Source organism: Saccostrea echinata, unplaced genomic scaffold (assembly GCF_033153115.1).
Source record: "Saccostrea echinata isolate AGI-Se365-2 ecotype Australia unplaced genomic scaffold, CSIRO_AGI_Sech_v1 ptg000016l, whole genome shotgun sequence".
Taxonomy (NCBI): Eukaryota; Metazoa; Mollusca; class Bivalvia; order Ostreida; family Ostreidae; genus Saccostrea; species Saccostrea echinata.
The window spans coordinates 20,531,175-20,675,353 of NW_026889765.1; the positions used below are offsets into that span (position 1 = coordinate 20,531,175).

General features: G+C 32.6%; 1 protein-coding gene across 1 annotated transcript; it reads right to left on the minus strand.

Moving 5' to 3' along the window:
* Positions 1–5,343: 5,343 nt before the first annotated feature.
* On the minus strand, positions 5,344–106,852 carry LOC133188212 (mucin-2-like). The gene is made up of 4 exons (XM_061323590.1): positions 106,813–106,852; positions 14,403–14,567; positions 10,429–10,526; positions 5,344–8,346 (listed from the first exon to the last, which is right to left on the minus strand). Exons 1-4 carry the CDS (start codon positions 106,850–106,852, stop codon positions 5,572–5,574), a joined length of 3,078 nt encoding a protein of 1,025 aa, XP_061179574.1. The 3' UTR covers positions 5,344–5,571.
* Positions 106,853–144,179: the final 37,327 nt, after the last annotated feature.

The following is a 144,179-nucleotide window of genomic DNA, read 5'->3' on the forward strand; positions in this document are numbered from 1 at the left end:
CAGGATACTTTACAAAACACCCCATAAAAACTTTCTGGAAAGTTTAAAGGTCATTGTCTCATTTACCCAGAAGATATAATCTTTATCGGCAAGAACAAGAAATTCAGAAGTGCCTAAAATTTCTTTACTGATGATCGGAGAAACAAGTTACAGTACCGACCGGACACAACCTAACACCAGAGCGAACCCAAAGCGCACCCCGGGTTCGCTTCCTGGGTTCGCTCGGGGTCCGCTGCGGGTTCGCTTTCAGAAATTTTGGGACCGCTCTGGGTTCGCTTCGGGTTCGCTCTGCGTTCGCTCGGGGTCAGTTCTGGGTCCGCTAGAGCGAACCCGGCGTTCGCTTTCTGGGTTCGCTTTACGCACTCATGCGTGAAGCGGACCCCGCTTTAATCTTGCCGCCAGTAAGCCCCGCCCATTGTATATTCCAGATACAGTAGTGAAATCGATCATTGTTGTTTTTGCATGTACATGTTTACAGTGAATATGGAGAACGTTGATAAATTTTCGAGAATTCCACCGTACATCCGACGTAGAATTATCACTTTGAGCGAGAGTGGATTAAACAATTCAAAAATCAGGGACTCAATCATTAGAGAGGACAATGTTTGTGTTTCACGACCCGGTATTTCATTATTTTTGAAGAGATATAGAACAACTGGTGCAATTGACGATCAAAATAGACGTAATGGTGAAGATCCAAGGAAAAAACTTACACAGGAACATTTACAATTCATAGACAATACCATGTCGGATGACCGTGAAAGATCTGCCTCAGAAGTGTCCCGTGTAGTTCGGCAAAGATTTGGAATTACAGTAAGTGACAGTACAATTAAAAGAGCGAGACAAAAAATGGGATGGAAAAGACGTGCCGTGAAATATTGCCAGCAAGTTAGAGTCGCCAACAAACCAAAAAGATTGGACTTTGCTTTACGGTGCGTGACAAGTAATGAACAATTTCAAGACGTCGTGTTTACCGATGAAACAACAGTTAAAATTCAGAATTCTACAAACTATTCCTTTTGGAAAGACGGGGAAGAGATAACCCAACGCCCAAAGCCAAAACATCCATATCAGGTCTGTTTTTCATATCATATTTATTTATTTTGTAAAAAAACAGAGACGTAATTATTAAAATGTATATGTATGTCACACGTAAATAACAAGTTTTGAATATCTATCTTTTTTAATCCACACCGTAAATGATAGAATCGCACATAAGTAAAACAAAATACAGACATACATAGACAATCCATGTACACTATAAATACCATTTTTAATCTTTATTTATTTCCTTTTTGGTAATTTTTGATATAAAAAACATAATACATCGTCTGAACACACGAGTTTTTCTCCCCGACTCCGCTACACTGGCAACATTCAATGAATGAACGGAGAGCCGAAAAACCCGTGGGTTCCGACGAGGAAAAAAAAATAATACATGTAAATTACTGCAATCGACCGAAGCAAAAATAAATAAATAAAACAATAAATGTAGTCACTTTATTTTTACAAAGACAAAATGAAAACCTTGCTTACTCTAATCTACCCCCCCCCCCCGGGTGTGTTAAATTAAAAATAAATGTATTCACATTATTTTTACAAAGAAACAATGAACACTTTGTTTATTCTTGATTTTTGCTAAAATTCTAAACCTCTCCCCACCCCCATGTGTTAGATGAATCAAAAGTTTATAAATTGCATGGGGGTCAAAAAGTTCGTACAAGTATGATCAGAATGAACAATTCAGAGAGTTCCGAATGTCAAGATTGATTCAGCCATTTCAGGGGCCTACCTAAAAACTCCTATTTGTGGTTTTATCAGTTTATTATTTAAGTGGAAGGTACATATACTGCACAAACTAAAAAAAGGTAATTTTTTAGTAAACGTGGTTAATTTTTATTCAACTTTTTCGTACATGTATGTAATGTTAAATGTATTCCCCAAAATCGTACCGGAGCGAATCTACTTTCGTTTTGCTGTAGGCAAGCATCTAAAAAAAATTACTCAAATGCAGTATTGTCATGATTCTTTGAGTTTAGTTCCGGGACCTAGATTAAATTGTACTAGCACTTCTGCATTCTCTGTTGAGAAGTTGATGGCTCGTTTAATACTCCCGCTTGGGGGGGGGGGGGGTATTAAAACCAGCCATCAACTTCTCAATAGAGATCGAATAACCCTGCTGGTGTGTAAAAGAATGAGTGCTGTATACAAATTTCCACCCTTTTACATGTAAAAACATCTTAAAACAACCTGTAGCCTAAAAAATAATAAGTAAACATGTATTATTAAAAATTTTGTTTCTTAGTACATGTTCTAAAAATGTTTTAATAATCATTTTTTTTCCAAATATTGCAGGTGCATGTATGGGCTGGTATTTCCAGGCGGGGGCCAACAGGAATCCATATATTTACTGGGATCATGGACAGCATCTACTACCAACAGATCCTGGAAACAACTTTACTCCCATTCCTGCAGCAACATTACCCGGATGGACACAGACTTATGCAGGACAACGATCCCAAACACGTCAGTCGATCAACCAAACAGTGGATGGAAGACCACAATATCAACCACTGGGTAACACCACCAGAGTCTCCGGATATGAATCCGATTGAGAACATATGGGCAGCTCTGAAGTACCACATCAGACGTAGAGTGAAACCACGAAACCAAGATGAACTCATCAATGGAATTGTGGATTTCTGGAATGGGCTAACTGTGGAACAGTGCAATAAATACATAGACCACTTGTACAAAGTTGTTCCAAAAGTTATTGAAAAGGATGGCAATGCTTCTGGATTTTAAGAAACTGTGACTGTGTTTTTGCTGATGACCAGGGATTGATTTAACTGTGTTGTTACGACAGAAGAACAATGCATTTCATCAAATTGAATAATCGTGAGAATTGTGATTGAGACCTTCCTTTAGTGTCTAAATATGGTGGACATTATTGTTTGAATTCTGTTATTTTTTACAATCACTTTCTTCTTTCACAAATACTTGATAGTTGAATTTGAAACTTCATGCAATTTATTATTAATTGTTACTATTATTGCCTATAGACATTGCAAAAATTTATACATGTATATACATGTAACTGTATAATATACTCACTGTTTTTATGTGTTGAGAGACAGTTCATTACACGAGCATGATGAGGGTGTGCATATAACTTAGTAAAAGGGAGGTATAGATGTTCTTTATTTAGTACATACTTAACCTGTTTTCATAACTTGTAATAATTTTTATAGCAAGTAACAAATCATACCCTTTTTCTTTTACACTCTATTTATTCATCAATATGATAAATCTTTAGATTCATTGTACTAAAATTCAAAAATAATTAATGAAATTTGTGAAATATTTTCCTTTAAAAACAGAACACTTCAAGTATCTTTCTTTTTCTTGGAATATACTCTCAATTTCCTGTCATCAAGATTATGTGATCATGTAACCATGAAAATCAATTTTATATATATACCAAAAATGATATTCAAAAAATCTTGAAGGAAATTTTTTTGCTGTTTGACATGTATTACATTTGAAGGTATGGTTTAAGCAGAGAATGAAAAAGTAAGGATTGCTTGAAAAGAAAAGTTTGCATGAAATTTTATACATGTGTTATAGCAAAATAATATTATTGATACCTTGCAATGTATTCCATTAAATTCAAGAACACATTTTTCTTGTTTGATTATCTCATTTCCCTAAGGTGTGAGTATGAATAGATGGTATTCACATTTACAAAAATTTTATCCCTTTGCATTATCATTCTTGGGTCAACTGACAAAGGTATATTACATCACCAACCCTATAAGGCAATATAAGATGAATATTTCCTTTGATCTATATTATGCTTTATGTTTATGAATATCTAAAATTTGTACAGGTACATGTGAATTAAAGAATATAGTGAAAAAAAAATGGTTGTTGTGTCAACAAAGGGAAATAATTCTTATAAATGTGGAAGTCATCTATTTGCATCAGAACATATTGATTTACGAAGGTTGAGGGATTCTGAACCTTGTACGGTTTCTTTGAATGCACTATGCCTGTATGATTAAGGCCATTATTTAAAAAAAATTATTTGTTTGATGTACTCTGTTCCACATTTTTCAAGATATGTAGGTTTTATAAGAAATTGGCTAAGACTTTTATAGTTGTTATAAAAAGCACAAATCAAGAAATTTTCATTTTGTACACCTGACAGCTAAACAGGTTTAATATTTTTTTTTTCAGATAAATCTTTTAATGGAAAAAGAATCTTTGTAAAATTATAGACCTTAACTTTAAAAATAGTATAAATAATCTTTCTTAACTGAAAAAAAAGAATTTAAAGTACCATTTTGAAGGATAAAAATGATTGAGTAACAGTATTTTGAGAAGTTGGTCAGAGTACATTAAACAAATCATTTTTTTTGGCCTTATTCAAATATAACTGGACAAAATTAACACAATTAAACTAATGATTTTCAGTAATTTATTCAATGCTAGAATAACACAACAAGATTATTGAAAATAACACTGTGCTAAGGAAGTACAGAAGTGTCTGGTACCACATTCTCCCTTTGCTATTTTCATTAGTCTTAAAAATAGAGGCCCAGTATGATTGCTCTCATATTTTGTCAATATAAAAAAATAAAAATAAAATCAGACTGGTTGTTAATAATAGCTTGCATGTTTGTCACCTTATGACTTTTTGGGGTTAATTGATTAGGAGAACATGGTACTTGAACAATTAAAAATTAAAATACAATATGACAAACAATGATGGCTTCCATGATTTCATCACTGAATAATAGCAACAATAATGGTTAATACCAATTCATAAACTCTGAATAAAAACATTTTATTAAAAGTGAATAACAAGTCAGATAAATTATGATTTATGGCTCAATTCAATGTAGAAAACACTACTATCTACAAAAATCAGAAAAATTCATTGATAAAATTTCACATTATACATGTAACTGCTATTCAGTACAGGAAGGTGTCAGAGTTATTAAAAAATTCAGACATGTTTTTAAACAAGTCACTTGTCATAATATCAATTAGGTACTATGAGGGGCAATAAAGATCAAAGATTCAATGTCTGACAAAAAACTAACATAATTCTTATTAAGAACCCCTTCCTTCATGAATACTGATTATCAAGTACATGTGTACTAATATTCAATACACTATAATTGACAGTTCTTTAAGCTGATGAAAAAACATTTCAGATATCAATACTTAAATTCTCATAATATATAATTTTGGTTTTTATTGATATCAAACAACAACTTCTAGAGCTTTTTATCAACCTACCAAAAAGTATTTGAACAATTTTTTTCTTTGGTAGACATTAATTTTTTTTATCTCGCTTCATGATTATGCTGATAACATTCTATGATAAAGAGAAATTATATTTCTATCTTCTGTCATTTTCTAATGAAAACTTGGTACATTTCTTATCTATTATTACTCAAGAGCAGTGTATACAGTGTTTAGAAAAATCCAATTGTTAATGTCTCAGATTTTCAAGTAAGATTTGGTGCCAAATCAAAATGGTCAGATAGGTTTCCCAAATGTTCATGAAAGAATTGGTGTCAAATCGAAATGGTCAGCTAGGTATTTATTGAATTTCCATATGACCTTGTTGAGTGTCCGCTCAATCACCCTGGTGGCTTTCTCCTCCTCTGCAGGTGTACAGGGAAAACATCTGAAACAGATTTCCTTGATATCCTTAACTTTGACAGGATTCACTTTTGCTTTTTCCACATTGCCTCCACAGAACACTCGGCCATTTACATTCTTCTTGTAGACATCCTCCACTGTACACATGGCACGAAAAAGTGATGTTGCGAATTTCTGTCGGTGTTCCTGTTTTTGGCCCCTTATGTCCTCCACCAACTCCAAAAACACAGGATTGTTCTTCTCATACTCTGGCAATATGTGGCCTTGATCCTGTACATGTTTTGCTCCACATGAAATCACAGACTTGATAGTCATTTTCCAAAAATCTGGTTTTGAGATAATAATTTTTGAACCATCAAGTGAGGTACTGGCATGCTCCTGCTGGCTGTCATCAACATCCAAAGACCTGTCATTGATGGTATTCTCAGGCTGTTTGTCTGCTTCATCCACTTCATCCACCGGGCCATCAACATCACGACTCATCCTTTCCACAATTTCATCTCCACGCACCTCTAAAAAATCCAAGGTGTCGACAGTTTCTGGTTGATGTTGGACTTCTGGTTGACTTTCGGTAGTTGAGTTGTCGCTTGGTACTAGACCAGACAAAGTTTGACACGAACTGGCAGCAAGGAAATCGACACTTCTAAAGATGGATTTCGCTACATGAATTGTTGCCTCTGATATGGATTTCTGATTTGGATCTGATGAAGTGGCAAGAGTTTCTATACTTGTGAAAATAGACGTGGGCAATGCCTGTGTTGCTGCTTGTTCCGATGATTGTGGTGACTTAGCGATTAATGTGTCCATATTAGTAAAGATGGAACTTGGCACTGCCTTTGCTGCTGTCTCTGGTTTCTTTGGTGGTGATTTACAAGCAGGGATGTTTTCTCTGCCCGAAATGGTGGTCCAAGCAGCTGTTGATATGGACTGTTGCATGAGTTGGCTTGGAGAGGGATTTGCTTCCACTGGATGGGATACTATTTTCTCCAGCAGTTTTTTAATTTCATCCATGCTTTTTTGAAGTTGTTTTAGAGCTGAATGATTGTCTTCAACATTTCTCATCATGCGATGCTGTCTCTCCACATATGGGTCATCCAACTCTGGAAAGCAATCTGACAAGTTCAGGACAGGGAGACTGGTGTTCTGTACATCTGGATCTGGTGTTGATGATTCTGGCTGTGTAACATCCTCTAATAGTGTCAATGTAGGAGAGGGTGACTGAATCACATTTCCCAAGAAAGTTTTCTGAAGAGCTGAAAGTTGACACCTGCTTGTAGCAAAAGTTTCTTCTTCAGTGGCACCTTGCATGGAAATTCCTAGAGATGTTGTCTGCTGTAGAGTTGTCTCTCTGTCAATGTCTTCATTGGCTGTTTGTGGTGATGTCTGTGAAGCAATTTCTACAGAGATTGTCTCTTGACTAGATGTCTGTGTAGCATTATTTGTGACATCCATCTGAGAGTATAAATCCTGTGTGCTAGTTTCTGCAGAAGCTGTGTCTGGAAGGGCTGTCTGAGTAGTAACTGCTGTGGTAAGTATCTGCATACATGTCGTTTGTGTGGAAACTTCTGCTGAGGCTGTATCTAGGCAGGCTGTCTGTATGGCATTCTCAGCAGAGGCTGTTGTAGGAGAGTCCATCTGTGTGGAATTGTCTATGGTGGCTCTGTTGAACACTGCTGTTTGTGTGGAAACTTCTGCTGAGGCTGTATCTAGGCAGGCTGTCTGTATGGCATTCTCAGCAGAGGCTGTTGTAGGAGAGTCCATCTGTGTGAAATTGTCTATGGTGGCTCTGTCGAACACCGCTGTTTGTGTGGAAACTTCTTTTGAGGCTGTATCTAGGCAGGCTGTCTGTATGGCAATCTCAGCAGAGGCTGTTGCAGGAGAGTCCATCTGTGTGAAATTGTCTATGGTGGCTCTGTCGAACACCGCTGTTTGTGTGGAAACTTCTGTAGAGTCTGTATCTATGCAGGCGGTCTGTATGGCAATCTCAGCAGAGGCTGTTGCAGGAGAGTCCATCTGTGTGGAATTGTCTATGGTGGCTCTGTCGAACATTGCTGTGTGTGTGGAAATTTCTGTAGAGGCAGTCTGTGTGGCTATTTCTGCACATGTCTCCTGGTCTGCTTTTGTACCGTTCATAAAATCTTGTGATGTAGTATTTCCGAGGCAAGTTTCCTCTTGTGTAGCCTGCAAAACAGTAGTCGGAATGTCCTCTATGGTGGTTGACAAAATGACACTGTCTGTGTAAGCTCCTTCCGAGATGGCCACATTTGTTGCGCAATCTGAGGATGTATGGTGTTCGACAGATGGCTCACTGGGTATTATTGGTGATTTCTCAAGGCAGGTTTTTTCACGAGTGACTGTTGGATCTGTTATTCCCTCTAGAGGTTGGGCAACAGTTTTTAGTGAAGAATTTTTGAAGACAGGATTAACAGCACTCTTTGAGTAAAAATTCACTGAACTGATAACACTAGAAGAGGTGTTGTTGAGTAAGGAGTTGATTTTAGCCTGGAGATCTGTTGTCAGTTGGTATCTTGGATGGTCCTCTGATCTTGAAGTACATGGAATGGCAATGTTTGGGTGCTGCACGGTCCGTAATACTTTTGCCTTTTTCTTGTCTTTGACTTCCATTGAATCCATTTTTAAGCTTTTTACAGTTCGCTTCTTCTTTATTCCCTGAAAGAGATTGAGGCATTACTAGGGAGTTTTCAAGAGAATCCTATTTAAATTAGTAGTCTTTTATACAATTTATCAAACTTGTAAATAAATCAATAACAAAATGATATACAATATGTGTTATTCTTCTATATATATATGTGGAATAACAAGCAAATTCAGAGAACTGTGGTCCCCCACTCTAGGGGTCTTAGTGGATGGGTTGCCATTCTTTATCATATACTTTAAAATTGACAAATAGGTCAAACTTTAAGGTCATGGGTTCAAAATGCACATTCATAAAGGTCTTGTCACAGGAAATGCTCATGTGAAATATGAAAGCTGGGCTTATAGGTGCTGAAGAATTCAATCTAAAGAAGACTCAATGTCCAATTATATATATATATATATATATATATATATATATATATATATATATATATATATATATATATATATATATATATATATATACATATACACACACGCACACACACACACACACACACACATATATATATATATATATATATATATATATATATATATATATATATATATATATATATATATATATATATATATATATATATATATATATATATATTTGTCAAATCTTGACAAATCAAATGAAACCAAACACATCAGTTTGTAACTAATCATGAATGACAACTTGTTTCAGAATCTTATCCAATCTACATATGTTTTAATTTTATAAATATCTTCAATTTTAAAAGATTTCAAAAATTTAGCATTAATTTTAATGTTAAAAATTTCAGGGGAAAAAAATTCTCACCTGCATGCAAACCAATTTTTTAATGAGTTTATCAATCAATTCAATGGTTCACCAGAAACCATCATTTACATTTAATGTAGTCCAATTATTCAGAAACGAGAAGTTTCTGTCGAGATTGTAACTCTACTTGTTTGTACTAAAAACAAAGGAAGAGAAAAATAGAGGTTGTACTTGAATCTTTGCAACAGCAATAAATAGAATAATGATCCTTGATTAAGTCTCTTTTTGTGGCAAGATTGCAATCAGACTAAAAGTTTTACGAGGAGTAGCCTATTAAAAGAACTATACAGAAAAAGAGATGTTTGTGAAACACTTATGCCCCCCCCCCCAATAATTGGAATTTTTCAAAGTCCAAGGGGTATAACTCTGTCAAAAATTGCTCGGTCATACCCAAAACAGAACTTGACCCAGATATTTTTATGATAAATCCATATACCAAATTCTATGTCAGTTTTTGCAACCTCTGTGAAGAAAATAAACGGAAACTGCATATAATTGGAATTTTTCAAAGTCCAAGGGGCATAACTCTGTCAAAAATTGCTCTATCATACCCAAAACAGAACTTGACCTAGATATTTTCATGATAAATCAAAATACCAAAAATGTGCAACTTCTGCAATGAAAATGAACAGAAACTGTTGTTGATGACTGACAGAGATATCTAATTTTAGTAACCAAGGCAACACTATTCATTGAAATCAAAAAAGCGATATACTAGAGAAATATCTATCTTAATGTAATCTACATGTGTGCCAAGTTATACTAAAATGTAGGAGGAGTAGCATTTTGAAAGTTTTTCACAGAAGCTTCTATTATTATTAACGTTGGCAACACCATTCATCAAAATAAAAAAACGATATAAAGAATTTGTATCTTAGTGTAGTCTATTTGTGTGCCAAGTAATTATATACTGAAATGAGACCAAAACTGTAGGAGGAGTAGCATTTTGAAAAATTGTTTACAGATGGACGGACAGCCAGACAGACAGACTGAGACTTTACTACTGTATACAGGGAAATTTTCGCCCCTGTTTTATTTTTGCACCTTTCGCCCTACTCACAGGTGGGTGAATTTAAAACAGGGTGAATTAAGTAAACACAATATAATTTCTTAAACAGAACTGTGATTGGGCGAAATTAAAATGGGACAAATTTATTTACAAGTGTAAAAGGGCAAAAAAAAAAAAAAACATGGGGCGAAAATATCCCTGTATACAGTATTGCATAAGCTCTTCTGGTCTCTGACCAGTAGAGCTAAAAATGCACCATTTCTTTTCCAGTAAACTCAGACATAATGAATTTACTCACCTTTTTGTCCTGTTTTAAGGCTGTGCATGTATCTAAATCATTTTCATCCATGTCCTGCTCAAAATTGTCAATGGCCTCCTCAAGCTTCTGTCTGGAATCTGAAATTAATGGACTAGTTATCTACATGTTACACATATTTGTAACCTGTGCTCTACATGTATTTGAAAATATTTGTGAAGTCTGAAACACAATTTCAATAAGAGACCAAAAGGCCTTAACGGTCACCTGAGTATGATACTACACTGTAAGAATCCATAGAAGTATAAAAGAAAATTGATTTAAAGATGAAGCTATGTTGCCAAACAATTTCAAAAATCTTATAAATAAACATACCCTTCCTTATTACAATCTTGTACTTTGTTTGCCTACTAGATGAGGCAAAAGAAATAATGCATTTTCCCTATAGATTCAAAACATTTTTATCCCAGTAGTTCTTGTCCCACCTTTTTCTTAAATAACACAACATTAAAGCATTATCAGTAGCATCTAGGACCCACCTAGATCCCAAATCACTTAACTCTCCCAGAAATTTAGGGGGAAATTTCTAATTCTAGGGAGGCTTCTAAGTGTTTGCAGTAAGTATTGATTATCAAAGTTAAAATTTTAAATACATGTTAATGTGTATATTTTTCTGTATTATTTAAATGAAAAAAAATATGCACATGTATATTATTTTATTATTTAAAAAAATCCTGATTGTTGATCAAAGGATCGACTTCATGACTGTGTGTCATGACTGCCAGTCAACACCTCCAATTAATAATTAAAGCAAGTGTTTGTATTGTGTGTATTCACGGTTGAATTTAAAAAAGGTCATAAATCCTCTTCAAATTTTTAGACATGATATTGATACCTGCCATATTTAGTCTTGTGCAAAGAGCAAGAGCCATTTAGGGCCTTTTTTGGCCCTGAGAATTTCTGAAAAATCGAAACTGCTCAGTTTTGGTTGAAAATGCAGAATTTATTACTTGGACCCTTGGTGACCGTTTATCTATTGAACATGACGTAATTTTCTTTCTAGTCAATGCATTATGACGTCATAAAATGCGTCATTTTTACCATATCCTGTAAATTCCTTTAAAAATGGCCAAAAGTTGGAGTATTTTTTCAATATTTCATATAGAACACAACCTCTGATCCAAAATATGCAATTACATAATGAAAGGTCTGTTTCTTAAGATCATAAAACATGTTTTAATTTTTGGATCGAGGACTGTGCTCATATTTTAATTATTTGCTGAATGTAGTCAAATATGCCTGTTTTCTGCAAAATTCAAGAACATTGCATTTTCACAAAGCCTGTTTTCCAATACCCGAATTCTCCAAAAGAAATCTTGTTATAGGAGATGAGAGTGCTAAGTCTCTACTTTATTTTGATATATGACATGGGGCAGAAAGTGATAATCAAGTAATTGATATAAGAACAGGGCCATTTTATGCATAAAGTGAACCTAGCTCTTTTAACAACACATGAATGTGTTAATTCTAGAGGAGTTCCAACTGAGTATTCAATATTGTCAGCTGCATTGAAGATAGATATAATTCATTAGTTCATCATTATAGTTCATTATATTTTAACAGTGGTAAAATAAGTAACATTTGCGTTTATGATTTTTTGTTAACTGGAAAAGCTCTTGTCAGTGGGCAGGTACCACTTATCAAATAACTTGTCCACCAAACAATATTGGTTATCAAAGGGCATCGGGCAATGCAATTTTTCTAGCCCATCTTTGTGGCAAGTTTGGTTGACATTGGACCAGTGGTTCTGGAGAAGAAGTCAAAAATGTGAAAACTTTACAGATGAACACAGACTGATGCCAAAAAGTGATCAGAAAAGCTCCATTGGGCTTTTAGCTCAGTTGAGCTAAAAATGGCTACCAAAATAATCTGTTGTGGTGCAATGCAGTGGAACAAAAACATTTGTAATTATAAATACTCTACCTATTAACATATTCTTACAATTTTATCACAAACCACACCATTTAATATTTGGAAATAGTATAATTTAACGTGACTTATGTTTTATCTTTTCTCTGACATAACTTATCAGATATTATTTTGTATGAACTTGCATCAGACTTCAAATTATTTCTGTATTTAATGTTTTTTTCTGAATAAAATGTTTCATATATTACTGTTTACACTGAAAGTACAGTCTATGTGAAAGACATCGGACCTGACCGATGAGCAGTGCCTCTGGTCTAATGCGTCATTTTTTACACCACACCAGAATGACTGATGCCTCAGCATCTGGTTTTTAGTTTTACGATTTTGATTTGGAGTCATTAGATGAAAGTGAAAATTTGGAAAGTTTATGGCAATGATGACAACTGACAAATTTTAATCAGAAGAGCTGAGGTAAAAGGTGAGCTAAAAAGGAAATACAGAGAAATAACAATAAGCAGACATCTACGTGATCAAAAAGGCTTATTTTTGCACATTTTTTTAATATTGGAAGAAAAAAAAAATAATTCAAAATGAAATGAAATTTCAAGTTGATAAGTTACCGGTATTCATTTTTAATACATGATCAAAAATTAACTAGAGGTACTGTAAGCAATGAGCCCAAGCAATGCTACCCCTCTTCCCCATATGTGTACAATGCTAAAGTCCATGTTTTGCTATGTGAACAATCATTCTGAGAGTATTGCATTAGCAATACTAGTCTCCTACCGGCAAGTGTAATCTGGTTCCGTTCCCATTAAGAATTGAAAATGCCATAATTCCGTTAAAGATTAATGAAGTGAGACGAAATGCAAACTTGATCTATAACTTATCAAGGTAAAGCCAAATACCAAAAATCAGCTCAATATCTACAAGCGTTTAGAAGAAAATTGCAGAAGACCCGTAAAAATTGAAAAGGCCGTAATTCCGTCAAAATCAATAAAGCGGAACGAAATGCAAACTTGATCTGTAACTCATCAAGATACACACACATACCAAAAATTAGCTCAATATCTGCAAGCGTTTAGGAAAAAAGTGCGGAAAACCAAGTGGGACAGACTGACAGACAGACAGACAGACGGACGGACAGACTCCGAGGAAACCTATAGTCCCCTCCGGTTTCACCGGTAGGGGACTAATAACTACTAGTCTACTACTTGGAATACAAATTAACCAACGTTTAGCAATACATGTACCATTTTTAAACCATCTTAGAAGGAGTAATACAGGGTGTTTCATAATATACATGATATATATCACACATGTCACACATATAAATGGACATAATCTGAATATCAAGCATGATACCAAAAATACCAAAACACCATAGACAATCATATTAATCATGTTAATCTAAAATTATGATAATGTAAAATATCGGGAAAGTTATAATACTAGGAAGTCACGGATGATGTAATCAGTGATGTCATAATTCCGGCTGTTCTCAAAAATGGAGTACAACTAGCAACAAATATTTGAATTTGTAAACTTTTATTATAAGCACGATAAAAATTGTACAGGGATGATGGAGAAAAATGTCCTAACCAGAAAGCGCTGCCTAGTTTTCATTCGTTAAGGATAATTAAAAAGTTTGAACAAAATATAATGTTAAGTTGAAAAACAGTTAAATCCTGCCACCCCCCCCCCCCCAAAAAAAAACCTTTATTTAAATGCATCTTTAAATAACAAAATTAATATATGTATATACACTTTGCGGGGTCTAAAAGGCTAGATTTAAAACAAGAAATCTGTCAAGTATCCAGTGAAAACGTACAAAACAGTGGTCAAAAATTTCTGAACATGAGTCTTTCAAGTTATTAAGGACAATAGTAAGGAAAACACTGTAAGTATAACATTTTAGGAAATCATTGCCATAGAAACTGGAATGAAGAATATTGGATACTTCTGACTTTAAATAATAATTTTGAATACCTGTTGATTAAAATAATATGTAGCTTTTGTTTTCATTTTTCTTTCTGCCTGTGTGTCATATATTGTTAAACACCTCTATAAAATACATATGTATTTACCTGACAATGCAATGATACGAGCAGGTAGAAGCGTGTCTTTACTCCAGCGAATGGTGACTTTGGCATTCACCTCACAGGAGGAGATGTCAAGTATTCTGTTTGTAGGAATAACACCAGTAGCATCTTCTTCTGGATAATATACTGCAGCCAAAGTTGGAATTTTAGCTGTAAGAAATTATATTTGCTTTAGTCTACTAAAATGCATATCTTTTATCTGGAAATATTCGAACAGCAGTACACCTGTATATTACAGCATATATATATAAATATGATGGAAATGAGTGACTTTCAATCGGGCTCATTCCTATAATTATTACTAGTCCTGGCCAAAAATTCACTAGCCCTGACCAAACATGCAAAATTACTTCATCAAGAATTTTAATGAGAACTTTTGAAACCATATGTTATAAGGATATTGTCTTTTGCATGTGTCAATATTTTTGACAGACTTTTGGATAGGTCCTTTTAAGCCAATTGAGTTGGGTTCATCAGGACATTACAGCATTATAATTATTGTAAATACATGTATTAAAAATTAATTTAAAAACTATTATACTATATTTTTACCATGTTGATAGTGAACAGTAGTTTCAACTTCTCAATTACAGCAGTGGCGAAAAGTAGGGAATGTGTCATGTGGGGATTTTTTTTTCTTCACACAGTGATGGCGTTAAAGAAATAAGAAACTTTCTTGAAAAGTTATGACTATTTATTTGAACATGTTGAAAGACTGCAATGGGAGTTTATTATTTATTTAACAGCATGCATGTCCAAATGGTCTAGTTCACGTACATTTTATATGAATGGACCACTCAACCACTAGACTGGATTGGTCTGATGTACCTTAGTTTCAGACCCTTCAAACCTTATATTGATTTATTCTTTTTGAAAATCTTAAGTATAAAGAAGAAAAGGTTCATGGCACATGTGGCAGTAAAAGTAATCGAGACTACATGTATCTTTATATTTCACAATAAATGTTAACTTATTTCAGTAATTTCATCATTTACCCTACCTCACTGTAAAACTCTTGCAAAAATATATAGTACAGCTTTGTACAAAAATAGAAAACTTAGAAATGGTCCATTTATATTCAAAGATATTAGGGAAATTATTATCAGGGTTGGACGGGAAATACAAGTGGTGGGAATTACTGGTGGTAAATACAGTATTTCCCATCCTGGTAAATACTACAAATTTTCACTAAACTGGGAAATACTTGGAAATACAAAATCTAAGGCTTTATTCCTTTTATTCATTTAATCTTATACTAAATTCATAAATAAAATGAACATAAAAACAGAAAATGAATAAAATTGAAAACGTTTCGTACTGCAATTTGAATTAATATACTTAGTGTATATCACTACTCCAGGTCGGCAGGTCCCCTACCCATAAACATTCTGTAGCAGAACATGTTTCCCCGATTGTATTTTAAGAACAAAACTGAAGTTCTTTGATTCAAGGTTTATTTCAGTTTAATAAAATTATAAAGTTTATTAATTATGAATCCAAGAACAAATTAAATATACTTGTTTTAATCCTTCTATAAGCACTAAAAAGTCAATCAATTAAAATCAATCATGTTGTTCCAGCATGTGACACTCTGGGCAGTTTTGTGATCCTGTTTTGAAGGATAAATACCTCAAGTTAGTAGAACTGAAAGGCTTCTCCTTAGATTTGATATTTACACTATATTCTAGACTTAACAATTTTCTTAGATCCTTCTTAAGTTACATAAAAAAATCCAAATGGGATCTTCAGGTTCATTTCATGGACATTTAGAGACTACATATGACTTAAGGTGTAAATGTCCTTCTGATAAGAAAGACAACTTTCGAAGGAAATTATTCCAAGCAATCCAATGAATTGCCCTACCAGAGATTGCTGATGAGGACCATTGTGTAGTAAATTCAATCAAATCTGAATTTTGTTACAAATATTAATTTCTATTTTTTATTGTCAATATGTTTTAATTATTAATTACTTACAATAGTTTACTTACAATATTTATACTCAGCTCCTTTAAACTGTTAAATTTGAGATATTTCAATCTCTTAACATGTAATTCTCTTAACTGTTACAGGTATTTTAGATGCAGAATTTTTACAATCAACATGATCAATTTATTAATTTTTTTTTCTCTTAAAAATATTTTTGAAGAAAGATAACTCCTGTAGATGGAATGATAACTCTTGTAGATGGAAGCATTTTTATTTTACAAGCACAGAAAACTGTGTCGATATTCTGATTTGAAAAGCAACGCTTCATTAGTTTTCTAATATGAATTAAATAGGTATGACAGTAAATATTATTTTCATATATGCTTCATATTTTTAATTTTATGCTGAGCATGCTGAGATAATATTGATCTTTCTATTCACCATATCAAATTTTCTTCTTATCATGATTAGACATAATAATCTTTCTGAAAAAGTAAGCAATGCTTCATACTTCAAACTATTTTCCATTTGAATCTTAGGCTATTGTTGTTGATGAAAATCAAAATCAATGTTGGGAATTTAAAAAAAAAAAAACTGTGAAAATTGGAACAGAGGGATATTTTACTTAATTAGAGCATGCAGAAACAAATGTCATTGGTATCTGAGTATACAGTACGTGTTATGATTATTTAAAATGAAGTACAATATCAATATGACTTAACAGGGCTTAGTTGTTCTTGAATATTTTTTCCTATATATTCTTAATATGTAAAACTTTAATCCCCCATTTTGATGTACCCCACCCTAACACTTGGTGTCATGATTTGAAAAAAAGAATTGAATCTACACTATGTAATGAAGGTTTCACATAAGTTTTAACTTTTCTGGCCCAATGGTTCTTGAGAAGGGGAATTTTGAAAGATGACAACAAATTTTTACTTATTCTTATTTATCCCCCCTTGATAGAGGATGTTGCCCTTCATTTGAACAAATTTAAGCCCCCTTAACCCACACTGCTTTCTGGCAAGTTTGATCCAAACTTGCCCAGTTGTTCTTGAGAAGTCGACAATGTGAAAGTTTACAGACAGCTTGACAGACAGACAGACAGACGGATGTCAGATAAAATGTGATCAGAAAGCTCATTTGAGCTTTCGATCATCTCACTGACAGGTGAGCTAAAAAATTAATTGTAGACTAAAGGAGGGAATGCTAAAAGATAAATGTTCTTATTACATCGATACCATAATCTAATATCTCAGAATTATATATCATCCTGGTGTATTCACAAAATAAACAAAATAATGGGACATTCATTGTTCATGTGCATGTATCAACCGACCAGCCTCTTTTCCTAGACATTGCAAGCATGGTACATCTAAGGGCTCAAAATAATTGATGTCCTGCTGGTCTGGGGCGACCCGGGCCAGTGAATTACTTTTCATCTGGGCCAGTACATTGCAGAGGACATGTGTTCATTGGATGTGTGGGTTTTTTAAATGTAACAAAATGCATTCATAGTGGGGATAGTTTACTTGTCAGGGTTGTGTGTATAAGTTCTGTTGTTTTTCTTGTTTTTTTATGTTGTACTTTTAAGTATCATAATATAAACAAAATATTACTATTATAATTATGCATTTGGGCCAGTCATCTTAAAATCTACTGGCCCAGTGGAACAGTGAAAGTACTGAATTGACCAGTAAAAATTTAAGGTGATAGCCCCGTGACCAGTGAAAAAATTTTTTTCTAGCCCTGCATGTACAGTAAGTGTTTTGGAAACAATGAGTAGTTGTAATGACTCAGATATTTTAGTGTGGTTATTATTACCTTTGCAGTAAAGGCACCCATCATAAGTTCACTTCAATATTGATATGAGCCTAATATGAAAGCTCAATTCTTAGATAATATGTACAAACGGAGAAAATTCGGGTTAAACGAAAACTTTTTTTAACTCCGTATATCTCAATGCTGCATGTAGAGGAAACACTTTGGTGGCTAAAGCTACAAACTACATGCATGGTACCTCTCAAGCACGGAACCATACAATCGCTAGGCATGTATGCAGCCAGTGCCAGGACTTTGTACACGTATACTGTATGCAGGTCTAACGTCATTTTTTGTTAAAACTTATACCAGACACCCTTCATATGACTAAAATCACTATTACTGTAGGTCCCTGGACCCTGTTCTACTGGTCTGATCAGACTAATCATCATCATGTTCATTTCTCATTTCTGTCCGCACTCGGAATGTCGATCCCGAGAAATTCAAAGTTTTATTTGAAACAGCGGGCTATTTTTCATTTATTTTTCTTAACTTTTATCGCGAAAAAAAGGAGAAGAGAATGTGTTGAATTTATTTTCGATGTATCGGATGGAGTGAAATTAATGAGAGCATCTAAAACAAAAGCCTTTCAAATGCATTTGTTAACATTATTCATGCGTGAAATCAATTTATAATTGCTATTGCTAAGTCGTTGTTTAAATGTTTGAAAGGCAAACATGTAAATACTGATATTACCTTTTCTATAAAATAAATGAGACATATTGTACACCTCATATGCTAAATTTTCATTTATAGCAGTTTCACATCACGGTTCATTATACATACAAGTACATATATGTCGTGATAATCACTAAGAACATTCTCACACAGTGTACCTTGGGTTCCATTTTACACATCATTTAGAATTAAATTCCATGCTAGCAACATGCTACATGTAAATCATTGTTTTATCTTGTTTATAAGGCGAGTTTAACGGCCAATTTATCAAAATAATAATAATTATAATTGTTCCCTGATAAGAATATGTTAATATTTTTTCAAGTTATTTTCAAATAAATTTTAAGAGTTTGTGTTCTTTACTGGTTCATGACCCCCCCCCCCCCCCCACCACACACACACTTCACATACAAAAATGAAATATACATGTAGATTCTAAATATTTAAACATAAATAAACACAAGAAAAAAAAACAAACCAAACAAAAAATCAATAACTCTAAACCCGCATGATTAACTAGATTAATCAAATTAACTAGATTAGAAATTTTAATAATAACGCCCCATGATTTTTGGGTAAAATTTCTATGAGCCCCGTCCTCAAATTGTTTTCTATGGGCCTGATGTACATGTAGCAATTTCACTTTTCACATAATATACAGTGCTTAGTAAAACAATTTTACTGTACCTGAAATTGACCTCTTTGGTCTCTGTGCCATGATGTTGTTTTGGCAGCAAATTACATGCACTCCTCATGCAAGGTACCAAAGAACTATGACGTTTCCAAATTCAAAAATCCAAAAAAAAAAATATTGGATTTCTCATTGATCACGTGTCCAGACGAGGTAACTTTAAGGGTTGGAAGGTTTCATGGAAGGTTCGAATGTAGGGGGAGTAAATACTCAGGTATACCGTGACCATGGAGACAGTATACATCCAGCTTGCAAGTGTCAGTTAAAAAAACACCGTAATTGTTCTTTACACCCGCAATATCTCCTCAACAGGTGGATGATTACCGACACGTGATGACCCTGGCTTCCTTTTGAATCTCTCGTTATAAGTGATAAAATTAAATAATTATGACAATTAAAAAAGTTCAAAAAAGGTACATGTACCTATGTAATGAAAAATATATGTTAGTTTTCGTATCAAGGTATCTTTGCAAGTTCAATTTACTAATGTCGAAATTACGTGTACTTTTCATGCACAAGTACAAAACGTAAACGTCTAGTTTTTTTATATAAAGTATTTAAAAAATAAAGTGTAGCACATGTAAGAGATTCGTGTACATGTACACCTGTATGTATATACAGTATATATATCGACGTGAAAGAAAGTGATAAGCATTTTTGTGTTTTTTTTTGGACTGACTTGCAAGTAGTTATAAAAATTCAAAAACATACACTATACGCTACAAGGTCTATATGTCGGATAATTAGAATTACATGTAACAAAATAATCTTTCCCTTCATGTATTTAAATCAAACTATTTATTAAATTTTGGTAAAAGATTAATTAAAAAAAATATCATGGTATATAGTTTTAAAAAAAATTGAGATTATTTTGTACAATGTACATTTAATTTTTTTCATGATCAATTATTAAGATCGTTAATTGTTAATTTCGATGTTGATCTGGATAAATTAAAACGTACATATAAATTGAATTAATAAAAATAAAATAATTAAACTAAAGCACGTACATGTTCTTATACTGTATCTTGAGATAATGAAATTCTATAATTTGTCGAAGACCAGTTTTTTTTTTTTTTTTTTTTTTTTTTTTTTTTTTTGTAACATTTTGTTTGTTTTTTTTGTAACATTTGTTATACCCATTATTATCTTCTTTTTTTTCTTTTATGCATTAAAGTACGTATAGTCTGATGATTTTACCAACGTATATTTTATATATTATAAATGGATTTTAAAAATATAAAGAAAAGAAATATGTAACTATACATGGAGAGGACTTACATAGGCCATGCCTGATGTCCAATCCAATTATGTAAACTGACTTTACATAATAAAATACTGATTAAATAAAAAAAAAATAATACATGTAACATGCTACCTGGATAATAAAAATATATATTGTATCAAAGGATTTTAAAAATAATGATAAAAAAAATGAAAATAAATATGTAAATCTTGCATGCTGTCTGGAGATTTAAAATATATGGATATAAAATTATGTTTAAAAATTACATTAAATAATAATATTTTTACACTGTACATTCACACGCTTTTCTTGTACAATGTTTAGATGACAAATGACATGTTAACTGGTCGACGCGCTGATTGATCAACGCATTTTATAACTTATCCTGATTGACAGACCTGTTTAGCATGTTGATTGGTCGACGCGCTGATTGGTTAATCACTAATCCTGATTGACAGCTCTGTTACGCAACACCGAACGCGCGTTCGCTCTCTGGGATCGCTACTGAATTTGGGGTTCGCTATCTGCGTTCGCTCTGGGTCCGCTCTGGGTTCGCTTCGGGTTCGCTACGGGTTCGCTTGGGGTCCGCCTTAGCGGACCCCAAGCGAACCCGAAGCGAACCCAGACAGCGAACCCGGGGTTCGCTCTGGGTTCGCTTTCTGTTAGGTTGTGTCTGGTCGGTACTGTATACGTTTTATCTAGAATTTCTTCAAATATCTTTGATGTCATTTGTTTCTTCTGTTATGATTAGTTAATTTCCTTTCAGATATTTATCTTCTTTTTCAAACCTCAAATTTATTTGAATTTTATTTAGAATTAATTCATCTTGTAAAATATGCTTTTTGTGATCATGAAACGAAATTCATGTGTTTTTTTTTTCCTATACCTTCTAACTTTACATGATTTGACTTTAATTTATGAAAGTCCGTCTACCAAACACTTCAGGATCCACCCCCGTATTTTAGTTCTACGAATTTCAGGTGGCAGCGCATTTAGTTTCGTACTAAAGTCCCGGTCAAATATCTTAAAACACTGAGATCTCTTATGTTTGATGTGATATTCGATGTAGCAAAATGAAAGGAACCATTATGGGATACATGGCGAGTCTAGCAGAGTGCTTGTTGAAAAAGTATAGCTACGCAGCCAACAGGACCAAACCTTACTTTCGCTTTCTACGCTCGCCAACCGTGCAAAGAACGATAACTCTAATTACGCGATGAAATCAAGAGAACTGTAAAAGTACTGTTTTTCAGGCCTCTGAAAGTCCTATAAGGGGTCAAAAAGTGACCCCACGGACCATAATTTTTAAAATGTATTCTTCGTGCTTAACTCAAATCCGAAAACTGTTTACAGATCTGTTGAGAAATAAAAAAGTTACAGGGAAAAGCTGTTTTGTTGTACTGGCCCCTACAAATCCCTTATTTTGTGGAATTTTGTTCTCATCACCTAATCACCTGAAGACAGTGTAAAAGTAAGTATTCCACTTAAATATGACAAGAATTGCTTGCTTCCTTTCTGAAATAATGGAACATGCGTGCTTTCAATTTAACATAGAAACTCTCATAGACAATTTTTGGGGACTCATAAAACCGAAAGTTCTGCTTGGATGGACTTGAAACTTATAGTACATCTTCTATTAATCACTTTTAACAATAAGTAGTCTTTAAAATATTTTTCCTATACGGTTTTGAAATTTTAAAATTTCCATCCCCCCTTTTTCTTAACTTTGGAGTCTTACAGCACAAAAATGTATCATAGGTACAATAACGCTGTCGCTAACTTTTTTGTAGGATTTCCTTTGAAGAATCTATTGCTAAAATTTGAATGAATTTCCATATCAAATAAGAATTGTTTAAGCTCCTAAAGAAATCTGAGTTTTCTACTTGTAAATACCGGAAGTGAAGTTTCCGGAAGTACAAAACCTTACATACGGGAGAGATTCCGATAAGCTGTCTAACGGTTTTATTATAATATACATATAACCAAAGGTTTTCTTTAAATCCGAAACGTAAAAGTGTTAGGTATAATAATAATAATAATAACTAGACCTTTTTTGTCGTTCAACAAAAACGGAGGGCTTTTCGACGCTTAAAATCGCAAGGACCTTAAGGATCAATAACTCTAATTAAATAAAAAACATTAAAAAAAAAAAAATCAAACCGGATCAAGTCTTCAGGAGCTTATAAAAATGGAAATCTAAAGAGTATGTAATTATCACTAGAGATCTGCAAAGGGGGGTAACTCTTACAATGTCATTCTGAAAATTACTAAAAGTTACTATATTTCAGGGCTCTAAAACACCTATAAGGGATCAAAAAGTGACCCCACGGACCATAATTTTTAAACTGTACCCTTTATGCTGATCTCGGAATCGAAAACTGTTTAAAAATTCATTTAGAAATAAAAGAGTTACATGGGAAAACCAGTTTTCAATATTAGCCCCTTAAAATCCCTTATTTTTCAGAATTTCATTTTCAGACCCTTATTGGGTTGAAACATTATCAAAGTCAATATATCACTCAATTTTCACAAGAATATCTTATTTAGTTTAGGAGATATCGTGACATGTGCATTTTTCCATTTAACATGGGAACTCCCATAGACAAATTCAGAGATTCATCAAACCGGAAGTACTTGTCATATGCATACCAAACTTGAAACCTAAAGAGTATGTAAGCCCGCCAACAGATGTGCAAAGGGAGATAACTCTTACTCCATCATATTTGAAATAGATAAAAATTTCATTATTTCAGTCCTCTGTAGCTCCTATAAGGGGTCAAAAAGTGACCCACGGACCATAATTTTTAGATTGTACTCTTTAAGCTAAACCCAGAATAGAAAACTGTTCCAAAATTCATTAAGAATTAAAAAAGTAATGGGCAAAAGTCAGTCTTCAACTTTGGCCCCTAGAAATCCCTTATATTCCAGAAATATATTTTCAATCCCTACTGGGGTTGAAACAATATCACAGTCATTATATTACTCAATTTTCACAAGAATATCTTGATTACTATAAGAGATATCGTGAAATGTGCAATTTTCCATTTAACATGAGAACTCCCATAGACAAATTCAGAGATTCATAAAACCGGAAGTACTTGTCATATGCATACCAAACTTGAAACCTAAAGAGTATGTAAGCCTGTTAACTGATGTTCAAAGGGAGATAACTCTTACTCCATTATTTTTGAAATAAATAAAAATTACATTATTTCAGTCCTCTCTAACTCCTATAAGGGGTCAAAAAGTGTCCCTACGGACCATAATTTTTAGATTGCTCTCTTTGATCTGAACCCAGAATAGAAAACTGTTTAAAAATTCATTGAGAAATAAAAAAGTTACAGGAAAAAGTATGTTTTCAATGTTGGCCCCTAGAAATCCCTTACTTTCCCTGATTACCTTTTCATGACCTAATGAGGTCGGTACCGTATCTAGGTCATTCTACACTTAAAATCTCACAAGAATATCTTGATTATTTTAAGAGAAAACGTGGTACGACTGATTTCAATTTAACATAGAAACTCCCATAGACAATTTTCTAAGACCCCTAAAACCGGAAGTTCTTCTTGGATCGATATGAAACTTACACTATATGTTTTACTTATTAGTTTTAACATATTTCTATGCTCAAAATAATTTTCAAACCTTAATTGTGACTTTTAAAAATTTCATCCCCTCTTTCTCAATGTTTGAAGTCTTATATCTCAGAAAGTATCAGTGGCCGAAAATCACCGTCGCTAACTTTTTTGTAGGTATTTGTGTCTAAAATTTATATCTTGAATTTGAGAGTCTAGTCTTTGAAAATGAGAAGGATTGTAGCTTCTTTAGAAATTTCAGTTTTTCTTTAGTAGAAACCGGAAGTGAGTAAACCGGAAGTTAAAAACATTACATACGGGAGACATTTAGGTTTGCTTTCTAGTGGTTATAAAACAAAATACCTATTTTCAAAGGTACTCCTTAAACGCTGAACGAAAAAAGTGTTAAGAAAAAGAATAATAATAATAATAATAATAATAAAAAAGACGAAAACAATAGGGCTTTTCGCCTGAAAGCGAAAAGCCCTAATAATAATAATAATAAAAAAGACGAAAACAATAGGGCTTTTCGCCTGAAAGCGAAAAGCCCTAATAATAAAACAAGACGAAAACAATAGGGCTTTTCGCCAAAAGTCGAAAAGCCCTAATAATAATAATAAAAGAAGACGAATACAATAGGGTTTTTCGCCAAAAGTCGAAAAGCCCTAATAACTAGACCTTTTTCTCGTTGTTCAACGAAAATTGAAGTGCTTTCCGACTCTACTCCCTTAGCCTTTTATTATTTACCATTAATATAATTCAAACCTGAAAAAAAAAAAAACAAAACCTACTTTCATCCTTTTTAGTCAGAGGACCTTGACCTTTGACCTTTGACCTTTTAAACACAATAAACCCTTTAGTAAGCTAAAGATTTCTGTAATGTATATTCTTTATATACATAAACATACTTTACTTTCACCCCCCCCCCCTCTTTTTCCAGTGCGCAATGGCTACGTAGATTTTTTCTCCAAACTCTAAACCAGACATCGTATTAACCTAAAATTTCAGAATACTTTACAAAACACCCCATAAAAACTTTCTGGAAAGCTTAAAAGGCATTGTCTCATTTACCTAGAAGATATAGTTTTTATCGGCAAGAACAAGAAATTCAGAAGTGCCTAAAATTTCTTTTCTGGTGATCGGAGAAACAAGATATACATTTTATCTAGAACTTCTTCAAATATCTTTGATGTCATTTGTTTCTTCTGTTATGATTAGTTAATTTCCTTTCAGATATTTATCTTCTATTTCAAACATCAAATTTATTTGAATTTTATTTAGAATTAATTCATCTTGTAAAATATGCTTTTTGTGATCATGAAACGAAATTCATGTGGGTTTTTTTTTCCTATACCTTCTAACTTTACATGATTTGACTTTAATTTATGAAAGTCCGTCTACCAAACACTTCAGGATCCACCCCCGTATTTTAGTTCTACGAATTTCAGGTGGCAGCGCATTTAGTTTCGTACTAAAGTCCCGGTCAAATATCTTAAAACACTGAGATCTCTTATGTTTGATGTGATATTCGATGTAGCAAAATGAAAGGAACCATTATGGGATACATGGCGAGTCTAGCAGAGTGCTTGTTGAAAAAGTATAGCTACGCAGCCAACAGGACCAAACCTTACTTTCGCTTTCTACGCTCGCCAACCGTGCAAAGAACGATAACTCTAATTACGCGATGAAATCAAGAGAACTGTAAAAGTACTGTTTTTCAGGCCTCTGAAACTCCTATAAGGGGTCAAAAAGTGACCCCACGGACCATAATTTTTAAAATGTATTCTTCGTGCTTAACTCAAATCCGAAAACTGTTTACAGATCTGTTGCGAAATAAAAAAGTTACAGGGAAAAGCTGTTTTGTTGTACTGGCCCCTAAAAATCCCTTTATTTTGTGGAATTTTGTTTTCATCACCTAATCACCTGAAGACAGTGTAAAAGTAAGTATTTCACTTAAATATGACAAGAATTGCTTGCTTCCTTTCTGAAATAATGGAACATGCGTGCTTTCACGTTAACATAGAAACTCTCATAGACAATTTTTGGGGACTCATAAAACCGAAAGTTCTGCTTGGATGGACTTGAAACTTATAGTACATCTTCTATTAATCACTTTTAACAATAAGTAGTCTTTAAAATATTTTTCCTATACGGTTTTGAAATTTTAAAATTTCCATCCCCCCTTTTTCTTAACTTTGGAGTCTTACAGCACAAAAATGTATCATAGGTACAACAACGCTGTCGCTAACTTTTTTGTAGGATTTCCTTTGAAGAATCTATTGCTAAAATTTGAATGAATTTCCATATCAAATAAGAATTGTTTAAGCTCCTAAAGAAATCTGAGTTTTCTACTTGTAAATACCGGAAGTGAAGTTTCCGGAAGTACAAAACCTTACATACGGGAGAGATTCCGATAAGCTGTCTAACGGTTTTATTATAATATACATATAACCAAAGGTTTTCTTTAAATCCGAAACGTAAAAGTGTTAGGTATAATAATAATAATAATAATAATAAAACAAGACGAAAACAATAGGGCTTTTCGCCAAAAGTCGAAAAGCCCTTATAACTAGACCTTTTTTCGTTGTTCAACGAAAATTGAAGTGCTTTTCGACTCTACTCCCTTAGCCTTTTATTGTTTACCATTAATATAATTCAAACCTGGAAAAAAAAAAAAAAAAAAAAAAAAAAAAAATCTTTCATCCTTCTTATTCAGAGGACCTTGATCTTTGACCCTTGACCTTTTGAACACAATAAACCCTTTAGTAAGCTAAGATTTCTGTAATGTATATTCTTTATATACATCAACATTCTTTACTTTCCTCCCCCCACCCCCTTTTTTTTTCCCCTGCGCAATGGCAACGTAGATTTTTCATTTAAAACCCAAACCAGGCGTCGTACTAACCTAAAATTTCAGGATACTTTACAAAACACCCCATAAAAACTTTCTGGAAAGTTTAAAGGTCATTGTCTCATTTACCCAGAAGATATAATCTTTATCGGCAAGAACAAGAAATTCAGAAGTGCCTAAAATTTCTTTACTGATGATCGGAGAAACAAGTTATACATTTTATCTAGAATTTCTTCAAATATCTTTGATGTCATTTGTTTCTTCTGTTATGATTAGTTATTTTCCTCTCAGATATTTATCTTCTATTTCAAACATCAAATTTATTTGAATTTTATTTAGAATTAATTCATCTTGTAAAATATGCTTTTTGTGATCATGAAACGAAATTCATGTGGGTTTTTTTTTCCTATACCTTCTAACTTTACATGATTTGACTTTAATTTATGAAAGTCCGTCTACCAAACACTTCAGGATCCACCCCCGTATTTTAGTTCTACGAATTTCAGGTGGCAGCGCATTTAGTTTCGTACTAAAGTCCCGGTCAAATATCTTAAAACACTGAGATCTCTTATGTTTGATGTGATATTCGATGTAGCAAAATGAAAGGAACCATTATGGGATACATGGCGAGTCTAGCAGAGTGCTTGTTGAAAAAGTATAGCTACGCAGCCAACAGGACCAAACCTTACTTTCGCTTTCTACGCTCGCCAACCGTGCAAAGAACGATAACTCTAATTACGCGATGAAATCAAGAGAACTGTAAAAGTACTGTTTTTCAGGCCTCTGAAAGTCCTATAAGGGGTCAAAAAGTGACCCCACGGACCATAATTTTTAAAATGTACTCTTCGTGCTTAACTCAAATCCGAAAACTGTTTACAGATCTGTTGAGAAATAAAAAAGTTACAGGGAAAAGCTGTTTTGTTGTACTGGCCCCTAAAAATCCCTTATTTTGTGGAATTTTGTTCTCATCACCTAATCACCTGAAGACAGTGTAAAAGTAAGTATTCCACTTAAATATGACAAGAATTGCTTGCTTCCTTTCTGAAATAATGGAACATGCGTGCTTTCAATTTAACATAGAAACTCTCATAGACAATTTTTGGGGACTCATAAAACCGAAAGTTCTGCTTGGATGGACTTGAAACTTATAGTACAGGTTCTATTAATCACTTTTAACAATAAGTAGTCTTTAAAATATTTTTCCTATACGGTTTTGAAATTTTAAAATTTCCATCCCCCCTTTTTCTTAACTTTGGAGTCTTACAGCACAAAAATGTATCATAGGTACAACAACGCTGTCGCTAACTTTTTTGTAGGATTTCCTTTGAAGAATCTATTGCTAAAATTTGAATGAATTTCCATATCAAATAAGAATTGTTTAAGCTCCTAAAGAAATCTGAGTTTTCTACTTGTAAATACCGGAAGTGAAGTTTCCGGAAGTACAAAACCTTACATACGGGAGAGATTCCGGTAAGCTGTCTAACGGTTTTATTATAATATACATATAACCAAAGGTTTTCTTTAAATCCGAAACGTAAAAGTGTTAGGTATAATAATAATAATAACTAGACCTTTTTTGTCGTTCAACAAAAACGGAGGGCTTTTCGACGCTTAAAATCACAAGGACCTTAAAGAGCAATAACTCTAACAAAATAAAAAACATTAAAAAAAAAATAATTAAACCGGATCAAGTCTTCAGAAGCTTATAAAAATGGAAACCTAAAGAGTATGTAATTCTCACTAGAACTCTGCAAAGAGGGATAACTCTTATGTTATTTTGAAAATTACTAAAAGCTACTATATTTCAGGTCTCTAAAACACCTATAAGGGGTCAAAAAGTTACCCCACGGACCAAAATTTTTAAACTGTACTCTTTATGCTGAACTCGGAATCGAAAACTGTTCAAAAATTCATTTAGAAATAAAAAAGTTACATGGGAAAATCAGTTTTCAATATTAGCCCCTTGAAATCCCTTATTTTTTACAATTTCATCTTCAGACCCTTATTGGGTTGAAACATTATCAAAGTCATTATATCACTCAATTTTCAAAAGAATATCTCATTTAGTTTAGGAGATATCGTGACATGTGCATTTTCCCATTCAACATGGGAACTCCCATAGACAAATTCAGAGATTCATAAAACCGGAAGTACTCATCATATGCATACCAAACTTGAAACCTAAAGAGTATGTAAGCCTGTTAACTGATGTTCAAAGGGAGATAACTCTTACTCCATTATTTTTCAAATAAATAAAAATTACGTTAATACAGTCCTCTGTAACTCCTTTAAGGGGTCAAAAAGTGATACCACGGACCATAATTTTTAGGTTGTACTCTTTATTCTTAACCCAGATAAGAAAACGGTTTAAAAATTCATTGAGAAATAAAAAAAGTTACAGGAAAAAGTATGTTTTCAATGTTGGCCCCTAGAAATCCCTTATTTTCACGAATTATCTTTTGATGACCTAATGAGTTCGGAACCGTATCAGGGTCATTCTACACTTAAAATCTCACAAGAATATTTTGATTATTTTAAGAGAAAATGTGCCACGACTGATTTCAATTTAACATAGAAACTCCCATAGAGAATTTTCAAAGACCCGTAAAACCGGAAGTTCCGCTTGGATTATCATGAAACTTACAGTGTATCTTCTAATCATCAGTCTTAATATACATCAATGGTCAGAATAATTTTTTCTTGTTAATTGTGACTTTTAAAAATTCCATCCCCTCTTTTTCAATGTTTGAAGTCATATATCTCAAAAAAGTATCTGTGGTCAAAAACCACTGTCGTTGACTTTTTTGTAGGTATTGGTTTCAAGAATCTATTTCTTAAATTTGGGAAACTTGGCTTTTAAAATGGGAAAGATTTTAGCTTCTTTAGAAATTTAAGTTTTCTTGTCATAGATACCGGAAGTGACGTACACGGAACTCCAAGACCTTACATACGGGAGACATTTGCATGCTCTATAAGATGGTTATAAAATAAAATGTATATATAAAAAGGCTTTCCTTAAATCCGTGACGAAAAAGTGTTCAGCATAATAATAATAAAAAAGACGAAAACAATAGGGCTTTTCGCCTGAAAGCGAAAAGCCCTAATAACTAGACCTTTTTTGTCGTTCAACAAAAACGGAGGGCTTTTCGACGCTTTAAATCTCTAGGAACTTAAAGAACGATAACTCTAACAAAATGAAAAACATCAAAAAAAAAATAATCAAACCGGATCCTCAGCAGCTTATAAAAATGGAAACTTAAAGAGCATGTAATTCTCAATAGAGCTCTGCAAAGGGGGGTAACTCTTACAATGTTATTTTGAAAATTACTAAAAGTTACTATATTTCAGGTCTCTAAAACACCTATAAGGGGTCAAAAAGTGACCCCACGGACCATAATTTTAAACTGTACCCTTTATGCATAACTCGGAATCGAAAACTGTTCAAAAATTCATTGAGAAATAAAAAAGTTACATGGGAAAATCAGTTTTGAATATTAGTCCCTTTAAATGCCTTATTTTTCAGAATTTCATTTTCAGGCCCTTATCGGGTTGAAACATTATCAATGTCATTATATCACTCAATCTTCACAAAAATATCTTATTTTGTTTAGGAGATATCGTGACATGTGCATTTTTGCATTTAACACGGGAACTCCCATAGACAAATTCAGACATTCATAAAAGCGGAAGTACTTGTCATATGCATACCAAACTTGAAACCTAAAGAGTATGTAAGCCCGCAAACAGATGTGCAAAGGGAGATAACTCTTACTTCATCATATTTGAAATTAATAAAATTACATTATTTCAGTCCTCTGTAACTCCTACAAGGGGTCAAAAAGTGACCCCACGGACCATAATTTTTAAATTGTACTCTTTAAGATGAACCCAGAATAGAAAACTGTTCAAAAATTCATTAAGAATTAAAAAAGTTATGGGCAAAGATCAGTTTTCAAGTTTGGACCCTAGAAATCCCTTATTTTCCAGAAATTCATTTTCAAACCCTAATGGGGTTGAAACAATATCACAGTCATTATATCACTCAATTTTCACAAGAATATCTTGATTACTTTAAGAGATATCGTGAAATGGACAATTTTCCATTTAACATGAGAAATCCCATAGACAAATTTAGAGATTCATAAAACCGGAAGTACTTGTCATATGCATACCAGACTTCAAATCTAAAGAGTATGTAAGCTTGTTAGCTGATGTTCAAAGGGAGATAACTCTTACTCTATTATTTTTTAAATAAATAAAAATTACATTATTTCAGTCTTCTGTAACTCCTATAAGGGGTCAAAAAGTGACCCCACGGACCATAATTTTTAGATAGCTCTTTTTGATCTGAACCCAGAATAGAAAACTGTTTAAAAATTCATTCAGAAATAAAAAAGTTACAGGAAAAAGTATGTTTTCAATGTTGGCCCCTAGAAATCCCTTATTTTCCCGTTTTACCTTTTCATGACCTAATGAGGTCGGTACCGTATCTAGGTCATTCTACACTTAAAATCTCACAAGAATATCTTGATTATTTTAAGAGAAAACGTGGTACGACTGATTTCAATTTAACATAGAAACTCCCATAGACAATTTTCTAAGACCCCTAAACCCGGAAGTTCTTCTTGGATCGATATGAAACTTACAGTATATGTTCTACTTATTAGTTTTAATGTATTTAAATGCTCAAAATAATTTTCAAACCTTAATTGTGACTTTTAAAAATTTCATCCCCCCTTTTTCAATGTTTGAAGTCTTATATCTCAGAAAGTATCAGTGGCCGAAAATCACCGTCGCTAACTTTTTTGTAGGTATTGGTGTCTAAAATTTATGTCTTGAATTTGAGAGTCTAGTCTTTGAAAATGAGAAAGACTTTAGCTTCTTTAGAAATTTCAGTTTTTCTTTAGTAGAAACCGGAAGTGAGTAAACCGGAAGTTCAAAACATAACATACGCGAGACATTTAGGTTTGCTTTCCAGTGGTTATAAAACAAAATACCTATTTTCAAAGGTACTCCTTAAACGCTGAACGAAAAAAGTGTTAAGAAAAAGAATAATAATAACTAGACCTTTTTTGTCGTTCAACAAAAACGGAGGGCTTTTCGACGCTTTAAATCACAAGGATCTTAAAGAGCGATAACTCTAACAAAATTAAAAACATACAAAGAATAATCAAACCGTATCAAGTCTTCAGAAGCTTTTGAAAATGGAAACCTAAAGAGTATGTAATTCTCACAAGACCTCTGCAAAAGGGGGTAATTCTTACAAAGTTATTTTGAAAATTACTAAAAGCTACTATATTTCAGGTCTCTAAAACACCTATAAGGGATCAAAAAGTGACCCCACGGACCATAATGTTTAAACTGTACCCTTTATGCTGAACTCGGAATCGAAAACTGTTCAAAAATTCATTGAGAAATAAAAAAGTTACATGGGAAAATCAGTTTTTAATATTAGCCCTTTGAAATGCCTTATTTTTCAGAATTTCATTTTCAGACCCTTATTACATTGAAACATTATCAATGTCATTATATCACTCAATTTTCAACAGAATATCTTATGTAGTTTAGGAGATGTCGTGACATGTTCATTTTTTCCATTTAACATGGGAACTCCCATAGACAAATTCAGAGATTCATAAAACCGGAAGTACTTGTCATATGCATACCAAACTTCAAACCTAAAGAGTATGTAAGCCCGTCAACAGACGTGCAAAGGGAGATAACTCTTACTTCATCATTTTTTAATATAAGAAAAATTTCATTATTTCAGTCCTCTGTAACTCCTATAAGGGATCAAAAAGTAGCCCCACGGACCATAATTTTTAGATTGTACTCTTTAAGCTAAACCGAGAATAGAAAACTGCTTAAAAATTTATTCAGAATTAAAAAAGTTATGGGCAAAGGTCTGTTTTCAACGTTGGCCCCTAGAAATCCCTTATATTCCAGAAATTCATTTTCAAACCCTAATGGGGTTGAAACAATATCACAGTCATTATATCACTCAATTTTCACAAGAATATCTTGATTACTTTAAGAGATATCGTGAAATGGACAATTTTCCATTTAACATGAGAAATCCCATAGACAAATTTAGAGATTCATAAAACCGGAAGTACTTGTCATATGCATACCAGACTTCAAACCTAAAGAGTATGTAAGCCTGTTAACTGATGTTCAAAGGGAGATAACTCTTACTCCATTCTTTTTGAAATAAATAAAAATTACATTATTTCAGTCTTCTGTAACTCCTATAAGGGGTTAAAAAATGACCCCACGGACCATAATTTTTAGATTGCTCTCTTTGATTTGAACCCAGGATAGAAAACTGTTTAAAAATTCATTGAGAAATAAAAAAGTTACAGGAAAAAGTCTGTTTTCAATGTTGGCCCCTAGAAATCCTTTATTTTCCCGAATTACCTTTTCATGACCTAATGAGGTCGGAACCGTATCTAGGTCATTCAACACTTAAAATCTCACAAGAATATCTTGATTATTTTAAGAGAAAACGTGGTATGACTGATCTCAATTTAACATAGAAACTCCCATAGACAATTTTCTAAGACCCCTAAAACCGGAAGTTATTCTTGGATCGATATGAAACTTACACTATATGTTCTACTTATTAGTCTTAACATATTTCTATGCTCAAAATAATTTTCAAACCTGAACTGTGACTTTTAAAAATTTCATCCCCCCTTTTTGAATGTTTGAAGTCTTATATCTCGGAAAGTATCAGTGGCCGAAAATCACCGTCGCTAACTTTTTTATAGGTATTGGTGTCTAGAATTTATATCTTGAATTTGAGAGTCTAGTCTTTGAAAATGAGAAAGACTTTAGCTTCTTTAGAAATTTCAGTTTTTCTTTAGTAGAAACCGGAAGTGAGTAAACCGGAAGTTCAAAACATAACATACGCGAGACATTTAGGTTTGCTTTCCAGTGGTTATAAAACAAAATACCTATTTTCAAAGGTACTCCTTAAACGCTGAACGAAAAAAGTGTTAAGAAAAAGAATAATAATAATAATAACTAGACCTTTTTTGTCGTTCAACAAAAACGGAGGGCTTTTCGACGCTTTAAATCTCAAGGACCTTAAAAAGCGATTACTCTAATTAAATATAAAACGAAAAAAAAAAAAAATGATCAAACCGGATCAGGTCTTCAGGAGCTGATAAAAATGGGAACCTAAAGAGTATGAAATTCTCACTAGAGCTCTGCAACGGGGTGTAACTCTTACAATGTTATTTTGAAAATTACTAAAAGTTACTATGTTTCAGGTCTCTAAAACACCTATAAGGGGTCAAAAAGTCACCCCACGGACAACAGTTTTTAAAGTGTACCCTTCATGCTGAACTCGGAATCGAAAACTGTTCAAAAATTCATTTAGAAATAAAAAGTTACTTGGGGAAATCAGTTTTCAATATCAGCCCCTTGAAATCCCTTATTTTTCAGAATTTCATTTTCAGACCCTAAAGAGGTTGAAACATTATCAAAGTCATTATATCACTCAATTTTCACAAGAACAGCTTATTTAGTTTAAGAGATATCGTGACATGTGTATTTTTCCATTTAACATGGGAACTCCCATAGACAAATTCAGAGATTCATAAAACCGGAAGTACTTGTCATATGCATACCAAACATGAAACCTAAAGAGTATGTAAGCCCGCCAACAGATATGCAAAGGTAGATAACTCTTACTTCATCATATTTGAAATAAATAAAAATTTCATTATTTCAGTCCTCTGTAACTCCTATAAGGGGTCAAAAAGTGACCCCACGGACCATAATTTTTAGATTGAACTTTTTAAGCTAAACTCAGAATAGAAAACTGTTTCAAAATTCAATAAGAATTAAAAAAGTTATGAGCAAAAGTCAGTTTTCAACTTTGGCCCCTAGAAATCCCTTATTTTCCAGAAATTCATTTTCAAACCCTAATGGGGTTGAAACAATATCACAGTCATTATATCACTAAATTTTCACAATAATATCTTGATTACTTTAAGAGATGTCGTGAAATATGCAATTTTCCATTTAACATGAGAACTCCCATAGACAAATTCAGAGATTCATAAAACCGGAAGTACTTGTCATATGCATACCAAACTTGAAATCTAAAGAGTATGTAAGCCTTTTAACTGGTGTTCAAAGGGAGATAACTCTTACTCTATTTCTTTTGAAACAAATAAAAATTACATTATTTCAGTCTTCTGTAACTCCTATAAGGGGTCAAAAAGTGACCCCACGGACCATAATTTTTAGATTGAACTTTTTAAGCTAAACTCAGAATAGAAAACTGTTTAAAAATTCATTAAGAATTAAAAAAGTTATGAGCAAAAGTCAGTTTTCAACTTTGGCCCCTAGAAATCCCTTATTTTCCAGAAATTCATTTTTAAACCCTAAAGGGGTAGAAACAATATCACAGTCATTATATCACTCAATTTTCACAATAATATCTTGATTACTTTAAGAGATATCGTGAAATATGCAATTTTCCATTTAACATGAGAACTCCCATAGACAAATTCAGAGATTCATAAAACCGGAAGTACTTGTCATATGTATACCAGACTTCAAACCTAAAGAGTATGTAAGCCTCTTAACTGATGTTCAAAGGGAGATAACTCTTACTCCATTCTTTTTGAAATAAATAAAAGTTACATTATTTCAGTCTTCTGTAACTCCTATAAGGGGTCAAAAAGTGACCCCACGGATCATAATCTTTAGATTGATCTCTTTGATCTGAACCCAGAATACAAAACTGTTTAAGAATTCATTGAGAAATAAAAAAGTTACAGGAAAAAATATGTTTTCAATGTTGGCCCCTAGAAATCCCTTATTTTCCCGAATTACCTTTTCATGACCTAATGAGGTCGGTACCGTATCTAGGTCATTCTACACTTAAAATCTCACAAGAATATCTTGGTTGTTTTAAGAGAAAACGAGGTACGACTAATTTCAATTTAACATAGAAACTCCCATAGACAATTTTCTAAGACCCCTAATACCGGAAGTTCTTCTTGGATCGATATGAAACTTACACTATATGTTGTACTTATTAGTCTTAACATATTTCTATGCTCAAAATAATTTTGAAACCTTAATTGTGACTTTTAAAAATTTCATCCCCCCTTTTTCAATGTTTGAAGTCTTATATCTCAGAAAGTATCAGTGGCCGAAAATCACCGTCGCTAACTTTTTTGTAGGTATTGGTGTCTAGAATTTATATCTTGAATTTGAGAGTCTAGTCTTTGAAAATGAGAAAGACTTTAGCTTCTTTAGAAATTTTAGTTTTTCTTTAGTAGAAACCGGAAGTGAGTAAACCGGAAGTTCAAAACATTACATACGCGAGACATTTAGGTTTGCTTTCCAGTGGTTATAAAACAAAATACCTATTTCCAAAGGTACTCCTTAAACGCTGAACGAAAAAAGTGTTAAGAAAAAGAATAATAATAACTAGACCTTTTTTGTCGTTCAACAAAAACGGAGGGCTTTTCGACGCTTAAAATCACAAGGACCTTAAAGAGCAATAACTCTAAGTAAATAAAAAAACATAATAAAAATAATCAAACCGGATCAAGTCTTCAGGGGCTTAAGAAAATGGAAACCTTAAGAGTATGTAATTCTCACTAGAGCTCTGCAAAGGGGGGTAACTCTTACAATGTCATTTTGAAAATTATTAAAAGTTACTATATTTCAGATCTCAAAAACACCTATAAGGGGTCAAAAACTTACCCCACGGACAATAATTTTTAAACTGTACTCTTTATCCTGAACTCGGTATCGAAAACTGGTCAAAAATTCATTTAGAAATAAAAAAGTTACATGGGAAAATCAGTTTTCAATGTAAACCCCATGGAATTCCTTATTTTTCAGAAATCCATTTTTAGACCCTTACTGGCTTGAAACATTATCAAAGTCATTATATCACTCAATTTTCACAAGAATATCTTATCTAGTTTAGGAGATATCGTGACATGTGCATTTTTCCATTTAATATGGGAACTCCCATAGACAAATTCAGAGATTCATAAAACCAGAAGTACTTGTCATATGCATACCAAACTTGAAACCTAAAAAGAACGCAAGCCCGCCATCAGATGTGCAAAGGGAGATAACTCTTACTTCATTATTTTTTAAATAAATAGAAACTTCATTATTTTAGTCCTCTGTAACTCCTATAAGGGGTCAAAAAGTGACCCCACGGACCATAATTTTTAGATTGCACTCTTTAAGCTAAACCCTGAATAGAAAACTGTTCAAAAATTCATTAAGAATTAAAAAAGTTATGTGCAAAGGTCAGTTTTCAACTTTGGCCCCTAGAAATCCCTTATTTTCCAGAAATTCATTTTCAAACCCTAATGGGGTTGAAATAATATCACAGTCATTATAGCACTAAATTCTCAGAAGAATATCTTGATTACTTTAAGAGATAGCGTGAAATGTGCAATTTTCCATTTAACATGAGAACTCCCATAGACAAATTCAGAGATTCATAAAACCGGAAGTACTTGTCATATGCATACCAAACTTGAAACCTAAAGAGTATGTAAGCCTGTTAATTGATGTTCAAAGGGAGATAACTCTTACTCCATTTTTTTTAAATAAATAAAAATTACATTATTTCAGTCTTCTGTAACTCCTATAAGGGGTCAAAAAGTGACCCCACGGACCATAATTTTTAGATTGTTCTCTTTGATCTGAACCCAGAATAGAAAACTGTTTAGAAATTCATTGAGAAATAAAAAAGTTACAGGAAAAAGTATGTTTTCAATGTTGGCCCCTAGAAATCCCTTATTTTCCCGAATTTCCTTTTCATGACCTAATGAGGTCGGTACCACATCAAGATCATTTTACCTTTAAAATCTCACAAGAATATCTTGATTATTTTAAGAGAAAACGTGCCACGACTGATTTCAATTTAACATAGAAACTCCCATAGACAATTTTCAAAGACCCCTAAAACCGGAAGTTCGGTTCGGATCGATATGAAACTTACAGTATATGTTCAACTTATTAGTTTTAACGTATTTCAATGCTCAAAATAATTTTCAAACCTTAATTGTGACTTTTAAAAATTTCATCCCCCCTTTTTCAATGTATGAAGTCTTATATCTCAGAAAGTATCAGTGGTCGAAAATCACAGTCGCTAACTTTTTTGTAGGAATTGGTCTTTAGAATTTATATCTTGAATTTCAGAGTCTGGACGTTCAAAATGACAAAGATTTTAGCTTTTTTATGTATTTTAGTTTTTCTTTAGTAGAAACCGGACGTGACGAAACCGGAAGTTCAATACCTTACATACGCGAGATATTTACATTTCCTATTTAATGGTAATAAGTGAAAAATCCTATTTTTAAAGGTACTCCTCAAATGCTGAACGAAAAAAGTGTTCAGTATAATAATAATAATAATAATAAAAAAGACGAAAACAATAGGGCTTTTCGCCTGAAAGCGAAAAGCCCTAATAACTAGACCTTTTTTGTCGTTCAACAAAAACGGAGGGCTTTTCGACGACGCTTTAAATCTCAAGGACCTTAAAGAGCGATAACTCTAACATAATGAAAAACATCAAAAAAAAAAAAAAATAATCAAACCGGATCAAGGCCTCAGCAGCTTATAAAAATGGAAACTTAAAGAGCATATAATTCTCACTAGAGCTCTGCAAAGGTGGGTAACTCTTACAATGTTATTTTGAAAATTACTAAAAGTTACTATATTTCAGGTCTTTAAAACACCTATAAGGGGTCAAAAAGTGACCCCACGGACCATAATTTTTAAACTGTACCCTTTATTCTTAACTCGGAATCGAAATCTGTTCAAAAATTCATTGAGAAATAAAAAAGTTACATGGGAAAATCAGTTTTGAATATTAGCCCCTTGAAATGCCTTATTTTTCAGAATTTCATTTTCAGGCCCTTATCGGGTTGAAACATTATTAATGTCATTATATCACTCAATCTTCACAAGAATATCTGATTTTGTTTAGGAGATATCGTGACTTGTGCATTTTTGCATTTAACACGGGAACTCCCATAGACAAATTCAGACATTCATAAAAGCGGAAGTACTTGTCATATGCATACCAAACTTGAAACCTAAAGAGTATGTAAGCCCGCAAACAGATGTGCAAAGGGAGATAACTCTTACTTCATCATATTTGAAATAAATAAAAATTTCATTATTTCAGTCCTCTGAAACTCCTACAAGGGGTCAAAATGTGACCCCACGGACCATAATTTTTAGATTGTACTCTTTAAGCTAAACCCAGAATAGAAAACTGTTCAAAAATTCATTAAGAATTAAAAATGTTATGGGCAAAGGTCAGTTTTCAACTTTGGCCCCTAGAAATCCCTTATTTTCCAGAAATTCATTTTCAAACCGTAATGGGGTTGAAACAATATCACAGTCATTATATCACTCAATTTTCACAAGAATATCTTCATTACTTTAAGAGATATCGTGAAATGGACAATTTTCCATTTAACATGAGAAATCCCATAGACAGATTTAGAGATTCATAAAACCGGAAGTACTTGTCATATGCATACCAGACTTCAAACCTAAAGAGTATGTAAGCCTGTTAACTGATGTTCAAAGGGAGATAACTCTTACTCCATTCTTTTTGAAATAAATAAAAATTACATTATTTCAGTCTTCTGTAACTCCTATAAGGGGTCAAAAAATGACCCCACGGACCATAATTTTTAGATTGCTCTCTTTGATTTGAACCCAGGATAGAAAACTGTTTAAAAATTCATTGAGAAATAAAAAAGTTACAGGAAAAAGTCTGTTTTCAATGTTGGCCCCTAGAAATCCCTTATTTTCCCGAATTACCTTTTCATGACCTAATGAGGTCGGTACCGTATCTAGGTCATTCTACACTTAAAATCTCACAAGAATATCTTGATTATTTTAAGAGAAAACGTGGTACGACTGATTTCAATTTAACATAGAAACTCCCATAGACAATTTTCTAAGACCCCTAAAACCGGAAGTTCTTCTTGGATCGATATGAAACTTACACTATATGTTCTACTTATTAGTCTTAACATATTTCTATGCTCAAAATAATTTTCAAACCTTAATTGTGACTTTTAAAAATTTCATCCCCCCTTTTTGAATGTTTGAAGTCTTATATCTCAGAAAGTATCAGTGGTCGAAAATCACCGTCGCTAACTTTTTTGTAGGTATTGGTGTCTAGAATTTACATCTTGAATTTGAGAGTCTAGTCTTTGAAAATGAGAAAGACTTTAGCTTCTTTAGAAATTTCAGTTTTTCTTTAGTAGAAACCGGAAGTGAGTAAACCGGAAGTTCAAAACATTACATACGCGAGACATTTAGGTTTGCTTTCCAGTGGTTATAAAACAAAATACCTATTTTCAAAGGTACTCCTTAAACGCTGAACGAAAAAAGTGTTAAGAAAAAGAATAATAATAATAATAATAATAATAAAAAAGACGAAAACAATAGGGCTTTTCGCCTGAAAGCGAAAAGCCCTAATAATAATAATAAAAAAGACGAAAACAATAGGGCTTTTCGCCTGAAAGCGAAAAGCCCTAATAATAAAAAAGACGAAAACAATAGGGCTTTTCGCCTGAAAGCGAAAAGCCCTAATAATAATAATAAAAAAGACGAAAACAATAGGGCTTTTCGCCTGAAAGCGAAAAGCCCTAATAATAAAACAAGACGAAAACAATAGGGCTTTTCGCCAAAAGTCGAAAAGCCCTAATAATAATAATAAAACAAGACGAATACAATAGGGTTTTTCGCCAAAAGTCGAAAAGCCCTAATAACTAGACCTTTTTCTCGTTGTTCAACGAAAATTGAAGTGCTTTCCGACTCTACTCCCTTAGCCTTTTATTATTTACCATTAATATAATTCAAACCTGAAAAAAAAAACAAAACCTACTTTCATCCTTTTTAGTCAGAGGACCTTGACCTTTGACCTTTGACCTTTTAAACACAATAAACCCTTTAGTAAGCTAAAGATTTCTGTAATGTATATTCTTTATATACATAAACATACTTTACTTTCACCCCCCCCCCTCTTTTTCCCCTGCGCAATGGCTACGTAGATTTTTTCTCCAAACTCTAAACCAGACATCGTATTAACCTAAAATTTCAGAATACTTTACAAAACACCCCATAAAAACTTTCTGGAAAGTTTAAAAGGCATTGTCTCATTTACCTAGAAGATATAGTTTTTATCGGCAAGAACAAGAAATTCAGAAGTGCCTAAAATTTCTTTTCTGGTGATCGGAGAAACAAGATATACATTTTATCTAGAACTTCTTCAAATATCTTTGATGTCATTTGTTTCTTCTGTTATGATTAGTTAATTTCCTTTCAGATATTTATCTTCTTTTTCAAACCTCAAATTTATTTGAATTTTATTTAGAATTAATTCATCTTGTAAAATATGCTTTTTGTGATCCTGAAATGAGATTCATGTTTTTTTTTTCCCTGTACCTTCTAACTTTACATGATTTGACTTTAATCTATGAAAGTCCGTCTACGAAACACTTGAGGATCCACCCCCGTATTTTTGTTCTACGCATTTTAGGTGGCAGCGCATTTAGTTTCGTACTAAAGTCCCGGTCAAATATCTTAAAACACTGAGATCTCTTATGTTTGATGTGATATTCGATGTAGCAAAATGAAAGGAACCATTCTGGGATACATGGCGAGTCTAGCAGAGCGCTTGTTGAAAAAGTATAGTTACGCAGCCAACAGGACCAAACCTTACTTTCGCTTTCTACGCTCGCCGACCGTGCAAAGAACGATAACTCTAATTACGCGATGAAATCAAGAGAACTGTAAAAGTACTGTTTTTCAGGCCTCTGAAACTCCTATAAGGGGTCAAAAAGTGACCCCACGGACCATAATTTTTAAAATGTATTCTTCGTGCTTAACTCAAATCCGAAAACTGTTTACAGATCTGTTGAGAAATAAAACAGTTACAGGGAAAAGCTGTTTTGTTGTACTGGCCCCTAAAAATCCCTTATTTTGTGGAATTTTGTTTTCATCACCTAATCACCTGAAGACAGTGTAAAAGTAAGTATTCCACTTAAATATGACAAGAATTGCTTGCTTCCTTTCTGAAATAATGGAACATGCGTGCTTTCAATTTAACATAGAAACTCTCATAGACAATTTTTGGGGACTCATAAAACCGAAAGTTCTGCTTGGATTGACTTGAAACTTATAGTACATGTTCTATTAATCACTTTTAACAATATGTAGTCTTCAAAATATTTTTCCTATATGGTTTTGAAATTTTAAAATTTCCATCCCCCCTTTTTCTTAACTTTGGAGTCTTACAACACAGAAATCTATCATAGGTACAACAACGCTGTCGCTAACTTTTTTGTAGGATTTCCTTTGAAGAATCTATTGCTAAAATTTGAATGAATTTCCATATAAAATAAGAATTGTTTAAGCTCCTAAAGAAATCTGAGTTTTCTACTTGTAAATACCGGAAGTGAAGTTTCCGGAAGTACAAAACCTTACATACGGGAGAGATTCAGATAAGCTGTCTAACGGTTTTATTATAAAATACATATAACCAAAGGTTTTCTTTAAATCCGAAACGTAAAAGTGTTAGGTATAATAATAATAATAATAATAATAATAATAACTAGACCTTTTTTGTCGTTCAACAAAAACGGAGGGCTTTTCGAAGCTTAAAATCACAAGGATCTTAAAGAGCAATAACTCTAACAGAATGAAGAACATAAAAAAAATAATTCAACCAGATCAAATCTTCAGAAGCTGATAATAATGGAAACCAAAAGAGTATGTAGTTCTCACTAGAGCTCTGCAAAGGGGGTAACTCTTACATTGTTACTTTGAAAATTACTAAAAGTTACTATATTTCAGGTCTCTAAAACACCTATAAGGGGTCAAAAAGTGACCCCGCGGACCATAATTTTTCAACTGTACCCTTTATGCTGAACTCGGAATCGAAAACTGTTCAAAAATTCATTGAGAAATAAAAAAGTTACATGGGAAAGTCAGTTTTTAATATTAGCTCCTAGAAATTCCTTATTTTTCAGAATTTCATTTTCAAACCCTTATTGGGTTGAAACATTATCAAAGTCATTATATCACTCAATATTCACAAGAATATCTGATTTAGTTTAGGAGATATCGTGACATATGTGCATTTTTCCATTTAACATGGGAACTCCCATAGACAAATTCAGAGATTCATAAAACCGGAAGTACTTGTCATATGCATACCAAACTTGAAACCTAAAGAGTATGTAAGCCCGCTAAGAGATGTGCAAAGGGAGATAACTCTTACTTCATCATATTTGAAATAAATAAAAATTTCCTTATTTCAGTCCTCTGTAACTCCTATAAGGGGTCAAAAAGTTACCCCACGGACCATAATTTTTAGATTGTACTCTTTAAGCTAAACCTAGAATAGAAAACTATTCAAAAATTCATTAAGAATTAAAAAAGGTATGGGCAAAGGTCAGTTTCCAACATTGGCCCCTCGAAATCCCTTATTTTCCAGAAATTCATTTTCAAACCCTAGTGGGGTTCAGAAAATATCACAGTCATTATATCACTCAATTTTCACAAGAATATCTTGAATTCTTTAAAAGATGTCGTGAAATGTGCAATTTTCCATTTAACATGAGAACTCCCATAGACAAATTTAGAGATTCATAAAACCGGAAGTACTTATCATATGCATACCAAAGTTGAAACCTAAAGAGTATGTAAGCCTGTTAACTGATGTTCGAAGGGAGATAACTCTTACTCCATTATTTTTGAAATTAAAAAAAAATAGATTATTTCAGTCGTCTGTAACTCCTATAAGGGGTCAAAAAGTGATCCCACGGACCATAATTTTTAGATTGACCTCTTTGATCTGAACCCAGAATAGAAAACTGTTTAAAAATTCATTGAGAAATAAAAAAGTTACAGGAAAAAGTCTGTTTTCAATGTTGGCCCCTATAAATCCCTTATTTTCCCAAATTATCTTTTATTGACCTAATGAGGTTGGTACCGTATCAAGGTCATTCTACACTTAAAATCTCACAAGAATATCTTGATTATTTTAAGAGAAAACGTGCCACGACTGATTTCAATTTAACATAGAAACTCCCATAGACAATTTTCAATGACCCCTAAAACCGGAAGTTCGGCTCGGATCGATATGAAACTTACAGTATAATGTCTACTTATTAGTCTTAACGTATTTCAATGCTCGAAATAATTTTCCAACCTTAATTGTGACTTTTAAAAATTTCATCCCCCCTTTTTCAATGTTTGAAGTCTTATATCTAAGAAAGTATCAGTGGTCGAAAATCACCGTCGCTAACTTTTTGGTAGGTATTGCTCTCTAGAACATATATCTTTAATTTGAGAGTCTAGACATTCAAAATGAGAAAGATTTTAGCTTCTTTAAGTATTTTTGTTTTTCTTTAATACAAACCGGAAGTGACTAAACCGGAAGTTCAATACCTTACATACGGGAGATATTTACATTTCCTATTCAGAGGTTATAAGAGAAAAATCCTATACCTAAAGGTACTCCTCAAATGCTGAACGAAAAAAGTGTTCAGTATAATAATAATAATAACTAGACCTTTTTTTGTCGTTCAACAAAAACGGATGGCTTTTCGACGCCTAAAACTAATTGGACCTTAAAGAGCGATAACTCTAACAAAATGAAGAACATAAAAAAAATAATCAGACCGGATCAAGTCTTCAGGAGAAAATAAAAATGGAAACCTAAAAAGCATGTAATTCTCACTAGAGTTCTGCAAAGGGGGGTAACTCTTACAATGTTATTTTTAAAATTACTAAAAGTTACTATATTTCAGGTCTCTAAAACACCTATAAGGGGTCCATAAGTGACACCACGCACCATAATTTTTAAACTGTACCCTTTATGCTGAACTCGGAATCGAAATCTGTTCAAAAATTTATTTAGAAATAAAAAAGTTACATGGAAAAATCAGTTTTCAATATTAGCCCCTTGAAATCCCTTACTTTCCAGAAATTCATTTTCAAATCCTAATGGGGTTGAAACATTATCAATGTCATTATGTCACTCAATTTTCACAAGAATATCTTATTTAGTTTAGGAGAAATCGTGACATGTGTATTTTTCCATTTAACATGGGAACTCCCATAGATAAATTCAGAGATTCATCAAACCGGAAGTACCTGTCATATGCATACCAAACTTGAAACCTAAAGAGTATGTAAGCCCGTCAACAGATGTGCAAAGGGAGACAACTCTCACTCCATCATATTTGAAATTAATAAAAATTTCATTATTTCAGTCCTCTGTAACTCCTTTAAGGGGTCAAAAAGTGACCCCACGGACCATAATTTTTAGATTATACTCTTAAACCTTAACCCAGAATAGAAAACTTTTTAAAAATTCATTGAGAAATAAAAAAGTTATGGGTAAAGGTCAGTTTTCAACTTTGGCCCCTGGAAATCCCTTATTTTCTAAAATTTCATTTTTAAACCCTAATGGGTTTGAAACAATATAACAGTCATTATATCACTCAATTTTCACAAGAATACCTTGTTTACTTTGAGAGATATCGTGACATGTGCAATTTTCCATTTAACATGGGAACTCCCATAGATAAATTCAGAGATTCATAAAACCGGAAGTACTTGTCATATGCATACCAAACTTGAAATCTAAAGAGTATGTAAGCCTGCCGACAGATGTACAAAGGGAGATAACTCTTCCTCCATTATTTTGGAAATAAATATAAAATAAGTTATTTCAGTCCTCTGTAACTCCTATAAGGGGTCAAAAAGTGACCCCACGGACCATAATTTTTAAATTGTACTTTTAATGCTGAATACAAAACAGAAAACGGTTTTGAATTTGGAAGGAAAATAAAAAAGTTATAAGAAAAGGGTTGTTTTCTGCAATGACCCCTATCAGTCCCTTATTTTTCATAATTGAATTTCTATAACCTTATCCGATCATTGTAACAGTATTGTGATAGTCCACTTAAAATCACATAAAAATCCTTAGCTTCCCTTTTGAGAAAAAGTTGCACGTGTGATTTCAAATTTAACATAGGAATTCCCATAGACAGTTTTCAGACACTCCTAAAACCGGAAGTACTGGTCAGATTGACTTGAAACTTTAAATATATCTTAATGTTATCATTCTAAACGACATGTTATCTTAAAGTTTATTTTTATTCATCGATTTCAGATTTTATGAAATTCATCCCCACTTTTCTCATTTCTGGAGTCGTATATCTCAAAAAGTATAAAAGATAGAAAAATGCTGTCGCTAAGTTTTTCGTAGGAAATAAACAGAAGAATTCATTTTTAAAATTTGAATAAGATTGATTGTAAGATAAGAGAGTTTCATGTTTTTTTCAAAAAATGAATTTTTGGCGTATTAAAACCGGAAGTAAGGTAACCGGAAGTACAAAACCTAACATACGCGAGACATTTATATTTGCTAACGTAGGGTTATAAAAAACGATCAATAACTTTAAAGGTTTTCCTTAAATCAGAAACGAAAAAGTGTTCAGAATAATAATAATAATAAAACAAGACGAAAACAATAGGGCTTTTCGCCAAAAGTCGAAAAGCCCTAATAAAAAAGACGAAAACAATAGGGCTTTTCGCCTGAAAGCGAAAAGCCCTAATAGCTAGACCTTTTTTGTCGTTCAACAAAAACGGAGGGCTTCTCGACGTTTAAAATCACAAGCACCTTAAAGGGCGATAACTCTAACAAAAACAAAAACATAAAAAAATATTCAAACCGCATCAATTCTTCAGGAGCTTATAAGAATGAAAACCTAACGAGTATGTAATTCTCAGTAGAGCTATGCAAAGGAGGATAACTCCTACAATGTTATTTTTAAAATTACTAAAAGTTAATATATCTCAGGTCTCTAAAACACCTATAAGGGGTCAAAAAGTGACCCCACGGACCACAATTTTAAATTGTACCCTTTATGCTGAACTCAGAATCGAAAACTGTTCAAAAATTCATTGAGAAATGAAAAAGTTACATGGGAAAAACTGTTTTCAATGTTAGCGCCTTGAAATCCCTTATGTTATGGAATTTCATTTTCAGACCCTAATGGGGTTGAAAAAATATCACAGTCATTATATCTCTCTTTTTTCAGAGGAATATCTTATTTAGTTTAGGAGATATCGTGACATGTGCATTTTTCCATTTAACATGGAAACTCCCATAGACAAATTCAGAGATTCATAAAACCGGAAGTACTTATCAGATGCATACCAAACTTGAAACCTAAAGAGTATGTAAGCCCAAAAACAGATGTGCAAAGGGAGATAACTCTTACTTTATCATATTTGAAAAGAATAAAAATTACATTATTTCAGTCCTCTGTAGCTCCTATAAGGGGTCAAAAAGTGACCCCACGGACCATAATTTTTACACTGTACTCGATCTTTAAGGTAAATCCAGAATAGAAAACTGTTCAAAAATTCATTAAGAATTAAAAAAGTTATGGGCAAAGGTCAGTTTTCAACTCTGGCCCCTAGAAATCCCTTATTTTCCTGGTTTTCATTTTCAAACCCTAATGGGGTTGAAACAATTTCACAGTCATTATATCACTCAATTTTCACAAGAATATCTTGTTTGCTTTAAAAGATATCGTGACATGTGCAATTTTTCATTTAACATGAGAACTCCCATAGACAAATTCAGAGATTCATAAAACCGGACGTACTCCTCATATGCATACCAAACTTGAAACCTAAAGAGTATGCAAGCCTTTTAACTGATGTTCAAAGTGAGATAACTCTTACTCCATTACTTTTGAAATGAATAAAAATTACATTATTTCAGTCTTCTGTAACTCCTATAAGGGGTAAAAAAGTGACCCCACGGACCATAATTTTTACATTTTACTCTTTAAGCTAAACCCAGAATAGAAAACTGTTTTAAAATTCATTAAGAATTAAAAAAGTTATTTGCAAAGGTCAGTTTTCAACTTTGGCCCTTACAAATCCCTTATTTTCCAGAAATTCATTTTCAAACCCTAATGGGGTTGAAACAATATCAATCCCATTATAACACTAAATTTTCACAAGAATATCTTGATTACTTTTAGAGATATCATGAAATGTGCAATTTCCCATTTAACATGAGAACTCCTATTGACAAATTTAGAGATTCATAAAACCGGAAGTACTTGTCATATGCATACCAAACTTGAAACCTAAAGAGTATGTAAGCCTGTTAACTGATGATCAAAGGGAGATAACTCTTACTCCATTATTTTTGAAATAAATAAAAATTACGTTATTTCAGTCTTCTGTAACTCCTATAAGGGGTCAAAAAGTGACCCCACGGACCATAATTTTTACATTTTACTCTTTAAGCTAAACCCAGAATAGAAAACTGTTTTAAAATTCATTAAGAATTAAAAAAGTTATTTGCAAAGGTCAGTTTTCAACTTTGGCCCTTACAAATCCCTTATTTTCCAGAAATTCATTTTCAAACCCTAATGGGGTTGAAACAATATCAATCCCATTATAACACTAAATTTTCACAAGAATATCTTGATTACTTTTGGAGATATCATGAAATGTGCAATTTTCCATTTAACATGAGAACTCCTATTGACAAATTTAGAGATTCATAAAACCGGAAGTACTTGTCATATGCATACCAAACTTGAAACCTAAAGAGTATGTAAGCCTGTTAACTGATGATCAAAGGGAGATAACTCTTACTCCATTATTTTTGAAATAAATAAAAATTACGTTATTTCAGTCTTCTGTAACTCCTATAAGGGGTCAAAAAGTGACCCCACGGACCATAATTGTTCTCTTTGATCTCAACCCAGAATAGAAAACTGTTTAAAAATTCATTGAGAAATAAATAAGTTACAGGAAAAAGTATGTTTTCAATGTTGGCCCCTAGAAATCCCTTATTTTCCCGAATTATCTTTTCATGACCTAATGAGGTCGGAACCGTATCAAGGTCATTCTACACTTAAAATCTCACAAGAATATCTTGATTATTTTAAGAGAAAACGTTCCACGACTGATTTCAATTTAACATAGAAACTCCCATAGAGAATTTTCAAAGATCCCTAAAACCGGAAGTTCGGCTCGGATCGATATAAAACTTACAGTATATGTTCAACTTATTAGTTTTAACGTATTTCAATGCTCAAAATAATTTTCAAACCTTAATTGTGACTTTTAAAAATTTCATCCCCCCTTTTTCAATGTTTGAAGTCTTATATCTCAGAAAGTATCAGTGGTCCAAAATTACCGTCGCTGACTTTTTTTTAGGTATTGCTCTCTAGAATTTATATCTAGAATTTGAGAGTCTAGACATTCAAAATGAGAAAGATTTTAGCTTCTTTAGGTATTTTAGCTTTTCCTTAGTAGAAACCGGAAGTGACTAAACCGGAAGTTCAAAACCCTACATACGCGAGACATTTATATTTTCTTGTTATTGGTTATAAGAAAAAAATCCTATTTTTAAAGGTACTCCTCAAATGCTGAACGAAAAAAGTGTTCAGTATAATAATAATAATAACTAGACCTTTTTTGTCGTTCAACAAAAACAGAGGGCTTTTCGACGCTTAACATCACAAGGACCTTAAAGAGCGATAACTCTAATTAAATAAAAAACAAAACAAAAAAAAATCAAATCGGATCAAGTCTTCAGGAGCTTATAAAAATGGAAACCTAAAGGGTATGAAATTCTCACTAGAGCTCTGCAAAGGGGGTAACTCTTACAATGTTATTTTGAAAATTACTGAAAGTTACTATATTTCAGGTCACGAAAAAACCTATAAGGGGTCAAAAAGTGACCCCACGGACCATAATTTTTAAACTGTACTCTTTATGCTTAACTCGGAATCGAAAACTGTGTAAAAATTCATTTAGAAATAAAAAAGTTACATGGGGAAATCAGTTTTCAATATTAGCCCCTTGAAATCCCTTATTTTTCAGAATTTCATTTTGAGACCCTTATTGGGTTGAAACATTATCAAAGTCATTATATCACTCGATTTTCACAAGAATATCTTATTTAGTTTAGGAGATATTGTGACATGTGCATTTTTCCATTTAACATGGGAACTCCCATAGACAAATTCAGAGATTCATAAAGCCGGAAGTACTTGTCATATGCATACCAAACTTGAAACCTAAAGAGTATGTAAGCCTGTTAACTGATGTTCAATGGGAGATAACTCTTACTCCATTATTTTTGAAATAAATAAAAATTACATTATTTCAGTCTTCTGTAACTCCTATAAGGGGTCAAAAAGTGACCCCACGGACCATAATTTTTAGATTGTACTCTTTGATTGGAACCCAGAATAGAAAACTGTTTAAAAATTCATTGAGAAATAAAAAAGTTACAGGAAAAAGTCTGTTTTCAATGTTGGCATCTAGAAATCCCTTATTTTCCCGAATTACCTTTTCATGACCTAATGAGGTCGGTACCGTATCTAGGTCATTCTACACATAAATTCTCACAAGAACATCTTGATTATTTTAAGAGAAAACGTGGTACGACTAATTTCATTTTAACACAGAAACTCCCATAGACAATTTTCTAAGACCCCTAAAACCGGAAGTTCTTTTTGGATCCATATGAAACTTACACTATATTTTCTACTTATTAGTCTTAACATATTTCTATGCTCAAAATAATTTTCAAACCTTAATTGTGACTTTTAAAAATTTCATCCCCTCTTTTTGAATGTTTGAAGTTTTATATCTCAGAAAGTATCAGTGGCCGAAAATCACCGTCGCTAGCTTTTTTGTAGGTATTGGTGTCTAGAATTTATATCTTGAATTTGAGAGTCTGGTCTTTGAAAATGAGAAAGATTTTAGCTTCTTTAGAAATTTCAGTTTTTCTTTAGTAGAAACCGGAAGTGAGTAAAGCGGAAGTTCAAAACATTACATACGCGAGACATTTAGGTTTGCTTTCTAGTGGTTATAAAACAAAATACCTATTTTCAAAGGTACTCCTTAAACGCTGAACGAAAAAAAAAAGTTAAGAAAAAGAATAATAATAATAACTAGACCTTTTTTGTCGTTCAACAAAAACGGAGGGCTTTTCGACGCTTTAAATCTAAAGAACCTTAAAGAGCGATAACTCTAACAAAATGAAAAACATAAAAAAAATTATCAGTCCGGATCTAGTTTTCAGATGCTTATGTAAATGGAAATTTAAAGAGTATGTTATTCTAACTAGAGCCCTGCAAAGGGGGATAACTCTTACATTGTTATTTTTGAAATTACTAAAAGTTACTATATTTCAGGTCTCTAAAACACCTATAAGGGGTCAAAAAGTGACCCCACGGACCATAATTTTCAATTTGTATTCGTTATGCTGAACTCAGAACCGAAAACTGTTCAAAAATTCATTGAGAAATAAAAAAAGTTACATGGGAAAATCTGTTTTTAATATTAGCCCCTTTAAATCCCTTATTTTTCAGAATTTTATTTTCAGACCCTAAAGGGGTTAAAACAACATAAAAGTCATTTTATCACTCAATTTTCATGAGAATATCTTATTTAGTTTAGGAGATATCGTGACATGTGCAATTTTCCATTTAACATGGGAACTCCCATAGACAAATTCAGAGATTCATAAAACCGGAAGTACTTGTCATATGCATACCAAACTTGAAACCTAATGAGTATTTAAGCCCGCCAACAGATGTGCAAAGGGAGACAACTCTTACTCCATCATATTTGAAATAAATAAAATTACATTATTTCAGTCCTCTGTAACTCCTATAAGGGGTCAAAAAGTGGCCCCACGGACCATAATTTTTAGATTGTACTCTTTAAGCTAAACCCAGAATAGAAAACTGTTCAAAAATTCATTAAGAATTAAAAAAGTTATGGGCAAAGGTCAGTTTTCAACTTAGGCCCCTAGAAATCCCTTATTTTCCAGAAATTCATTTTCAAACCCTAAAGAGGTTGAAACAATATCACAGTCATTATATCACTCAATTATCACAAGAATATCTTGATTACTTTAAGAAATATCGTGAAATGTGTAATTTTACATTTAACATGAGAACTCCCATAGGCAACTTCAGAATATCATAAAACCGGAAGTACTTGTCATATGCATACCAAACTTGAAACCTAAAGAGTATGTAAACTTGTTAACTGATATTCAAAGGGAGATAACTCTTACTCCATTATTTTTCAAATAAATAAAAATTACATTATTTCAGTCTTCTGTAACTCCTATAAGGGGTCAAAAAGTGACCCCACGGACCATAATTTTTAGATTGTTCTCTTTGATCTGAACCCAGAATAGAAAATTGTTTAAAAATTCATTGAGAAATAAAAAAATTACAGGAAAAAGTATGTTTTCAATGTTGGCCCCTAGAAATCCCTTATTTTCCCGAATTTTCTTTTCATGACCTAATGAGGTCGGAATCGTATCAAGATCATTCTACAATTAAAATCTCACAAGAATATCTTGATTATTTTAAGAGAAAACGTGCCACGACTGATTTCAATTTAACATAGAAACTCCCATAAACAATTTTCAAAGACCCCTAAAACCGGAAGTTCGGCTCGGATCGATATGAAACTTACAGTATATGTTCAACTTACTTGTCTTAACGTATTTCAATGCTAAAAATAATTTTCAAACCTTAATTGTGACTTTTAAAAATTTCATCCCCCCTTTTTCGATGTTTGAAGTCTTATATCTCAGAAAGTATATATGGTCGAAAATCACCGTCGCTAACTTTTTTGTAGGTATTCGTGTCTACAATTTATATCTTGAATTTGAGAGTCTAGACATTCAAAATGAGAAAGATTTTAGCTTCTTTAGGTATTTTAGTTTTTCTTTACTAGGAACCGGAAGTGACTAAACCGGAAGTTCAATACCTTACATACGCGAGATATTTACATTTGCTATTTAGTGGTTATAAGAGAAAAATCCTATTTTTAAAGGTACTCCTCAAATGCTGAACGAAAAAAGTGTTCAGTATAATAATAATAATAATAATAATAAAAAAGACGAAAACAATAGGGCTTTTCGCCTGAAAGCGAAAAGCCCTAACTAGACCTTTTTTGTCGTTCAACAAAAACGGAGGGCTTTTCCAAGCTTTAAATATCAAGGCCCTTAAAGAGCTATAACTCTAAGAAAATGAGAAAGAAAAAATAATGATCAGACCGGATCGAGTTTTAAGAAGCTTATAAAAATTAAAACCTAACGGGTATGTAATTCTCAAAGTGCTCTGCAAAGGGGGATAACTCTTACATTGTTATTTCTGAAATTACTAAAAGTTACTTAATTTCAGGTCTCTAAAACACCTATAAGGGGTCAGAAAGTGACCCCACGGACCACAATTTTTAAATTGTACCCTTTATGCTGAACATAGAATCGAATACTGTTCAAAAATTCATTGAGAAATGAAAAAGTTACATGGGAAAAACTGTTTTCAATATTAGCCCCTTGAAATCCCTTATGCTATGGAATTTCATTTTCAGACCCTAATGGGGTTGAAAAAATATCAACGTCATTATATCACTCCATTTTCAGAGGAATATCTTATTTAGTTTAGGAGATATCGTGACATGTCCATTTTTCCACTTAACATGAGAACTCCCATAGACAAATTCAGAGATTCATAAAACCGGAAGTACTTATCAGATGCATACCAAACTTGAAACCTAAAGAGTATGTAAGCCCACCAACAGATGTGCAAAGGGAGATAACTCTTACTTTATAATATTTGAAATAGATAAAAATTTCATTATTTCAGTCCTCTGTAGCTCCTTTAAGGGGTCAAAAAGTGACCCCACGGACCATAATTTTTATATTGTACTCTTTAAGCTAAACCTAGAATAGAAAACTGTTCAAAAATTCATTAAGAATTAAAAAAGTTATGGGCAAAGGTCAGTTTTCAACTTTGGCCCCTAGAAATCCCTTATTTTCCAGAAATTCATTTTAAAACCCTAATGGGGTTGAAACAATATCACAGTCATTATATCACTAAATTTTCGCAAGAATATTTTGATTACTTAAAGAGATATCGTGATATGTGCAATTTACCATTTAACATGAGAACTCCCATAGACAAATTCAGAGATTCATAAAACCGGAAGCACTTGTCATATGCATACCAAACTTGAAACCTGAAGAGTATGTAGGTCTGTTAGCTGATGTTCAAAGGTAGATAACTCTTAGTCTTTTATTTTTGAAATAAATCAAAATTACATTATTTGAGTCTTCTGTAACTCCTATAAGGGGTCAAAAAGTGACCCCACGGACCATAATTTTTAGATTGATCTCTTTGATCTGAACCCAGAATAGAAAACTGTTTAAAAATTCATTGAGAAATGAAAAAGTTACAGGAAAAAGTATGTTTTCAATGTTGGCCCCTACAAATCCCTTATTTTCCCGAATTATCTTTTAATGACCTAATGAGGTCGGTATCGTATCAAGATCATTCTACACTTAAAATCTCACAAGAATATCTTGATTATTTTAAGAGGAAACGTGCCACAACTGATTTCAATTTAACATAGAAACTCCCATAAACAATTTTCAAAGACCCCTAAAACCGGAAGTTCGGCTCGCATCGATATGAAACTTACAGTATATGTTCAACTTATGAGTCTAAACGTATTTCAATGCTCAAAATAATTTTCAAACCTTAATTTTGACTTTTAAAAATTTCATCCCCCCTTTTTCAATGTTTGAAGTCTTATATCTCAGAAAGTATCAGTGGTCGAAAATCACCATCGCTAACTTTTTTGTAGGTATTTGTGTCTAGAATTTATATCCTGAATTTAAGAGTCTAGACATTCAAAATGAGAAAGATTTTAGCTTCTTTATGTATTTCAGTTTCTCTTTAGTAGAAACCGGAAGTGACTGAACCGGAAGTTCAATACCTTACATACGCGAGATATTTACATTTGCTATATAGTGGTTATAAGAGAAAAATCCTATTTTTAAAGGTACTCCTCAAATGCTGAACGAAAAAAGTGTTCAGTATAATAATAATAATAATAATAATAACTAGACCTTTTTTGTCGTTCAACAAAAACGGAGGGCTTTTCGACGCTTTAAATATCAAATACCTTAAAGAGCGATAACTCTAACAAAATGAAAAACATGAAAAAAATAATCAGACAGGATCAAGTCTTCAGAAGCTCATAGAAATGGAAACCTAAAGAGAATGTAATTCTCACTAGATCTCAGCAATGGGGGGTAACTCTTACAATGTTATTTTGAACAATACTAAAGGTTACTATATTTCAGGTCTCTAAAACACCTATAAGGGGTCAAAAAGTGACCCCACGGACCATAATTTTTAAATCGTACCCTTTATGCTGAACTCAAAATAGAAAATTGTTCAAAAATTCAGTTAGAAATAAAAAAGTTACATGGGAAAATCAGTTTTCAATATTAGCCCCTTGAAATCCCATATTTTTAAGAATTTCATTTTCACACCCTAATGGGTTTAAAACAATATTAAAGTCAATGTATCACTTAAATTTCACAAGAATATCTTATTCAGTTTAGGACATATCGTGACATGTGCAATTTTCCATTTAACATGGGAACTCCCATAGAAAATTTCAGAGATTTATAAAACCGGAAGTACTTGTCATATGCATACCAAACTTGAAACCTAAAGAGTATGTAAGCCCGCCAACAGATGTGCAAAGGGAGATAACTCTTACTTCATCATTTTTGAAATAAATAAAAAAATCATTATTTCAGTCCTCTGTAACTCCTATAAGGGGTCAAAAAGTGACCCCACGGACCATAATTTTTAGATTGTACTCTTTAAGCTAAACCCAGAATAGAAAACTGTTCAAAAATTCATTAAGAATTAAAAAAGTTATGGGTAAAGGTCAGTTTTCAACTTTGGCCCCTAGAAATCCCTTATTTTCGAGAATTTCATTTTCAATCCCTAATGGGGTTGAAACAATATCACAGTCATTACATCACTTAATTTTCACAAGAATATCTTGATTACCTTAAGAGATTTCGTGAAATGTGCAATTTTCCATTTAACATGAGAACTCCCATAGACAAATTTAGAGATTCATAAAACCGGAAGTACTTGCCATATGCATACCAAACTTGAAACCTAAAGAGTATGTAAGCCTGTTAACTGATGTTCAAAGGGAGATAACTCTTACTCCATTCTTTTTGAAATAAATAAAAATTACATTATTTCAGTCTTCTGTAACTCCTATAAGGGGTCAAAAAATGACCCCACGGACCATAATTTTTAGATTGCACTCTTTGATTTGAACCCAGGATAGAAAACTGTTTAAAAATTCATTGAGAAATAAAAAAGTTACAGGAAAAAGTATGTTTTCAATGTTGGCCCCTAGAAATCCCTTATTTTCCCGAATTACCTTTTCATGACCTAATCAGGTCGGTACCGTATCAAGGTCATTCTACACTTAAAATCTCACAAGAATATCTTGATTGTTTCAAGAGAAAACGTGGTACGACTGATTTCAATTTAACATAGAAACTCCCATAGACAATTTTCTAAGACCCCTAAAACCGGAAGTTCTTCTTGGATCGATATGAAACTTACACTATATGTTCTACTTATTAGTCTTAACATATTTCTATGCTCAAAATAATTTTGAAACCTTAATTGTGACTTTTAAAAATTTCATCCCCTCTTTTTGAATGTTTGAAGTCTTATATCTCAGAAAGTATCAGTGGCCGAAAATCACCGTCGCTAACTTTTTTGTAGGTATTGGTGTCTAAAATTTATATCTTGAATTTGAGATTCTAGTCTTTGAAAATGAGGAAGACTTTAGCTTATTTAGAAATTTCAGTTCTTCTTTAGTAGAAACCGGAAGTGAGTAAATCGGAAGTTCAAAACATTACATACGCGAGACATTTTGGTTTGCTTTCCATTGGTTATAAAACAAAATACCTATTTTCAAAGGTACTCCTTAAACGCTGAACGAAAAAAGTGTTAAGAAAAAGAATAATAATAATAATAATAACTAGACCTTTTTTGTCGTTCAACAAAAACGGAGGGCGTTTCGGCGCTTAAAATCACACGGACCTTAAAGAGCGATAACTCTAACTAATTGAAAAACATAAAAAAAATAATCAAACCGGATCAAGTCTTCAGGAGCTTATAGAAATGGAAACCTAAAGAGTATGTAATTCTCACCAGAGCTCTGCAAAGGGGGATAACTCTTACAATGCTATTTTGAAAATTACTAAATGTTACTATATTTCAGGTGTCTAAAACACCTATAAAGGGTCAAAAAGTGACCCCACGGACCATAAATTTTAAACTGAACCCTTTATGCTGAACTCAGATTCGAAAACTGTTTAAAAATTCATTGAGAAATGAAAAAGTTACATGGGAAAAACTGTTTTCAATGTTAGCCCCTTGAAATCCCTTATTTTTCAGAATTTCATTTTCAGAGTCTAATGGTGTTGAGAAAATATCACAGTCATTATATCACTCATTTTTAGAAGAATATCTTATTTAGTTTAGGAGACGTCGTGATATGTGCATTTTTCCATTTAACATGGGAACTCCCATAGACAAATTCAGAGATTCATAAAACCGGAAATACTTGTCATATCCATACCAAACTTGAAACCTAAAGAGTATGTAAGCCCGCCAACAGATGTGCAAAGGGATATAACTCTTACTTCATCATTTTTTAAATTAATAAAAATTCTATTATTTCAGTCCTCTGTAACTCCTATAAGGGGTCTAAAAGTGACCCCACGGACCATAATTTTTAGATTGTACTCTTTAAGCTAAACCCAGAATAGAAAACTGTTCAAAAATTCATTAAGAATTAAAAAAGTAATTGGAAAAAGTCAGTTTTCAACTTTGGCCCCAAGAAATCCCTTATTTTCCAGAAATTTATTTGCAATCCCTACTGGGGTTGAAACAATATCACAGTCATTATATCACTCAATTTTCACAAGAATATCTTGATTACTTTAAGAGATATGGTGAAATGTGCAATTTTCCATTTAACATGAGAACTCCCATAGACAAATTTAGAGAATCATAAAACCGGAAGTACTTGTCATATGCATACCAAACTTGAAACCTAAAGAGTATGTAAGCCTGTTAACTGATGATCAAAGGGAGATAACTCTTACTCTATTATTTTTGAAATAAATAAAAAATACATTATTTCAGTCTTCTGTAACTCCTATAAGGGGTCAAAAAGTGACCCCACGGACCATAATTTTTATATTGTTCTCTTTGATCTCAAGCCATAATAGAAAACTATTCAGAAATTCATTGAGAAATAAAAAAGTTATGGGCAAAGGTCAGTTTTCAACTTTGGACCCTCGAAATCCCTTATTTTCTAGAATTTCATTTTCAATCCCTAAGGGGGTTGAAACAATATCACAGTCATTATATTACTCAATTTTCACAAGAATATCTTGTTCAATTTAAGAGATATCGTGACATGTGCAATTTTCCATTCAACATGGGAACTCCCATAGACAAATTCAGAGATATATAAAACCGGAAGTACTTCTCATATCCATACCAAACTTAAAACCTAAAGAGTATGTTAGCCTGTCAACTGATGTGCAAAGGGAGATAACACTTACTCTATTATAATTGAAATAAATAAAAAAAACGTTATTTCAGTCCTCTGTAGCTCCTATAAGGGGTCAAAAAGTGACCCCACGGACCATAATTTTTAAATTGTATTCTTTAACTGGAACCCAGAATAGAAAACTATTCAAAAATTCATGGTGAAATAAAAAAGTTACAGGAAAAAGTCTGTTTTCAACACTGGCCCCTTGAAATCCCTTATTTTTCATAATTTTGTGTTCAGAATCTAATCAGGTCGGAAACATGTCAGAGTCATGGTAAATTTTGAATTTCACCAGAATATCTTTGGTACTTTTAGAGAAAACGTGATACGACTGATTTTATTTTAACATAGAAACTCCCATAGACAATTTTCAAAGGCCCCGAAAACCGGAAGTTCCGCTTGGATTGATATGAAACTTACAGTATATGTTTTACTTGTTAGTGTCAACGTACTTCAATGATAAAAATAATTTTCATACCTTAATTGTGACTTTTAAAAATTTCATCCCCCCTTTGTCAATGTTTGAAGTCTTATATCTCAGAAAGTATCAGTGGTCCAAAATCACCGTCGCTAACTTTTTTGTAGGTATTGGTCTCTAGAATTTATATCTCAAAATTGAGAGTCTAGTCATTGAAAATGAGAAAGATTTTAGCTCCTTTAGAAATTCCCGTTTTTCTTAAGTAGAAACCGGAAGTGAGTAAACCGGAAGTTCAAAACATTACATACGGGAGACATTTACGTTTGCTTTTCAGAAATTATAAAACAAAATACCTATTTTCAAAGGTACTCCTTAAACGCTGAACGAAAAAAGTGTTAAGTATAATAATAATAATAATAATAAAAAAGACGAAAACAATAGGGCTTTTCGCCTGAAAGCGAAAAGCCCTAATAAAAAAGACGAAAACAATAGGGCTTTTCGCCTGAAAGCGAAAAGCCCTAATAATAATAATAACTAGACCTTTTTTGTCGTTCAACAAAAACGGAGGGCTTTTCGACGCTTAAATCTCAAGTACCTTAAAGAGAGATAACTCTAACAAAATGAAAAACTTAAAAAATAAAATGAAACCTGATCAAGTCTTCAGAAGCCTTTAAAAATGGAAACCTAAAGAGTATGTAATTCTCACTAGAGCTCTACAAAGGAGGGTAACTCTTACAATGTTATTTTGAAAATTACTAAAAGTTACTATATTTCAGGTCTCTAAAACATCTATAAGGGGTCAAAAAGTGACCCCACGGACCATAATTTTTAAACTGTACCCTTTATGTTGAACTCGGAATCGAAAACTGTTCAAAAATTCATTGAGAAATAAAAAAGTTACATGGGAAAATCAGTTTTCAATATTAGCCCCTTGAAATCCCTTATTTTTCAGAATTTCATTTTCAGACCCTTATTGGGTTGAAACATTATCAAAGTCATTATATCACTCAATTTTCACAAGAATATCTTATTTAGTTTAGGAGATATCGTGACATGTGCATTTTTCCATTTAACATGGGAACTCCCATAGACAAATTCAGAGATTCATAAAACCGGAAGTACTTGTCATATGCATACCAAACTTGAAACCTAAAGAGTATGTAAGACCGCCAACAGATGTGCAAAGGGAGGTAACTCTTACTTAATCATATTTGAAATAGATAAAAATTTTATTATTTCAGTCCTCTGTAACTCCTTTAAGGGGTCAAGAAGTGACCCCACGGACCATAATATATAAATTGTACTCTTTAAGCTAAACCCAGAAAAGAAAACTGTTCAAAAATTCATTAAGAATTAAAAAAGATATTGGCAAAGGTCAGTTTTCAACTTTGGCCCCTAGAATTCCCTTATTTTCTAGAAATTCATTTTCAAGCTCTAATGGGTTTGACACAATATCACAGTCATTATATCAATAAATTTTCAAAAGAATATCTTGATTACTTTAAGAGATATCGTGAAATATGCAATTTTCCATTTAACATGAGAACTCCCATAGACAAATTTAGAGATTCATAAAACCGGAAGTACTTGTCATATGCATACCAAACTTGAAACCTAAAGAGTATGTAAGCCTGTTAACTGATGTTCAAAGGCAGATAACTCTTACTCCATTATTTTTGAAATAAACAAAAATTACATTTTTTCAGTCTTTTGTAACTCCTATAAGGGATCAAAAAGTGACCCCACGGACCATAATTTTTAGATTGTCCTCTTTGATCTGAACCCGGAATAGAAAACTGTTTAAAAATTCATTGAGAAATAAAAAAGTTACAGGAAAAAGTCTGTTTTCAATGTTGGCCCCTAGAAATCCCTTATTTTCCCGAATATTCTTTTCATGACCTAATGAGGTCGGTAACGTATAAAGGTCATTCTACACTTAAAATCTCACAAGAATATCTTGATTATTTTAAGAGAAAACGTGCCACGACTGATTTCAATTTAACATTGAAACTCCCATAGACAATTTTCAAAGACCCCTAAAACCGGAAGTTCGGCTTGGATCGATATGAAACTTTCAGTATATGTTCAACTTATTAGTCTTAACGTACTTCAATGCTCAAAATAATTTTCAAACCTTAATTGTGACTTTTAAAAATTTCATCCCCCCTTTTCCAATGTTTGAAGTCTTATATCTCAGAAAGTATCAGTGGTCCAAAATCACCATCGCTGACTTTTTTGTAGGTATTGGTCTCTAAAATTTATATCTAGAATTTGAATGTCTAGACATTCAAAATGAAAAAGATTTTAGCTTCTTTAGGTATTTTAGTTTCTCCTTAGTAGAAACCGGAAGTGACTAAACAGGAAGTGCAAAACCTTACATACGCGACACATTTATATTTCCTATTTAAAGGTTATAAGAAAAAAATCCTATTTTTAAAGATACTCCTGAAATGCTGAACGAAAAAAGTGTTCAGTATAATAATAATAATAATAATAATAATAATAATAAAAAAAGACGAAAACAATAGGGCTTTTCGCCTGAAAGCGAAAAGCCCTAATAAAAAAGACGAAAACAATAGGGCTTTTCGCCTGAAAGCGAAAAGCCCTAATAATAAAAAAGACGAAAACAATAGGGCTTTTCGCCTGAAAGCGAAAAGCCCTAATAAAAAAGACGAAAACAATAGGGCTTTTCGCCTGAAAGCGAAAAGCCCTAATAAAAAAGACGAAAACAATAGGGCTTTTCGCCTGAAAGCGAAAAGCCCTAACTAGACCTTTTTTGTCGTTCAACAAAAACGGAGGGCTTTTCAACGCTTAAAATCACAAGGACCTTAAAGAGCGATAACTCTAACAAAATGAAAAACATTAAAAAAAAATAATCAAACCCGATCAAGTCTTCAGGAGCTTATAAAAATGGAAACCTAAAGACTATGTCATTCTCACTAGAGCTCTGCAAAGGGGTAACTCTTACAACGTTATTTTGAAAATTACTAAAGGTTACTATACTTCAGGTCTCTAAAACACCTATAAGGGGTCAAGAAGTGACCCCACGGACCATAATTTTTAGATTGTACTCTTTAAGCTAAACACAGAATAGAAAACTGTTCAAAAATTCATTAAGAATTAAAAAAGTTAAGAGCAAAGGTCAGTTTTCAACTTTGGCCCCTAGAAATCCCTTATTTTCCAGAAATTCATTTTCAAGCCCTAATGGGGTTGAAACAATATCACCGTCATTATATCACTCAATTTTCACAAGAATATCTTAATAACTTGAAGAGATATCGTGAAATGTGCAATTTTCCATTTAACATGAGAACTCCCATAGACAAATTTAGATATTCATAAAACCGGAAGTACTTGTCATTTGCATTCCAAACTTGAAAGCTAAAGAGTATGTAAGTCTGTTAACTGATGTTCAAAGGGAGATAACTCTTACTCTATTATTTTTTAAATCAATAAAAATTTTATTATTTCAGTCCTCTGTAACTCCTATAAGGGGTCAAAAAGTGACCCCACGGACCATAATTTTTAGATTGAACTCTTTATGCTAAACTCAAATCTGAAAACTGTTTCAAAATTTATTGAGAAATAAAAAAGTTACGGACAAAGGTCTGTTTTCAATGTTGGCCCCTTGAAATCCCTTATTTTCCCGAATTTCATTTTTAAAATATTTTCAGGTCGGAACAGTATCAAAGTCATTCTGTACTTAAAATTTCATCAGAATATCTTGATTATTTTCAGAGAAAACGTGACATGCGTGATTTCAATTTAACATAGAAACTCCCATAGGCAATTTTCAAAGACCCCTAAAACCGGAAATTCCGCTTGTATTGACATGAAACTTACAGTGTATCTTCTTCTCATCAGTCTTAAGATACTTCAATGGTCAGAATTCTTTTGCTTTCGTTAATTATGACTTTATAAAATTCATCCCCCCTTTTTCAATGTTTCAAGTCGTATATTTCAAAAAGTATCAATGGTCAAAAATCACCGTCGGTAACTTTTTTGTAGATATTGGTTTATAGAATTTATATCTTTAATTTGGGAGGCATGAGTATCAAAATGAACAAATTATTACCTTTCTTAGGAATTTCAGTTTTTTCTTGGTAGAAACCGGATGTGACGTAATCTGATTTCCAAAACCTTACATACGGGAGATATTTTCATGTTCTATAAGACAGCTATAATATAAAATGTATATATTTAAAGGTTCTTCTTAAATCTAAGACGGAAAAGTGTTCAGAATAATAATAATAATAAAAAAGACGAAAACAATAGGGTTTTTCGCCAAAAGTCGAAAAGCCCTAATAACTAGACCTTTTTCTCGTTGTTCAACGAAAATTGAAGTGCTTTTCGACTCTACTCCCTTAGCCTTTTATTATTTACCATTAATATAATTCAAACCTGAAAAAAAAAAAAAAAAAAAAAACCTACTTTCATCCTTTTTAGTCAGAGGACCTTGACCTTTGACCTTTGACCTTTTAAACACAATAAACCCTTTAGTAAGCTAAAGATTTCTGTAATGTATATACTTTATATACATAAACATACTTTACTTTCACCCCCCCTCTTTTTCCCCTGCGCAATGGCTACGTAGATTTTTTCTCCAAACTCTAAACCAGACATCGTATTAACCTAAAATTTCAGAATACTTTACAAAACACCCCATAAAAACTTTCTGGAAAGTTTAAAAGGCATTGTCTCATTTACCTAGAAGATATAGTTTTTATCGGCAAGAACAAGAAATTCAGAAGTGCCTAAAATTTCTTTTCTGGTGATCGGAGAAACAAGATATACATTTTATCTAGAACTTCTTCAAATATCTTTGATGTCATTTGTTTCTTCTGTTATAATTAGTTAATTTCCTTTCAGATATTTATCTTCTTTTTCAAACCTCAAATTTATTTGAATTTTATTTAGAATTAATTCATCTTGTAAAATATGCTTTTTGTGATCCTGAAATGAGATTCATGTTTTTTTTTTCCCCTGTACCTTCTAACTTTACATGATTTGACTTTAATCTATGAAAGTCCGTCTACGAAACACTTGAGGATCCACCCCCGTATTTTTGTTCTACGCATTTTAGGTGGCAGCGCATTTAGTTTCGTACTAAAGTCCCGGTCAAATATCTTGAAACACTGAGATCTCTTATGTTTGATGTGATATTCGATGTAGCAAAATGAAAGGAACCATTCTGGGATACATGGCGAGTCTAGCAGAGCTCTTGTTGAAAAAGTATAGTTACGCAGCCAACAGGACCAAACCTTACTTTCGCTTTCTACGCTCGCCGACCGTGCAAAGAACGATAACTCTAATTACGCGATGAAATCAAGAGAACTGTAAAAGTACTGTTTTTCAGGCCTCTGAAACTCCTATAAGGGGTCAAAAAGTGACCCCACGGACCATAATTTTTAAAATGTATTCTTCGTGCTTAACTCAAATCCGAAAACTGTTTACAGATCTGTTGAGAAATAAAACAGTTACAGGGAAAAGCTGTTTTGTTGTACTGGCCCCTAAAAATCCCTTATTTTGTGGAATTTTGTTTTCATCACCTAATCACCTGAAGACAGTGTAAAAGTAAGTATTCCACTTAAATATGACAAGAATTGCTTGCTTCCTTTCTGAAATAATGGAACATGCGTGCTTTCAATTTAACATAGAAACTCTCATAGACAATTTTTGGGGACTCATAAAACCGAAAGTTCTGCTTGGATTGACTTGAAACTTATAGTACATGTTCTATTAATCACTTTTAACAATATGTAGTCTTCAAAATATTTTTCCTATATGGTTTTGAAATTTTAAAATTTCCATCCCCCCTTTTTCTTAACTTTGGAGTCTTACAACACAGAAATCTATCATAGGTACAACAACGCTGTCGCTAACTTTTTTGTAGGATTTCCTTTGAAGAATCTATTGCTAAAATTTGAATGAATTTCCATATAAAATAAGAATTGTTTAAGCTCCTAAAGAAATCTGAGTTTTTTACTTGTAAATACCGGAAGTGAAGTTTCCAGAAGTATAAAACCTTACATACGGGAGAGATTCAGATAAGCTGTCTAACGGTTTTATTATAAAATACATATAACCAAAGGTTTTCTTTAAATCCGAAACGTAAAAGTGTTAGGTATAATAATAATAATAATAATAATAATAATAAAACAAGACGAAAACAATAGGGTTTTTCGCCAAAAGTCGAAAAGCCCTAATAACTAGACCTTTTTCTCGTTGTTCAACGAAAATTGAAGTGCTTTTCGACTCTACTCCCTTAGCCTTTTATTATTTACCATTAATATAATTCAAACCTGAAAAAAAAAAAAAAAAAAAAAAAAAAAACCTACTTTCATCCTTTTTAGTCAGAGGACCTTGACCTTTGACCTTTGACCTTTTAAACACAATAAACCCTTTAGTAAGCTAAAGATTTCTGTAATGTATATACTTTATATACATAAACATACTTTACTTTCACCCCCCCCCCCCCTCTTTTTCCCCTGCGCAATGGCTACGTAGATTCCAAACTCTAAACCAGACATCGTATTAACCTAAAATTTCAGAATACTTTACAAAACACCCCATAAAAACTTTCTGGAAAGTTTAAAAGGCATTGTCTCATTTACCTAGAAGATATAGTTTTTATCGGCAAGAACAAGAAATTCAGAAGTGCCTAAAATTTCTTTTCTGGTGATCGGAGAAACAAGATATACATTTTATCTAGAACTTCTTCAAATATCTTTGATGTCATTTGTTTCTTCTGTTATAATTAGTTAATTTCCTTTCAGATATTTATCTTCTTTTTCAAACCTCAAATTTATTTGAATTTTATTTAGAATTAATTCATCTTGTAAAATATGCTTTTTGTGATCCTGAAATGAGATTCATGTTTTTTTTTTCCCTGTACCTTCTAACTTTACATGATTTGACTTTAATCTATGAAAGTCCGTCTACGAAACACTTGAGGATCCACCCCCGTATTTTTGTTCTACGCATTTTAGGTGGCAGCGCATTTAGTTTCGTACTAAAGTCCCGGTCAAATATCTTGAAACACTGAGATCTCTTATGTTTGATGTGATATTCGATGTAGCAAAATGAAAGGAACCATTCTGGGATACATGGCGAGTCTAGCAGAGCGCTTGTTGAAAAAGTATAGTTACGCAGCCAACAGGACCAAACCTTACTTTCGCTTTCTACGCTCGCCGACCGTGCAAAGAACGATAACTCTAATTACGCGATGAAATCAAGAGAACTGTAAAAGTACTGTTTTTCAGGCCTCTGAAACTCCTATAAGGGGTCAAAAAGTGACCCCACGGACCATAATTTTTAAAATGTATTCTTCGTGCTTAACTCAAATCCGAAAACTGTTTACAGATCTGTTGAGAAATAAAACAGTTACAGGGAAAAGCTGTTTTGTTGTACTGGCCCCTAAAAATCCCTTATTTTGTGGAATTTTGTTTTCATCACCTAATCACCTGAAGACAGTGTAAAAGTAAGTATTCCACTTAAATATGACAAGAATTGCTTGCTTCCTTTCTGAAATAATGGAACATGCGTGCTTTCAATTTAACATAGAAACTCTCATAGACAATTTTTGGGGACTCATAAAACCGAAAGTTCTGCTTGGATTGACTTGAAACTTATAGTACATGTTCTATTAATCACTTTTAACAATATGTAGTCTTCAAAATATTTTTCCTATATGGTTTTGAAATTTTAAAATTTCCATCCCCCCTTTTTCTTAACTTTGGAGTCTTACAACACAGAAATCTATCATAGGTACAACAACGCTGTCGCTAACTTTTTTGTAGGATTTCCTTTGAAGAATCTATTGCTAAAATTTGAATGAATTTCCATATAAAATAAGAATTGTTTAAGCTCCTAAAGAAATCTGAGTTTTCTACTTGTAAATACCGGAAGTGAAGTTTCCGGAAGTACAAAACCTTACATACGGGAGAGATTCAGATAAGTTGTCTAACGGTTTTATTATAAAATACATATAACCAAAGGTTTTCTTTAAATCCGAAACGTAAAAGTGTTAGGTATAATAATAATAATAATAATAATAATAATAAAACAAGACGAAAACAATAGGGTTTTTCGCCAAAAGTCGAAAAGCCCTAATAACTAGACCTTTTTCTCGTTGTTCAACGAAAATTGAAGTGCTTTTCGACTCTACTCCCTTAGCCTTTTATTATTTACCATTAATATAATTCAAACCTGAAAAAAAAAAAAAAAAAAAAAAAAAAAAAAAAAAAAACCTACTTTCATCCTTTTTAGTCAGAGGACCTTGACCTTTGACCTTTGACCTTTTAAACACAATAAACCCTTTAGTAAGCTAAAGATTTCTGTAATGTATATACTTTATATACATAAACATACTTTACTTTCACCCCCCCCCCCCCTCTTTTTCCCCTGCGCAATGGCTACGTAGATTCCAAACTCTAAACCAGACATCGTATTAACCTAAAATTTCAGAATACTTTACAAAACACCCCATAAAAACTTTCTGGAAAGTTTAAAAGGCATTGTCTCATTTACCTAGAAGATATAGTTTTTATCGGCAAGAACAAGAAATTCAGAAGTGCCTAAAATTTCTTTTCTGGTGATCGGAGAAACAAGATATACATTTTATCTAGAACTTCTTCAAATATCTTTGATGTCATTTGTTTCTTCTGTTATAATTAGTTAATTTCCTTTCAGATATTTATCTTCTTTTTCAAACCTCAAATTTATTTGAATTTTATTTAGAATTAATTCATCTTGTAAAATATGCTTTTTGTGATCCTGAAATGAGATTCATGTTTTTTTTTTCCCTGTACCTTCTAACTTTACATGATTTGACTTTAATCTATGAAAGTCCGTCTACGAAACACTTGAGGATCCACCCCCGTATTTTTGTTCTACGCATTTTAGGTGGCAGCGCATTTAGTTTCGTACTAAAGTCCCGGTCAAATATCTTGAAACACTGAGATCTCTTATGTTTGATGTGATATTCGATGTAGCAAAATGAAAGGAACCATTCTGGGATACATGGCGAGTCTAGCAGAGCGCTTGTTGAAAAAGTATAGTTACGCAGCCAACATGACCAAACCTTACTTTCGCTTTCTACGCTCGCCGACCGTGCAAAGAACGATAACTCTAATTACGCGATGAAATCAAGAGAACTGTAAAAGTACTGTTTTTCAGGCCTCTGAAACTCCTATAAGGGGTCAAAAAGTGACCCCACGGACCATAATTTTTAAAATGTATTCTTCGTGCTTAACTCAAATCCGAAAACTGTTTACAGATCTGTTGAGAAATAAAACAGTTACAGGGAAAAGCTGTTTTGTTGTACTGGCCCCTAAAAATCCCTTATTTTGTGGAATTTTGTTTTCATCACCTAATCACCTGAAGACAGTGTAAAAGTAAGTATTCCACTTAAATATGACAAGAATTGCTTGCTTCCTTTCTGAAATAATGGAACATGCGTGCTTTCAATTTAACATAGAAACTCTCATAGACAATTTTTGGGGACTCATAAAACCGAAAGTTCTGCTTGGATTGACTTGAAACTTATAGTACATGTTCTATTAATCACTTTTAACAATATGTAGTCTTCAAAATATTTTTCCTATATGGTTTTGAAATTTTAAAATTTCCATCCCCCCTTTTTCTTAACTTTGGAGTCTTACAACACAGAAATCTATCATAGGTACAACAACGCTGTCGCTAACTTTTTTGTAGGATTTCCTTTGAAGAATCTATTGCTAAAATTTGAATGAATTTCCATATAAAATAAGAATTGTTTAAGCTCCTAAAGAAATCTGAGTTTTCTACTTGTAAATACCGGAAGTGAAGTTTCCGGAAGTACAAAACCTTACATACGGGAGAGATTCAGATAAGTTGTCTAACGGTTTTATTATAAAATACATATAACCAAAGGTTTTCTTTAAATCCGAAACGTAAAAGTGTTAGGTATAATAATAATAATAACTAGACCTTTTTTGTCGTTCAACAAAAACGGAGGGCTTTTCGACGCTTTAAATCACAAGGACCTTAAAGAGCGATAACTGTAACAAAATGAAAAATATAAAAAAAATAACCAAACCGGATCAAGTCTTCAGGGGCTTACAAAAGTGGAAACCTAAAGAGTATGTAATTCTCACTAGAGGTCTGCAAAGGGAGGTAACTCTCACAATGTTACTTTGAAAATTCCTAAAAGTTACTTTATTTCAGGTCTCTAAAACACCTGTAAGGGGTCAAAAAGTGACCCCACGGACCATAATTTATAACCTGTACCCTTTATGCTGAACTCGGAATCGAAAACTGTTCAAAAATTCATTGAGAAATAAAAAAGTTACATGGGGAAATGAGTTTTCAATATTAGCCCCTTGAAATCCCTTATTTTTCAGAATTTCATTTTCAGACCCTTATTGGGTTGAAACATTATGAAAGTCATTATATCACTCAATTTTCACAAGAATATGTGATTTAGTTTAGGGGATATCGTGACATGTGCATTTTTCCATTTAACATGGGAAATCCCATAGACAAATTCAGAGATTCATAAAACGGGAAGTACTTGTCATATGCATACCAAACTTGAAACCTAAAGATTATGTAAGCCTGTCAACAGATACACAAAGGGAGTAATTCTTACTTCATCATATTTGAAATAAATAAAAATTTCATTATCTCAGTCCTTTGTAACTCCTATAAGGGGTCAAAAAGTGACCCCACGGACCATAATTTTTAGATTGTACTCTTTAAGCTAAACGAAGAATAGAAAACTGTTCAAAAATTCATTAAGAATTAAAAAAGTTATGGGCAAAGGTCAGTTTTCAACTTTGGCCCCTAGAAATCCCTTGTTTTCCAGAAATTCATTTTCAAACCCTAACTGGGTTGAAACAATATCACAGTCATTATATCAGTAAATTTTCACAAGAATATCTTCATTACTTTAAGAGATATCGTGAAATGTGCAATTTTAGATTTTACATGAAAACTTCCATAGACAAATTTAGAGATTTATAAAACCGGAAGTACTTGTCATATGCATACCAAACTTGAAACCTGAAGAGAACGTAAGCCTGTTAACTGATGTTCAATGGGAGATAAGTCTTACTCTATTATTTTTGAAATGAATAAAAATTACATTATTTCAATCTTCTGTAACTCCCATAAGGGGTCAAAAAGTGACCCCACGGACCACAATTTTTAGATTGTTCTCTTTGATTTGAACCCAGAATAGAAAACTGTTTCAAAATTCATTGAAAAATAAAAAAGTTACATGAAAAAGTCTGTTTTCAATGTTGGCCCCTAGAAATCCCTTATTTTCCTAAATTTCCTTCTCATGACCTAATGAGGTTGGTACCGTATCAAGGTCATTTAACACTTAAAATCTCACAAGACTATCTTGATTATTTTAAGAGAAAACGTGCCACGACTGATTTCAATTTAACATAGAAACTCCCATAGACAATTTTCAAAGACCCCTAAAACCGGAAGTTCGGCTCGGATCGATATGAAACTTACAGTATATGTGCAGCTTATTAGGCTTAACGTACTTCAATGCTCAAAATAATTTCAAAACCTTAATTGTGACTTTTAAAATTTTCATCCCCCCTTTTTGCATGTTTGAAGTCTTATATCTCAGAAAGTATCAGTGGCCAAAAATCACTGTCGCTGACATTTTTGTAGATATTGGTCTCTACAATATATATCTTGAATTTGAGAGTCTAGACATTCAAAATGAGAGAGATTTTAGCTTCTTTAGGTATTTTAGTTTTTCTTTAATAGAAACCGGAAGTGAGTAAACCGGAAGTTCAGTACATTACATACGCGAGATATTTTATTTTCTATTTAGTGGTTATAAGAGAAAAATCCTATTTTTAAAGGTACTCCTCAAATGCTGAACGAAAAAAGTGTTCAGTATAATAATAATAATAATAATAATAACTAGACCTTTTTTGTCGTTCAACAAAAACGGAGGGCTTTTCGACGCTTAAAAGGCACAAGAACCTTAAAGAGCGATAACTCTAACAAAATGAAAAACATAAAAAGAATAATCAAACCGGATCAAGTCTTCAGGAGCTTATAAAAATGGAAACCTAAGAGTATTTAATTCTCACTAGAGCTCTGCAAAGGGGGGTAACTCTTACAATGTTATTTTGAATATTACTAAAAGCTACTATATTTCAGGTCTCTTAAAAACCTATAAGGGGTCAAAAAGTGACCCCACGGACCATAATTTCTAAAGTATACCCTTTATGTTGAAATCGGAATCGAAAACTGTTCAAAAATTCATTTACAAATAAAAAAGTTGCATGGGAAAATCAGTTTTCAATATTAGCCCCTTGAAATCCCTTATTTTTCAGAATTTCATTTTGAGACCCTTATTGGGTTGAAACATTATCAAAGTCATTATATCACTCGATTTTCACAAGAATATCTTATTTAGTTTAGGAGATATCGTGACATGTGCTTTTTTCCATTTAACATGGGAACTTCCATAAACAAATTCAGAGATTCATAAAACCGGAAGTACTTTTCATATGCATACCAAACTTGAAACCTAAAGAGTATGTAAGCATGCCAACAGATGTGCAAAGGGAGATAACTCTTACTTCATCATATTTGAAATAGATAAAAATTTCATTATTTCAGTCCTCTGTAACTCCTATAAGGGGTCAAAAAGTGACCCCACGGACCATAATTTTTAGATTGTACTCTTTAAGCTAAACCCAGAAAAGAAAACTGTTCAAAAATTCATTAAGAATTAAAAAAGTTATGGGCAAAGGTCAGTTTTCAACTTTGGCCCCTAGAATTCCCTTATTTTCCAGAAATTTATTTTCAAGCTCTAATGGGTTTGACATAATATCACAGTCATTATATCACTCAATTTTCACAAGAATATCTTGATTACTATAAGAGATATCGTGAAATATGCAATTTTCCATTTAACATGAGAACTCCCATAGACAAATTTAGAGATTCATAAAACCGGAAGTACTTGTCATATCCATACAAAACTTGAAACCTAAAGAGTATGTAAGCCTGTTAACTGATGTTCAAAGGGAGATAACTCTTACTCCATAAATTTTTAAATAAATAAAAATTACATTATTTCAGTCTTCTGTAACTCCTATAAGGGGTCAAAAAGTGACCCCACGGACCATAATTTTTAGATTGTTCTCTTTGATCTGAACCCAGAATAGAAAACTGTTTAAATATTCATTCAGAAATAAAAAAGTTACAGGAAAAAGTCTGTTTTCAATGTTGGCCCCTAGAAATCCCTTATTTTCCCGAATTACCTTTTCATGACCTAATGAGGTCGGTACCGTATCAAGGTCATTCTACACTTAAAATCTCACAAGAATATCTTGATTATTTCAAGAGAAAACGTGCCACGACTGATTTCAATTTAACATAGAAACTCCCATAGACAATTTTCAAAGACCCCTAAAACCGGAAGTTCGGCTTGGATCGATATGAAACATTCAGTATATGTTCAACTTACTAGTCTTAAGGTATTTCAATGCACAAAATAATTTTCAAACCTTAATTGTGACTTTTAAAAATTTCATCCCCCCTTTTTCAATGTTTGAAGTCTTATATCTCAGAAAGTATCAGTGGTCCAAAATCACCATCGCTGACTTTTTTTTAGGTATTGGTCTCTAGAATTTATATCTAGAATTTGAAAGTCTAGACATTCAAAATGAGAAATATTTTAGCTTCTTTAGGTATTTTAGTTTCTCCTTGGTAGAATCCGGAAGTGACTAATCCGGAAGTCCAAAACCTTACATACGCGAGACATTTATATTTCCTATTTAGTGGTTATAAGACAAAAATCCTATTTTTAAAGATACTCCTCAAATGCTGAACGAAAAAAGTGTTCAGTATAATAATAATAACTAGACCTTTTTTGTCGTTCAACAAAAACGGAGGGCTTTTCGACGCTTTAAATCTCAAATACCTTAAAGATCGATAACTCTAACAAAATGAAAAACATGAAAAAAATAATCAGACAGGATCAAGTCTTCAGAAGCTCATAAAAATGGAAACCTAAAGAGTATGTAATTCTCACTAGAGCTCTGCAAAGGCGCGTAACTCTTACAATGTTATTTTGAAAACTACTAAAAGTTACTATATTTCAGGTCACGAAAACACCTATAAGGGGTCAAAAAGTGACCCCACGGACCATAATTTTTAAACTGTAACCTTTATGCTGAACTCGGAATCGAAAACTGTTTAAAAATTCATTTAGAAATAAAAAAGTTACATGGGAATATCATTTTTCAATATTAGCCCCTTGAAATCCCTTATTTTTCAGAATTTCACTTTTAGACTCTTATTGGGTTGAAACATTATCAAAGTCATTATATCACTCAATTTTCACAAGAATATCTTATTTAGTTTAGGAAATATCGTGACATGTGCATTTTTCAATTTAACATGGGAACTCCCATAGACAAATTCAGAGATTCATAAAACCGGAAGTACTTGTCATATGCATACCAAACTTGAAACCTAAAGAGTATGTAAGGCCACCAAGAGATGTGCAAAGGGAGATAACACTTACTCCATCATATTTGAAATAAATAAAAATTTCATTTTTTCAGTGCTCTGTAACTCCTATAAGGGGTCAAAAAGTGACCCCACGGACCATAATTTTTAGATTGTACTCTTTGAGCTAAACCCAGAAAAGAAAATTGTTCAAAAATTCATGAAGAATTAAAAAAGTTATGGGCAAAGATCAGTTTTCAACTTTGGCCCCTAGAAATCCCTTATTTTCCAGAAATTCATTTTCAAAACCTTATGGGGTTGAAACAATGTCACAGTCATTATATCACTCAATTTTCACAATATTATCTTGATTACTTTAAGAGATATCGTGAAATATGCAATTTTCCATTTAACATGAGAACTCCCATAGACAAATTTAGAGATTCATAAAACCGGAAGTTCTTGTCATATGCATACCAAACTTGAAACCTAAAGAGTGTGTAAGCCTGTTAATTGATGTTCAAAGGGAAATAACTCCTACTCTATTATTTTTGAAATAATTAAAAATTACATTATTTCAGTCTTCTGTAACTCCTATAAGGGGTCAAAAAGTGACCCCACGGACCATAATTTTTAGATTGTTCTCTTTGATCTGAACCCAGAATAGAAAACTGTTTAAAAATTCATTGAGAAATAAAAAAGTTACAGGAAAAAGTCTGTTTTCAATGTTGGCCCCTAGAAATCCCTTATTTTCCCTAATTATCTTTTAATGACCTAATGAGGACGGTACCGTATCAAGGTCATTCTACACTTAAAATCTCATAAGAATATGATGATTATTTTAAGAGAAAACGTGCCACGACTGATTTCAATTTAACATAGAAACTCCCATAGACAATTTTCAAAGACCCCTAAAACCGGAAGTTCGGCTCGGATCGATACGAAACTTACAGTATATGTTCAACTAACTAGTCTTAACGTATTTCAATGCTCAAAATATTTTTCAAAAATTAATTGTGACTTTTAAAAATTTCATCCCCCCTTTTTCAATGTTTGAAGTCTTATATCTCAGAAAGTATCAGTGGTCGAAAATCACCATCGCTGACTTTTTTGTAGGTATTTGTCTCTAGAATTTATATCTTGAATTTGAGAGTCTAGACATTCAGAATGAGAAATATTTTAGCTTCTTTAGGTATTTTAGTTTTTCTGAAGTAGAAACCGGAAGTGAAGAGACCGGAAGTTCAAAACCTTACATACGCGAGATATTTACATTTCCTATTTAGTGGTTATGAGGAAAGAATCCTATTTCTAAAGGTACTCTTCAAATGCTGAACGAAAAAAGTGTTCAGTATAATAATAATAATAATAATAAAAAAGACGAAAACAATAGGGCTTTTCGCCTGAAAGCGAAAAGCCCTAATAACTAGACCTTTTTTGTCGTTCAACAAAAACGGAGGGCTTTTCGACACTTAAAATCACAAGGACCTTAGAGAGCGATAACTGTAACAAAATGAAAAACATCAAAAACAAAATAATCAAACGGGATCAAGTCTTCAGGAGCTTACAAAAATGGAAACCTAGAGAGTTTGTTATTCTCATTAGAGCTCTGCAAAGGGGCGTAACTCTTACAATGTCATTTTGAAAATTACTAAAAGTTCCTATATTTCAGGTCTCTAAAACACCTATAAGGGGTCAAAAAGTGACCCCACGGACCATAATTTTTAAACTGTACCCTTTATGCTGAACTCGGAATCGGAAACTGTTAAAAAAATCATTGAGAAATAAAAAAGATACAGGGTAAAATCAGTTTTCAATATTAGCCCCTTGAAATCCCTTATTTTTCAGAATTTCATTTTCAGACCCTAATTGGGTTGAAACATTATCAATGTCATTATATCACTCAATTTCCACAAGAATATCTTATTTGGTTTAGGAGATATCGTGACATGTGCATTCTCCCATTTAACATGGGAACTCCCATAGACAAATTCAGAGATTCATAAAACCGGAAGTACTTTTCATATGCATACCAAACTTGACACCTAAAGAGTATGTAAGCCCGCAAACAGATGTGCAAAGGGAGATAACTCTTACTTCATCATATTTGAAATAGATATAAATTTTATTATTTCAGTCCTCTGTAACTCCTATAAGGGCTCAAAAAGTGACCCCACGGACCATAATTTTTAAATTGTACTCTTCAAGCTTAATCCTGAATAGAAAACTGTTCAAAAATTCATTAAGAATTAAAAAAGTTATGGGCAAAGGTCAGTTTTCAACTCTGGCCCCTAGAAATCCCTTATTTTCCAGAAATTGATTTTCAAATCCTAATGGGGTTGACAGAATATCACAGTCATTATATCACTAAATTTTCACAAGAATATCTTGATTTCTTTAAGAGATATCGTGAAATATGCAATTTTCCATTTAACATGAGAACTCCCATAGACAAATTTAGAGATTCATAAAACCTGAAGTACTTGTCATATGCATACCAAACTTGAAAAATGAAGAGTATGTAAGCCTGTTTGATAATGTTCAAAGGGAGATAACTCTTACTCCATTATTTTTGAAATAAATAAAAATTACATTATTTCAGTCTTCTGTAACTCCTATAAGGGGTCAAAGAGTGACCCCACGGACCATAATTTTTAGATTGCTCTTTTTGATCTAAACCCAGAATGGAAAACTGTTTAAAAATTCATTGAGAAATAAAAAAGTTACAGGAAAAAGTCTGTTTTCAATGTTGGCCCCTAGAAATCCCTTATCTTCCCGAATTATCTTTTAATGACCTAATGAGGTCGGTATCGTATCATGATCATTCTACACTTAAAATCGCACAAGAATATCTTGATTTATTTAAGAGGAAACGTGCCACGACTGATTTCAATTTAACATAGAAACTCCCATAGGCAATTTTCAAAGACCCCTAAAACCGGAAGTTCGGCTCGGATCGATATAAAACTTACATTATATGTTCAACTTACTTGTCTTAACGTATTTCAATGCTCAAAATAATTTTCAAACTTTAATTGTGACTTTTAAAAATTTCATCCCCCTTTTTGAATGTTTGATGTCTTATATCTCAGAAAGTATAAGTGGTCGAAAATCACTGTCGCTATCTTTTTTATTGGTATTTGTGTCTAGAATTTATATCCTGAATTTGAGAGTCTAGACATTCAAAATGAGAAAGATTTTAGCTTCTTTAAGTATTTCAGTTTTTCTTTAGTAGAAACCGGAAGTGACGAAACCGGAAGTTCAATACCTTACATACGCGAGATATTCACCTTTGCTATTTAGTGGTTATAAGAGAAAAATCCTATTTTCAAAGGTACTCCTCAAATGCTGAACGAAAAAAGTGTTCAGTATAATAATAATAATAATAATAACTAGACCTTTTTTTTGTCGTTCAACAAAAACGGAGGGCTTTTCGGCGCTTAAAATCACAAGGACCTTAAAGAGCGATAACTCTAACAAAATGAAAAACATGACAAAAAAAATAATCAAATCGGATCAAGTCTTCACCTTATAAAAATAGAAACCTAAAGAGTATGTTATTCTCACTAGAGCTCTGCAAAGGGGGGTAACTCTTACAATGTTATTTTGAAAATTACTAAAAGTTACTATATTTCAGGTCTCTAAAACACATATAAGGGGTCAAAAAGTGACCCCACGGATCATAATTTTTAAACTGTACCCTTTATGCTGAACTCGGAATCGAAAACTTTTCAAAAATTCATTTAGAAATAAAAAAGTTACATGCGAAAATCAGTTTTCAACATAAGCCCCTTGAAATCCCTTATTTTTCAGAATTTCATTTTAAGACCCTTATGGGGTTGAAACAATTTCAAAGTCATTATATCACTCAATTTTCACAAGAATATCTTATTTAGTTGAAGAGATATCTTGACCTGTGCATTTTTCCATTTAACATGGGAACTCCCATAGACAAATTTAGAGATTCATAAAACCGGAAGTACTTGTTATATGCATACCAAACTTGAAACCTAAAGAGTATGTAAGCCTGCCAATAGATGTGCAAAGGGAGATAACTCTTACTCCATTATTTTTGAAATAAATAAAAATTACATTATTTCAGTCCTCTGTAACTCCTATAAGGGTTCAGAAAGTGACCCCACGGACCATAATTCTTAAATTGTACTCTTTATGCCTAATTCAAAACCGAAATCAGTTTGAAGAATTGTTAAAAAATAAAAAAAGTTACAGGGAAAAAAGTGTTTTTTGTTTTGGCCCCTAAAAATCCCTATTTTTTTGAAATTTTCTTCTCATCACCTAATCACTTGAAGACAATGTTAAAAGAAGTGTTCTTATCAAATATTACAAGAATTGCTTGCTTCCATTCTGAAATAATGGAACATGCGTGATTCCAATTTAACATAGAAACTTCCATAGACATTTTTAGGAGACTAATAAAACCGAAAGTACTTTTTAGATTCTTACTAAAATGGAATCCTAAAGAGTATGTAGGGCATTTAACAGTTGTACAAAGGGAGATAACTCTTACTTGATTATTTCTGAAATTGCTAATTTTTACTATTTTTCAATTCTCTAAAACTCCTATAAGGGGTCAGAAAGTGACCCCACGGACCATAATTTTTAAATTGCACTCTTGATGCTAAATTCAAAACCGAAATCAGTTTGAAGATTGGTTAACAAATGAAAAAGTTACAGGGAAAAAAGTGTTTTTTGTACTGGTCCCTAAAAATCCCTAATTTTTTGAAATTCTCTTTTCATCACCTAATCAACTAAAGACAATGTAAAAATAAATATTTCACTTAAATATTACAAGAATTGCTTGCTTCCTTTTTGAGATAATGGAACATGCGTGATTCCAATTTAACATAGAAACTTCCATAGACATTTTTAGGAGACTAATAAATCCGGAAGTACTTTTCAGATTCTTACTAAAATGGAATCCTAAAGAGTATGTAGGGCATTTAACAGTTGTACAAAGGGAGATAACTCTTACTTGATTATTTCTGAAATTGCTAATTTTTACTATTTTTCAATTCTCTAAAACTCCTATAAGGGGTCAGAAAGTGACCCCACGGACCATAATTTTTAAATTGCACTCTTGATGCTAAATTCAAAACCGGAATCAGTTTGAAGATTGGTTAACAAATGAAAAAGTTACAGGGAAAAAAGTGTTTTTTGTACTGGCCCCTAAAAATCCCTAATTTTTTTAAATTCTCTTTTCATCACCTAATCAACTAAAGACAATGTAAAAGTAAATATTTCACTTAAATATTACAAGAATTGCTTGCTTCCTTTTTGAGATAATGGAACATGCGTGATTCCAATTTAACATAGAAACTTCCATAGACATTTTTAGGAGACTAATAAAACCGGAAGTACTTTTCAGATTCTTACTAAAATGGAATCCTAAAGAGTATGTAGGGCATTTAACAGTTGTACAAAGGGGGATAACTCTTACTTGATTATTTCTGAAATTGCTAATTTTTACTATTTTTCAATTCTCTAAAACTCCTATAAGACAATGTTTGGAGACTCATAAAACCGGAAGTTACGCTTGGATTGACTTGAAACTTACAGCACATGTTTTATTATTCAATTGTAACAATGTGTAGTCTTCAAAATATTTTTCCTACATAGTTTTTCAATTTTTGAATTTCCATCCCCCCTTTTCCTAACTTTGGAGTCTTATAACACAAAAACGTGTTATAGGTACAATATCGCTGTCGCTAACTTTTTTGTAGGATTTACTTTGAAGAATCTATTCCTAAAATTTGAATGAATTTCCATGAAAAATAAGATTTTTTTAAGCTCCTAAAGAAATCTTAGTTTTCTACTTGTAAATACCGGAAGTGACGTTTCCAGAAGTACAAAACCTTACATACGGGAGAGATTCAGATATGCTATCTAACGGTTTTATCATAAAATACATATAACCAAAGGTTTTCTTTAAATCCGAAACGTAAAAGTGTTAGGTATAATAATAATAATAATAATAATAATAATAATAAAACAAGACGAAAACAATAGGGCTTTTCGCCAAAAGTCGAAAAGCCCTAATAATAATAAAAAAGACGAAAACAATAGGGCTTTTCGCCTGAAAGCGAAAAGCCCTAATAAAACAAGACGAAAACAATAGGGCTTTTCGCCAAAAGTCGAAAAGCCCTAATAATAATGATAATAAGCCCTAATAAAAAAGACGAAAACAATAGGGCTTTTCGCCTGAAAGCGAAAAGCCCTAACTAGACCTATTTTTGTCGTTCAACAAAAACGGAGGGCTTTTCGACGCTTTAAATCTCAAGGACCTTAAAGAGCGATAACTCTAACAAAATGAAAAACATTAAAAAAAAAATCAGACATGATGAAGTCTTCAGAAGCTTATAAAAATGGAAACCTAGAGAGTATATAATTCTCACTAGAGCTGTGCAAAGGGGGATAACTCAATGTTATTTCAGAAATTACTAAAAGTTACAATATTCTAAGTCTTTTAAACACCTATAAGCGGTCAAAAAGTGACCCCACGGACCATAATTTTAAAATTGTACCCTTTATGCTGAACTCAGAATTGAAAACTGTTCAAAAATTCAATGAGAAATAAAAAAGATACCTAGGAAAATCTGTTTTCAATATAAGCCCCTTGAAATCCCTAATTTTTCAGAATTTCATTTTCAGACCGAATTGGGGTTGAAACAATATCAAAGCCATTATATCACTCAATTTTCACAAGATTATCTTATTTAGTTTAGGAAATATCGTGACATGTGCATTTTTTCATTTAACATGGGAACTCCCATAGACAAATTCAGAGATTCATAAAACCGGAAGTACTTGTCATATGCATACCAAACTTGAAACCTAAAGAGTATGTAAGACCACCAAGAGATGTGCAAAGGGAGATAACTCTTACTCCATCATATTTGAAATAAATAAAAATTTCATTTTTTCAGTGCTCTGTAACTCCTATAAGGGGTCAAAAAGTGACCCCACGGACCATAATTTTTAGATTGTTCTCTTTGAGCTAAACCCAGAAAAGAAAATTGTTCAAAAATTCATTAAGAATTAAAAAAGTTATGGGCAAAGATCAGTTTTCAACTTTGGCCCCTAGAAATCCCTTATTTTCCAGAAATTCATTTTCAAAACCTTATGGCGTTGAAACAATGTCACAGTCATTATATCACTAAATTTTCACAATATTATCTTGATTACTTTAAGAGATATCGTGAAATATGCAATTTTCCATTTAACATGAGAACTCCCATAGACAAATTTAGAGATTCATAAAACCGGAAGTACTTTTCATATGCATACCAAACTTGAAACCTAAAGAGTATGTAAGCCTGTTAACTGATGTTCAAAGGCAGATAACTCTTACTCTATTATTTTTGAAATAAATAAAAATTACATTATTTCAGTCTTCTGTAACTCCTATAAGGGATCAAAAAGTGACCCCACGGACCATAATTTTTAAATTGTACTCTTTGATTTGAACCCAGAATAGAAAACTGTTTAAAAATTCATTGAGAAATAAAAAAGTTACAGGAAAAAGTATGTTTTCAATGTTGGCCCCTAGAAATCCCTTATTTTCCCGAATTATCTTTCCATGACCTTATGAGGTCGGAACCGTATCACAGTCATTCTACACTTAAAATCTCACAAGAATATCTTGATTATTTTAAGAGAAAACGTGCCACGACTGATTTCAATTTAACATAGAAACTCCCATAGACAATTTTCAAAGACCCCTAAAACCGGAAGTTCGGCTTGGATCGATATGAAACTTACAGTATATGTTGTACTTATTAGTCTTAACGTATTTCTATGCTAAAAATAATTTTCAAACCTTAATTGTGACTTTAAAGAATTCCATCCCCCCTTTTTCAATGTTTGATGTCATATATCTCAGAAAGTATCATTGGCCGAAAATCACTGTCGCTAACTTTTTTGTAGGTATTGATCTCTAGAATTTATATCTTGAATTTGAGAGTCTAGACATTCAAAATGAGAAAGATTTTAGCTTCTTTAGGTATTTCAGTTTTTCTTTAGTAGAAACCGGAAGTGACTAAATCGGAAGTTCAGTACCTTACATACGCGAGATATTTACATTTCCTATTTAGTGGTTATAAATGAAAAATCCTATATTAAAAGGTACTCCTCAAATGCTGAACGAAAAAAGTGTTCAGTATAATAATAATAACTAGACCTTTTTTGTCGTTCAACAAAAACGGAGGGCTTTTCGACGATGCTTTAAATCTCAAGGACCTTAAAGAGCGATAACTCTAACATAATGAAAAACATCAAAAAAAAAAAAAATAATAATCAAACCGGATCAAGGCCTCAGCAGCTTATAAAAATGGAAACTTAAAGAGCATGTAATTCTCACTAGAGCTCTGCAAAGGGGGGTAACTCTTACAATGTTATTTTGAAAATTACTAAATGTTACTATATTTTCAGGTCTCGAAAACACCTATAAGGGGTCAAAAAGTGACCCCACGGACCATAATTTTTAAACTGTACCCTTTATGCTTAACTCGGAATCGAAATCTGTTCAAAAATTCATTTAGAAATAAAAAAGTTACATGGGAAAATCAGTTTTGAATATTAGCCCCTTGAAATGCCTTATTTTTCAGAATTTCATTTTCAGGCCCTTATCGGGTTGAAACATTATCAATGTCATTATATCACTCAATCTTCACAAGAATATCTGATTTTGTTTAGGAGATATCGTGACTTGTGCATTTTTGCATTTAACACGGGAACTCCCATAGACAAATTCAGACATTCATAAAAGCGGAAGTACTTGTCATATGCATACCAAACTTGAAACCTAAAGAGTATGTAAGCCCGCAAACAGATGTGCAAAGGGAGATAACTCTTACTTCATCATATTTGAAATAAATAAAAATTTCATTATTTCAGTCCTCTGAAACTCCTACAAGGGGTCAAAATGTGACCCCACGGACCATAATTTTTAGATTGTACTCTTTAAGCTAAACCCAGAATAGAAAACTGTTCAAAAATTCATTAAGAATTAAAAAAGTTATGGGCAAAGGTCAGTTTTCAACTTTGGCCCCTAGAAATCCCTTATTGTCCAGAAATTTATTTTCAAACCGTAATGGGGTTGAAACAATATCACAGTCATTATATCACTCAATTTTCACAAGAATATCTTCATTACTTTAAGAGATATCGTGAAATGGACAATTTTCCATTTAACATGAGAAATCCCATAGACAGATTTAGAGATTCATAAAACCGGAAGTACTTGTCATATGAATACCAGACTTCAAACCTGAAGAGTATGTAAGCCTGTTAATTGATGTTCAAAGGGAGATAACTCTTACTCCATTCTTTTTGAAATAAATAAAAATTACATTATTTCAGTCTTCTGTAACTCCTATAAGGGGTCAAAAAGTGACCCCACGGACCATAATTTTTAGATTGCTCTCTTTGATTTGAACCCAGGATAGAAAACTGTTTAAAAATTCATTGAGAAATAAAAAAGTTACAGGAAAAAGTCTGTTTTCAATGTTGGCCCCTAGAAATCCCTTATTTTCCCGAATTACCTTTTCATGACCTAATGAGGTCGGTACCGTATCTAGGTCATTCTACACTTAAAATCTCACAAGAATATCTTGATTGTTTTAAGAGAAAACGTGGTACGACTGATTTCAATTTAACATAGAAACTCCCATAGACAATTTTCTAAGACCCCTAAAACCGGAAGTTCTTCTTGGATCGATATGAAACTTACACTATATGTTCTACTTATTAGTCTCAACATATTTCTATGCTCAAAATAATTTTCAAACCTTAATTGTGACTTTTAAAAATTTCATCCCCCCTTTTTGAATGTTTGAAGTCTTATATCTCAGAAAGTATCAGTGGCCGAAAATCACCCTCGCTAACTTTTTTGTAGGTATTGGTGTCTAAAATTTATATCTTGAATTTGAGAGTCTAGTCTTTGAAAATAAGAAAGATTGTAGCTTCTTTAGAAATTTCAGTTTTCCTTTAGTAGAAACCGGAAGTGAGTAAACCGGAAGTTCAAAACATTACATACGCGAGACATTTAGGTTTGCTTTCCAGTGGTTATAAAACAAAATACCTATTTTCAAAGGTACTCCTTCAACGCTGAACGAAAAAAGTGTTAAGAAAAAGAATAATAATAATAATAATAACTAGTCCTTTTTGTCGTTCAACAAAAACGGAGGGCTTTTCGATGCTTTAAATCTCAAGGACCTTAAAGACCGATAACTCTAACAAAATGAAAAACGTAAAAAAAAATAATCAAACCGGAACAAGACTTCAGAAACTTATAAAAATGGAAACCTAAAGAGTATGTAATTCTCACTAGAGCTCTGCAAAAGGGGGATAACAATTACATTGTTATTTTTGAAATTACTAAAAGTTACTTAATTTCAGGTCTCTAAAACACCTATAAGGGGTTAAAAAGTGACCCCACGGACCATAATTTTTAAACTGTACCCTTTATGCTGAACTCGGAATCGAAAACTGTTCAAAAATTCATTTAGAAATAAAAAAGTTACATGGGAAAATCATTTTTCAATATAAGCCCCTTGAAATCCCTTATTTTTCAGAATTTCATTTTCAGACCCTTATTGCGTTGAAACATTATCAATATCATTATATCACTCAATTTTCACTAAAATATCTTATTTAGTTTAAGAGATATCGTGACATGTTCATTTTTCCATTTAACATGGAACTCCCATAGACAAATTCAGAGATTCATAAAACCGGAAGTACTTGTCATATGCATACCAAACTTGTAACCTAAAGAGTATGTAAGCCCACCAAGAGATGTGCAAAGAGAGATAACTCTTACTTCATCATATTTGAAATAGATAAAAATTTTATTATTTCAGTCCTCTGTAACTCCTATAAGGGGTCAAAAAGTGGTCCAACGGACGATAATTTTTAGATTGTACTCTTTGAGCTAAACCCAGGAAAGAAAACTGTTTAAAAATTCATTGAGAAATAAAAAAGTTATGGGCAAAGGTCAGTTTTCAACTTTGGCCCCTAGGAATCCCTTATTTTCCAGATATTCATTTTCAAACACTAATGGAGTTGAAACAATATCACAGTCATTACATCACTCAATTTTCACAAGAATATCTTGATTCCTTTAAGAGATATCGTGAAATGTGTAATTTTCCATTTAACATGAGAAGTCCCATAGACAAATTTAGAGATTCATAAAACCGGAAGTACTTGTCAAATGGATACCAAACTTGAAACCTAAAGAGTATGTAAGCCTATTAACTCATGTTCAAAGGGAGATAACTCTTACTCCATTCCTTTTGAAATAAATAAAAATTATATTATTTCAGTCTTCTGGAACTCCTATAAGGGGTCAAAAAGTGACCCCACGGACCATAATTTTTAGATTGCACTCTTTGATTTGAACCCGGAATAGAAAACTGTTTAAAAATTCATTGAGAAATGAAAAAGTTACAGGAAAAAGTATGTTTTCAATGTTGGCCCCTAGAAATCCCTTATTTTCCCGAATATTCCTTTACTGACCTAATGAGGTCGGAAGCGTATCAAGGTTATTCTACACTTAAAATCTCACAAGAATATCTTGATTATTTTAGGAGAAAACGTGCCACGACTGATTTCAATTTAACATAGAAACTCCCATAGACAATTTTCAATGACCCTTAAAACCGGAAGTTCGGCTCGGATCGATATGAAACTTACAGTATATGTTCAACTTATTAGTCTTAACGTGTTTCAATGCTAAATATAATTTTCAAACCTTAATTTTTACTTTTAGAATTTTCATCCACCCTTTTTGAAAGTTTGAAGTATTATATCTCAGAAAGGATCAGTGATCGAAAATCACTGTCGCTAACTTTTTTGTAGGTATTGGTGTTTAGAATTTATATCTTGAATTTGAGAGTCTAGACATTCAAAATGAGAAAGATTTTAGCTTCTTTAGGTATTTTAGTTTTTCTTTAGTAGAAACCGGAAGTGACTAAACCGGAAGTTCAGTACCTTACATACGCGAGATATTTACATTTCCTAATTACTGTTTATAAGAGAAAAATCCTATTTTTAAAGGTACTCCCGAAATGCTGAACGAAAAAAGTGTTCAGTATAATAATAATAATAATAATAATAACTAGACCTTTTTTGTCGTTCAACAAAAACGGAGGGCTTTTCGATGCTTTAGATCTCAAGGACCTTAAAGAGCGATAACTCTAAGAAATGAAAAACAAAAAAAAATAATCAGACCGGATCAAGTTTTAAGAAGCTTATAAAAATGGAAACCTAAATAGGATTTAATTCTCACTTGAGCTCTGCAAAGGGGGATAACTCTTGCATTGTTATTTTTGAAATTTCTAAAAGTTTCTATATTTCAGGTCTCTAAAAAACCTATAAGGGGTCAAAAAGTGATCCAATGGACCATAATTATTAAATTGTACCCTTTATGCTGAACTCAGAATCGAAAACTGTTTGAGAAATCAATGAGAAATAAAAAAGTTACATGGGAAAATCTGTTTTCAATGTAAACCCCATGAAATCCCTTATTTTTCAGAATTTCATTTCCAGACCCTAATGGGGTTGAAACAATATCAAAGTCATTATATTACTACATTTTCACAAGAATATCTTATTTAGTTTAGGAGATATCGCGACATGTGCATATTTCCATTTAATATGGGAACTCCCATAGAAAATTTCAGAGACTCATGAAACCGGAAGTACTTATCATATGCATACTAAACTTGAAATGTAAAGAGTATGTTAGACTGTCATCAGATCTGCAAAGGAAGATAACTCTTACTGCATTATTTTTTAAATAAATAAAAATTACGTTATTTCAGTCCTCTGTAACTCCTTTAAGGGATCAAAAAGTGACCCCACGGACCATAATTTTTAGATAGAACTCTCTAAGCTAAACCCAGAATAGAAAACTGTTCAAAAATTCATTAAGAAATAAAAAAGTTATGGGCAAAGATCAGTTTTCAACTTTGGCCCCTAGAAATCCCTTATTTTCCAGAATGTCATTTTTAAACCCTAATGGATTTGAAACAATATCACAGTCATTATATCACTCAATTTTCTCAAGAATATCTTGTTTGCTTTCAGAGATATCGTGACATGTCCAATTTTCCATTCAACATGGGAACTCCCATAGACAATTTCAGAAATTTATAAAACCGGAAGTACTTGTCATATGCATACCAAACTTGAAACCTAAAGAGTATGTAAGCCTGTTAACTGATGTTCAAAGGGAGATAACTCTTACTCCATTCTTTTTGAAATAAATAAAAATTACGTTATTTCAGTCTTTTGTAACTCCTATAAGGGGTCAAAAAGTGACCCCACGGACCATAATTTTTAGATTGATCTCTTTGATCTGAACCTAGAATAGAAAACTGTTTAAAAATTCATTGAGAAATAAAAAAGTTACAGGAAAAAATCTGTTTTCAATGTTGGCCCCTAGAAATCCCTTATTTTCCCGAATTTCCTTTTTATGACCTAATGACGTCGGTATCGTATCAAGATCATTTTACACTTAAAATTTCACAAGAATATCTTGATTATTTTAAGAGAAAACGTGCCACGACTGATTTCAATTTAACATAGAAACTCCCATAGACAATTTTCAAAGACCCCTAAAACCGGAAATTCGGCTTGGATCGATATGAAACTTACAGTATATGTTTATCTCATTACTTTTAACGTATTTCAATGCTCAAAATAATTTACTAACCTTAATTGTGACTTTTAAAAATTTCATCCCCCCTTTTTTAAATGTTTGAAGTCTTATATCTCAGAAAGTATCAGTTGTCGAAAATCACTGTCGCTAACTTTTTTGTAGGTATTGGTTTCTAGAATTTATATCTTGAATTTGAGAGTCTAGACATTCAAAATGAGAAAGATTTTAGCTTCTTTAAGTATTTTAGTTTTTCTTTAGTAGAAACCGGAAGTCACTAAACCGGAAGTTCAATACCTTACATACGCGAGATATTTTCATTTCCTATATAGTGGTTATAAGAGAAAAATCCTATTTTTAAAGGTACTCCTCAAATGCTGAACGAAAAAAGTGTTCAGTATAATAATAATAACTAGACCTTTTTTGTCGTTCAACAAAAACGGAGGGCTTTTCGACGCTTAAAATCACAAGGACCTTAAAGAGCGATAACTCTAAGTAAATAAAAAACATAATAAAAATAATCAAACCGGATCAAGTCTTCAGGGGCTTATGAAAATGGAAACCTAAAGAGTATGTAATTCTCACTAGAGCTCTGCAAAGGGGGGTACATGTATCTCTTACAATGTCATTTTGAAAATTATTAAAAGTTACTATATTTCAGATCTCAAAAACACCTGAAAGGGGTCAAAAAGTTACCCCACGGACAATAATTTTTAAACTGTACTCTTTATCCTGAACTCGGTATCGAAAACTGTTCAAAAATTCATTTAGAAATAAAAAAGTTACAGGGGAAAATCAGTTTTCAATGTAAACCCCATGAAATTCCTTATTTTTCAGAATTTCATTTTTAGACCCTTACTGGGTTGAAACATTATCAAAGTCATTATATCACTCAATTTTCACAAGAATATCTTATTTAGTTTAAGAGATATCCTGACATGTGCATTTTTCCATTTAATATGGGAACTCCCATAGACAAATTCAGAGATTCATAAAACCAGAAGTACTTGTCATATGCATACCAAACTTGAAACCTAAAGAGAATGCAAGCCCGCCATCAGATGTGCAAAGGGAGATAACTCTTACTTCATTATTTTTGAAATAAATAGAAATTTCATTATTTCAGTCCTCTGTAACTCCTATAAGGGGTCAAAAAGTGACCCCACGGACCATAATTTTTAGATTGTACTCTTTAAGCTAAACCCAGAATAGAAAACTGTTCAAAAATTCATTAAGAATTAAAAAAGTTATGGGCAAAGGTCAGTTTTCAACTTTGGCCCTTAGAAATCCCTTATTTTCCAGAAATTCATTTTCAAACCCTAATGGGGTTGAAACAATATCACAGTCATTATAGCACTAAATTCTCACAAGAATATCTTGATTACTTTAAGAGATATCGTGAAATGTGCAATTTTCCATTTAAGATGAGAACTCCCATAGACAAATTCAGAGATTCATAAAACCGGAAGTACTTGTCATATGCATACCAAACTTGAAACCTAAAGAGAATGTAAGCCTGTTAACTGATGTTCAAAGGGAGATAACTCTTACTCCATTATTTTTGAAATAAATAAAAATTACATTATTTCAGTCTTCTGTAACTCCTATAAGGGGTCAAAAAGTGACCCCACGGACCATAATTTTTAGATTGGTCTCTTTGATCTGAACCCAGAATAGAAAACTGTTTAAAAATTCATTGAGAAATAAAAAAGTTACAGGAAAAAGTATGTTTTCAATGTTGGCCCCTAGAAATCCCTTATTTTCCAGAATTTCCTTTTCATGACCTAATGAGGTCGGTACCGCATCAAGATCATTTAACCTTTAAAATCTCACAAGAATATCTTGATTATTTTAAGAGAAAACGTGCCACGACTGATTTCAATTTAACATAGAAATTCCCATAGACAATTTTCAAAGACCCCTAAAACCGGAAGTTCGGTTCGGATCGATATGAAACTTACAATATATGTTCAACTTATTAGTCTTAACGTATTTCAATGCTCAAAATAATTTTCAAACCTTAATTGTGACTTTTAATAATTTCATCCCCCCTTTTTCAATGTTTGAAGTCTTATATCTCAGAAAGCATCAGTGGTCGAAAATCACCGTCGCTAAGCTTTTCGTAGGAATTGGTCTTTAGAATTAATATCTTGAATTTCAGAGTCTGGACGTTCAAAATGACAAGGATTTTAGCTTCTTTAGGTATTTTAGTTTTTCCTTAGTAGAAACCGGACGTGACAAAACCGGAAGTTCAATACCTTACATACGCGAGATATTTACATTTTCTATTTAATGGTAATAAGAGAAAAATCCTATTTTTAAAGGTACTCCTCAAATGCTGAACGAAAAAAGTGTTCAGTATAATAATAATAATAATAATAAAAAAGACGAAAACAATAGGGCTTTTCGCCTGAAAGCGAAAAGCCCTAATAATAATAAAAAAGACGAAAACAATAGGGCTTTTCGCCTGAAAGCGAAAAGCCCTAATAAAAAAGACGAAAACAATAGGGCTTTTCGCCTGAAAGCGAAAAGCCCTAACTAGACCTTTTTTGTCGTTCAACAAAAACGGAGGGCTTTTCGACGCTTAAAATCACAAGGACCTTAAAGAGCGATAACTGTAACAAAATGAAAAAAAAAAAAATAATCAAACCGGATCAAGCCTTCAGGAGCTTATAAAAATGGAAACCTAAAGGGTATGAAATTCTCACTAGAGCTCTGCAAAGGGGGGGGGGGGTAACTCTTACAATGTTATTTTGAAAATTCCTAAAAGTTACTATATTTCAGGTTTCTAAAACACCTATAAGGGGTCAAAAAGTGACCCCACGGACCATAATTTTTAAAGTGTACCCTTTATGTTGAACTCGGAATCGAAAACTGTTTAAAAATTCATTTAGAAATGAAAAAGTTACATGGGGAAATCTGTTTTCAATATTAGCCCCTTGAAATCCCTTATTTTTCAGAATTTCATTTTCAAACCCTTATTGGGTTGAAACATTATCAAAGTCATTATATCACTCAATTTTCACAAGAATATCTTATTTAGTTTAGGAGATATCGTGACATGTGCAATTTTCCATTTAACATGGGAACTCCCATAGACAAATTCAGAGATTCATAAAACCGGAAGTACTTGTCATATGCATACCCAACTTGAAACCTAAAGAGTATTTAAGCCCGCCAACAGATGTGCAAAGGGAGATACCTCTTGCTTCATCATATTTGAAAAAATAAAAATTACATTATTTCAGTCCTCTGTAACTCCTATAAGGGGTCAAAAAGTGACCCACGGACCATATTTTTTAGATTGTACTCTTTAATCTAAACCCAGCATAGAAAACTGTTCAAAAATTCATTAAGAATTAAAAAAGTTATGGGCAAAGGTCAGTTTTCAACTTTGGCCCCTACAAATCCCTTATTTTCCAGAAATTCATTTTCAAACTCTATTGGGGTTGAAACAATATCACAGTCATTATATCAGTAAATTCTCACAAGAATATCTTGATTACTTTAAGAGATATCGTGAAATGTGTAATTTTCGATTTAACATGAGAACTCCCATAGACAAATTTAGAGATTCATAAAACCGGAAGTACTTGTCATATGCATACCAAACTTGAAACCTAAAGAGTATGTAAGTCTGTTAAGTGATGTTCAAACGGAGATAACTCTTACTCTATTATTTTTGAAAGAATTAAAAATTACATTATTTCAGTCTTCTGTAACTCCTATAAGGGGTCAAAAAGTGACCCCACGGACCATAATTTTTAGATTGCTCTCTTTGATCTCAACCCAGAATAGAAAACTGTTTGAAAATTCATTGAGAAATAAAAAAGTTACAGGAAAAAGTATGTTTTCAATGTTGGCCCCTAGAAATCCCTTATTTTCCCGAATTACCTTTTCATGACCTAATCAGGTCGGTACCGTATCAAGGTCATTCTACACTTAAAATCTCACAAGAATATCTTGATTATTTTAAGAGAAAACGTGCCACGACTGATTTCAATTTAACATAGAAACTCCCATAGACAATTTTCAAAGACCCTAAAACCTGAAGTTCGGCTTCGATCGATATGAAACTTACAGTATATCTTTAACTTATTAGTCTTAACGTAATTCAATGCTCAAAATAATTTTCAAACCTTAATTGTGACTTTGAAAAATTTCATCCCCCCTTTTTCAATGTTTGAAGTCTTATATCTGAAAAAGTATCTATGGTCAAAGATCCCCGTCGCTTACTTTTTTGTAGGTATTGATCTCTAAAATTTATATCTTGAATTTGAGAGTCTAGTCATTTAAAATGAGAAAGATTTTAACTTCTTTATTTATTTTAGTTTTTCTTTAGTAGAAACCGGAAGTGACTAAACCGGAACTTCAATACCTTACATACGCGAAATATTTACATTTCCTATTTACTGGTTATAAGAAAAAAATCCGATACTTAAAGGTACTCCTCATATGCTGAACGAAAAAAGTGTTCAGTATAATAATAATAACTAGACCTTTTTTGTCGTTCAACAAAAACGGAGGGCTTTTCGACGCTTTAAATCTCAAGGACCTTAAAGAGCGATAACTCTAACATAATGAGAAACATGAAAAAAAATAATCAAACCGGATCAAGTCCTCAGCAGCTTATAAAAATGGAAACTTAAAGAGCATGTTATTCTCACCAGAGCTCTGCAAAGGGGGGTAACTCTTACAATGTTATTTTGAAAATTACTAAAAGTTACTATATTTCAGGTCTCTAAAACACCTATAAGGGGTCAAAAAGTGACCCCACGGACCATAATTTTTAAACTGTACCCTTTATGCTTAACTCGGAATCGAAATCTGTTCAAAAATTCATTTAGAAATAAAAAAGTTACATGGGAAAATCAGTTTTGAATATTAGCCCCTTGAAATGCCTTATTTTTCAGAATTTCATTTTGAGGCCCTTATCGGGTTGAAACATTATCAATGTCATTATATCACTCAATCTTCACAAGAATATCTGATTTTGTTTAGGAGATATCGTGACATGTGCATTTTTGCATTTAACATGGGAACTCCCATAGACAAATTCAGACATTCATAAAAGCGGAAGTACTTGTCATATCCATACCAAACTTGAAACCTAAAGAGTATGTAAGCCCGCAAACAGATGTGCAAAGGGAGATAACTCTTACTTCATCATATTTGAAATAAATAAAAATTTCATTATTTCAGTCCTCTGTAACTCCTACAAGGGGTCAAAATGTGACCCCACGGACCATAATTTTTAGATTGTACTCTTTAAGCTAAACCCAGAATAAAAAACTGTTCAAAAATTCATTAAGAATTTAAAAAGTTATGGGCAAAGGTCAGTTTTCAACTTTGGTCCCTAGAAATCCATTATTTTACAGAAATTCATTTTCAAACCCTAATAGGGTTGAAGCAATATCACAGTCATTATATCACTAAATTTTCACAAGAATATCTTGATTACTTTAAGAGATATCGTGAAATGGACAATTTTCCATTTAACATGAGAAATCCCATAGACAAATTTAGAGATTCATAAAACCGGAAGTACTTGTCATATGCATACCAGACTTCAAACCTAAAGAGTATGTAAGCCTGTTAACTGATGTTCAAAGGGAGATAACTCTTACTCCATTATTTTTGAAATAAATAAAAATTACATTATTTCAGTCTTCTGTAACTCCTATAAGGGGTCAAAAAATGACCCCACGGACCATAATTTTTAGATTGCTCTCTTTGATTTGTACCCAGGATAGAAAACTGTTTAAAAATTCATTGAGAAATAAAAAAGTTACAGGAAAAAGTATGTTTTCAATGTTGGCCCCTAGAAATCCCTTATTTTCCCGAATTACCTTTTCATGACCTAATGAGGTCGGTACCGTATCTAGGGCATTCTACACTTAAAATCTCACAAGAATATCTTTATTGTTTTAAGAGAAAACGTGGTACGACTGATTTCAATTTAACATAGAAACTCCCATAGACAATTTTCTAAGACCCCTAAAACCGGAAGTTCTTCTTGGATCGATATGAAACTTACACTATATGTTCTACTTATTAGTCTTAACATATTTCTATGCTCAAAATAATTTTGAAACCTTAATTGTGACTTTTAGAAATTTCATCCCCCCTTTTTGAATGTTTGAAGTCTTATATCTCAGAAAGCATCAGTGGCCGAAAATCACCGTCGCTAACTTTTTTGTAGGTATTGGTGTCTAGAATTTATATCTTGAATTTGAGAGTCTAGTCTTTGAAAATGAGAAAGACTTTAGCTTCTTTAGAAATTTCATTTTTTCTTTAGTAGAAACCGGAAGTGAGTAAACCGGAAGTTCAAAACATTACATACGCGAGACATTTAGGTTTGCTTTCCAGTGTTTATAAAAAAGAATACCTATTTTCAAAGGTACTCCTTAAACGCTGAACGAAAAAAGTGTTAAGAAAAAGAATAATAATAATAATAATAATAATAAAAAAGACGAAAACAATAGGGCTTTTCGCCTGAAAGCGAAAAGCCCTAATAACTAGACCTTTTTTGTCGTTCAACAAAAACGGAGGGCTTTTCGACGCAGAAAAACACATGGACCTTAGAGAGCGATAACTCTAACAAAATGAAAAACATCAAAAAAAAAAAAAAAAAAAAAAAAAAAATCAAACCTGATCAAGTCTTCAAGAGCTTTTAAAAATTGAAACCTAAAGAGTATGTAATTCTCACTAGAGCTCTGCAAAGGGGGGTAACTCTTACAATGTTATTTTGAAAATTACTAAAAGTTACTATATTTCAGGTCTCTAAAACACCTATAAGGGGTCAAAAAGTGACCCCACGGACCATACTTTTTAAACTGTACCCTTTATGCTGAACTCGGAATCGAAAACTCTTCAAAAATTCATTAAGAAATAAAAAATTTACATGGGAAAATCAGTTTTCAATATTAGCCCCTTGAAATCCCTTATTTTTCAGAATTTCATTTTCAGACCCTTGTTGGTTTGAAACATTATGAAAGTCATTATAACACTCAATTTTCACTAGGATATATTATTTAGTTTAGGAGATATCGTGACATGTGCATTTTTCCATTTAACATGGGATCTCCCATAGACAAATTCAGAGATTCATAAAACCGGAAGTACTTGTCATATGCATACCAAACTTGAAACCTAAAAAGTATGTAAGCCCGCCAACAAATGTGCAAAGGGAAATAACTCTTACTTCATCATATTTGAAATAAATAAAAATTTCACTATTTCAGTCCTCCGTAGCTCCTATAAGGGGTCAAAAAGTGACCCCACGGACCATAATTTTTAGATTGGACTCTTCAAGCTAAACCCAGAATAGAAAACTGTTCAAAAATTCATTAAGAATTAAAATAGTTATGGGCAAAGGTCAGTTTTCAACTTTGGCCCCTAGAAATCCCTTATTATCCTGAAATATACTTTCAAACCCTAATGAGGTTGGAACAATATCACAGTCATTATATCTCTAAATTTTCACAAGAATATCTTGATTACTTTAAGAGATATCGTGAAATGTGCAATTTTCAATTTAACATGAGAACTCCCATAGACAAATTTAGAGATTCATAAAACCGGAAGTACTTGTCATATGTATACCAAACTTCAAACCTAAAGAGTATGTAAGCCTGTTAACTGATGTTCAAAGGGAGATAACTCTTACTCCATTATTTTTGAAATAAATAAAAATTACATTATTTCAGTCCTCTGGAACTCCTATAAGGGGTCAAAAAGTGACCCCACGGACCATAAATTTTAGATTGCTCTGTTTGATTTGAACCCAGAATAGAAAACTGTTTAAAATTTCATTGAGAAATAAAAAAGTTACAAGAAAAAGTCTGTTTTCAATGTTGGCCCCTAGAAATCCCTTACTTTCCCGAATTACCTTTTCATGACCTAATGAGATCGGTACCGTATCTAGGTCATTCTACACTTAAAATCTCACAAGAATATCTTGATTATTTTAAGAGAAAACGTGGTACGACTGATTTCAATTTAACATAGAAACTCCCATAGACAATTTTCTAAGACCCCTAAAACCGGAAGTTCTTCTTGGATCGATATGAAACTTACACTATATGTTATACTTATTTATCTTAACATATTTCTATGCTCAAAATAATTTTGAAACCTTAATTGTGACTTGTAAAAATTTCATCCCCCCTTTTTCAATGTTTGAAGTCTTATATCTCAGAAAGTATCAGTGGCCGAAAATCACCGTCGCTAACTTTTTTGTAGGTATTGGTGTCTAAAATTTATATCTTGAATTTGAGAGTCTAGTCTTTGAAAATGAGAAAGATTGTAGCTTCTTTAGAAATTTCAGTTTTTCTTTAGTAGAAACCGGAAGTGATTAAACCGGAAGTTCAAAACATTACATACGCGAGACATTTAGGTTTTCTTTCTAGTGGTTATAAAACAAAATACCTATTTTCAAAGGTACTCCTTAAACGCTGAACGAAAAAAGTGTTAAGAAAAAGAATAATAATAATAATAATAATAACTAGACCTTTTTTGTCGTTCAACAAAAACGGAGGGCTTTTCGACGCTTAAAATCACAAGGACCTTAAAGAGCGATAACTCTAACAAAATGAAAAACATAAAATATTATCAGACCGGATCTAGTTTTCAGATGCTTATGAAAATGGAAACTTAAAGAGTATGTTATTCTAACTAGAGCGCTGCAAAGGGATATAACTCTTATATTGTTATTTTTGAAATTACTAAAAGTTACTATATTTCAGGTCTCTAAAACACCTATAAGGGGTCAAAAAGTGACCCCACGGACCATAATTTTCAATCTGTACCCTTTATGCTGAACTCAGAACCGAAAACTGTTCAAAAATTCATTTAGAAATAAAAAAGTTACATGAGAAAATCTATTTTTAATATTAGCCACTTTAAATCCCTTATTTTTCAGAATTTTATTTTCAGACCCTAAAGGGGTTGAAAGAATATGAAATTCATTATATCACTCAATTTTCACGAGAATATCTTATTTAGTTTGGGAGATATCATGACATGTGCAATTTTCCATTTAACATGGGAAATCCCATAGACAAATTCAGAGATTCATAAAACCGGAAGTACTTGTCATATGCATACCAAACTTGAAACCTAATGAGTATGTAAGCCTGCCAACAGATGTGCAAAGGGAGATAACTCTTACTTCATCATTTTTGAAATAAATAAAAATTACGTTATTTCAGTCCTCTGTAACTCCTATAAGGGGTCAAAAAGTGACCCCACGGACTATAATTTTTAAATTGCTCTCTTTATATTAAATTCAAATCTGAATGCCGTTTAAAAATTCATTGAGAAATGAAAAAGTTACAGACAAAACTCCGTTTTCAATGTTGGCCCCTAAAAACCCCTAATTTCCCTGAATTTCATCTTCATAACCTAATCACTTGGGAACAGTATTAAAATCATCCTACAATTAAAATTTCAAAATAATACCTTGATTCTTTTGAGAGAAAACGTGTCATGCGTGATTTCAATTTAAAATAGAAACTCCCATAGGCAATTTTCAAAGACTCATAAAACCGGAAGTTCCACTCGGATGGACATGAAACTTACAAGGTATCTTCTCCTTATTTGTCTTAACATACTACAATTGTCAGAATAATTTTGCTTCCGTTAATTATGACTTTTAAAAGTGTCATCCCCCCTTTTTCAATGTTTCAAGTCTTATATCTCAAAAAGTATCTGTGGTCAAAAATCACTGTCGCTAACTTTTTTGTAGGAATTGGTGTCAAGAATTTATATCTTTAATTTGGGAGGTTAGACATTAAAAATGAAATCGATTTTCACTTCTTTAGGGATTTAAGTTATTCTCCTGTAGAAACCGGAAGTAAGGGAACCGGAAGTCCAAAACCTTACATACGCGAGACATTTACATTTGCCATCTAATAGTTATAAAACAAAATACCAGTTCTTAAAGGTACTCCTTAAAATCGAAGCGGAAAAAGTGTTCAGTATAATAATAATAATAATAAAAAAGACGAAAACAATAGGGCTTTTCGCCTGAAAGCGAAAAGCCCTAATAACTATACCTTTTTTGTCGTTCAACAAAAACGGAGGGCTTTTCCACGCTTAAAATCACAAGGACCTTAAAGAGCGATAACTCTAACAAAATGAAAAGCATTAAAAAAAATAATCAAACCGGATCAAATCTTCAGGGGCTTTTAAAAATGGAAACCTAAAGAGTATGTAATTCTCAATAGAGCTCTGCAACGGGGGGTAACTCTTACAATGTTATTTTGAAAATTACTAAAAGTTCCTATATTTCAGGTCCCTAAAACACCTATAAGGGGTCAAAAAGTGACCCCACGGACCATAATTTTTAGATTGTACCCTTTATGCTGAACTCAGAACCGAAAACTGTTCAAAAATTCATTTAGAAATAAGAAAGTTACAAGGGAAAATCAGTTTTCAATATTAGCCCCTTGAAATCTCTTATTTTTCAGAACTTCATTTTCAGACTCTTATTGGGTTGAAACATTAACAAAGTCATTATATCACTCAATTTTCACAAGAATATCTTTTTTAGCTTAGGTGATATCGTGACATGTGCATTTTTCAATTTAACATGGGAACTCCCATAGACAAATTCAGAGATTCATAAAAGCGGAAGTACTTGTCATATGCATACCTAACTTGAAACCTAAAGAGTATGTAATCCCGCGAACAGATGTACAAAGAGAGATAACTCTTATTTCATCATATTTGAAATAAATAAAAATTTCATTATTTCAGTCCTCTGTAACTCCTATAAGGGGTCAAAAAATGACCACACGGACATTATTTTTTAGATTGTAATCTTTGAGCTAAACCCAGAATAGAAAACTGTTTAAAAATTCATTAAGAATTAAAAAAGTTATGGGCAAAGGTCAGTTTTCAACTTTGTTCCTTAGAAATCCATTATTTTCCAGAAATTCATTTTCAAACCCTAACAGGGTTGAAACAATATCACAGTCATTACATCACTCAATTTTCACAAGAATACCTTGATTACTTTAAGAGATATCGTGAAATGTGGAATTTTCCATCTAACATGAGAACTCCCATAGACAAATTTAGAGATTCATAAAACCGGAAGTACTTGTCATATGCATACCAAACTTGAAACCTAAAGAGTATGTAAGCATGTAAACTGATGTTTAAAGGGAGATAACTCTTACTTCATTACTTTTGAAATAAATAAAAATTACATTATTTCAGTCTTCTGTAAGTCCTATAAGGGGTCAAAAAGTGACCCCACGGACCATAATTTTTAGATTGATCTCTTTGATCTAAACCCAGAATAGAAAACTGTTTAAAAATTCATTAAGAAATAAAAAAGTTACAGGAAAAAGTCTGTTTTCAATGTTGGCCCCTAGAAATCCCTTATTTTCCCGATTTATCTTTTAATGACCTAATGAGGTCGGTACCGTATCAATGTCATTCTACACTTAAAATCTCACAAGAATATCTTGATTATTTCAAGAGAAAACGTGCCACGACTGATTTCAATTTAACATAAAAACTCCCATAGACAATTTTCAAAGACCCCTAAAACCGGAAGTTCGGCTCGGATCGATATGAAACTTACAGTATATGTTTAACTTACTTGTCTTAACGTATTTCAATGCTCAAAATAATTTTCAAACCCTAATTTTGACTTTTAAAAATTTCATTCCCCCTTTTTGAATGTTTGAAGTCTTATATCTCAGAAAGTATCAGTGGTCGAAAATCACCCTCGCTGACTTTTTTGTAGGAATTGGTGTCTAGAATTTATATCTTGAATTTGAGAGTCTAGACATTCAAAATGAGAAAGATTTTAGCTTCTTCAGGTATTTCAATTTTTCTTTAGTAGAAACCGGAAGTGACAAAACCGGAAGTTCAATACCTTACATACGCGAGATATTTACATTTGCTATTTAGTGGTTATAAGAGAAAAATCCTATTTTTAAAAGTACTCCTCAAATGCTGAACGAAAAAAGTGTTCAGTATAATAATAATAATAATAATAAAAAAGACGAAAACAATAGGGCTTTTCGCCTGAAAGCGAAAAGCCCTAATAAAAAAGACGAAAACAATAGGGCTTTTCGCCTGAAAGCGAAAAGCCCTAACTAGACCTCTTTTCGTTGTTCAACGAAAATTGAAGTGCTTTTCGACACTACCCCCTAAGCCTTTCATTGTTTACCACTGATTTAATTAAAACCGGGGAAAAAAAAACAAAAAAAACAAAAAAAAAAAACAAAAAAAAACTTACTTTCATCCTTTTAATTCACAGGACCTTGAACTTTGACCTTTTAGACACAATAAGCCCTTGAGTAAGTTAACATTTCTGTTATGTATATTCGTTATATATATCAGCATTCTTTACGTTCCTCTCCCCCCCCCCTCCCCCTTCCTTTTTTCTGAGGAATGGCGACGTAGATTTTGTCTCTAAACTCTAAACCAGACATCGTATTAACCTAAAATTTCAGAATACTTTACAAAACACCCCATAAAAACTTTCTGGAAAGTTTAAAAGTCATTGTCTCATTTACCTAGAAGATATAAACTTTATCGGCAAGAACAAGAAATTCCGAAGTGCCTAAAATTTCTTTTCTGGTGATCGGAGAAACAAGATATACATTTCATCTATAATTTCTTCAAATATCTTTGATGTCATTTGTTTCTTCTGTTATGATTAGTAAATTTCCTTTCAGATATTTATCTTCTTTTTCAAACATCAAATTTATTTGAATTTTATTTAGAATTAATTCATCTTGTAAAATATGCTTTTTGTGATCATGAAATGAGATTCATGGTTTTTTTTTTTGTTTTTTTTTTTCCTAAACCATCTAACTTTACATGGTTTGACTTTAATTTATGAAAGTCCGTCTACGAAACACTGGAGGATCCACCCCCGTATTTTTGTTCTACGCATTTTAGGTGGCAGCGTATTTAGTTTCGTACTAAAGTCCCGGTCAAATATCTTAAAACACTGAGATCTCTTATGTTTGATGTGATATTCGATAAAGCAAAATGAAAGGAACCATTATGGGATACATGGCGAGTCTAGCAGAGCGCTTGTTGAAAAAGTATAGCTACGCAGCCAACAGGACCAAACCTTACTTTCGCTTTCTACGCTCGCCAACCGTGCAAAGAACGATAACTCTAATTACGCGATGAAATCAAGAGAACTCTAAAAGGACTGTTTTTCAGGCCTCTGAAACTTCTATAAGGGGTCAAAAAGTGACCCCACGGACCATAATTTTTAAAATGTATTCTTCGTGCTTAACTCAAATCCGAAAACTGTTTACAGATTGGTTGCGAAATAAAAAAGTTACAGGGAAAAAACTGTTTTGTTGTACTGGCCCCTAAAAATCCCTTATTTTGTGGAATTTTGTTTTCATCACCTAATCACCTAAAGACAGTGTAAAAGTAAGTATTCCACTTAAATATGACAAGAACTGCTTGCTTCCTTTCTGAAATAATGGAACATGCGTGATTTCAATTTAACATAGAAACTCTCATAGACAATTTTTGGTGACTCATAAAACCGAAAGTTCTGCTTGGATTGACTTGAAACTTATAGTACATGTTCTATTAATCACTCTTAACAATATGTAGTCTTCAAAATATTTTTCCTATATGGTTTTGAAATTTTAAAATTTCCATCCCCCCTTTTTTTTAACTTTAGAGTCTTACAACACAAAAATGTATCATAGGTACAACAACGCTGTCGCTAACTTTTTTGTAGGATTTCCTTTGAAGAATCTTTTCCTAAAATTTGAATGAATTTCCTTATCAAATAAGAATTGTTTAAGCTCCTAAAGAAATCTGAGTTTTCTACTTGTAAATACCGGAAGTGAAGTTTCCGGAAGTACAAAACCTTACATACGGGAGAAATTCAGATAAGCTGTCTAACGGTTTTATTATAAAATACATATAACCAAAGGTTTTCTTTAAATCCGAAACGTAAAAGTGTTAGGTATAATAATAATAATAATAATAATAATAATAATAATAAAACAAGACGAAAACAATAGGGCTTTTCGCCAAAAGTCGAAAAGCCCTAATAAAACTAGACCTCTTTTCGTTGTTCAACGAAAATTTAAGTGCTTTTCGACACTACCCCCTAAGCCTTTCATTGTTTACCACTGATTTAATTAAAACCGGGGAAAAAAAAAACAAAAAAAAAAAAACAAAAAAAAAAAAACTTACTTTCATCCTTTTAATTCACAGAACCTTGAACTTTGACCTTTTAGACACAATAAGCCCTTGAGTAAGTTAACATTTCTGTTATGTATATTCGTTATATATATCAGCATTCTTTACGTTCCTCTCCCCCCCCCCCCTCCCCCTTCCTTTTTTCTGAGGAATGGCGACGTAGATTTTGTCTCTAAACTCTAAACCAGACATCGTATTAACCTAAAATTTCAGAATACTTTACAAAACACCCCATAAAAACTTTCTGGAAAGTTTAAAAGTCATTGTCTCATTTACCTAGAAGATATAAACTTTATCGGCAAGAACAAGAAATTCCGAAGTGCCTAGAATTTCTTTTCTGGTGATCGGAGAAACAAGATATACATTTCATCTATAATTTCTTCAAATATCTTTGATGTCATTTGTTTCTTCTGTTATGATTAGTAAATTTCCTTTCAGATATTTATCTTCTTTTTCAAACATCAAATTTATTTGAATTTTATTTAGAATTAATTCATCTTGTAAAATATGCTTTTTGTGATCATGAAATGAGATTCATGGTTTTTTTTTGTTTTTTTTTTTCCTAAACCATCTAACTTTACATGGTTTGACTTTAATTTATGAAAGTCCGTCTACGAAACACTGGAGGATCCACCCCCGTATTTTTGTTCTACGCATTTTAGGTGGCAGCGTATTTAGTTTCGTACTAAAGTCCCGGTCAAATATCTTAAAACACTGATATCTTTTTTTTTTTTTTTTTTTTTTTTTTTTTTTTATTGCCCCAGCGATATATAAGATTCGATGGATGGCGCCAAGGTTGGGGAGCCCTGGACTCACCAAACTTACAAGCATAAAATATAGCCAATAGTAATGATGACAGTCACATGGCACTATAGTAAATAAACTACTACATATAATGTACTACTAATATAAACACTGTATATTTTAATATTCAACCAGGACAATTTTTCATTGGAAAAAAAAAATAATATGTAAACAAATCCTTTCACACCCCATGCATCCAATATGTGTATGTATTTACCAGAAAAGTTATCAAAATAATGAATAACATAATGGTTTTAAACAAGTACAATTTTTAACCAACATTAGAAAACAGTGAAGAAAAAAGACCCCATCTCTTTTCAAATAAAGTCAATTCATTGTTCTTTTTATACATAAATTTTTCAATTTTATAATAATGATTGATTTCCTTTTTTGCTCCTTCTATGGTTGGTAGTGACTTACAAATTCTTTTCTTATAAATATGCCTTTTTACTATACATATTAAAAGATTCAAAATAATATGATATTTACCTTCTCTACCAAATATAACATCAATTATGTTTATTTCAGTATTGTGCTCTGTTTTGTAATTGATCCATTCTACTAGTTTACTCCATAATATATCAACATATAAACATTCCCAAAACAAGTGGGTTATAGACTCAGGATGCGTACCACAAAAAGTACACAGATCGGAATGCACGATTCCTATTTTCTTTAAATAAACATTAGTACTCATAATTCTATGTACAATTCGATAATGAAACCATCTAAGTTGTACATCTTCAGTGATACTAAAAATCAGTTTATTATGGGTTTTCCACCACAACTGGTTTACATTCAAATCTAGTACATTTTCCCATTTACTTTCATATTTGGGTTTATCCCATTTAGATGAAATTAAAATGTCATAAAAATCTCTTGATCCCTTTTGACTCTTAAAAATTATTCGGAAGAAATTGGGATAATAAGGAGAATTATAAAAAGCATCCTTTTCAGTATAAATTAAATTCAATTTTCTGACACTTTGTAAGACACCATGAAATAATGTAAAAGGGGTTGACAAATTATACACATCACAAAATTCTTCAAAACTCATAGGCTGGCCATCAGGAAGAAACAAATCTTCTATGTATTTTACACCTTTATCAGCCCAATGTTTATAGTATATAAAATTATTTGATATCTTAATATTGTCATTATACCAAAGAGGATCAAACATAGACAAACTGTCAGTCTCTATAATCATTCTTAATTCATATAGGGCATTAAAAACATCTTTCCAAAAATGGTTTGAAATTCTATTGGAAATAACCCTTGTAAAACTATTACCAAAACAGGGAAGAAATTCCACTTCTGGAATTATACTATAAAACAGAGTCTTCCATGCAGACACATTAATATTGCTAAAAAGTCTGCGAATCCATGTAATTTTTAAACCCTTACAAAAATCTTTAACACTTATCATTCTTAAGCCACCGTTTTCATGACTCTGTATAATACAATTCTTTGCTACCTTAGGCGGTTTATTGCTCCAAATAAAATTGAAAAACATTTTTTCAAGATCTTGCATAAATTTAAGGGGAGGACTCGGCAAAGAAATTAACAGGTGGGTTATTTTTGGAAAAATGATTGACTTAACTACTGTAATTCTGCCGGCAGTTGTCAACAATCTTTTTGACCAAGAGCCAATTATTTTTTTCATTTCAACAAGTTTAGATTGGAAATTGAGTTCGTTCATAGTATTAGGGTTCAAATCTACAGAATAGGTTATACCTAATACAGTAAATGGTTCCTGAGACCAATGAAGATTAAAATCTAAACAGATATCAACATTTTCTTGAGACAAGGAGCCTATTTTTATACAACGAGTTTTTTCATAGTTTGGTTTAAGACCAGAATATTTAGAAAACTGATCGACAAGTGATAGAGCACATGTAAGAGAGGATTTTGTACCATCTAAAAGGATGACTGTATCATCTGCATACTGCAATAGTCTATATTCATTTCTTTTAATAAAAATTCCTTTGATTCCAGGATTGTTTCTGATCATAATACCCATGATTTCAGCACAGAGTACAAATAAATAGGGCGAAATAGGGTCCCCCTGTCTACATCCTCTTCCGATATCAAAAAATTCTGAAAATAGGCCATGCTGAATTACACACAATTTTGCGTTTGAAAACAACAATCTAACCCAGCTTATGAACTTTTCGCCAAAACCAAAGTAATGTAGAACTTTAAAAATAAATCTCCATGAAACAGAGTCAAATGCCTTTTCAAAATCTATAAGAAGAACAAATCCTGGGATCTTTTCCTCATTACAATAATGAATAACATCGTAAAGTAGTCTAGAATTTTCACCAATGTATCTATTTATAAGAAATCCCTTTTGATTTTCATGAATAAGTGTGGAGAGAACATTTTTAATTCTGTCGGCTAAAACACTGGACAGCAACTTATAAGTAACATTGAGAAGAGAGATAGGTCTCCAATTTTTCAAGTATTCTCTTGGTTTATTTCCCTTTGGAATTACAGAAATTATGCCCTGAGTTTGAGTCATTGATAGACATCCTTTATTATAACTACAGGTAAATGAATTTATCAAAAATTTGCATAAATCAGACCAAAAAAACTTAAAAAACTCTGTGGTGAATCCGTCTGTTCCAGGAGTTTTGTTATTTTTCATATTTTTTAAAGAGTTTAAAATTTCAGACTGGGAGATATCATTATCTAAAAGAGATTTTGTATCATTGCTAAGTTTGGGAACTTCGCAATCCACTAGAACATTGTTTAGGTTATCATCAATTAGTGAATCATCTAGATTTCTATATAAAGATTGATAGAAGTATTTAAGGTTATCTAAAATTTCTTTCTGATTAACAATTGAATTACCTCTACTGTCAATGATTTTTGTTATATTTTTATTTACATAGTTTCTTTTTTCCAGAGCACAAAAATATTTTGTTGGTTTTTCACCGTCCTCGATCCATTTACTATGTGTTCGTATCAATAGTCCTTCAAGCTCATATTTTCTGATATTTTCAAGTTCAACCTGAAGATCATTCAGTAAATTTCCATAAATTTGAAGATGGTGCATGTTAAACATCTCATGCATAAATTTAATTTGTTTTTGAAGAAGTTCTTTCTTTTTTTTTCTCTCACAGGATTTTTTACTGGAAAAATAAATTGCAAACTCTCTAATTTTCATTAAGATAATTTCTAATAATAAATTGTCATCAATTGCTGGTGATCTATATTCACCTACCAAGTATTCTACCCCAGTATCAGAAATAATTTGTTTGACCTTCTTAACAAAGTCAAGATCTTTCAACAGAGAATTATTAAAGCGCCAAAAACCTCTTCCTTTTGAAAAATTGTCAAATCTTAGTTGAAGTTCAATAATTGAATGATCTGTTCTATATCCTGGGAGAATTACTGCTGTATCAAGTGTTGACATAAGCTCTTCTGATATTAGAAAAAAATCTAGCCTAGCCTGCTTAATGGGAGATTTTTTAGCCCAAGAGAACATTTTTACATTTGGGTTGCAAATGCGCCATGGGTCAACTAAATTAAATCTATTCTTTAATTTTTCTACTTCCAATTTACTTTTCAGATTATTTTCACGTATGTAGTTGTAACAGTCAAGATCATAATTTTGTACAAGATTCCAGTCTCCACAGACTATAATAAAATCATCATCAAACTCATCAATGATATTTCCAAGATCAATATAAAAGTCAGGATTATCTTTATTTGGGCCATATAGATTTACTAGTGTAATAGAATATCTATTGTCAATAAGGATACTTGAAACAATATAATTTCCAAGGGAATCAAGTTTGAATTTTGAAACTTTAATTTCTACTTTGTCATTAAAAAGTGTTAAAATTCCTCTCGAATCACTAGACCCTGGGCACATCAAAAAATCAAGGCCCCATTGTGAATAAACAATATCTCTCTCATTATCTGTACAATGTGTGTCTTGTAAGCAGTAAAATGTTGCATTATGTTCTCTTAAATATTTGAAAACATCCTTCCTTTTACTATGATCGTGTAGCCCTCTACAATTCATGGAAATAATTTTAAGCTTACTAGCCATACTTATTATACAGAATGAAATATGGACACAACATACACATATTTACATACGTACACAGCTCAATCATTATAGACTGAAAAATAAAAAAAACCACAAGCTTCCTGCATATGCTTAAAAGGGAACATGAAAAATAATGGAGAGAGAGAGGAAAAAATTCAACATATTGTGTATGTTGGCTGCTTGAAAAAGTTGATTATGCATCAGTATATTTGATCCAAACTGTGTCTGTTGGCTTGCGATATTGTAGTTCCACATCGGTCTTTCCCTCAATGATTCGAGTTTTGAGTCCAGCGCGTCTCAACTTGTATGCTTGTTGGGAAAGGATACTACGTTTTTTCTTCAAATGACTAGGTAGGTCCGTTCGCACAGCTTTTCCTTTCGATAAATTACTGTTCCGGGCCTTCATTAGGATGGCGTTACGGTCTTCCATTCGGGCGAACTTCACAATTATGGCCTCAGGCGCTGACTCTTGGTAAGAGTTGATAGACGTGTTGTTTGGGTTTCTTGGGATACGGTGAGTATTCTGGATAATAATTGATTGAATGCTCTCCTCGTCTATTCTTATCATCGATAGACTTGTTCATAATCGTAAGTCGCTCCTCAATATTCTTTTCCATCGTTTTAAATAACTGTGTCATCAGTTCTTTGAGATCATTGTTTGAAATATCACATTTCTCACCTTTCTCATCCTTCTCGCCAGCTCTTCCCGCGTCTTTAGATTTGGTCCGAGTTTCCTCTGTCGAATTCTTCTCCGACTCTTTTAAAAATTGGTCTAATGCGCCTTCCTGGACTTTCTGGCTGCTTCTACCTTTTCCCGGCATATTTTGTGGGAACACAGCAAACCGCAACTGATCGTAATAGACCTTCAGCCCGTTAAATAAAGAAAACTTTCTCTCTCGACGCTCGACACGTCTACATCATAGACAAGCACGCACCGGAAGCATCTTATTTAGTTTAGGAGATATGGTGACATGTGCATTTTTCCATTTAACATGTGAACTCCCATAGACAATTTGAAAAATTCATAAAACCGGAAGTACTTCTCATATACATACCAAACTTGAAACCTAAAGAGTATATAAGCCCACCAACAGATGTGCAAAGGGAGATAACTCTTACTTCATCATATTTGAAATAAATAAAAATTTTATTATTTCAGTCCTCTGTAACTCCTATAAGGGGTCAAAAAGTGACCCCACGGACCATAATTTTTAGATTGTACTCTTTAAGCTAAACCCAGAATAGAAAACTGTTCAAAAATTCATTAAGAATTAAAAAAGTTTTGGGCAAAGGTTAGTTTTCAACTTTGGCCCCTAGAAATCCCTCATTTTCCAGAAATTCACTTTCAGTCCCTAATGAGGTTGAAAAAATATCACAGTCAATATATCACTTAATTTTCACAAGAATATCTTGATTACTTTAAGAGATATCGTGAAATGTGCAATTTTCCATTTATCATGAAAACTCCCATAGACAAATTTAGAGATTCATAAAACCGGAAGTACTTGTCATATGCATACCAAACTTTAAACCTTAAGAGTATGTAAGCCTGTTAACTGATGTTCAAAGGGAGATAACTCTTACTCTATTATTTTGGAAATAAATAAAAATTACATTATTTCTGTCCTTTGTAACTCCTTTAAGGGGTCAAAAAGTGACCCCACAGACCATAATTTTTAGATTGTTCTCTTTGATCTCAACCCAGAATAGAAAACTGTTTAAAATTTTATTGAGAAATAAAAAAGTTACAGGAAAAAGTATGTTTTCAATGTTGGCCCCTAGAAATCCCTTATTTTCCCGAATTATCTTTTAATGACCTAATGAGGTCGGTACCGTATCAAGGTCATTCTACACTTAAAATCTCACAAGAATATCTTCATTATTTTAAGAGAAAACGTGCCACGACTGATTTCAATTTAACATAGAAACTCCCATAGACAATTTTCAAAGACCCCTAAAACCGGAAGTTCGGCTCGGATCGATATGAAACTTACAGTATATGTTTTACATATTAGTCTTAACATATTTCAATGCTAAAAATAATTTTCAAACCTTAATTGTGACTTTTAAAAATTTCATCCCCCCTTCTTCAATGTTTGAAGTCTTATATCTCAGAAAATATCAGTGGTCAAAAATCACCGTCGCTAGCTTTTTTGTAGGTATCGGTGTGTAAAATTTATATCTTGAATTTGAGAGTCTAGACATTCCAAATGAGAAAGATTTTAGCTTCTTTAAAAATTTCAGTTTTTCTTTGGTAGAAACCGGAAGTGAATAAACCGGAAGTTCAAAATGTTACATACGTGAGATATTAACATTTGCTATTTAGTGATTATAAGAGAAAAATCCTATTTTTAAAGGTACTCCTCAAATGCTGAACGAAAAAAGTGTTCAGTATAATAATAATAACTAGACCTTTTTTGTCGTTCAACAAAAACGGAGGGCTTTTCGACGCTTAAAACTTATTGGACCTAAAAGAGCGATAACTCTAACAAAATGAAAATATAAAAAAAATAATGAAACCGGATCAAGTCTTCAGGAGATAATAAAAATGGAAACCAAAAGAGTATTTAATTCTCACTAGAGCTCTGCAAAGGGGGGTAACTCTTACAATGTTATTTTGAAAATTACTAAAAGTTACTATATTTCAGGTCTCGAAAACACCTATAAGGGATCAAAAAGTGACCCCACGGACCATAATTTTTAAACTGTACCCTTTATGCTGAACTCGGAATCGAAAACTGTTCAAAAATTTATTTAGAAATAAAAAAAGTTACAATGGAAAATCACTTTTCAATATTAGCCCCTTGAAATCCCTTATTTTCCAGAAATTCATTTTCAAACCCTAATGGGGTTGAAACATTATCAATGTCATTATATCACTCAATTTTCACAAGAATATCTTATTTAGTTTAGGAGATATCGTGACATGTTCATTTTTCCATTTAACATGGGAACTCCCATAGACAAATTCAGAGATTCATAAAACCGGAAGTACTTGTCATATGCATACCAAACTCGAAACCTAAAGAGTATGTAAGCCCACCAACAGATGTGCAAAGGGAGATTACTCTTACTTCATCATTATTGAAATAAATAAAAATGTCATTATTTCAGTCCTCTGTACCTCCTATAAGGGGTCAAAAAGTGACCCCACGGACCATAATTTTTAGATTGTACTCTTTAAGCTAAACCTAGAATAGAAAACTGTTCAAAAATTCATTAAGAATTAAAAAAGTTACAGGAAAAAGTATGTTTTCAATGTTGGCCCCTAGAAATCCCTTATTTTCCACAATTTCATTTTCAAACCCTAATGGGGTTGAAACAGTATCATAGTCATTATATCACTCAATTTTCACAAGAATATCTTGATTACTTTAAGAGATATCGTGAAATGTGCAATTTTCCATTTAACATGAGAACTCCCATAGACAAATTTAGAGATTCATAAAACCGGAAGTTCTTGTCATATGCATACCAAACTTGAAACCTAAAGAGTGTGTAAGCCTGTTGACTGATGTTCAAAGGGAGATAACTCTTACTCCATTATATTTGAAATGAATAAAAATTACATTATTTCAGTCCTCTATAACTCCTATAAGGGGTCAAAAAGTGACCCCACGGACCATAATTTTTAGATTGTACTCTTTAAGCTAAACCCAGAATAGAAAATTGTTTTAAAATTCATTAAGAATTAAAAAAGTTATGGGCAAAGGTCAGTTTTCAACTTTGGCCCTTAGAAATCCCTTCTTTTCCAGAAATTCATTTTCAAATCCTAATGGGGTTGAAAGAATATCACAATCATTGTGCCGCTAAATTTCCACAAGAATATCTTGATTACTTTAAGAGATATCGTGAAATGTGCAATTTTCCATTTAACATGAGAACTCCCATAGACAAATTAAGAGATTCATAAAACCGGAAGTACTCGTCATATGCCTATCAAACTTGAAACATAAAGAGTATGCTAGCCTATTAACTGATGTTCAAAGGGAGATAACTATTACTCCTTTACTTTTAAAATGAATAAAAATTACATTATTTCAGTCCTCTGTAACTCCTATAAGGGGTCAAAAAGTGACCCCACGGACCATAAATTTTAGATTGTTCTCTTTAAGCTAAACCCGGAATAGAAAACTGTTTTAAAATTCATTAAGAATTAAAAAAGTTATGGGCAAAGGTCAGTTTTCAACTTTGGCCCTTAGAAATCCCTTATTTTCCAGAAACTCATTTTCAAACCCTAATGGGGTTGAAAGAATATCACAATCATTATATCACTAAATTTCCATAAGAATATCTTCATTACTTTAAGAGATATCGTGAAATGTGCAATTTTCCATTTAACATGAGAACTCCCATAGACAAATTAAGAGATTCATAAAACCGGAAGTACTCGTCATATGCCTACCAAACTTGAAACCTAAAGAGTATGCAAGCCTGTTAACTGACGTTCAAAGGGAGATAACTCTTACTCCATTACTTTTGAAATGAATAAAAATTACATTATTTCAGTCTTCTGTAAGTCCTATAAGGGGTCAAAAAGTGACCCCACGGACCATATTTTTTAGATTGTTCTCTTTGATTTGAACCCAGAATAGAAAACTGTTTAAAAATTCATTGAGAAATAAAAAAAAGTTAGAGGAAAAAGTCTGTTTTCAATGTTGGCCCCTAGAAATCCCTTATTTTCCCGAATTTACTTTTCATGAACTAATGAGGTCGGTACCGTATCAAGGTCATTCTACACTTAAATTCTCACAAAATTATCTTGATTATTTTAAGAGAAAATATGCCACGACTAATTTCAGTTTAACATAGAAACTCGCATAGACAATTTTCAAAGACCCATGAAACCGGAAGTTCGGTTGGGATCGATATGAAACTTACAGTATATGTTCAACTTATTAGTCTTAACGTATTTCAATGCTCAAAATGATTTTCAAACCTTAATTGTGACTTTTAAAAATTTCATCCCCCCTTTTTCAATGTTTGAAGTCTTATATCTCAGAAAGTATTAGTGGTGGAAAGTCACCGTCGCTAACTTTTTTGTAGCTATTGGTGTCTAGAATTTATATCTTGAATTTGAGAGTCTAGACATTCAAAATGAGAAAGATTTTAGCTTCTTTAGGTATTTTAGTTTTTCTTTAGTAGAAACCGGAAGTGAGGAGACCGGAAGTTCAATACCTTACATACGCGAGATATTTACATTTGCTTTTTAGTGGTTATAATCACAAGGACCTTAAAGAGCAATAACTCGTACAAAATGAAAAACATTAAAAAAAAAATAATGAAACCGGATCAAGTCTTCAGGAGCTTTTGAAAATGGAAACCTAAAGAGTATGTAATTCTCAATAGGGCTCTGCAGAGGGGGGTAACTCTTACAATGTTATTTTGAAAATTACTTAAAGTTACTATATTTTAAGTCTCTCAAACACCTATAAGGGGTCAAAAAGTGACCCCACGGATCATAATTTTCAAACTGTACACTTTATGCTGAACACGGAATCAAAAACTTTTCAAAGATTCATTTAGAAATAAAAAAGTTACATAGGAAAATCAGTTTTCAGTATTAGCCCCTAGGAATCCCTTATTTTTCAGAATTTCATTTTCAGACCCTTACTGCTTTAAAAATTTATCAAAGTCATTATATCGCTCAATTTTTACAAGAATATCTTATTTAGTTTAGGAGATATCGTGAGATGTGCATTTTTCCATTTAACATGGGAACTCCCATAGACAAATTGAGAGATTCATAAAACCGGAAGTACTTGTCAAATGCATACCAAACTTGAAACCTAAAGACTATGTAAGCCCGCCAACAGATGTGCAAAGGGAGATAACTCTTACTTCATCATATTTGAAATAAATAAAAATTTCATTATTTCAGTCCTCTGTAACTCCTATAAGGGGTCAAAAAGTGACCCCACGGACCATAATTTTTAGATTGAGCTCTTTAATCTAAACTCAGAATAGAAAACTGTTCAAAAATTCATTAAGAATTAAAAAGGTTATGGGCAAAGGTCAGTTTTAAACTTTGGCCCTTAGAAATCCCTTATTTTCGAGAAATTTCATTTTCAAACCTTAATGGGGTTGAAACAATACCAAAATCATTATATCTCTGAATTTTCACAAGAATATTTTGATTACTTTAAGAGATATCGTGAAATGTCCCATTTTCCATTTAACATGAGAAATCCCATAGACAAATTTAGAGATTCATAAAACCGGAAGTAGTTGTCATATGCATACCAAACTTGAAACCTAAAGAGTATGTAAGCCTGTTAACTGATGTGCAAAGGGGGATAACTCTTACTTCATTATTTTTTAAATAAATAAAAAGTACATTATTTCAGTCTTCTGTAGCTCCTATAAGGGGTCAGAAAGTGACCCCACGGACCATAATTCTTAGATTGTACTCTTTGATCTGAACCCAGAATTAAAAACTGTTTAAAAATTCATTGAGAAATAAAAAAGTTACAGGAAAAAGTCTGTTTTCAATGTTGGCCCCTAGAAATCCCTTATTTTCACGATTTATCTTTTCTTGACCTAATGAGGTCGGTACCGTTTCAAGGTCATTCTACACTTAAAATCTCACAAGAATATCTTGATAATTTTAAGAGAAAACGTGCCACGACTGATTTCAATTTAACATAGAAACTCCCATAGACAATTTTCAAAGACCCCTAAAACCGGAAGTTCGGCTCGGATCGATATGAAACATACAGTCTATGTTCTACTTATTAGTCTTAACGTATTTCAATGCTCAAAATAATTTTCAAACCTTAATTGTGACTTTTAAAAATTTCATCCCCCCTTCTTCAATGTTTGAAGTCTTATATCTCAGAAAGTATCAGTGGTCGGAAATCACTGTCGCTAACTTTTTTGTAGGTATTGTTGTCTAGAATTTATATCTTGAATTTGAAAGTCTAGACATTCAAAATGAGAAAGATTTTAACTTCTTCAGGTATTTAAGTTTTTCTTTAGTAGGAACCGGAAGTGACTAAACCGGAAGTTCAATACCTTACATACGCGAGATATTTACATTTGCTATTTAGTGGTTATAAAAGAAAAATCCTATAATTAAAGGTACTCCTCAAATGCTGAACGAAAAAAGTGTTCAGTATAATAATAATAATAATAATAATAATAATAAAAAAGACGAAAACAATAGGGCTTTTCGCCTGAAAGCGAAAAGCCCTAATAACTAGACCTTTTTTGTCGTTCAACAAAAACGGAGGGCTTTTCGACGCTTTAAATCTCAAGGACCTTAAAAAGCGATTACTCTAATTAAATATAAAACGAAAAAAAAATGATCAAACCGCATCAGGTCTTCAGGAGCTGATAAAAATGGGAACCTAAAGAGTATGAAATTCTCACTAGAGGTCTACAAAGGAGGGTAACTCTTACAATGTTATTTTGAAAATTACTAAAAGTTACTATGTTTCAGGTCTCTAAAACACCTATAAGGGGTCAAAAAGTCACCCCACGGACCACAGTTTTTAAACTGTATCCTTTATGCTGAACTCGGAATCGAAAACTGTTCAAAAATTCATTTAGAAATAAAAAAGTTACTTGGGGAAATCAGTTTTCAATATCAGCCCCTTGAAATCCCTTATTTTTCAGAATTTCATTTCCAGACCCTAAAGAGGTTGAAACATTATCAAAGTCATTATATCACTCAATTTTCACAAGAATATCTTATTTAGTTTAAGAGATATCGTGACATGTGTATTTTTTCCATTTAACATGGGAACTCCCTTAGACAAATTCAGAGATTCATAAAACCGGAAGTACTTGTCATATGCATACCAAACATGAAACCTAAAGAGTATGTAAGCCCGCCAACAGATATGCAAAGGTAGATAACTCTTACTTCATCATATGTGAAATAAATAAAAATTTCATTATTTCAGTCCTCTGTAACTCCTATAAGGGGTCAAAAAGTGACCCCACGGACCATAATTTTTAGATTGAACTTTTTAAGCTAAACTCAGAATAGAAAACTGTTTCAAAATTCATCAAGAATTAAAAAAGTTATGAGCAAAAGTCAGTTTTCAACTTTGGCCCCTAGAAATCCCTTATTTTCCAGAAATTCATTTTCAAACCCTAAGGGGGTTGAAACAATATCACAGTCATTATATCACTTAATTTTCACAATAATATCTTGATTACTTTAAGAGATATCATGAAATATGCAATTTTCCATTTAACATGAGAACTCCCATAGACAAATTCAGAGATTCATAAAACCGGAAGTACTTGTCATATGCATACCAAACTTGAAATCTAAAGAGTATGTAAGCCTCTAAATTGATGTCCAAAGGAAGATAACTCTTACTCTATTTCTTTTGAAACAAATAAAAATTACATTATTTCAGTCTTCTGTAACTCCTATAAGGGGTCAAAAAGTGACCCCACGGACCATAATTTTTAGATTGATCTCTTTGATCTGAACCCAGAATACAAAACTGTTTAAGAATTCATTGAGAAATAAAAAATTTACAGGAAAAAATCTGTTTTCAATGTTGGCCCCTAGAAATCCCTTATTTTCCCGAATTATCTTTCAATGACCTAATGAGGTTGGTACCCCATCAAGGTCATTCTACACTTAAAATCTCATAAGAATATCATAATTATTTTAAGAGAAAACGTGCCACGACTGATTTCAATTTAACATAGAAACTCCCATAGACAATTTTCAAAGACCCCTAAAACCGGAAGTTCGGCTCGGATCGATATCAAACTTACAGTATATGTTTAACTGATTAGTTTAAACGAAATTCAATGCTCAAAGTGATTTTGAAACCTTAATTGTGTCTTTTAAAAATTCCATCCCCCCTTTTTCAATGTTTGAAGTCTTATATCTCAGAAAGTATAAGTGGTCGAAAATCACCATCGCTGACTTTTTTGTAGGTATTTGTCTCTAGAATTTATAATTTGAATTTGAGAGTCTAGACATTAAGAATGAGAAAGATTTTAGCTTCTTTAGGTATTTTAGTTTTTCTGTAGTAGAAACCGGAAGTGAAGAGACCGGAAGTTCAAAACCTTACATACGCGAGATATTAACATTTCCTATTTAGTGGTTATAAGACAAAAATCCTATTTCTAAAGGTACTCTTCAAATGCTGAACGAAAAAAGTGTTCAGTATAATAATAATAATAATAATAAAAAAGACGAAAACAATAGGGCTTTTCGCCTGAAAGCGAAAAGCCCTAACTAGACCTTTTTTGTCGTTCAACAAAAACGGAGGGCTTTTCGAAGCTTTAAATATCAAGGCCCTTAAAGAGCGATAACTCTAAGAAAATGAGAAAGAAAAAATAATGATCAGACCGGATCGAGTTTTAAGAAGCTTATAAAAATTAAAACCTAACGGGTATGTAATTCTCAAAGTGCTCTGCAAAGGGGGATAACTCTTACATTGTTATTTCTGAAATTACTAAAAGTTACTTAATTTCAGGTCTCTAAAACACCTATAAGGGGTCAAAAAGTGACCCCACGGACCACAATTTTTAAATTGTACCCTTTATGCTGAACATAGAATCGAATACTGTTCAAAAATTCATTGAGAAATGAAAAAGTTACATGGGAAAAACTGTTTTCAATATTAGCCCCTTGAAATCCCTTTTGCTATGGAATTTCATTTTCAGACCCTAATGGGGTTGAAAAAATATCAACGTCATTATATCACTCCATTTTCAGAGGAATATCTTATTTAGTTTAGGAGATATCGTGACATGTGCATTTTTCCACTTAACATGAGAACTCCCATAGACAAATTCAGACATTCATAAAACCGGAAGTACTTATCAGATGCATACCAAACTTGAAACCTAAAGAGTATGTAAGCCCACCAACAGATGTGCAAAGGGAGATAACTCTTACTTTATAATATTTGAAATAAATAAAAATTTCATTATTTCAGTCCTCTGTAGCTCCTTTAAGGGGTCAAAAAGTGACCCCACGGACCATAATTTTTAGATTGTACTCTTTAAGCTAAACCTAGAATAGAAAACTGTTCAAAAATTCATTAAGAATTAAAAAAGTTATGGACAAAGGTCAGTTTTCAACTTTGGCCCCTAGAAATCCCTTATTTTCCAGAAATTCATTTTAAAACCCTAATGGGGTTGAAACAATATCACAGTCATTATATCACTAAATTTTCGCAAGAATATCTTGATTACTTAAAGAGATATCGTGATATGTGCAATTTACCATTTAACATGAGAACTCTCATAGACAAATTCAGAGATTCATAAAACCGGAAGTACTTGTCATATGCATACCAAACTTGAAACCTGAAGAGTATGTAGGTCTGTTAGCTGATGTTCAAAGGGAGATAACTCTTAGTCTTTTATTTTTGAAATAAATCAAAATTACATTATTTCAGTCTTCTGTAACTCCTATAAGGGGTCAAAAAGTGACCCCACGGACCATAATTTTTAGATTGATCTCTTTGATCTGAACCCAGAATAGAAAAATGTTTAAAAATTCATTGAGAAATGAAAAAGTTACAGGAAAAAGTATGTTTTCAATGTTGGCCCCTACAAATCCCTTATTTTCCCGAATTATCTTTTAATGACCTAATGAGGTCGGTATCGTATCAAGATCATTCTACACTTAAAATCTCACAAGAATATCTTGATTATTTTAAGAGGAAACGTGCCACGACTGATTTCAATTTAACATAGAAACTCCCATAGACAATTTTCAAAGACCCCTAAAACCGGAAGTTCGGCTCGGATCGATATGAAACTTACAGTATATGTTCAACTTATGAGTCTAAACGTATTTCAATGCTCAAAATAATTTTCAAACCTTAATTTTGACTTTTAAAAATTTCATCCCCCCTTTTTCAATGTTTGAAGTCTTATATCTCAGAAAGTATCAGTGGTCGAAAATCACCATCGCTAACTTTTTTGTAGGTATTTGTGTCTAGAATTTATATCCTGAATTTAAGAGTCTAGACATTCAAAATGAGAAAGATTTTAGCTTCTTTATGTATTTCAGTTTCTCTTTAGTAGAAACCGGAAGTGACTGAACCGGAAGTTCAATACCTTACATACGCGAGATATTTACATTTGCTATATAGTGGTTATAAGAGAAATATCCTATTTTTAAAGGTACTCCTCAAATGCTGAACGAAAATGTGTTCAGTATAATAATAATAATAATAATAATAATAATAATAATAAAAAAGACGAAAACAATAGGGCTTTTCGCCTGAAAGCGAAAAGCCCTAATAAACAAGACGAAAACAATAGGGCTTTTCGCCTGAAAGCGAAAAGCCCTAATAAAACAAGACGAAAACAATAGGGCTTTTCGCCAAAAGTCGAAAAGCCCTAATAAAACTAGACCTCTTTTCGTTGTTCAACGAAAATTGAAGTGCTTTTCGACACTACCCCCTAAGCCTTTCATTGTTTACCACTGATTTAATTAAAACCGGGGGAAAAAAAACAAAAAAAAACAAAAAAAAAACAAAAAAAAACTTACTTTCATCCTTTTAATTCACAGGACCTTGAACTTTGACCTTTTAGACACAATAAGCCCTTGAGTAAGTTAACATTTCTGTTATGTATATTCGTTATATATATCAGCATTCTTTACGTTCCTCCCCCCCCCCCCTCCCCCTTCCTTTTTTCTGAGGAATGGCGACGTAGATTTTGTCTCTAAACTCTAAACCAGACATCGTATTAACCTAAAATTTCAGAATACTTTACAAAACACCCCATAAAAACTTTCTGGAAAGTTTAAAAGTCATTGTCTCATTTACCTAGAAGATATAAACTTTATCGGCAAGAACAAGAAATTCCGAAGTGCCTAGAATTTCTTTTCTGGTGATCGGAGAAACAAGATATACATTTCATCTATAATTTCTTCAAATATCTTTGATGTCATTTGTTTCTTCTGTTATGATTAGTTAATTTCCTTTCAGATATTTATCTTCTTTTTCAAACATCAAATTTATTTTAATTTTATTTAGAATTAATTCATCTTGTAAAATATGCTTTTTGTGATCATGAAATGAGATTCATGGGTTTTTTTTTTGGTTTTTTTTTTTTCCTAAACCATCTAACTTTACATGGTTTGACTTTAATTTATGAAAGTCCGTCTACGAAACACTGGAGGATCCACCCCCGTATTTTTGTTCTACGCATTTTAGGTGGCAGCGTATTTAGTTTCGTACTAAAGTCCCGGTCAAATATCTTAAAACACTGAGATCTCTTATGTTTGATGTGATATTCGATAAAGCAAAATGAAAGGAACCATTATGGGATACATGGCGAGTCTAGCAGAGCGCTTGTTGAAAAAGTATAGCTACGCAGCCAACAGGACCAAACCTTACTTTCGCTTTCTACGCTCGCCAACCGTGCAAAGAACGATAACTCTAATTACGCGATGAAATCAAGAGAACTCTAAAAGGACTGTTTTTCAGGCCTCTGAATCTTCTATAAGGGGTCAAAAAGTGACCCCACGGACCATAATTTTTAAAATGTATTCTTCGTGCTAAACTCAAATCCGAAAACTGTTTACAGATTGGTTGCGAAATAAAAAAGTTACAGGGAAAAAACTGTTTTGTTGTACTGGCCCCTAAAAATCCCTTATTTTGTGGAATTTTGTTTTCATCACCTAATCACCTAAAGACAGTGTAAAAGTAAGTATTCCACTTAAATATGACAAGAACTGCTTGCTTCCTTTCTGAAATAATGGAACATGCGTGATTTCAATTTAACATAGAAACTCTCATAGACAATTTTTGGTGACTCATAAAACCGAAAGTTCTGCTTGGATTGACTTGAAACTTATAGTACATGTTCTATTAATCACTCTTAACAATATGTAGTCTTCAAAATATTTTTCCTATATGGTTTTGAAATTTTAAAATTTCCATCCCCCCTTTTTTTTAACTTTAGAGTCTTACAACACAAAAATGTATCATAGGTACAACAAGGCTGTCGCTAACTTTTTTGTAGGATTTCCTTTGAAGAATCTTTTCCTAAAATTTGAATGAATTTCCTTATCAAATAAGAATTGTTTAAGCTCCTAAAGAAATCTGAGTTTTCTACTTGTAAATACCGGAAGTGAAGTTTCCGGAAGTACAAAACCTTACATACGGGAGAGATTCAGATAAGCTGTCTAACGGTTTTATTATAAAATACATATAACCAAAGGTTTTCTTTAAATCCGAAACGTAAAAGTGTTAGGTATAATAATAATAATAATAATAATAATAATAAAACAAGACGAAAACAATAGGGCTTTTCGCCAAAAGTCGAAAAGCCCTAACTAGACCTTTTTTGTCGTTCAACAAAAACGGAGGGCTTTTCGACGCTTCAAATCTCAAATACCTTAAAGAGCGATAACTCTAACAAAATGAAAAACATGAAAAAATAATCAGACAGGATCAAGTCTTCAGAAGCTTATAAAAATGGAAATCTAAAGAGTATGTAATTCTCACTAGATCTCAGCAATGGGGGGTAACTCTTACACTGTTATTTTGAAAATTACTAAAAGTTACTATATTTCAGGCCTCTATAACACCTATAAGGGGTCAAAAAGTGACCCCACGGACCATAATTTTCAAACTGTACCCTTTATGCTGAACTCGGAATAGAGAACTGTTCAAAAATTCATTTAGAAATAATAAAGTTACATGGGAAAATCAGTTTTCAACATAAACTCCTTGAAATCCCTTATTTTTCAAAAATTCATTTTCAGACCCTTATTGGGTTGAAACATTATCAAAGTCATTATATCACTCAATCTTCACAAGAATATCTTATTTTGTTTAGGAGATATCGTGACATGTGCATTTTTGCATTTAACACGGGAACTCCCATAGACAAATTCAGACATTCATAAAAGCGGAAGTACTTGTCATATGCATACCAAACTTGAAACCTAGAGAGTATGTAAGCCCGCCAACAGATGTGCAATGGGAGATAACTCTTACTTCATCATATTTGAAATGAATAAAAATTACATTATTTCAGTCCTCTGTAACTCCTATAAGGGGTCAGAAAGTGACCCCACGGACCATAATTTTTAGATTGTACTCTTTAAGCTAAACCCAGAATAGAAAACTGTTTTAAAATTCATTAAGAATTAAAAAAGTTATGGGCAAACGTCAGTTTTCAACTTTGGCCCTTAGAAATCCCTTATTTTCCAGAAACTCATTTTCAAACCCTAATGGGGTTGAAAGAATATCACAATCATTATATCACTAAATTTCCACAAGAATATCTTGATTACTTTAAGAGATATCGTGAAATGTGCAATTTTCCATTTAACATGAGAACTCCCATAGACAAATTTAGAGATTCATAAAACCGGAAGTACTCGTCATATGCATACCAAACTTGAAACCTAAAGAGTATGCAAGCCTGTTAACTTACGATCAAAGGGAGATAACTCTTACTCTATTACTTTTGAAATGAATAAAAATTACATTATTTCAGTCTTCTGCAAGTCCTATAAGGGGTCAAAAAGTGACCCCACGGACCATATTTTTTAGATTGTTCTCTTTGATTTGAACCCAGAATAGAAAACTGTTTAAAAATTCATTGAGAAATAAAAAAGTTACAGGAAAAAGTATGTTTTCAATGTTGGCCCCTAGAAATCCCTTATTTTCCCGAATTTACTTTTCATGACCTAATGAGGTCGGTACCGTATCAAGGTCATTCTGCACTTAAATTCTCACAAAATTATCTTGATTATTTTATGAGAAAATATGCCACGACTAATTTCAGTTTAACATAGAAACTCCCATAGACAATTTTCAAAGACCCATGAAACCGGAAGTTCGGTTGGGATCGATATGAAACTTACAGTATATGTTCAACTAATTAGTCTTAACGTATTTCAATGCTCAAAATGATTTTCAAACCTTAATTGTGACTTTTAAAAATTTCATCCCCCCTTTTTCAATGTTTGAAGTCTTATATCTCAGAAAGTTTCAGTGGTGGAAAGTCACCGTCGTTAACTTTTTTGTAGATATTGGTGTCTAGAATTTATATCTTGAATTTGAGAGTCTAGACATTCAAAATGAGAAAGATTTTAGCTTCTTTAGGTATTTTAGTTTTTCTTTAGTAGAAACCGGAAGTGAGGAGACCGGAAGTTCAATACCTTACATACGCGAGATATTTAAATTTACTTTTTAGTGGTTATAAGGAAAAACTCCTATTTCTAAAGGTACTCCTCAAATGCTGAACGAAAAAAGTGTTCAGTATAATAATAATAATAATAATAATAATAATAATAAAGACGAAAACAATAGGGCTTTTCGCCTGAAAGCGAAAAGCCCTAATAATAATAAAAAAGACGAAAACTATAGGGCTTTTCGCCTGAAAGCGAAAAGCCCTAATAATAACTAGACCTTTTTTGTCGTTCAACAAAAACGGTGGGCTTTTCGACGCTTAAAATCATAAGGACCTTAAAGAGCGATAACTCTAACAAAATGAAAAACATAAAAAGAATTATCAAACCGGATCAAGTCTTCAGGAGCTTTTAAAAATGGAAACCTAAAGAGTATGTAATTCTCACTAGAGCTCTGCAGAGGGAGGTAACTCTTACAATGTTATTTTGAAAATTACTAAAAGTTACTATATTTCAGGTCTCTAAAACACCTATAAGGGGTCGAAAAGTGACCCCACGGACCATAATTTTCAAATTTTACCCTTCATGCTGAACTCAGAACCGAAAACTGTTCAAAAAATTATTGAGAAATAAAAATGTTACATGGGAAAATCTGTTTTCAATATAAGCCTCTTGAAATCCCTTATTTTTCAGAATTTTATATTCAGGCCCTATAGGGGTTGAAATAATATTAAAGTCATTACATCACTTAATTTTCACAAGAATATCTTATTTAGTTGAAGAGATATCGTGACATGTGCATTTTTCCATTTAACATGGGAACTCCCATAGACAAATTTAGAGATTCATAAAACCGGAAGTACTTGTCATATGTATACCAAACTTGAAACCTAAAGAGTATGTAAGCCCGCCAACAGATGTGCAATGGGAGATAACTCTTACTTCATTATTTTTGAAATAAATAAAAATTACATTATTTCAGTCCTCTGTAACTCCTATAAGGGTTCAGAAAGTGACCCACGGACCATAATTTTTAAATTGTACTCTTGATGCCTAATTCAAAATCGAAATCAGTTTGAAGATTTGTTAAAAAATAAGAAAGTTACAGGTAAAAAAGTGTTTTTTGTTTTGGCCCCTAAAAAACGCTAATTTTTTTTAAATTTTCTTATCATCACCTAATCACTTGAAGACAATGTTAAAAGAAGTGTTCTTCTCAAATATTACAAGAATTGTTTGATTCCTTTCTGAAATAATGGAACATGCGTGATTCAAATTTAACATAGAAACTTCCATAGACATTTTTAGGATGCTAATAAAACCGGAAGTACTTTTCAGATTCTTACTAAAATGGAATCCTAAAGAGTATGTAGGGCATTTAACACTTGTACAAAGGGAGATAACTCTTACTTGATTATTTCTGAAATTGCTAATTTTTACTATTTTTCAATTCTCTAAAACTCCTATAAGGGGTCAGAAAGTGACCCCACGGACCATAATTTTTAAATTGCACTCTTCATGCTAAATTCGAAACCGAAATCAGTTTGAAGATTGGTAAACAAATGAAAAAGTTAAAGGGGAAAAGGTGTTTTTTGTACTGGCCCCTAAAAATCCCTAATTTTTTGAAATTCTCTGTTCATCACCTAATCAACTAAAGACAATGTAAAAGTAAATATTTCACTTAAATATTACAAGAATTGCTTGCTTCCTTTTTGAGATAATGGAACATGCGTGATTTCAATTTAACATAGAATCTTCCAGAGACAATGTTTGGAGACTCATAAAACCGGAAGTTACGCTTGGATTGACTTGAAACTTACAGCACATGTTTTATTATTCAATTGTAACAATTTGTAGTCTTCAAAATATTTTTCCTACGTAGTTTTTCAATTTTTAAATTTCCATCCCCCTTTTCCTAACTTTGGAGTCTTATAACACAAAAATGTGTTATAGGTACAATATCGCTGTCGCTAACTTTTTTGTAGGATTTACTTTGAAGAATCTATTCCTAAAATTTGAATGAATTTCCATGAAAAATAAGAATTTTTTAAGCTCCTAAAGAAATCTTAGTTTTCTACTTGTAAATACCGGAAGTGACGTTTCCGGAAGTACAAAACCTTACATACGGGAGACATTTAGATGTGCTATCTAACGGTTTTATTATAAAATACATATAACCAAATGTTTTCTTTAAATCCGAAACGTAAAAGTGTTAGATATAATAATAATAATAATAATAATAACTAGACCTTTTTTGTCGTTCAACAAAAACGGAGGGCTTTTCGACGCTTTAAATCTCAAGGACCTTAAAAAAGCGATTACTCTAATTAAATATAAAACGAAAAAAAAATGATCAAACCGCATCAGGTCTTCAGGAGCTGATAAAAATGGGAACCTAAAGAGTATGAAATTCTCACTAGAGGTCTACAAAGGAGGGTAACTCTTACAATGTTATTTTGAAAATTACTAAAAGTTACTATGTTTCAGGTCTCTAAAACACCTATAAGGGGTCAAAAAGTCACCCCACGGACCACAGTTTTTAAACTGTATCCTTTATGCTGAACTCGGAATCGAAAACTGTTCAAAAATTCATTTAGAAATAAAAAAGTTACTTGGGGAAATCAGTTTTCAATATCAGCCCCTTGAAATCCCTTATTTTTCAGAATTTCATTTCCAGACCCTAAAGAGGTTGAAACATTATCAAAGTCATTATATCACTCAATTTTCACAAGAATATCTTATTTAGTTTAAGAGATATCGTGACATGTGTATTTTTTCCATTTAACATGGGAACTCCCTTAGACAAATTCAGAGATTCATAAAACCGGAAGTACTTGTCATATGCATACCAAACTTGAAACCTAAAGAGTATGTAAGCCCGCCAACAGATATGCAAAGGTAGATAACTCTTACTTCATCATATGTGAAATAAATAAAAATTTCATTATTTCAGTCCTCTGTAACTCCTATAAGGGGTCAAAAAGTGACCCCACGGACCATAATTTTTAGATTGAACTTTTTAAGCTAAACTCAGAATAGAAAACTGTTTCAAAATTCATTAAGAATTAAAAAAGTTATGAGCAAAAGTCAGTTTTCAACTTTGGCCCCTAGAAATCCCTTATTTTCCAGAAATTCATTTTCAAACCCTAAGGGGGTTGAAACAATATCACAGTCATTATATCACTTAATTTTCACAATAATATCTTGATTACTTTAAGAGATATCATGAAATATGCAATTTTCCATTTAACATGAGAACTCCCATAGACAAATTAAGAGATTCATAAAACCGGAAGTACTTGTCATATGCATACCAAACTTGAAATCTAAAGAGTATGTAAGCCTCTAAATTGATGTCCAAAGGAAGATAACTCTTACTCTATTTCTTTTGAAACAAATAAAAATTACATTATTTCAGTCTTCTGTAACTCCTATAAGGGGTCAAAAAGTGACCCCACGGACCATAATTTTTAGATTGATCTCTTTGATCTGAACCCAGAATACAAAACTGTTTAAGAATTCATTGAGAAATAAAAAATTTACAGGAAAAAATCTGTTTTCAATGTTGGCCCCTAGAAATCCCTTATTTTCCCGAATTATCTTTTAATGACCTAATGAGGTTGGTACCCCATCAAGGTCATTCTACACTTAAAATCTCATAAGAATATCATGATTATTTTAAGAGAAAACGTGCCACGACTGATTTCAATTTAACATAGAAACTCCCATAGACAATTTTCAAAGACCCCTAAAACCGGAAGTTCGGCTCGGATCGATATGAAACTTACAGTATATGTTTAACTGATTAGTTTAAACGAAATTCAATGCTCAAAGTGATTTTGAAACCTTAATTGTGTCTTTTAAAAATTTCATCCCCCCTTTTTCAATGTTTGAAGTCTTATATCTCAGAAAGTATCAGTGGTCGAAAATCACCATCGCTGACTTTTTTGTAGGTATTTGTCTCTAGAATTTATAATTTGAATTTGAGAGTCTAGACATTAAGAATGAGAAAGATTTTAGCTTCTTTAGGTATTTTAGTTTTTCTGTAGTAGAAACCGGAAGTGAAGAGACCGGAAGTTCAAAACCTTACATACGCGAGATATTTACATTTCCTATTTAGTGGTTATAAGACAAAAATCCTATTTCTAAAGGTACTCTTCAAATGCTGAACGAAAAAAGTGTTCAGTATAATAATAATAATAACTAGACCTTTTTTGTCGTTCAACAAAAACGGAGGGCTTTTCGATTCTTTAAATCTCATGGACCTTAAAGAGCGATAACTCTAACAAAATGATAAACATAAAAGAAAATAATCAGACCGGATCGAGTTTTAAAAAGCTTATAAAAATTTAAACCTATCGAGAATGTAATTCTCACTAGAGCTCTGCAAAGGGCGATAACTCTCACATTGCTTTTTTTTCTGAAACTACTAAAAGTTACTTAATTTCAGGTCTCTAAAACACCTATAAGGGTTTAAAAAGTGACCCCACGGACCATAAGTTTTAAATTGTGTCTTTTATGCTGAACTCAGGATCGAAAACTGTTCAAAAATTTATTAAGGAATAAAAAAGTTACATTGGAAAATCAGTTTTTAATATTAGCCCCTTGAAATCCCTTATTTTTCAGAATTTCATTTTCAGACTCTAATAGGTTTTAAACAATATCAAAGTTATTATATCACTCATTTTTCAGAAGAATATCTTATTTAGTTTAGGAGATATCGTGACATGTGCATTTTTCCATTAACATGGGAACTCTCATAGACAAATAGAGAGATTCATGAAACCGGAAATACTTGTCATATGCATACCAAACTTGAAACCTAGAGAGTATGTAAGCCTGTTAACTGATGTTCAAAGGGAGATAACTCTCACTCCATTATTTTTGAAATAAATAAAAATTACATTATTTCAGTCTTCTGTAACTCCTATAAGGGTTCAAAAGGTGACCCCACGGACCATAATTTTCAGATTGTACTCTTTAAGCTAAACCCATAATAGAAAACTGTTTAAAAATTCATTGAGAAATAAAATAGTTATGGGCAAAGGTCAGTTTTCAACTTTGGCCCCTAGAAATCCCTTATTTTTCAGAAATTCATTTTCAAACCCTTATGGGGTTGAAACATTATAACAGTCATTATATCACTCAATTTTCAAAAGAATATCTTCATTACTTTAAGAGACATCGTGAAATATGCAATTTTCCATGTAACATGAGAACTCCCATAGACAAATTCAGAGATTCATAAAACCGGAAGTACTTGTCATATGAATACCAAACTTGAAATCTAAAGAGTATGTAAGCTCCCCAACAGATGTTCAAAGGGAGATAACTCTTACTTCATCATATTTAAAATACAGAAAAATTTCATTATTTCAGTCCTCCGTAAATCCTATAAGGGGTCAAAAAGTGACCCCACGGACCATAATTTTTAGATTGTACTCTTTAAGCTAAACCCAGAATAGAAAACTGTTTAAAAATTCAATTAGAATTAAAAAAGTTATGGGTAAAGGTCAGTTTTCAAATTTAGCCCCTAGAAATGCCTTATATTTCCAGAAATTCATTTTCAAACCCTAATGGGGTTGAAACAATATCACAATCATTATATCACTAAATTTTCACAAGAATATCTTGATTACTTTTAGAGATATCGTGAAATGTGCAATTTTCCATTTAACATGAGAACTCCCATAGACAAATTCAGAGATTCATAAAACCGGAAGTACTTGTCATATGCATACCAAACTTAAAAACTAAAGAGTATGTAAGCCTCTTAACTGATGTTCAAAGGGAGATAACTCTTACTCCATTATTTTTGACATAAATGAAAATTACATTATTTCAGTCTTCTGTAACTCCTATAAGGGGTCAAAAAGTGACCCCACGGACCATAATTTTTAGATTGTCCTCTTTGATCTGAACCCAGAATAGAAAACTGTTTAAAAATTCATTGAGAAATAAAAAAGTTACAGGAAAAAGTCTGTTTTCAATGTTGGCCCCTAGAAATCCCTTATTTTCCCGAATTATCTTTTAATGACCTAATGAGGTCGGTACCGTATCAAGCTCATTCTACAGTTAAAATCTCATAAGAATATCTTGATTATTTAAAGAGAAAACGTGCCACGACTGATTTCAATTTAACACAGAAACTCCCATAGACAATTTTCAAAGACCCCTAAAACCGGAAGTTCGGCTCGGATCGATATGAAACTTACAATATATGTTTTACTTATTAGTCTTAACGTATTTCTATGCTCAAAATAATTTTCAAACCTTAATTGTGACTTTTAAAAATTTCATCCCCCCTTCTTCAATGTTTGAAGTCTTATATCTCAGAAAGTATCAGTGGTCGAAAATTACCGTCGCTAACTTTTTTGTAGGTATTGGTCTGTATAATTCATATCTTGAATTTGAGAGTCTAGCCATCGAAAATGAGAAAGATTTTAGCTTCTTTAGGTATTTTAGTTTTTCTTTAGTAGAAACCGGAAGTGACTGAAACGGAAGTTCAGTACCTTACATACGCGAGATATTTACATTTGCTATTTAGTGGTTATATGAGAAAAATCCTAGTTTTAAAGGTACTCCTCAAATGCTGAACGAAAAAAGTGTTCAGTATAATAATAATAATAATAATAACTAGACCTTTTTTGTCGTTCAACAAAAACGGAGGGCTTTTCGACGCTTTAGATCTCAAGGACCTTAAAGAGCTATAACTCTAACAAAATGAAAAACATAAAAAAAATAATCAAACCGGATCAAGTTTTCAGGAGCTTATAAAAATGGAAACCCAAAGAGTATGTAATTCTCACTAGAGCTCTGCAAATGGGGATAACACTTACAGTGTTATTTTGAAAATTACAAAAAGTTACTATATTTCAGGTCTCTAAAACACCTATAAGGGGACAAAAAGTGACCACACAGACCATAATTTTTAAACTGTACCCTTTATGATGAACTCAGAATCGAAAACTGTTCAAAAATTCATTTAGAAATAAAAAAGTTACATGGGAAAGTCAGTTTTCAATATTAGCCCCTTGAAATCCCTTATTTTTCAGAATTTCAATTTCAGACCCTTATTGGGTTGAAACATTATCAAAGTCATTATATCACTCAATTTTCACAAGAATATCTTATTTAGTTGAAGAGATATCGTGACATGTGCATATTTCCATTTAACATGAGAACTCCCATAGAAAAATTCAGAGATTCATAAAAGCGGAAGTACTTGTCATATGCATACCAAACTTGAAACCTAAAGAGTATGTAACCCCGCCAACAGATGTGAAAAGAGAGATAACTCTTACTTCATCATATTTGAAATAAATAAAATTTTCATTATTTCAGTCCTGGGTTACTCCTATAAGGGGTCAAAAAGTGAACCCACGGACCATAATTTTTAGATTGTACTCTATAAGCTAAACCCAGAATAGAAAACTGTTCAAAAATTCATTAAGTATTAAAATAGTTATGGGCAAAGGTCAGTTTTCAACTTTGGCCCCTAGAAATCCCTTATTTCTGAGAAATTTATTTTCAAACCCTAATGGGGTTGAAACAATATCACAGTCATTACATCACTCAATTTTCACAAGAATATCTTGATTACTTTAAGAGATATCGTGACATGTGCATTTTTCCAATTAACATGGGAACTCTCATAGACAAATTCAGAGATTCATAGAACCGGAAGTACTTGTCATATGCATACCAAACTTGAAACCAAAAGAGTATGTAAGCCCGCAAACAGATGTGCAAAGGGAGATAACTCTTACTTCATCATATTTGAAATAAATAAAAATTACATTATTTCAGTCTTCTGTAACTCCTATAAGGGGTCAAAAAGTGACCCCACGGACCATAATTTTTAGATTGTTCTCTTTGATCTGAACCCAGAATAGAAAATTGTTTAAAAATTGATTCAGAAATAAAAAAGTTACAGGAAAAAGTCAGTTTTCAACTTTGGCCCCTAGAAATCCCTTATTTTCCCGAATTTTCTTTTCATGACCTAATGAGGTCGGAAGCGTATCAAGGTCATTCTACACTTAAAATCTCACAAGAATATCTTGATTATTTTAAGAGAAAACGTGCCACGACTGATTTCAATTTAACATAGAAACTCCCATAGACAATTTTCAAAGACCCCTAAAACCGGAAGTTCGGCTTGGATCGATATGAAACTTTCAGTATATGTTCAACTTATTAGTCTTAACGTATTTCAATGCTCAAAATAATTTTCAAACCTTAATTGTGACTTTTAAAAATTTCATCCCCCCTTTTTGAATGTTTGAAGTCTTATATCTCAGAAAGTATCAGTGGTCCAAAATCACCATCGCTGACTTTTTTGTAGGTATTGGTGTCTAGAATTTATATCTAGAATTTGAAAGTCTAGACATTCAAAATGAGAAATATTTTAGCTTCTTGAGATATTTTAGTTTCTCCTTAGTAGAAACCGGAAGTGACTAAACCGGAAGTTCAAAACCTTACATACGCGAGACATTTATATTTCCTATTTAGAGGTTATAAAACAAAAATCCTATTTTTAAAGATACTCCTCAAATGCTGAACGAAAAAAGTGTTCAGTATAATAATAATAATAACTAGACCTTTTTTGTCGTTCAACAAAAACGGAGGGCTTTTCGACGCTTTAAATCTAAAGGACCTTAAGGAGCGATAACTCTAACAAAATGAAAAACATAAAAAAATTATCAGACCGGATCTAGTTTTCAGATGCTCGTGAAAATGGAATCTTAAAGAGTATGCTATTCTCACTAGAGCCCTACAAAGGGGGATAACTCTTACATTCTTATTTTTGAAATTACTAAAAGTTACTTAATTTCAGGTCTCTAAAAAACCTATAAGGGGTCAAAAAGTCACCCCACGGACCATAATTTTCAATTTGTACCAGTTATGCTAAACTCAGAACCGAAAACTGTTCAAAAATTCATTTGAAAATAAAAAAGTTACATGGGAAAATCTGTTTTTAATATTAGCCCCTTTAAATCCCTTATTTTTCAGAATTTTATTTTTAGACCCTAAAGGGCTTGAAACAATATTAAAGTCATTATATCACTCAATTTTCACAAGAATATCTTATTTAGTTTAGGAGATATCGTGACATGTGCAATTTTCCATTTAACATGGGAACTCCCATAGACAAATTCAGAAATTCATAAAACCGGAAGTACTTGTCATATGCATACCAAACTTGAAACCTAATGAGTATCTAAGCCTGCCAACAGATATGCAAAGGGAGATAACTCTTACGTCATCATATTTGAAATAAATAAAAATTTCATTATTTCAGTCCTCTGTAACTCCTATAAGGGGTCAAAAAGTGACCCCACGGACCATGATTTTTAAATTGCTCTCTTTATACTAAATTTAAATCTGAAAGCCGTTTAAAAATTCATTGAGAAATGAAAAAGTTACAGGCAAAAGTCCGTTTTCAATTTTCACAAGAATACCTTGATTACTTTAAGAGATATCGTGAAATGTGCAATTTTCAATTTACCATGAGATCTCCCATAGACAAATTCAGAGATTCGTAAAACCGGAAGTACTTGTCATATGCATACCAAACTTGAAAACTAAAGAGTATGTAAGCCTGTTAACTGATGTTCAAAGGGAGATAATTCTTACTCCATTCTTTTTGAAATAAATAAAAATTACATTATTTCAGTCTTCTGTAACTCCTATAAGGGGTCAAAAAATGACCCCACGGACCATAATTTTTAGATTGTACTCTTTGATGTGAACCCAGAATAGGAAACTGTTTAAAAATTCATTGAAAAATAAAAAAGTTACAGGAAAAAGTCTGTTTGCAATGTTGGCCCCTAGAAATCCCTTATTTTCCTGAATTATCTTTTTATGACCTAATGAGGTCGGTATCGCATCAAGGTCATTCTACACTTAAAATCTCATAAGAATATCTGGATTATTTTAAGAGAAAATGTGCCACGACTGATTTCAATTTAACATAGAAACTCCCATAGACAATTTTCAAAGACCATTAAAACCGGAAGTTCAGCTCGGATCGATATGAAACTTACAGTATATATTCTACTTATTAGTCTTAACGTATTTCAATGCTCAAAATAATTTTCAAACCTTAACTGTGACTTTTAAAAATTTCATCCCCCCTTTTTCAATGTTTGAAGTCTTATATCTCAGAAAGTATCAGAGGTCGAAAATCACCATCGCTAACTTTTTTGTAGGTATTGGTCTCCACAATTTATATCTCGAATTTGAGAGTCAAGACATTCAAAATAAGAATGATTTTAGCTTCTTTAGGAATTTCAGTTTTTCTTTAGTAGAAACCGGAAGTGACTAAACCGGAAGTTCAATACCTTACATACGCGAGATATTTACATTCTCTATTTAGTGGTTATAAGAGAAAAATCCTATTTATAAAGGTACTCCTCAAATGCTGAACGAAAAAAGTGTTCAGTATAATAATAATAATAATAATAAAAAAGACGAAAACAATAGGGCTTTTCGCCTGAAAGCGAAAAGCCCTAAAAAAGACGAAAACAATAGGGCTTTTCGCCTGAAAGCGAAAAGCCCTAATAATAAAAAAGACGAAAACAATAGGGCTTTTCGCCTGAAAGCGAAAAGCCCTAATAATAACTAGACCTTTTTTGTCGTTCAACAAAAACGGAGGCCTTTTCGACCCCTAAAAAAATTGGGAGCTTAAAGAGAAATTAATCTTTCATTATAAAAAAAATTATGGGGTTCATAAACCAAAAGGTACTTTCAGATCCCTACTGAACTGGAAACAAAACATGTATAAATGTCCATCAAGGGCTATTAAAAGAGATAACTCTGTCATGACTATTTACAAATTAACAAAAAGTACGATACTTCAATCCACTTAAACTCCTATAAGGGGTCAAAAAATGACCCCACGGACCATAATTTTTACATAGTACCCTTAATACTAAACTCAAAACCGAAAACGCTTTAAAATTTGATTAAGAAATAAAAAAGTAACAGGGAAAAGTCTGTTTTCAGGTTTGGCCCCTTGAAATCCCTTATTTTCCCGAATTTCAATTTCAAAACTTAATCAGGTCGGAACAATGTCACAGTCATTCTATATTCTGAATTTCACAAGGATATCTTGTTTACTTTCAAAGAAAACGTGAAATGCGTGATTTCAAAAATTTAACATAGAAACTCCCATAGACAATTTTCAAAGACTAATAAAAACCGGAAGTACTTTTTGTATGTGCACCAAAATTGAAACCTGTACAGCACATAAGCGTACTAACAACCATGCAAAGAGAGATAACGCTTACTTTATATTTATTTTAACAAATACAAATTACGTTCTTTCAGTCCTCAGAAACTCCTATAAGGGGTCAAAAAGTGACCCCACGGACCATAATTTTTACGTTTTACTCTTAATGCTGAAGCCAAAACCGAAATTGGTTTAAAATTTGGTTAAGAAATAAAAAAAGTTACAGAGAAAAGTCTATTTTCAGGTTTGGCCCCTTGAAATCCCTTATTTTCCCGAATTTCAATTTCAAAACTTAATCAGGTCGGAGCAATGTCACAGTCATTCTATATTCTGAATTTCACAAGGATATCTTGTTTACTTTCAAAGAAAACGTGAAATGCGTGATTTCAAATTTAACATAGAAACTCCCATAGACAATTTTCAAAGACTAATAAAACCGGAAGTACATTTTGTATGTGCACCAAAATTGAAACCTGTACAGTAAATAAGCGTACTAACAACCATACAAAGAGAGATAACTTTTACTTTATATTTATTTTAACAATTACAAATTACGTTCTTTCAGTCCTCAGAAACTCCTATAGGGGGTCAAAAAGTGACCCACGGACCATAATTTTTACGTTGTACTCTTAATGCTGAAGCCAAAACCGAAATTGGTTTAAAATTTGGTTAAGAAATAAAAAAGTTACAGAGAAAAGTCTGTTTTCAGGTTTGGCCCCTTGAAATCCCTTATTTTCCCGAATTCCAATTTCAAAACTTAATCAGGTCGGAGCAATGTCACAGTCATTCTATATTCTGAATTTCACAAGGATATCTTGTTTACTTTTAGAGAAAACGTGAAATGCGTGATTTCAAATTTAACATAGAAACTCCCATAGACAATTTTCAAAGACTAATAAAACCGGAAGTACTTTTTGTATGTGCACCAAAATTGAAACCTGTACAGTAAATAAGCGTACTAACAACCATACAAAGAGAGATAACTTTTACTTTATATTTATTTTAACAATTACAAATTACGTTCTTTCAGTCCTCAGAAACTCCTATAGGGGGTCAAAAAGTGACCCACGGACCATAAATTTTATGCTTTACTCTTAATGCTGAAGCCAAAACCGAAAACGGTTTAAAAATTGGTTAAGAAATAAAAAAGTTACAGAGAAAAGTCTGTTTTCAGGTTTGGCCCCTTGAAATCCCTTATTTTCCCGAATTTAAATTTTAAAACTTAATCAGGTCGGAACAATGTCACAGTCATTCTATATTCTGAATTTCACAAGAATATCTTGTTAACTTTTAGAGAAAACGTGAAATGCGTGATTTCAAATTTAACATAGAAACTCCCATAGACAATTTCAAAGACTCATTAAACCGGACGTACTGATCTGATTGACATGAAACTTACAGTGTAACTTGTATTTATCATGCTTAACAATGTGCATTGCTCAGTATATCTTTTCGACCATTATTTATCACTTTTGAAATTTTCATCCCCCTTCTTCCATGTTTAGAGTCTTATAGCTCGAAAAGTATCTGTGGTCAAAAAGCACTGTCGCTAACTTTTTTGTAGGAAAGAGCATCGAGAATCTATCCCTTAAATTTTAAATAAATTATCTGTAAATTAACAAAGATATTGGCTCCTATTAAAAAGATAGGTTTTGACTTCCAAAGACCGGAAGTGACGTAACCGGAAGTCCAAAACCTTACATTCCAGAGACATTTAGATGGTCTATCTGTTGGTCATAAAATAATAAATATATCTCTTAAAGATTTCTTTAAATCCTTGACATAAAAAGTGTCAGAATAATAATAATAATAATAACTAGACCTTTTTTGTCGTTCAACAAAAACGGAGGGCTTTTCGACCCCTAAAAAATTTGGGAGCTTTAAGAGAAATCAATCTTTCATTTTAAAAAATGTATAGGGTTCATAAACCAAAAGGTACTTTGAGATCCTTACTGAACTGGAAACATAACAAGTATAAATGTCCATTAAGGGCTATTCAAAGAGACATAACTCTGTCATGGCTATTTAAAAATTAACAAAAAGTACTGTACTTTAATCCACTTAAACTCCTATAAGGGGTAAAAAAGTGACCCCACGGACCATACGTTTTACATAGTACTCTTAATACTAAACTCAAAACTGAAAACGGTTTAAAATTTGGTTAAGAAATAAAAAAGTAACAGGGAAAAGTCTGTTTTCAGGTTTGGCCCCTTGAAATCCCTTATTTTCCCGAATTTCAATTTCAAAACTTAATCAGGTCGGAACAATGTCACAGTCATTCTATATTCTGAATTTCACAAGAATATCTTGTTTACTTTTGGAGAAAACGTGAAATGCGTGATTTCAAATTTAACATAGAAACTCCCATAGACAATTTTCAAAGACTAATAAAACCGGAAGTACTTTTTGTATGTGCACCAAAATTGAAACCTGTACAGTAAATAAGCGTACTAACAACCGTGCAAAGAGAGATAACTCTTACATGATATTTATTTTAACAAATACAAGTTACGTTTTTTCAGTCCTCAGAAACTCCTATAAGGGGTCAAAAAGTGACCCCACGGACCATAATTTTTACGTTGTACTCTTAATGCTGAAGCCAAAACCGAGAAGGGTTTAAAAATTGGCTAAGAAATAAAAAAGTCACAGGGAAAAGTCTGTTTTCAGGTTTGGCCCCTTGAAATCCCTTATGTTCCCGAATTTCAATTTCAAAAGTTAATCAGGTCGGAACAATGTCACAGTCATTCTATATTCTGAACTTCACAAGAATATCTTGTTTACTTTTAGAGAAAACGTGAAATGCGTGATTTCAAATTTAACATAGAAACTCCCATAGACAATTTTTAAAGGCTCATAAAACCGGAAGTACTTTTTGTATGTGCACCAAAATTGAAACCTGTACAGTAAATAAGCGTACTAACAACCGTGCAAAGAGAGATAACTCTTACATGATATTTATTTTAACAAATACAAGTTACGTTTTTTCAGTCCTCAGAAACTCCTATAAGGGGTCAAAAAGTGACCCCACGGACCATACGTTTTACGTTGCACTCTTAATGCTGAAGCCAAAACCGAAAACGGTTTAAAAATTGGTTAAGAAATAAAAAAGTTACAGGGAAAAGTCTGTTTTCAGGTTTGGCCCCTTGAAATCCCTTTTTTTTACCGAATTTCAATTTCAAAAGTTAATCAGGTCGGAACAATGTCACAGTCATTTTATATTCTGAATTTCACAAGAATATCTTGTTTACTTTTAGAGAAAACGTGAAATGCGTGATTTCAAATTTAACATAGAAACTCCCATAGACAATTTCAAAGGCTCATAAAACCGAAAGTACTGATCTGACTGACATGAAACTTACAGTGTAACTTGTATTTATCATTTTTAACGATCTGCAATGCTCAGTATATCTTTTCGACCATTATTTATTACTTTTGAAATTTTCATCCCCCCTCTTCAATGTTTGGAGTCTTATAGCTCGAAAAGTATCTGTTGTCAAAAATCACTGTCGCTAACTTTTTTGTAGGAAATAGTATCGAGAATCTATCCCTTAAATTTTAAAGAAATTATCTGCAAATTAACAAAGATATTGGCTCCTATTAAAAAGATAGGTTTTGACTTCCAAAGACCGGAAGTGACGTAACCGCAAGTCCAAAACCTTACATTCCAGACACATTTGGATGGTCTATTGGTTGGTTATGAAATAATAAATATATCTCTTAAAGATTTCTTTAAATCCTTGACATAAAAAGTGTCAGAATAATAATAATAATAATAAAACAAGACGAAAACAATAGGGCTTTTCGCCTGAAAGCGAAAAGCCCTAATAAAACAAGACGAAAACAATAGGGCTTTTCGCCTGAAAGCGAAAAGCCCTAATAATAATAAAACAAGACGAAAACAATAGGGCTTTTCGCCAAAAGTCGAAAAGCCCTAATAAAAAAGACGAAAACAATAGGGCTTTTCGCCTGAAAGCGAAAAGCCCTAAAAAGACGAAAACAATAGGGCTTTTCGCCTGAAAGCGAAAAGCCCTAAAAAGACGAAAACAATAGGACTTTTCGCCTGAAAGCGAAAAGCCCTAATAATAAAAAAGACGAAAACAATAGGGCTTTTCGCCTGAAAGCGAAAAGCCCTAATAAAACAAGACGAAAACAATAGGGCTTTTCGCCAAAAGTCGAAAAGCCCTAACTAGACCTTTTTTTGTCGTTCAACAAAAACGGAGGGCTTTTCGACGCTTATATCTTGAAGAACCTTAAAGAGCAATAACCCTAACAATAATATAAAAACTATATAATCACACCGGATCTAGTTTTCAGAACCCTATAAAAACGGAAACCTAAAGAGTATGTAAGTTTCACAACCGCTCTGTAAAAGGAGATATCTCTTAAATGATTATTGGTTATGGTTATTGCTGAAATTACTAAAAGTTACTTCATTTCAGTTCTTTAAAACTTCAATAAGGGGTCAAAAAGTTACCCCACGGACCATAGTTTTCGAATTTTTCTCTTTATACTGAGTGCAAAAAAATCATTAAACATTTTGAAGGGGCTTGCCACAGTTAATCCACATGTGAAATATGAAAACCCTGTCATTTCCCATTCAAACGTTACAACCATGCAATGATAAAGATTTTGTGGCAGTTAGACAGACAAATGTGGGTTAATGTTCTCTCGTTTTCGCACAAGGTTTTTTTCCGGGGGGGGGGGGTCATTTTCCACAAACAACTATTTCGACCCCTCCATGGGTCTCATCAGGCGGTGCACGTGGTGACAGAATATTACTCTGTCATTTACAGAGTAATAGTCAATCACAGAATTCCCCGCGATAGTTGTTTAAGTTTATGAAATGTCCGTATTTGTAACATGAACTTTTTAAATAGAGACAGCGCTTAATTACTCTATTTTTAAGTAATTTACACTTTAATTGATACGTTTTCCTACATATTAACGCAAAAACATCCTTTTAATTCTAGATTTTTTCATTCTGTAACGAAAAATTATACAACGTCCACTTTAAGCGCTTCATGATAGCTATAGTACGTTGGAATCATGGTTACTAGTACATCTACTCCTCTGCTATAGATATGATCTATCATTGTTCCACTGTCTGTTGTTATTTCCGTTACACACTGCTTAAAGCCATTTCTTTCTAATAATTGTTTAGCAGAAGAGACATCATTTCTGATATTTTGATTAAAATCACCCAAAATGACACAAGGCAGACTAACACAGTTCACAGCATTCACCATTCTACTCATGGTATTCAAAAAACTTTCAATGGAGTATGATGATGGTCTATACAATGTAACAACCAATATACCGTTTGTTTTAAATGCTATATACTCAAGATTATCAATTGGGAGAAAGATCCTTTCGTATCGTAAATCTGTAATCGTTTTTCTGTAAACACATACTCCACCTTTAGCTTGACTTTGTATTATATTGTCAGGTGCATATGAATTTTTTCGAAGTTGGTGTTCTGAAGAAAAACAATCAATATCTATATTGGTTCTCGGTTCCATTGCTAACCATGTCTCAACTAAACAAATGAAATCAAAATCCTGATGCATAACCGTTATTTTAAGATCGTCCAAATGGTTTTGCAAACCCTCTATATTGTGAAATAAGATACTGAATTTCTTTAGAACGACCTCGTCACTAACCTTAAGAAACTGCTCCATTGAAGTAAGGGACTCTTGAATATTCGGATTTGAGTATATTGCATTTTCGTTGAAATCCTGAATCGATAAACCTTCAAGTGATGTGACACGGCTCAATGCTACATAGGCTTGTCCAGGCTGGAATATTTTTTTCAATGACACTACAGCTTTACTGACAGTTAACCCTTGCACTTTATGAACAGAACAAGCCCAAGCAAGCTTTAATGGAAATTGTTTTCTTATTATGTTTCCATCCTTTCCCATTTCTTCTACTCTTTCTATTAAAACTTTAATTTTGTTACTTATTTTTCTACCGCGTCTTTTACCAATATCTTTATTGTCAAAACAAACCTCCACAAATTTTACTTCTGTTCTCCCATTGCAACTTTCTTCTACTATCCTAGTCACAGTTCCAAATGCCCCATTCACTAAACCATCTGCAATATCGACATTATAAACAAGCATGATACGTGCACCAACACATATTTGAAGTTCACTCACCAATCTAAATTGCTTTTTGACACACTTAAGCGATCCGTGTCTATTTGTACCTCTTGGTCTTTTGTCTTTGAAACAGTCTTCGGCTTTGATAACTGTTGGTTCCACTTCGTTATTTAAGCATAGTGCAGATAAAGCGCGTGCATTGAAGTCATTGACTTGAGCATTTGTAACAAATATATGCAAAGCATCAACAACACCATCACTTTCTCTGCTTGAAAGCAGTGCTTTGTCATCTGCACTTAGTTTCTCTTTCTTTTCTTTAATTCTACACCTATTCAAAAGCTCAGCAAATTGTTTATCTTCCCTCTGTTTCATGATCTCATTTAGAATGACAAGTTTAAACAATCATTCCAAAGATCAAAATGGCAATCCTTCGTAAAGAGAGGTATTCCTTTAACTGGTGGTAACTGGTAAAAATCGCCAAAAGCCAACACACTGACATTTCCAAATGGTGTAAAATCACCAGTCTGTTTGATTTGTCTTAAGCGACCGTGAATATAAGTCAGCAATTTTTTATCAACCATGGAGATTTCATCAATAATGAGCAATTTTAACTGTCCAAGTTTTGTTCTCAAAGAATTTAATTTATCATCACCAAGTGGTTGATATTCAAAGGGCAAAGCGCTATTTCCAGGGACAGCAAATGCACTGTGAATAGTTGCTCCTCCTATATTGAATGCTGACACACCTGTCGGTGCTGTCAATAATACTGAGACATCATCAGGATTTGTCATAACTGGAGCGAAAAGCCTTGACAATTCGTAGTAAATACTTTTAATCAAATGACTCTTGCCTGTTCCAGCTCCTCCGGTAATGAAAATCTGTATCTGGGGTGGCTTTTGTTCGCTTATGATTTTCAAACACCAAAGTCTCATTTCCTGAAACAACCTTCGTTGAATTTCATTTAAAGACCTTATTTTCCTGGTACCTTCCTCTTTTGAAATCAAACTTTGTGAAATTTCTATTGAATTTGAAGAGTTCTGCAATAAATCTGGTATGGGTACTTCCAATTCATTACAGTCATTTTTTTTTCCTCCTTTTCATGTATACATTCTAATCTATTTACTTCAGTTTCTGGACAAACCTGGGACCATGCATTTTCCTGGATTCCACAATTTTCTAGTATTTCTTGAGCTTTTTCCAACACTTCTACGTCTTTTTCAAAACAGCTACGATTTCTTTCAACCACTTCCTTAACATCATTAGAGTTATAAAATTCCTCATACCCATTTCTTGATTTTAATTCACCGGTTGATCTGTGTGGAAAATACAACTGCAAAATACTGAAATAATATTTTTCAGGGAAAGTAGAAACTGAGAAACGAGGAAATCTAATAACAGCAGTGTCAGTCAAAGTTCTCTTCTGGATGTAGCCCAGGTCGTTTTGTAAGGCGTGTATTGGACTTCTTGGATTTTTCACATTTGACGCTTGTGATGAAGATAAAACTCTATATGCAGAGCAGAATGTAGCTAAACACATACTGTGAAATTCTTCTGTCAAAGGTCTTGCTCTGTATTTTTCTGTTAAGCTTGACATCCAAATGTCCTCGTCTGCATCTGATTTCTTGTCCAAGATTTTTAATGGTAGACTCATACGAATTGGATTCTCTCCTATAGGTATGAACTGAACCTTTCGTGAACAGCCTTTTAGTTGTAGATTGCAAACTCTGAAAGCGGCCTCCTGAGCACTGACTTCTCTGTGATGCAAATAAGCCGTTCCAAGTTTCTTCATTGCAGATTTTGCGTAAAGATTTCCTTCTCTAGCTTCTCGCTGTGTGCAATCCAGAATCTGACTCATTTCTCTTTCTGCTTTAGAAATATATGATACTATGTAAACAACACATGCGTAAGCATCTGTAATATACTGAATGTCCATATTTGCATTCCAGCAGGAAAGTAAAGGACGATTATACTGATTGATCCATGCTTCCTTTGGATTTCTTTTCAATACAACAGATGTTGTTTTTGTCAATATTTTGTTTGCCTCTTCAAATTCTTCCTGAGTAATATTTAATATTTTGAATAGCTCTTTTGTAGACATTTCTTTTGAATCATTTTCTTTTATAAAATTCCAAACTTTTGATAACAACTCTTTTGAAGTATCTTTTCGTTTTGTCTCTTTCAGATTATGAATTATGACTTCATTGTATTCTTTTTTAGACATACAAAGATCAACAGTTTTGATATTTTCTTGTTGTGGGTGACAAATAAACGTATTCTCTGAAGGTGGTCTTGGAAAATTTCTTCTACATTCTTTAGAACCCTTTTTACAAGACTTTGAATGTGATTTGCTGTGTTTCTGAACGCTGTTAACAATCTCAAATATGGTCTCGTCTTCAGAAGGAATTTCACAGGTAACATAAGCGTCAATAAATTCAGCAACATCGGAATCGGTATCCTCGTGTAAGTTTGGCGCATTTTCAATCCAAAACAAACAGTGAGTATGAGGTGACCCTCTTTGTTGAAATTCTACTCGATAAAAGTAATCTTTCACTTTCCCTATGGGATTAGAATTTGATAGGACCACTTTCTTCAAGAAAGTTTGAAAACGATAGTCAAACATCCGGGATACAGTGATTGGATTTTTTTTTTGAGAATTTCCCATTTTTCTGACAAATTCAGGTCATTCACATTCCTTTTATCATTTTGTTGTTTGAGGATAGCTTCAAAAACTCCAGGCCATCTCATCTCAGCAGCCGAAAAAGAACAAAACCATGTTGGAAGACCAAGTTGCCTTATCATTGCAAAAAGATCCTTTTGTGCAGATTGCCAGTAAGATGGAGTCCCTCGTATTGGTTTCAAAAATTTATATCCCTCATCTGATTTAATAATTTGTTGCAATGAATCTCTATTTTTAATTGATTGTAATGTTATTTTTTCCCCATCAAACCCTTTCTCGGGAGTTTTTCGCAAAGCAATTGAAACATTTGATATAACTTGTTGAAGTTCATTCAAGTACTGAGAAAAGAAAATAAAATCAGTGTCATTAGCAAATCTAGAGTCAACATTCATTAATTTGTTCAAAAAGAATCTCGATAATGTTAAACGAACATCTCTTCCATCTCCAAAAACATTTTTGCCAGTAGGGAAGTGACATGGAAAACATTTTGCTTCTATACCCCTTTCAGACAAAATACTTATTGGGTTATTCCTTTCACAAGGTGCCATACAAAATATCTTATCAAAATACTGGTCCAGGACTTCTTGCCCTATGTCAACAGGTTGGAGACAAGTATCCAGCGGCATTTGGTGGTTCAACTCATCATCCATTGTTTCACGTATTTCATTTCCTTGTGAATGTTGTTCAGTGACCTTTTCATTTTCACAATTTGAATATTCAATTGAATTTTCCACCGATTTATCCATTGTATCACTTTTTCTTTCTTGTGTTTGTTGATCATGAGTATCTTTAGACTCCAAATTCAAAATTCAATAGGATTTTCCCAAGAATAATCAAACTTGAGATCTTTATAAAATTCATTTGACCGATATAAATACTCAATGGCATTTCTGACTTTCTGAGTATCTACAAATTTAAAATCGCAATGACCTTTGTAAGAAAGTTTTCGCTTTAACTTAACTTGAATTAACTGACTTTCATTCTCAGGCCGTGGCAGTGATTCTAGCGTCTCCGACAGATTACTAGGTACACAAACGACAGGCCCTTGAACACCAAATTGTCCTCCTTTTGGTAAAGCCATCATTTTTGTAAATGGTATTATACGTGCGATAAGATGTCGTTCTAAAGAATTTAATTCGTGCAAAACATCTGGAACCTCTATATTCTCAATTTTATTCGCAAAACATTCTCCTGGCATAGAACCAGATAACAGTTTCCTGTGGCAAGTATAACAGACCCAGAGCTTGCATCTACTAGAACAAATATGTGACTCGTCCTCTGAACATAATTGTAAATATCTTCTGGATACATACGCTGACCCAAAACCGATTCCATCAGAGGTTGTGTATTTGTTATAGACTTCTGGCTCGCAGTTAAGAACTTGCTTTCGAAAGAACAGTTTACAACACACTGAACAGACATGCTCAGGATACAATTTCATTTCATCATGAAAATTTTTATAAACAGACGTCCAATTTTTCCGACTTTCCTCAAGTTTTCTCAGCTTCGCATAAACAGATTTTTTTAACAAATTCACGATGCGTTTTACTTGTTTTGTACTTTGTAATCGATGCCGACTTAACTTTTGCTTTGTGAATGTTGTCAGTTTTGTATTTTTCAACAGACGCTCGTTTTAAGGAATCTCTGTGTTTCTGATTTACATAATATTTTGTTCTTGAATACAACTTAACGCTATTTCTAAATTGTTCATTTAATTTGTATTTTAATTTTGATGAAATCATTTTCTGCGTTTTGTACAGTTTATTTTCCGAGTATTTCTTTGCCATGAGAAGTCTTCTACATCTTTTTCGTTTGACAATTGGATTTACATTGTTTTGAATGTTCTCTTGTAATTCTGAAGTTTTTAATTTTTTCTTTCGATAAAGATTCCTTGTATCGCAATTAATTTTTCTCTTACGTTTATGAGTATTTGAAGCTCTTTTTTCAGCAAGAATACAATCCGTTTCCATTTCGGAAGATGCATTTACTGTCAAATTCATAAGGTCTCCATTCTCATTCACTTGAGGCGTTTCCTCTACATCAAAATCAATAATGTTCACACCGGTAACTTCAAATTGTTCATGTCCTCGTGCATTCATAGAATATGCCAACTCCTCAAAATGTGAACTTAATTCGTCAATAGTATTTAACTTTAAACAAAGACTTCTCCCAAAAGCTGACACTCTACCAAATCTATCTCTTGCATGAGGATCAAAAACATAAAAAACAGTTCCCCTCTTTGATTATTACATATGTGTTACCCTTGAAGGTAATGAATGCACCATCTGATTCTACTAGACTTGTACTTAACGCCTCAATAAAACTGCGAGATTGAAATTCTGAATCAACCATACAATTGGAGTTTAATAAACCAAAATATGACTCTCCAAATTCAAAGCTGTACATTTTATTAAAACATTCTAATTGTCTTGGAATTTCTGAAATCAAAACATAATCATTGTGCATTGTAGAACTACTAATTAAACATCCATACAATTCATTTCCTGTTTCTGAAATAAAATCCATATCTTTCACAGTCCAGTCTTTCAAATGTTTCACTTTACAGTACATTAACGATGCTAAACTGTTCATAACACACTGTTTTCCAGCAGAATGACCAAATTTTGGATGACCTTGGTGAAAATTTCCTTGCAAAACATT

Coding starts and splice junctions, on each gene's coding strand:
- LOC133188212 (XM_061323590.1), bottom strand. CDS start 106,852: ATGGAAGACCGTAACGCCATCCTAATGAAGGCCCGGAACA. Junction 14,568..106,812: donor CCTAATGAAGGCCCGGAACA/GTAATTTATCGA, acceptor AATTTCTTACAG/CTAAAATTCCAACTTTGGCT. Junction 10,527..14,402: donor TCGTATCATTGCATTGTCAG/GTAAATACATAT, acceptor CATTAATTTCAG/ATTCCAGACAGAAGCTTGAG.